At 37.1% G+C, this 144179-nt stretch overlaps 2 protein-coding genes and 2 long non-coding RNA genes across 7 annotated transcripts in view; 1 reads left to right on the top strand and 3 right to left on the bottom strand.

Annotated features, from left to right (window-relative positions):
• Positions 1–5084: 5084 nt before the first annotated feature.
• STIM2 (stromal interaction molecule 2) lies at positions 5085–81997 on the bottom strand. 2 transcript variants are annotated; one of them, XM_067298152.1, is made up of 12 exons: positions 81701–81997; positions 40623–40753; positions 27120–27234; positions 17555–17666; positions 16740–16855; positions 14718–14895; positions 13623–13800; positions 12857–13024; positions 12549–12649; positions 12068–12306; positions 8169–8370; positions 5085–7253 (listed from the first exon to the last, which is right to left on the bottom strand). In XM_067298152.1, the coding sequence occupies exons 1-12, from the start codon at positions 81927–81929 to the stop codon at positions 6773–6775; spliced, it is 2250 nt and encodes a 749-aa protein (XP_067154253.1). In that variant the 5' UTR covers positions 81930–81997; the 3' UTR covers positions 5085–6772. The 2 variants fall into 2 exon arrangements, with proteins under 2 accessions (XP_067154253.1, XP_067154254.1); XM_067298153.1 differs by lacking the exon at positions 8169–8370 and having other exon boundaries at positions 7013–7253.
• LOC136992270 (uncharacterized) lies at positions 70668–73194 on the bottom strand. The gene is made up of 2 exons (XR_010884448.1): positions 72706–73194; positions 70668–70865 (listed from the first exon to the last, which is right to left on the bottom strand). It is a non-coding gene; the product is annotated as an uncharacterized lncRNA (long non-coding RNA).
• A 2038-nt stretch (positions 81998–84035) lies between the features above and the next one.
• On the top strand, positions 84036–85224 carry LOC106498704 (uncharacterized). Its single transcript, XR_001295022.1, has 3 exons — positions 84036–84112; positions 84201–84274; positions 85093–85224. It is a non-coding gene; the product is annotated as an uncharacterized lncRNA (long non-coding RNA).
• A 13303-nt stretch (positions 85225–98527) lies between these two features.
• Positions 98528–144179, bottom strand: part of TBC1D19 (TBC1 domain family member 19) — a 53319-nt gene continuing 7667 nt past the window's right edge. The window contains exons 2-21 of one of the 3 annotated variants that reach the window (XM_067298155.1): positions 141704–141776; positions 140189–140234; positions 138287–138362; positions 131145–131219; positions 130099–130162; positions 129150–129196; positions 125870–125980; positions 124820–124892; positions 123987–124025; positions 121782–121894; positions 111821–111895; positions 111352–111414; positions 107267–107351; positions 106690–106734; positions 105442–105474; positions 102848–102957; positions 101484–101575; positions 100576–100691; positions 99938–100008; positions 98528–98916 (exon numbers count right to left, since the gene is read on the bottom strand). In XM_067298155.1, coding sequence (XP_067154256.1) covers positions 98842–98916; positions 99938–100008; positions 100576–100691; positions 101484–101575; positions 102848–102957; positions 105442–105474; positions 106690–106734; positions 107267–107351; positions 111352–111414; positions 111821–111895; positions 121782–121894; positions 123987–124025; positions 124820–124892; positions 125870–125980; positions 129150–129196; positions 130099–130162; positions 131145–131219; positions 138287–138362; positions 140189–140234; positions 141704–141776 — 1482 coding nt within the window. In that variant the 3' untranslated portion in view covers positions 98528–98841. The remainder of the gene's footprint in view (positions 98917–99937; positions 100009–100575; positions 100692–101483; positions 101576–102847; positions 102958–105441; positions 105475–106689; positions 106735–107266; positions 107352–111351; positions 111415–111820; positions 111896–121781; positions 121895–123986; positions 124026–124819; positions 124893–125869; positions 125981–129149; positions 129197–130098; positions 130163–131144; positions 131220–138286; positions 138363–140188; positions 140235–141703; positions 141777–144179) is intronic. The other 2 variants (XM_067298156.1, XM_067298157.1) reach the window with 2 other exon arrangements.

Consider the following 144179-nt stretch of genomic DNA (forward strand, 5'->3'; position numbering starts at 1 on the left):
TGTGAAAATACACAAGCCAGCCAATTGATCTCATTAAGAACCACTTAAAAATTTTTAGACCAAAAGCTGGGACGTTTATTGGTTCAAGTCAGTCCACAACCTGGCATGTTTCTCATCTCTTCTGAGTTTGTTTGTTATGTTTTTTAAACACCAACTTTTTAAACAAACCCCCAAGATCTCCCATAACTCGTCAGCTATTGAAAAGCAAGTAAGCAAACACACATGCAAGTTATTATAATAGCCAAATATAATAACTACAAAGTTCCAAGCAGCAAGTAGCTCTGCATTCATCTGGGGAGACTCCGTCTTACTGAGAGATGGATTTGAAAGCTGATGAACACAGGTTATCTGGATCACTTCAGAAGTTCTCTACTTTCTACTTGAAGGCTTCCAGGAACCTATTTTTACCATCTAACAAATTAAAAAAATAGTATAAATGCTCAAGATAGATATTTCTGCAGAAGACTACTTTGAACTTATTTCAATAAGAATGGACTGATGGCTTACAGTTGAAGACTGACTTTTGTAGGACTGGACATACTGACCTTAATTTTAAATTAATTTGGATTGGAAAATAATTTGGGCAACTCAGTTATGAGATAAGAAACAAATGAATCAGAAATTAAGAAGGATAACCTTACCACTCATGCACAAATTGCAGAGTCAATGCCATATCTAGTCCAAGTGAAGTACAGCAGCCTTTTTACAGAGATATTCAACCATGATCTAGTCTTTAAAAAGCAAATTTCTACCACTTATCTATTAGCAATTCTCAGCTAAAAAATGTCCTGTATAGTAAATGCGAACAAGAATGAACTATCAGTACCTGTATATTTTTGTAACAGTAGAGGGATCAAAGAACTGTGCAGAATTAAAGAGGAATGTATGAAGGGGAGGGCAGGAAATCTTAACTCAGATGTCTTCAGCACATACTAAACCAAAATCAGCTTTAAGACACACTAAGGAAATCATTATCCAAAACTACTCTGAGGTCTGGCAACCATGTACCTTAATGCTGTAACTATCAAATTTAATCCTGGGTTTAAAAAAAAAAAAAAAAAAAGCAATGCCCTGCAGAGTACTTCCAAAGAAGAAAATTTGATTCTTGGATAACGAGAAGAATTACTGATCTGAAAATTTCACGATGAATGTACCTCACAACTCCAGCATTGTTTAGTCTTCTGATTCAGGAACAGATCAAAGGCTTCTGCACTCTTTTTCATCCTATGGGATGAGCAAGAAGAATTTCTTTTTACCCTACTCAAATGTACTTTCCTTAACATACAAGCAGAGACCAGTCTTCCCACTTCTCATTTCAGAAAAATGGTAAAAACAGACACACATACTCTCCAAATTTGGTAAACTTGGGATTCACAGTAGTAGAGAAACAAGTGAACACAAGCTCATTTTATTTCTGAAAGACAGAAGTGGGCTGATCGGTACTGCCATCTTGCTTAAGTAATGTCAGATGCAAGGGCAACTGGGAATAACAGTTTAAAGGTAACTGTTACAATTTATATGAATTATGCATTCTGTTTATGCAAGACTTAGAGAACTAAGTGGAGTTTCAGATCAGCATCATCTCAAAGGAGCTGGAAGGGAAAGACATCTACTAAAAATGTGTATGACACTGTTGACCTGGCTACTGAAGCTCAAAGAGCTGTGACCTAAACATTTACATGCTGGCAGGCAGTCAAACTATTGGTAAAAACCTTTTTTGGTTATGACCAAAATTTGTTTTAAGAACCACTAGTAGAAAAATTTGCCAGCACTCAGATTCATGCAGCCTTAGCAGGCTATTCAACGAAGATGCAACATCCAGGATTAAAATGTCTAGAGCAATTCTAACCAAGCAGTGTTTCAAACACAAAATAGTAACCCATCACTTCAGTCAGTACAACTGGAACAGATAAGAAAACCATGTTCATCCTATTTAACATATTTTACATGTAGATAAGCAAATAGTAAAAAGGTCCATGAACCAGTAATTCCTTTATTTGGCTTCAAAAAAGATTTGAAGTTAAGCATTCAGGTTTATGTTCTTCTCTCCTGTTTTCAAGTTTAAATGAAAAATAAATGCTTCTTTGCATACATTATAAAATTAAGGCAGTAATCCTTCTCCAGTAATGTATCTTGGAAATGGAATGAAACTATCCTGAAACTCTAAAAGCTGATTGTATAAGAAATACTAATTAGAGCTTATCTTTGTCCTGCGCAAACTGTTTTCCCATATATTTAGAAGCAAAAGGCCAAAATCTTGGAAGTTGCCATTTCTGATTAATTTTATCTTTTTGGGCTTTTGACTAGTTGTAAAATTGCCTAACTCAGGATGGCATCCATAAATATTATGAGGCAAAGAGGAGTCAAGTTCCCTTAGGTTTATTACCATCTCACTGCCCTCCAAACAAGAAAGTGTATCCTTAATGTAACCTTGACTAAGATGGAAAATCCATACATTTTCCCTGTTTCAGCAAAGTGCCCATCAGTAGGTGAAGGGGAATCTGTTACCTAGGTACCAGTGAGGTAGGGAGATAAAAGGGTACTGATATGTGACTGGAACTGACAAAGTGCAATTTTAATTTAAATTCCAACACTGAGGAAAAAGAATTAACCATTTTAATTTCAAAGTTGACTATAAGCAACCAGAAATGTCCTTCCTGAAGCTTTTGAAAGAAAAGAAAAATCTTAGAAAAGAAAAATTACATCAGCTTCAAACAGAATTATGGAAAGGTTTGTCTTTGCTCGGTTATGGAGGTTTGGGTTTCCCATTCCCCTCTCCACCCCAAATTGTCAGTGTACTTCTTGATATAAGAACCACATATTTGACAGTTCCTATTATAGATGAAAGACTTAAATGGGAGAACCTTTTGGGGCAGTATCCACAAAGGGGTCCTGTCCTGACAAACGTTTCAATATAATATTAAAGTAAGCAAGAATCCTCATCATCTATTTTGATTCTCCAGTAGTTCTCAGAACATGGATTTTAGCTATAAAAACCTCAAATACTCTGATCACAATCAGGCTGAGTTGAGAGCTTAGGAAGTCCTGAGCCATTTAAGGATGATGACACTAGAAGATTTGAGTCTAGGATGATTGACATGTCTTACAGAAATCCTAGTGGTTGGATTACCGGCTGAACTCACTGACTGCCAGCCAGTTCAAATAAATTACATCATTAATCAAGCAGAGGAAAACCTTGGAGGACCTTTTAAAGCACATTATCTCCTCACTTCTATGAGATGTTGACATATGCCAGGTACTTCAACTTTAAGGCTGGATTTGATGTTTGCCACTGATGATCCTCCTTAGAGACAACACAGCATTTCAACACAACATTTCCTTCTTATATACAGCTTCACAGCACTAGCTCAGGAAATCCTTCCTCTACCTCATCAGATGCCAAATGATTTTAGTGGAATAAAAATTTTAGTGCAATAAAGGATGCTAAAGGTTTGAAGAAGTACACTTCTGCAGTAGCCACATTAGACACAATGCAAGTCATTTAGAATGTGAACAGATGTAGGTGGCAAGATGTGTAAGGGCTGCATTAAAATAATGAAAAAAGTCTATGAACTCCAAATTAATTACAGTCTACATATAATGCTCACTACTTCTCCGATCATATTAACTTGAGATTTTAGTTCTATTAGATTTATTTTATATACTCAAAAAGCAGTTTGTTTTTTAAAGTAAAAACTATAAAGTTACAGGACAGCTGGTGACAGAGTGTTGAGAGCAGTCTGTGCTCGAAAGGTTTGGGAAGCCATTTTGAAGCCAAAACCTATCACTATGATAATCTCATCTGATTTGTTTGTACAACACCAGGACATTTTTTTCTTAAGTTGCATTAATTGTGTACTTTAAAAAGATACTTAACATTGTTTTTAAGAATTAAAGCCAATAAGAAGTCAACCACCTCTGCTACTCTAATTTTTAGTTATACTCACTATATAAAACTGAACTTGTCTGTTTTAGCTTCTCAGAATTTGAGCTTGCATGACTTCAATGTCAGGATTAAGCAGTGTTCTCTACTCACTCCAAAGTACCAGATTTCTTCTCATGTGTAAATATTTACTCTTCAGTATCAGAATGCTCCCTCATCTTCTTTGGTAATGATAGAGACAGAGTTCCTCAAACCTCACTCTGCAAGATCTATTCTCCAGCTGCAGATTTTGCTTTAAATTCAATTATTGCTACAGCGTTTTCAAGTGCAGACATCAAAACTGAATGTTTTTCTGGTAGTGGTCTTCCCCATGCTGCTATCTGAGGCAAAATAAGTTCCCTATTTTTACACAGTTTCCCTTGGTACACGTTCAGTTACTATATCAGGCTTTTTAACCACAACTCCAAAGACTCAGCATTGAGATGGTTATCTCTGATGGCACATCTTTCTGCCTCACAGCTCTTTTACAGAATCTAACATGTACAGAGCATACAATCTTTGTTCACAGACTTGTTACCGTGTGGTGACTTTTTTGCAGCTATAGTTGTTCAGTTTGATGACTCTGAGAAGAATATCATGTTCTCATTATTTTCTATTCCCATTTGTCTCTTCTCCAAATGTTACCAAACATTTGATTTCCTCTACACTTCTTTTCTATATATACAACATTCAACCACTCTTTGTTAACAGACAGTAAAACTCTGGATGCTTTCTGTTCTCTTAAATACATCGATGTTCCAAGACTTAAGGTATTCACATGCACATGTAATGTCTCCAACCAATCTTTAATGGCCTGTGTTTAGCTGCTATAACTCTTGGTCAGTGGAACTTCACATCTTTTGGGGGAGCAGTGTTTAAAGCATGGCCACCCTTGGATTTCTTCCCAGGGTTTGGCTAGTCCATGCCCCTTATTCCCAAAGCTATCACTCCCACTTCTTAAATCAGATAAGGGGCCTGCCACATCCTTTGGATTGTGGTCCAGAGACTGTCAAACACTCTGAAATCTATCCCTAATGGTCCTCCTCTTCTGTTTCACTGGCCACAGTAAATGCTTCCATTAATTTCACCACTTCACGAGGACACAACTAACACCAATTATGTACAGTGGAACCTAAATAGAAAATGAAAGGGAAACAATGTATCAATTTTAATTAACCACAGGTTTTGTTGAAGGCTACTCACTAGCAAACAGTTTAGGCAGTCAGTGAATTAATTCTTTCATACAGTACAGCATGTACGTATTGGCAAGGAGTGAGCCCCTAATTACAGGTCACTGGCAGCAGCAGCTGTTACTGAGGCAACTAGCATACCCTATGGAAGAGCTGAAATTCTTTAGTCATCACTGGATAAATTGCTTGTGTTCACTAGAGCAAGAAATATTTCTTTGGAATGTACCTCAAAAGAAATTCTTGCTCAGTATTAACATTTTTCAGACAAACTGAATAAAAGGCACTGTTACTCAAGTAGTACTTTTGTTGCCTCCAAGTGTTTAAAAAAAAAAAAAAAGAAAAAAATGTTTTTGAACAACTAGCTACTGTTTGCCTAAGAGGCTTCTTTGTTACCCCACAGTAATTTCATCTCTCCCTATAAAAGCTTACTTAACATAAAAACTGCTTATCTGAAGCATGTCTAGAGTCTCACCTTTATATCTATCTTTATATCTAAAATTATGTTAGTATAACATTATGCATTATAAAATTATACCATTTACTTCAGACATGTCTGAACAGCTAAATTTTCAAACTATACAAAAATAAAGTGTATGAAATCTTACAAAAGGAGGACATAAAGACATTAATAGCTAATCCAAAAAATATAACAATAACTTACACACAGCAGTAAGCATAAGCAATGTAGCCTACAACAGCTTTCAACAAACAGGACCTCTGAAACATGTCTGAAACAAGCATCAGCTAATATTGGAACATTCCCAAGCACAATGATGTTTCCAATTTATTATCTTTACCACAGTACAAACTTTTACAAACCAAATGTCCATTGTTTGTCAGTCTGTAAACAAAAGCTACTATCCCCCCTCCTCATTTAAGAGAGTGAATATTTTCAGTCCTCGGTCAAGTTTTATATCCATCACTTGCATAAGGAGTCAAGAGCCTCTTCTCTTGTTAAATTATCTATATGTTTTATCATACAGCCTGCAGTGAAGTAAAATCACAGTGAAAGTCCTGGGAAAAACATGATCTTTACAGCAGGACTTGACCCTTTCTAATAATAAATGCATCTAACAAAGCTTCCCATAATAAAAGCGTGGCATTTCCATTTCCAGAAATCAAGTCAATTAGAAATCCTAGGTTCTACTTAAAAATGCCAAAAGATCTAAAAGTGAAAAGATCCATCTTCTCAGTCACTTATAAGTCTTTCGGTTTCACTTGCAGAGAGACTTTTCCAGTCTGGAAAACGGTAGTGCAATTCAATTAGTTCTACATTTTATTTTCTTAAAGTCCAGAAGATAAATGTCCTAGCTCTATGGAAAGATAAGAAGATGCTCAGGTAAACAAGAAACTTTGGCAAGCCCAGGAAGGCTTACTAATCCATTAAAGCTTAGAAGTCCAAGGTGGCTTAAAAAAAGGTTTATGAATAAACTAAAAACCCAGAAATAAATAGGCAGAAATGACTGTAAACTGTCTGAACTTTTAATGATTTCTCCTTGACAGCTGGCATGATCTTTGACAGTAGAGTCAGTTAAATAGAGTTGACCTACAGAGCATCCCATTAGGGCATCCAATCTGGAACGCTCAAATGGAATTACATTCGAAAGGTTTTAAAAAAATAGAGTTTTTATAACATTACTGTAGGTTTATTCTGCCCACCTCACTTATACTTCTTCTTAAAGAGGCTTTTTATTTTCGATGGCTTTTTGTTTTTTTCACCATTTTGGTACAGGTCCTGTGGGATACTACTTATTCTAGGGACAGAAGAGGCTTCATGGTTGGGTTTGCTGTCGCTGCTGGCTGAGGAACATGAGGTGTGGTGAGGCTTTGGGAGAGGGATCCCACTTGAAAGCTGGTTCATGCTGCAGGACTTCTCAAGTATTCCATTATACACTTTGCTTGCAGGACTAAAGATCATGCTCTTAGTTTCTGCCATGCCTACGCAGTCAGGAGATCCCCTGGAAATATCTGCAGTTAGAGAAGAGGAGTCTCCTATAGATGATTCTTCCAATGAGAGTTCTTCTCGGGATGCCTTCTGAGGCGAGAGTGTCTGGTACATCTCAAGACTTGATGGAGGAGACTGCTTCCTTCCAATGGATGAACTGAAGGAGTCACATTCTGAACCTGTTTCCTGTACTTCCCTGAGTCAGAGCAAACAAAGGAGAAACATCAAACCATCATTTCCTTCATGCAAATAAAAAAGGAAAACAATTTAGAATCAGTACCATTAGCCTGGATGCACCACCCACACATTTCCTCAGCAATGAACTGAGGAAAAATATTAAGTTGAATATTTTAACTTACAACATCTGGAATTTACTGTATTTAAAGAAAATCACATATATAACTGCATACTCCTCTGCTTTTGCAGGTAGGTTTTCTCTCACCTGTCTTTTTTTTTTTTTTTTTTTTTTTTTTTACATTTTTACTAACTGGAGATACAGTTGAATCATAATATTAGAGATATAACAAAGTACCATTAAGATTTGATAATCAGATGGTTTAAGATAATTAATTCTGTGATCTTGTCTTGGTGGGCATCAGGATCTGCCCAGAATCAGTCATTTGCATCTCACTTCAAGGAACAAAAACTATTTTGCTGGTGCATGAAATCAGAGAAGTTATGAAATCAAAGGAGATTTAAGCCTATCGTATGCAAAAAGTTTCTTCAGGACAAGTGTCCCTACCTTTCAACAAGCTCATTTGCTCCTTCCAAAAGGAATTTAACCTTTTCCTATGAGGCCATGTAACAAGAGTAGGTACACGCTCAACATGCTGTAAGAATTGTGTTACCATCCATCTTCTCTTCGCCCAGTAGCTGACATTGCTTTTGATCCTAGTTTCAGATGTAAAAGCCAGTAACATATTGTAATGGAGAATCAGGGTTAGTTCAGTGCACCCTGGATTGTAACATTAATTTCATATGACTTGCTAGCTATTTACATACACACAACAGAGAAGAACTCAACTTTTGATTCAGTTCAGCCTCTAATTCTGCACTGATAGTCACAAATAATCCTATCAGTGTTTTGAGTGCTGTTTGCTAGTCTCCATACCATTGTTTGTCAGCAGAGAAGTAAATGGCTTCTTCCTCCTCCTCAGTTCGATAAAGAGCAGGGCAGCTTGACACAGAAAGGATGTCAGGGTCAGGGGAGTGCAAAGCCTGCTGAGACTGTGGAGATGATGGCACAACATTGCGTCTTGAGCGACACAAGCTACTGCTTCTTGCCAGTGTGCTAGGAGGTTTTACAATGGACCCTGAGGCAAAGAAAAAAAAAAAAACCAAAACCCCCAAATGACATCAATGTTAATGGAACCTACACTGAAGACTAAATAGCAGATGTCTGCTACAGCCACAGTGATTCGTGTCAACAACCTTGACATTGCTCAATTGTTTCAAGAAAAGGAAGATCGGCATTGCCTTATATACTCTACAGTTAGCTGAAGCACCTAACCAACATCCAACTGCAACAGTTTTGTGCCTGCCAAGTATTACTCTGACTGTGCACCAAAAGTTCTGGCTCACTACTCTCTTGAGAGCAAGAAAAAAGGCTCTACTGAAACTCCCAATCCCTTGTAAACTAAAAATAGTGGTGCTGAGATTAGTACGTTGCACAATATCCTGCATTTTACTTCTGTGGTTATTTGTAGCTTAAAGAATCTTCAAAAATTTTGCAAGGTAAGTAACCAAGGTAACCAAACAGCCATTTCAAATACACTACATTAGTTGAAAGTTACATTAGACACAGGAGACCAATTATCATATTTCTTAAAAATTTTTAGATATGAAATATCTAACTCAACCTCACTTCAAGGAGGAGAATTTCCTATTTGATAACATTTCCTTTTTGTAGGCTGTGAATTTCAGGATGCAAAAATACTAGCAATGGGTGGACACAGCAACATACAAGTTGACCAAGGAAAGATCTAACAGGAAGTCACATAAGCTCCTAATCTTCCTAATCCAATTCCTCCTTCAGAAACTGATTAGACAGCAATACTCTTACAGAAGTAGGTCTATAGACCTATCTTCAGGCTAGCTGTTACGAGCCTCAGGATTTCTTATACCCCTCCCCAAACTATCCCACAGACTGCATCATTTTGCTTAAACAAGACAGGCCATGCCCGTATGTTCAAAACATTTACCTAAAAGAGCACACTAAAATAGTAACAATAATAATAATTTTTGCAGACAAGGATGTCTGGCCTGACATAAAATGCATCTTCCTTTGAGATGCCAGTTTAGCCTCAAGTAAATTAGTCTTCATTCCTGGAATCTCAGGAGTTTCAGTTGACATTCTGCTTTCAGTGCAGAAAGTCACAATTTAGAATGAGCAACTGCAACTCAGCTGCACCTCACCAGCACTTAGACTTTGTTTCCTGATAGGCTGAACATAAAAGGGTGGCTCACAAGTCCGAACATGACAATTGTCATCTAACTCAAACTTTTGATTTTACTTTTGATGAATTCTATACTGACCTGAGAAAGAGGTGCTTACAGATCAAAAATAAGCTTGTATCATTATAAAAATATTCCTAAAAAAGCAAGTGTGAACTGAATATAAAATCCCTTGAAGAAATCTGGACTGCGTGTCTAGGTAAATCAGATGCCATCCTGTTTACTGATGTAACACAAAAAATGCACTATTACTAAATTTTGAGAGAAATTGCAAACATTTTGGTTATTTTTAAGTGTATATACACAGGATTATGAAAACTCCAGCTAAGAAAATTTAAGACTTAGAATTTTTTAGTACAAATAAAACCCATTACATCAAGGAATCAGCTGAATCCTAACCACTTTATGGAAAGCAAGAAGTTTCACTATCCCTTTCTCCTAATGACCTTGTTCCAAGTCTAGTTCATCTATTTCCTTAGACCCTTTTGTTCTTTAGCTGAGGATTGATTAGAGAAACCTATTACTTTACACTGCTTTAGACTATCACACTGATTGCAGCAGCACAAAGCAGCTTGTTTGACGGACTTCCAACTCTGTTAAGAGATTCAAAGGATGCTGGCCAGGTAATGGTCCAGACCAGACAGTTCAGTTTAGGTCCAGACATTGAAACAGTCTTGCTCATAACTGACCTGTCTGTACACCGCATTTTGCCTGAAGCCTCACGAGTGAGACAAGCCACTTTGCTTCTGTCCTTCATGTGCATGTCATTTTTGTCTAAAGGACAGGAATAATTTAGCAGTTATCAACCTATCATACAGTAATTTGACTCCTCCTAAATTGCTTGTCTCAAGAACAGATCACTTAGCATGTTTTTCCCTCTTTCCTCACACCCAAGTCTTAACCGGGTTTTTTACTGAGTACAAATTAAAAAAAAAAAAAACAACACACACTTTCAAAGAGAAGCTACTTCTTTCACGTGATTGTTTGCATAAAAGCAAGCTATAATGCCTTGCCAAAACTCAGAAAACACATTTAAAGTTCTTGTAATTCTACTAAGACATCTTTTATCATTGACTGAAACAGTATTCATTGCTAGAGACTTCCAAAACAGCCAAAATGAGCTAAACGTAAACAAAAATTCAAACCATAAGTACCTAAGCATATAGCAAGGTTTCATCTAAGTATGCCCTTATAAACTCTACAGTCCTTCTCTAATCCTAGTTCCTCTGAACCAACTGCACTTCGCTCTCTGGCTTCATTCTCATAAAAAAAACTGAACAAGAAGGTTGAGTATTCCTAAAGAGTGTTACTAAGATTAGGGGTCTGAATCTTATGCACATATCTAAGTGGCTCGATATTTTAGACAATCTGGAAGTTCTGATAACAAATGGAGTACTTCATTTTGAAATTAGACCATACAGGTGAAACCAGTCCATATGGACTTAGAATTTTGACTCTAGGCATCACATATTACTGTTTCATCCAAGAAATTTGTTGCAAAGATTTAAATCAAAGCCTTGATAGTAGAGAAGGTCAAGCTAAAGTGACACTTTAAAAGTGACCAAAACTTACAAGAAATAGTGTTGCAAGGGGATTAATGAACTTTTCAAAAGGGCATGTAGGATACTGCCAAAAGCTTGGTACATTCAGAAGAAAATGCATGCCTCAATCACACTAAAAGAAGCCAGCAAAGTAGCAACGATTTTCCTTACACTCCTTTCAAAATACAGTTCTCATTTCTTCTTAGAAGGCCAGCCCAGGAAGGAAAAAGTACAAATATGATAGAGGTTTCTTCCCTACTCATTCTTCAACTTGATATTGCTTGTCTGAACAGCTATGTGAGAGCTCATCTTTTTAATTTGCCTCTAGAGTCCAGTTAATCACAACTTCCATAAAACAGGCTCTCGTACTGACGCAATGACTCAAAACACAAGGGTGGTCTGAATCCCCAGTGTATATATCTTTTGATCATAGTTTAACTGAAGCTGGATTTCCCTCCCTCCAGCATTTGGCCTCTCAGCCTCAAACAACCCAATGCATCCCAACACAAACATTCTGTCTGAAAGCTTCCCTTGGATAACAACAGGATTTTGTTCCAGCCATTAAAGAATGTTTTGAAAGCACTGCCTCTCTCAAAGGGTGTGATCCTCCTAGTAGCTCAAGGGATCCTACAAAACCTACATCCCTTCCATATGATAAGATAAATGTGAGAAATTTTGCATTACAGTTTACAAACTTTTGTCTGGGAGCAATCCAAGCATGACAACCAGAATTTCAAAACCTTAGCTGGCTTCTCCTGATGGCCCCTCCTCCCCCCTCCCCCAAAATAATGAGGGAAAAAAGGTTTTTTCTCTATTTTACCTTCATTGCAAACCCCAGCTAACATTCTCTACAAATCCCAAAAGATGTATTTGGAAAGCTACACGGCATTTTGTTCCATCTGACTTTGGTCCACTCCTGTTTTATTACAGCATTCCCCTCCCACCTGTCTTTACATTCTCCTCTCAATTCCCTCACCTTTACAACTTTTCCCCTTTCTTTTTACTGAACGCTTACCATGAAACTGTGAAACTATTGGAGGAGTATCTTCATCTAAGTCATCAACTCCCCCTGCAATTGGGTAAGGAGGAATGGAAACTCGAGGCATCACTACCCAGCTGTGTTCAGAGTACAGAGAGGATGTCAAACTTGGTAGTCCAGAATTGTGCGCTATTTGGAAACCACAAATCTTCTCAATCTGTTGCCATCGATAAAGACGTTCTCGCAAACATGTCGTCAACTCAGAGAGTGCCTTCCTGAAAAAAAGCACACAAGATTAAAATTGCATATACTATTCTTATGACACAACAAAGCAACACCAGTACAATCATTCCAGCATACCAGAAGGTATTAAGACTGCAAGTATTCCCACTACAATATCCAGTTTCACTTAGAAGTGAAAAAAAAAAAAACCCACGCACCACTCAGACATAACTCTTCGCAAATTCCATTGTTCCAGGAATAAATCACAAAAAATATGCAACCTGGTAACTCTTACTTTGCTTCAAGTATTTTATGGTCCACTTCATCCAGAGAAGAGCTGTGTGCAACATGCAGCGTTCCAAATACAGTGCTTCTCTTCTTTTTTATCTTTTCTGCCTAAAATGCAAGATAAAATGAAGTGCATAAACCTAGAAGTTATCCCTTTAATGCAGATGATAAAACATTAGCAATACTGATATGCAGCATATACCTCAAAGCAGAAAAAATATCCAAATTCTCATCCAAATAATTTGTACCTACTAGTTCATATACCAAAGCAACAGATCAGAAAAGTCTAAGTAGCTAAATAATAAAAGTTAGTACCTCATCTTTGGCAATTGATAATTGCATTTCTGCATGTTGTCTTTTGATATTGTAATACTGTACTTCAACTTCATGTGTTAACTGAAGCCATTTCTGCAAAGCTTCAGGAACAGACCAATTGCTTCTCAGCTCAAACTCCTTCTCAGCTTTTTTTAAAGCCATTCGAACCTATCAAAAAAAAACATACAAGTTTCACCAAGACCATCACTAGAACTGACAGCAGAAGAAAATGAAATATAAACACTTTTTTCCCCCCAGAGCAACGTACTGAAGTTTTACAGAGCTTTGATATGTGCCAGTGGCTGCCAAGAAGGCAGATCAGGCTTTTCTGAAACACAGCAGATGAATTTCCATATTCTACATTACGCTCAGATTTTGTTCTTAGTCACTGACTTGAAGCTTCAATATACTTCTAAGGCAAGACATTTTGATTTAGTACTATAAATTAGATCTATTACTACTCAGAAGAGTGTGACAAAGCTATTATTTCTGGTCTGATAACAAGATAATAAAAAGCTTTCTTCTGATGTACATGATGTTCCCTGAATTCATATACATTATGATCGTAGGCTAATATACAAAGTGTGCTTCTTTCCATAGCTTCAAGAGTATTTTACTAGATAATGCACGACTGATGGACAACCATTAAGTGTTTTTATAATTTTTCATTCAAATCTAGCATCAGAGAAATGCTACTTTAAAACACTACTAAGCATCTAATAAAGCCATGAATTTAAAGTCAATGCTAAAATTAGTTTGCAGGTACCTGTACTAGCTCCTCCTCTGCATATTTGAGCCTGCTTAGCTCACATTCAGCTCCTTCCCTCAACTCCCTTAGTCGATGAGCTTCCCGTTTTGCATCATTGATTTCATCCATCATTTTGCGCTCCAGATTTTGCTTTTCCACAGCAACATTTCTATTTTCTTCTTGTGCCTTTTCAAGCCTTCAGAGTTGAACAAGAAGAATATGAGAAAATACACAGCATATTTGTTAAAAGTCACAGTCAACAGAAGGATAAATAAGAATGTGCAAACAGCATGAATCAGCAGCTATTACATTCAAGCCTGTAAGTAAACTGCAGACCACAATACCAGACAAAATATGCCAGCTTTAAGGTTAACCTTCATTAAAGGTGTGAAGAGATCAAAATACCAGTCCTTCTACAAAACTAAGGTACAGATATATCAGAGAAGCTACCAATTATCCATAATGCTAAATAAGCAGTACAAAGTAATTAGTCAAGGTCTGTTTCAATCTTAAGAGCTTAAAAAGCAGGAGAAAGATATCAGATAATCTCATTTCCATGTATGTAAAGAAACTATAAATTCCAAGGTAAACTGTAATTTTATGAGAATAACAATACATACTTCTAAATCACAGTATCACAGAATAGTTGGGGTTGGAAGGCACCTCTGGAGATCATTTGGTCCAACCCCTCTGCTCAAGCAGGGTCAGCTACAGCAAGTTGCCCAGGACCATGTCCAATTAGGTTTTACATGTCTCCAAGGATGGAGATAATACAACCTCTCCAGGCAACCAGTTCCAATGTTCATCCACTCCCACAGTAAAGAATTGTTTTCTTGGGTTCAAGTGGAAAATCAATACATAAAAATAAAATTGAACCTCTGTTCTCTTTCTTCCTTAGGTTCATATTACATCCTAAAATATCCAGAAGCAATTTCAATCCAAAAACCCATTGTTACTAAGATCAGAATTTCTGTGAAAAATGAAAATGAACAAAATTCAAAGCCAGCTTAAAAGCAAGTCACTTACGACTTTAAAGGATCTGTATTTGTATTTCACCGCAAAATAAAAACAAGGACAGCTCACCGAAGAGTTGAGCTTTTTTAGTTCTTATACCTTTCCTGCAAGTCAAGAAGACTTTGCTCTGCTGTTTGGAGACTTTCCAAGTCCTTCATCATTTTTGTGATGTGTTCTCTTGAGGTTCTGTTCTGAGTATATGCAAACCAGCAACCACCAAAACCAATCACTATAGAAACTGTTAATACAAAATCCTTCATCCAGTTGTGAGGAGGACCTGAACAGAGAATAACACGAACATTATCTGCTTTGTTGATACAGAAAGCCACCATGGAAATTTTCTGTTCACAGCCTACAGGTGATGTAAACTGATGCTAAACAGAATTCCAGCTCATTTATCTCAAACCATCTCCAACAATCCCCTTTCAAATGCATTCCAGAGGATTTCCAAGATAACATAAATCAACCCTGCTACTAAGACAATCTACACTAAACTTTACATTACATAGAGCAAAGCTTACTAATCTTTTGCATAACATAGTCTGTACCTTTATATAATGAGTTTAGTGATAGTCTTCCCAATTGCACCTTATAAGGCTAGGAGGAACTTTAAAGTCCTACTTTATGTTTTGAGTAAATTCACCTCAATCTGTGCCCTCTGGAGTATCCTGTGACGAGATAAAAGTGCACTTGTCCAAAATAAAGTAGATTTTAAAAGGAGTATACTGCTAGTAGCGGCACTTTTAAAAAGCAAAATTTGAATTGTAGAACTGTTATATCCAAGATTCAGATCCACTTCTGACCCAAAGATGATCCACTTCTTTGTTAGTACCACTTTTACAGTCATTTGAACTTTTGCAAAACAAGCATTTAAAACACAGTTTCTGTTAATTCTAACTACAAAACAGGCACTTCATCTCCCGATCTGAAGACCTAGTTAAATTGTTGCAAAATAACCAGTGCGGCACAGAGTCCATGCTTTGCTAACATCAGTTTTTCAAGTACTTGGGGCTTGGTTTCAAAGAATAGCCACTTTAACATTGCACTTAACCAGGCCCTGGCTTTTCATCGCTAGGACTTTGGCAAGAGCCATAACCTTGTCCTAATTCTGTTGACTAAACTAACAGCATAGCATGAAACAGCATAGCACATTTCAGATCATGAAGGTTACAATTTAAGAGTTGTATATCCCAACATCCATAGACAGTTTAGATGTGTCTCAGTTTAATATCACAATGGATATGGAGGCAAACGTGTCACAGCTTATCGGTTCAGGTAAAGCACTGTAAAAGAACTACACTGATTTCAGGGCTAATTAGTTTTCATAAGCAGTTTAACTGCTTCTAGAGAACAGAAAAAAAAAACCTAGCTATGAAAATGCTGCAAAACTAAGCCACCTATTTGCAAAACTAAACATCTCAGAACTGCTCCAATGGAACAGTGAGCATTAAAGGTATATGAAAAGACCACGTGTTTTTTTTCCCCTCAGAAAATCTTATTGCCCAGAGCTGGGCTGACTTTTGCAAAGTCACTCACTAGTCTCCTAAATGACCACCAAGCTCTCAAAGGGCTTCCTAATTCAGGGACACCTGACATGCACAGAGCCAGGACAGATCTGTAACTACGTACTAGCAAGCATGTGGACCACTGGGGATATGGTAAGGAAACATCTGCATGAGCTAAAACAGGTCAGATGCTGAACTGTAACATTAAATCCAAATGCACTTAAACCCAAGTCTGCGCAGAAGACACTGGGATTGGCTCTGCACCACTACCACTTCCTTATTTTGGAGGACAGACTGTAACATTAGCTAAAAGTCTAACTTAAACACAGCCAAAAACATACAGAGGGCACTTACTATGACAGAAAAGCCAACGTACACCAGTCTAGGGAGGAATATACTAAAATTACTGCAGAATCGCACACACGCAAGCGGACAGTTTCCCCGAATCCAACACCTTAATGAGGTTTTTTTCCTCCCAGTTCCACAATGCATGCCAAATAAGCCATCAATACATCTACAAAACAAAATAAGCTGTCCTACATACAGTTGGAAATGTCACTGAAACTATTTTTATTGAATTCTTACAGTTAATAATAAGAAAAAAAAAATTACTAACGTGTGAGCGGTCCAAACAGAACAACATCCAAGGCTTTCAGCTGAAGTTTTTGTCTATGGCTCCGGTCAATTATTTTCAGGTGAGAGATCATGAAAGCATGTTCATTTACTGCTATCCTGTTAATGATAAAACAATGTTACCTACTTCTTCATAAGCTATATCCAGAACTGGTCAATGAAGAAAAATACACACCACAGTGTACTGAATTTTCCACACATTATTATACACTTTTACAGTTACACAATCAAAACAGAATAGGATATATAACAAGGTGACAGTTTTGTTATCAAAAAGCATCTCAGCATGTGGCAGAAGGAGAAGTATCAAATCATGTTTCCTATTTCCTATTCTTTTCTTTCTGAAACAATCACAAAATAAATCTGCTTGGCATAGATAAATGGTACCAACTTATTTGCAGTCTTGTGACACCAATTCTTCTAAATACATGCAATACTGAAATCTAGTAGTTATGCTCAAGAAAAGGGGTTCTGCAGATAGTTCTGATGTTTACCCAAAGAATTCACTGGAAATCATGCAAAAGAAAGTTAGGCACCATACAGAATTATGTGACTGTCAATAAAAGTTTCAGCAGCAAGAAACAAGGTGAAAGGAGTGGCAGGAAGTAAATTTTATCTGGAAATAATTTGGCAGAAAAAAAATAAACAAACCAGCTCTTCAGAACTGCAAGTGCACTTCTCTTTTCTTGCATTTGAGCACATCTGCTTAGTCGTTAGGTTCAGACTGTTGTTCCACATATGGACAAAAGCAGCAACCTACAGGGAATCATTCGAAACTAATACAGAAGGAATATTCACCTGGGAAGTGTTGTTCCTTTCACATTGCTGTCTCTAAAATTCTTTTCATACTGGGGCAATTCAACAAATTCTGACAGCCACTGAAGAGTCTCCTCTTGAGTCCAGTTATGAACTGGAAGAAAAAGATCTGCTTAATAACTTTGATAATCAGAAATATCAGCAGCATGATTTAAAAGACAAGTGGTAGAAAAGCAGGCTACAGTGAGCAAAGAGTTTATCTGAATATAATTACAGATAAATTAGTACTCACATTCACTAAAAATATTTCTGGCATTTTGCCTTTTTCATTAAACGCTCCTCAGAGAAGCAGCTTAGACAAGTTTTAAACAAACAAGTGTGCAACCAACAGAAACATTTCTTTATTAAAAATTCCAGATAATAATTTAGATTCCTCTCCCCCCTCCCTCCGACAGTACAGTATCTTGTGACTTTTATCTACTTAAACAGATCTGAACCCCAATTCTTTTTTTCCTTGACCTCTCCCAGGACAATGCCTTAAGTACTTGTTTTCACTAGAATCTTCATAGCAGCTCATGCCTTCAAACAACAAAAAGGGGAGAGAAAAAGAGAAAGGAGATTGAAAGAAGATATGACAGCACATATGTGATAGCAAAGCCTTTAAGTCAATCCCAAATATCTCCAGGACATCCTGCATTATATGCAGCAATATTCCCACAGAGAAAAAGTTATTTTAAAGTGCATAGATTAAGCAAATTTTTATCCTGTATATTATTCATAATAGCAAAAGTCTACATATCCTTTCATAGCTACAGATGCTATAAGAAAATAAGGAAATGCTATCCACAGATTTTACTAAAAATCATAAGCTTCTGGCCATTACAGGCCTACAGCTGCTTCTGCTTACAGCTTCACATTGGCAAGACCAAAGAGCAACTGTTCTTTCCACTTGTTAAGCGTGCAGAAGTTTGTCTGCGTTGCAAAAGACATCATGTGACTGCCTCCTCCTGCAGAGATTCATCTTTGCATGAAGAAACACCTGATTTTTCAAAAAACATTTGCCCTCTCTAAAACTTTACTTGCATCTGATAATGTTGGGCACAGATTTCTTTGGAAATCTTATCCTGAAGGCACATTCTCTGTGAATTTTGACAATCATCCTTTAGAAAGAGCTGCTTAAAACTTGACAGATAAGCTACAAACAGCAGAAATTTTTATTAGTTCAAATCCATATTACAGTCTACTAACACGTCCACTGAAACCAAAATAAGGATAAGTCTCATTTCACTTGGCATAGATTAAAGTCAAGCCTAAACATTTCAGATTTTCATCATTCCAGATGACTAGAAACAGAACACATTTCACAGGCCCAATTATGTCTCTAAAAAAATTCACAATACAGAACAGCTTGTATTATACCTACATGAATGGCTACACCTCCTTTTCTGTACACTACCTCACTTCCTTCTCTGCTTTTGGACTGCAAACTTCTTTCCAAGTACTGATCTTACAACAGACTATTGTCATATTACTCCAAGCTTTGATGCAAGATGTTTCAGCTCCATTTGTAAACAGGTCATTTTCACATTGCAATCAAAGATTCTTAATTGTTTCTCAAATATGTAATAATTATATTTACAAGTTATTGTAAGCATCTCAAGAGAATGTTAAGACTGTCCAGAAAAGTGTCTGCTTAACTTCTGTTCTGGAAGTGTCTTCACAAACCGATTCAAAGCAAAAACACTGTTTTGATTTGACATAGCAAAAATCATCTAAAATAGCTACTATACAATACAGGCTTTACCATGCACTTCAGATATTGAAAGTACAGAAAATGTAATTTTGGAAGCTGCACAATTCACTGAGTTTATATGTTGATAAATTGCAAAGTTTCACTTCTACTCCTGAATGTATTTTGCAATCACACTGTCATAATTTCGGTAAATTCTTGCTTTTCATAACTCACTGTAAGAAGTGAGGTGCATATTGAAGTCGTTTACAGTAGAGTCACAATCACATATCTGTTCTGCTGCTTAGACTGGTGTGATGTTTCTTTTGTAGGATATCAACATAATTTCTCAAAACAGACCAGTTATTTAGGAAAAAAAACACTTTCCTATTCATTGTCCAGCACTGTACTGAATACCTCCATTAGCACAGAAACTGAGAAAAGCAGCAACTATGAAGTCTCTCATGAACAAAAATCAGAACGTGTACTTGCTGTATTCTTCTTACTCTGTTATCCATGTACAGAACAATCAATATTAATTAGCTGTTAATATATAGTGTCTTTTTAAATGGCCACTCCCCATTTAAACTAAATAGAGTCAGTGCATAGAGTAAATCCTTATTCTGGGATTTTACACACATTTGACAAGAAATTTGGATTTGTTGGGTAAAACAAGGTCATAAGCAAGAGCTATTCTTCCTTTTCATAAATATTTCCCTTTCAACCTTCAACACTATGCTATAACACATCTGAATCAGTGACTGACATTCTAAACACTTCAAAAATGAAGAAATAGTGGTATTTATATTTTGGACAGGTCAGAATATCTGTTTCAGTTTTACCAAGTCCCATGGCAGACTAACCTTCTGACTAAACAATTGCAAATCATGCTGTGAAAGCTTGGAAATTTCATGCTGGTCTTGAACTAACAGGATAGTACCCTACTGAATCAATCACCAAATTAACAAGAATCTAAGATTCAGGAAGACTGAGTTATAAAATGCACCACATAGTTTTCATGTACATGAGAAAGTCTTACAAATAATTATTTCTACTATAAGCATTTCTCAATCAAAATTAATTTAAAAAGTTAAGGCTTTTTTAGAGGTAGGCCTGGATCTTCTGATCCAATAATCAAATTTTTTTTTTCCTTTTTTCCACTGAGAATACCTACAATTTTTCTACTTTTTCCTGACTCCAATAAAAAGCCCTTGTCATTAAGTCATAAAAATCCATGCTCTGCTTTCCTCTCACAAAAAGAGTGAAAAAAAGACTTCTAGATTTTCATATGAACCAACAGCTCTCCAACAGCATTTAACAGAAAACTGTTACAACAGCTTTAAGGGTCAGCCTGCTAATTACTGCTTTGTTTTAAAAGGATTAAGAATACAACAGAGATTCTGTTAGGGCTGAATCAGAGGTCAGTAAAAATCTCTTTTAAAAGAAAGAAACTATATGCTTTAGCATACGCTAGCTCTGAATATAAAGTCCTAGGCATGATTATCTTCCCATTTCTATAGACATGGAAATTCCTGCATCCAAGTAGACACTAGAGAGTAGCTAGGTAAACATATCCCCATCTCTGTTTCTGAGAGATGGGGAAGATATGTTTATGTTTTCTCATCTCTAAGCTCTTTTTGCATTTTATATGAAAAGCAGCCCAAAAGCCTTTGCTTATTCCCTCCTCTTGAATCTGTTATATCCCCCCACACCTGATCTTTGTTGTCCAAAGCTCAATTATTTGTCAACTGCAGAACAAACTCCTATTTCCTACTGGAGCCATCAGCACTTCCTGTTACTCCAGATAAGCTTTACCAAGCGCCTGTCTATTTACCCAACTAATGGAAACAGCTGTGGCTAAGAAGATGCCTAGTTAATGAGCAAAAGCAGTAGTTTGCAGATGGAAAGAAAACATGTAAGCATGTTGCTTCCAAATCTAAAATACTGTATGTGGTATTTTTAGTCATATAGGAGGGTAGGGAGGACGGTAATAACCTGGACAGAGTGCAGTGATAACCATGAATGGATTGAGCAATTCAGGAAGTTCATGTGCCGGGCTTAATCACAAGAAAATATAGTTATAAAAAATACAGTCTCAAATTAACTGATACATATTATCAAAGCTGATAATAAGACTTTCTTTTCCTTTGTGCTGGTTGGTTCCTTTGTGAATAGTTTGTAACAGCCTAAAAATAAAATGCTCTGAGCAACAAATTGGGCTGAAAAAAAATCATCAAAATAGGACAGAGAACTGAAGATGTGTGGCATACAGGAGATCAAATCAGTAAGGGCAGAAAGCAAGAAAACATTACAGTGAACAAGAGAAAACACTGATCGCTTTCTCTCTCTCCTTAACATGAACAGCAAACTGGCCGTCTTGTGTAACACAAGCAGAAAGGCTTACAAGAAGCTACTATTAATGCATCCAAGCTTCCAGATAGACTGAGATCTCATCTAGGGTCTAAACAAAGTTGCATTAGCATGAAGCACAATTTCTACATTTAAAACCCTGTTTAAAAGTATGCTACTTCTTTGTATGAACTGTCAGGTTTTTAATTTTTTTTTTTTCTTCCCAAAAGTTAGTTGCTCTTTCAACTATACATTTAATAAAGAGAAAACAACTTTTCAGCTAGATCACAGACCCAGGGAGTGGAGGGGGAGACACGCAATAGACTCCCTTGAGAAACTGAAAACAACTGCTCCATTATGGAGTTTTCTTTTTGCAGTTTCTTCTATCACCATAGAAGCATCCTTTAGCTTAGGAAAGAATTTCTTTACATATCTAGGCTGTTTGGGGGTCTGATGCAAGTCAGATACACGAACAGAAACTGCAGGAAAAACCTAGTCGAGTTATAAAAGCCAGCTGTCACCAAGCAACGTACTGCAGGTCCCAAAATGAAGTTGCACAACACATGCTTAATTTATCGGAAATTTTTGTTCAGCAGAAAATTAGTTTTCTGCAAACTTTTTCTGCAAACCTGCTGTGGCATTTGTAAATTAGTTTTGCACCAGTAGAATTGCAGAGTCAGGCCCCCCAAACTCCTTGCTCTTCCAGCCAGGACAGAACCCTAAACAATCCCTTCTTCCCCCCTTCTCCAACACCATACTGGAACCCCAGGAGATTTATATCAGTGACCACTCTCAATCCCCTCCCCCCCTTTTTTAACTGATATCTTCTAGTTCTTATAATGCTACCGAAGACAAATCAAGTAATACTTATGACAAATATATAAATTTATTCTACACAGCATGCAGTATTGAGAAGTAAACTGGCCTTCTTATTCAACAGAAGCAGTCATGGCCTCCTGAAATATGATACAAGAGAAGTGATATATACTGGGTGTACTGAAGGTCAAGCGAGCCAGCTGAAATTCATCTCGTTCAGCATTGCCAATTAGAATGTGACAGCTCCTATTAATTAGCTGAGGTAATAAATTTTTTCCTTATTTTAAGCACCAAAGAATACAGTCCTTCAGATACTGGAGTAGCAGCTGACAACTACTGTGAGTTAAATGAATATAGCAAAAAGATTAATCATAAAATTCTTCCCTCACACCTATTTTCACAGAGAGCTTGAGAGAAAGGATGTCAGCAACACACCACCACCAGGCAGGTGCAGAAGCCACAATGTTTACTCCCCAGTGTCGCGCTTATTCTCTAGACTTGTATCAGCTGCTCTGTTTTTTCTGGTTTTGCTTTTCATCTACAATAACATGCCTGAAGGTGAGGGATGCACAAGCAGCTTCAAACTGATCTTGTAAGAAAGCTGCTCCTTGCTAACCCGTGTTCATCACAGATTAGAAGGTGGGGCTACCTGTCACTTCATTCATGTTAAATTTACCACCTGGCACAGTGCTTTGGGGAAGAGGGGTGCTGTGGTAAAAACAGTGTTACCATATCAGCCCCCGTACTCCTATCAGGGCTCCTACTGCTTTCTGAGATCAGACTACACTGGATTCAGGCATTTTATGGCAAAGAGTGAATGATAACCATATACTAGGCTTCAAGTTGAGAACATGCTAACCAGGCAAGGCAGAAAACACAAGCAAAGCCACAAACATTAAACTGTTCTGTATTAAACATATAGGAGGATTCAAAAGCTAGTTTTGTTTTAGCAGGACTTTCAGCAGCAGCATTCATGTGAAATATGCTGCCACCAGTAGACTTTTAAACAGCATTGAAAAGCAAAAGAGACAGAAGAAACTAATGGTGACCCTGATTATCTTTTCAAAGGTTTAACATTACAACTAACTCCTATGTCCTCTTACACAAAGTGGACAGTCTGCAATACTGTATTAATCCCAGTTGGAATGGGATTCAGTGTTATGCAACACATCCTCAGCAATGCCTCGCTTGCATGCGTTTCCACTGTCTGGATATTAAAACCTGAGATAGCCAATGGTTAAGAATGTGTAATGCAACCATAACAGCTTTATGGAATAAATGCAATTTATTCCAAGTTGCTGCAAGAACACTTGTTGCACAGTATTACCTCAGACTAAAACAGGTGATCACAAATACAAACATGAAGGAGTTGAAAGGACAGGAGTTGAAGGAAAAACAAAACACACACAGCAAGGAGTAGCTTATGTGTTACAGAACAGTCCATAGAGAACAGGGCATACTGCACATTAAAGATCAAACAGCCATAATGGCAAAGAACTACTTTCAGCAGTTTGTAAAAACTAATTTTTGAGAGGACTCATTAGTCTGGCAATAATGAACTAGCTGTGAACTCCAGGTTTGACTACAACAGTTTTGTATTGCTACAAAATCAAGTTCCAAGGGACAATGCTACATTCCCCCAAATTCACCAAGATGGGTCAGAGAAGGCTCACCTTGATTTACTGTCAAATTTCATTGGCTCCTCTTGAACAGAACTATCAAAGGCTCCTGCACTGATTTTAGACTCCCTTACTACTGAGACTAAATACCTAAACATCTCTCTTCAGATAGCACTCAAATTCACATGGTTTTAGCCCCCCTTTTTGAGGGGGGAAGATGGCAGACACATCCCCCAGAAACAGAACTTTCCAAAGGAATTAGATGAAGACCGAAATTCAGGCATACAAAACAAACATTCGTCTGCCACCTTCACTGCGTTCACAACTACCACCACTTCAAGGCCCCTGTAGAAAAAAATACCCAAGATGCACCTGTTAATTTAACCCCCCAATGGCTAAGCTTGAATTGTTTAAAGACTCAGTACACATATAAATCCTGTTTAGTTAAAAAAGAGAACAGGAGACAGTCAAAACAAACCGCATAAAACAAGCATACAGTAGAAGGACTTCTGGAGAACAGTTTTCTGCTGTGCTTCAAACACTATACTAACTTTTTGCCATTCCTCTAAAAAGTTTTCTATGGCCTTATATTATGAAATTAAAAAAAAAAGTCACACAAAACATAAGTAACAACTAAATTAAGCAAAAGCCTTGTTTTGTACTAAAGGACTCAAAGTGCACAGCAACACAGCACCGTTAGGCTAGATGCTGCTTATTTAAGCTATGACTTGATTCTTTCCTTGCAGGCAAAAACTACAGCAGTCTTGAAATTCCCATAATTTGCACCAGCACAGAATATTCCTTAAGGATTCTTAAAACAACACAACAAAACAAAAACAAAAAAAGCTTTTTATATGGACATAATCTTCACAGTTCCATATAAACAGCCAGTTCCTCAAATACCCCTTCCCAAGCAGTTAGTTAAATATAACCTCCACTTTTCTTAATCCCCTGAGGAGACAAACAGCAATGGTGTACTTGCTATTCCATAAACTGTGTTCTTTACTTCTTCCCTCAAACTTTATCCATCTTTTAAGACTGACATCTTAAAGAGAAAGCAATTTCACATTATTGGGCACAGCTGAGAAAACCATCCATATAAAGTAATCTTTAGGGAAAGGAAAGAGCAATTCTACTCAGCACAAACTAAGGAGTAGTAGATACAAAAGACTTTTCTGCATAAGCACTAATGGGCACTAACAAGTACTATTTAGGGCTTGTAACCCTCACACAGACTGCTTACGAAGTTCTGTATTACTGATACTGTCATTTACAATACCTTCCACTGTCTTGTTTAATGCTGTCAAACTGCATTAAACTGACATTTTAATCTTGCAGCACTTAAAAAAAAATCAGAATTCCAAAAACATCTAGAAAGGAAAAGCAGTCTTCTGTGTTTCCTATTGTTGAATTTAAAAATAGTTTATGATGTAAAAGAGAGGCTTCATGATTTGTAACTGTCATCACTTTCCATCTTGGGTCAAAAGGCAGTTTAGAAGAACATCAGATACAAATCTTAATTCTGAGTTTCCCAAACTCATGTTTTTGATTGTAATAACCTCTTATTTTTTTAAGACAGCATTTAAATAACAAAGGTGTGAAAGGAGGAAAAGAAAAATTAAAATATCCCAAACAACTTTCTTACAGGGTAAAATGAAAGGACAGGATAAAAGCATAATCAAGCATCTTTATCAGTCATATTTCATTTGGCACCATAAAAGTGTAAAATATCTTTAGCATAAATTATACTTTTTTTTTTTTTTTAAGCATCCTTTACATCACAGACTACTGTTAATACTGCTTGGGAGTCTCAATAAAGGCTTCCCGGGGTGCTACTTCAGTTTCCTCAGCAGGATGTGGAACAAAGCCACTGTAAGCAGACACAGTAAAACGTGATAGTCCTTCAGTGACAGCTCTCAATCTTCTCAGTCCAACTCCTACTGTTCACTACATTCAAGAGACCTGCGATAGCTGTGTACAACAGACAGATCAGGTACTGCTGACATTACTAAAGCCTGGGTTTTTAAAGAGTTACCCATAAACTCATAACAGTCAGACCAACAGTTGTAGTCAGATAATTTGCTCTGCAATTATCTTTTTCTGTAGTCACAATTTAGTTGCAATACATTCATTCCGCAAAGTCATCTGTAAATAAATACCTACAGAAAACTTGAAGAGATTGGCCTAAAAATTACTGGCAAAAATCTAGACAGTACATTTACTACACAGCAAATACTTTTAATTCAAGTTAATCAGTGTATTACCTCAGACTGCATTTAAATGACTTCCTACATTAGCTGAATCAATGGCATGTTCCTAGTTTTATTCCTCACTGGTTCCTACTTTTAGTTGTTCAACTGATACTAACTTTTAGATTTCTGTGTTCACCATTAGCACACCTGAACGAAAAAAAAAAAGGAGTCACCTATTTTAATTGTAAAAAATCCAACTAATATTCCTGACATCTGGAGAATTCATTTTTAATCATTACGTCCTGGAACATATTCAGCAATGAACAGTATACTGCTCATGAAGAACAACTTTTCTGCTCTTTGGAATATTTGACTCAACCTACTTACTTTCATTCAAATTAGGGGTGGGCGAGGGTTATTCCATTGTCCTCTATCCCAAGAGGAAAAAGGTTTTCCAAAATGCTCTGGACTAAGAATTTTAGTTCTTGATAGTCAAAAAAAATTTGCATAAAAATGAAAGCACGTCAGATTTTTCACTTAACACACTGTATATGTTTAAAAAAAACAGCTTGAGAGCAATCCTTAGGGCTTACTTGCATTAAAACATGCTTATCTGCAATTCAACACTTGCAGCAGTCACCTTCATACATTACAGCCTCATACTGATGTCTATGTAGGCTATCTCAATTTACCCAGCACATTAAGAGGACATTCACACTTAGCTGAATTGAGTGAGTTTTCAGTTGTGTTTACATACTATCCTATGAACCATGGTTTATATAAACCAATATAGATTTTTGAAGATGCTTGAGAAGAGGTATACTGTATGTCAATTGATGAAAATTGCTGAATTATATTTTTTAAATAACCACTATTATTTCTAGTTACTCCGCTTTACTTACCTTCAGAGGTTTTCCAGCGTTTCCACAGATCCTCAATGGTGATATGTTTATCTTCTCTATGTAGATGACTATGTTTATTAGAGGCATCCTTATATTGCATATCTTCCCTTAGAAACTGAAGGAAAGGAAAAATATCATCTTAAATTCCAATACAGCAATCAATTTCTAAATAGAAGCTGCAAGGGAATTAGGCAGAGGAGAATCATTACTAACTCTTCTCCATACAAGCAGCACACAATTCATGCAAGTTGACCACTTCAGAGACTCAAAAAGGAAATGAAGCATTCTTACAGGAACTGATTTTTGCAATTAAATCCTAGGAAAATTGAAGCTGCAATTGTTAGCATACTAAATTTGACAACACTAAGCATATCTTAGATTTACAGTGATTTATCATGAATGCACCAAGTCATAAATGCATGCTTCTCTATTTTGAAGACATATAAGCATATCATCTACTTGAAGACAAGCCCACATAAAATTTGAAGACATACCAGTCTTTTATGAATGAGTAATTATTTCTCCTTGAATCCTGCTATACCAGCTAAAGGCAACTGCTTGAGATGGGAGAAAGGTTAACTAAATATCACTAAAACCTTTTGATTAAACAACAAAAATTTGAGCTCTGTTTCATCAAATGAAAAAACACAAGTATTCTTAGTCCTAACTTTCCTCTCGCTAAAAATGCCTAAACGGTTACATTCCAAGCACAGAAGCATTACACAAAGTTCTCATTCACAGTAGCTTATGGAAAGTCTCATCCAAAATACCAAGCTTTGCATGTTAGCAAACAATATGACAAAAAGGGGGATCGTGCAATCATGTCATATATATTAATGTTGTACCAATATTAAACAAGTCACGAGCAAGCGTTTTCTCCACATACATATGAGCAAAAAGCCACGGAAGTGCAGAAGCCCTAGAGAATATCATCTTAGCTAGGAGCACTGTCAGGAAAAATGGATGCCACAAAGAGTAAGGAGCCCCAGAAGTTGAAGAAAATGCTAGAAAACACGATCCACTTTAAAACGGATAGCATCAACTTTTTCTTTGAGACTTCTTTGTTGCAAATAAGGTTCAATTTCTGCAACAGATAAGTTACCTCACTTATATCAAATCAACAAAGCCCAAATCCATTGACAAGCTTTTTGTGAGGGCAATAGCTGAAACACTCCAGAAAATCCATTTAACACAAGGCAGCAACACACCACTGAAAAAGGGGAGAGCACAAAATTGCAGATAAAAAACCCTGAAAACATAACAGAGGAAAACCTAGAGATCTCTTTTAATTTAAAAAGTGGGCTTCAGGGGGTGGGGGAAGAATACTGGTTTTATATCAATGTCATTTGAATGGAAGACCCAAACTGAATGCCATCTTCAGCCTGAACTATGCTAATATGGCTGCTAAACTATTACTGAGTCTCAGGCTCCTTTTGCCAAGTGAGGTATTTCCCCCCAGCTCTGCTCCTTCCCAAGCTTTTGGTCACGAATCCATAGATTACATCACTGGCAGGAAGTGGGGTTGGAGGGGAGATTGGACAGACCACAGCATTGCTCAAATGCTAAAGACTAGATTAACAAAAATTAATTTTACTCTGAAGGGTAAGGATACCTGGAGCCATCCTCATGCTGTTTATTTCACCGAAGGTTAAGACAACGTCACCTAGCACTAGACCCTCCCTGCCTCTCCTGCAGGTCTCCAAACGCATTCTTCAGAGATATTTTGCAGTTTGTTTCTGAACTGGCACCTTTGCTACTCTTTCAGCAGTGCAATAACTGACATAGCAGTTAGCTGAACTACACAACAGAAAGTAGTACTGCAAGGGCAGAGGAGCACCAACTACAAGCCCCTTTTAGTCTTGTTCTATTGGAACTGGAGATATTTAAGTTTTTTTGTTTTGTTTTTGAGCAAGTTCAATATTTGTATACCAGAATTTAGACTTGTCACTATCCAAAGCAGTGCTACATAGCTGAAGTATTTTATGTCCTTAGACTGTGCAATGATATGAAACTTCAGATTGCCAAGAAACATGTATCTCTTCATTTGTAAAGAATTTTAGAACTAGGTATAGGAGAAAGCACGTGAAAATTCCTTTGCAACAACCTCATTCTCTTTACTTATTGTAAAGGACTATGGATAAATTAAAAAAATTGAAGATTGCAATATGTAACAGTTTACACCATATAAGATCAATAATAAAGTAATAACTGCATCTAGGACTATTACTGTATTGACATGTAAAAACATTCATTCTCCCTCTATATAAACAAATGTATAATATATAGAGAGAGATAAATGTATAATACGTATATGTACATGTATGAATAAAAAGCTACTTGTAACATATACAAGCTACAAGGAGGGGTGCATGGGAGACAAAGTTCAAATTAAAACTCAGGCTCTTTGGTAGAATACAAGCCCGCCCCTTTCAACATACTAGAATCTGCAACATTATCTAATTCTCAATAATTTCAGCCAAATTGCAGTAGAATACCAGGCAGATTCTTTAAGTCATTATTCTTATCAAGAAGAATATTCCCAGCCTTTTCTCTGTGAGCTTTGAGCATCCACTGCTCCAAACGGGAAGATAAGTTTTGCTGCACACACTACTCAGGACAGCTGGTAAAACTCAGGCCTTAGTTTACATTACATCACTCATACAAGCATGTATTCCAAGCCAGTTTGTTACTGTTTACTTCTGAACTATCATAGGATTACATGGCTAAAATTATACCTGGAAATAGCTCGATTTAAGTGATATATAGAAGTAATTGGAAGAAACTGGAAGTGAATACTGGCAGAGTAGTCAGGTTTGCGAATAAAGCAGAGGCCATTGTTAGCATTGTATATTCCATCTCACCTTTCACATAAGGTGAGACAGAATAAAATTCAAGTTTAGAATTATGGATGTTGAAGTAAAACTTAAAACAAGCAAGTGGAATTGTACAGTGTCCCCCACAACTCGAAACAATGAGCCACAAAACTGCAAATCAATAATGGCAGTAAAAGCTGAGAAAGGAAGCATGGGCATAAGGTTCATTTGGAATTAGTAACTCAAATTAAATACAAGCAAAAAATCTAATTATACATGAACAGCAAACTACTTTCATTTTACTAGATGGTCTGCAAGTAACTTATCAATATTTCTTCTTGGTGATTTGGTGGGTTTTGAAGTAGTTCATTAACATGGTTCCCTTTGTAATTCACTTTTATATCACCCATAATATCTGTTACTATGAACTTACAGGTTAGGATGACATTTCAATTTCCTTACCAAATTAGGACTAGAGTTAGTTTTATTTTGCATATTAAAACAGTTAGAACTCATTAAGAAAACTGATATTCATACTGCTTTTCATAATTCATATTGCACCTAGTCAGCAACCTGCTTGAATACTCTCAGCTTACACATTCTTTGCTCCTTAAGCACTATAAAGTAGTCTCCATATACCTCTGCAGCTCTTTAGTACTATGGTTTAGTACTTAAATGAAGGACAGACAAAATTTCTGGCCACATTCCTGATTTGATTTTGAAGTTGGACCTGCTTTGAACAGAGGATTAGACCTGATGGAGGTTCCTTCCAACCTAAATTGTTCCACAAATTTAAAATTCTGACTATGGACACTGACACATTCTTCCTTATTTCCTCTTTAATTCCTTTGTTTCTTCAGTGTTAAAATCCTAACCACAGAGTGTCCTGGATTTGAGAGAGGGGATTCAACTACTGCCCTGACTAGTTCAGTATTTCGAAAAATCCCTTTTCAAAATACATGAGAACAATTGAAAATAGCAGCTTGTTGGGGCAGAGGCAAATACAGAATTTCTGAAGCACCACGATCCAGCAACTATAAAAAGGGACAATACAGACAAAGGACTGACTTCTGTAACTATATACAAGTATGTCTGTACATATACACAGAAATACCTGCCCCATGACCTCTGTTGCATGCTCCACAGTCCAAATGTGAACTTTGAGTCCTTCTCAAATTGGCACAACTACTCTGAAGCTGGCAATTCTCACAGCCAACATGCAATATGCATATAGAGATTGACTATCTCATTTTTTTCCCCACCCCACAATTAGCAGAGTGAACTGAAGAAAAGGCACTAAATAATAAGAAAACAAAAGATCATCTATTCCAACCACTGTCTCTAAACCTGTCCAGATCAAGTACAGCCTCACAGTCGAAGCAACAGGAAAAAAATTGATGTTGCTTGATCTACCTTTCCTCTCCAAACGAAGTACCTACTATCCCCAACATGTCCTTTGTGAACAAATATGCTGTGGCTTCCTTCCTCTAAAGACTCTCTCTCTTCATAAGAAGGTTAAGGCACATTTAACACTCATTCTTCAACTTGCTGGCTGGTGATGCATTGACCTTGGAGACTCCAGACAGCCAGTATGGACATTTGTCTTAAAATCAAGTGTTCTAGGCTAATGCTTTTTCTGAAGACAAACAGCATGGCACATATGCTATATCTAAAGGGGATTCCAGCACATGTTGCACCTCCTCAGTTAAACATATCCCTCGGATCAGTTTTGCTCCTAAGAAACAAACTTGCTTTTTTCTTTGCTGCTAATTGACAGCAAAGATCATGAAATATTTTATGACAAGAACATTTGAACAATTACAGGCGTCATCAAGGAAAACATGCATTGCTGTTAAGAAATATGTAAAATGCTACATACTTAGATATGAATAAGGAAGAGAAGGAAAATGCCAACTCAGATAAACAGAAAACCTTCAAGGTGTTACATCTCATCCCATAGCACCATAAGGTGCTAGAAGAACATGTTCCGAATTTAAGAATCTATCCTAAATTACCTCAGTACCTAGAAAATCAAAGTGAAGAAGAGTTTATGCAGAAGTCGCAATGTTTCATGTTGTTCTGCTACAAAGCCAGGAGAGGGAGCAAGAGTTAACATATAAACTGATGTTCTCAAAACTGTGCTAGGAACACAGGCTATGTTAACAAGTTGAGGAAAGAAAACTGCAAAGCTTAATTTCAAATTGCATCACAAATTAAGTAATGCACAGAAGAATCTGCTGGGAGAACAGGACAACAGTGGAAAAGATCTGGTTTATACTGAGAGACTGTTCAGAGTATTTGCTTTTTTATTTATTTATTTATTTTTAAGAGCAAACCAATGCACACAAAACAGAATCCTGAGTCGTTTGTATTAAAAATCAGTAGAGAGTTACTCCTCAGAAAGAGTGATTATGCATTTATATGAAAATTTCTTCAAGAAAAAAAGCCCCTCTTCTCTTCGATCCTATGTATATTACTCATTTCCTGTGAGAATAATCACAATGATTTCCATAAGTTCTGTAACACAGGACTGTCACAACAGTAAATTTTAAAGTGTGTGTAGTTGTACACAAGAACGTCACTTTTCAAAGAAATTAATGCATTCACTAATGAAGAAATATAATATGATCAACAAGCATTTCTTGTTTAATATCTTTCTTTCAAAGTTGGCCTAATATGGAAGTACTCCTTTAAGAAAAGGAATTATGCCCTAAAATGCAAAAAGCCACAAATAAAAAAACCCACACACCACACACACACTCAGGTAAAGCAAGAAGATTTTTTTTGTTCCTTGCCATGGCAGCTAATCTCTCTTCTATGTATACTTAATGACCAGGTCAACAGAAGAGGTTAGAAAAATAACTCTATAAACAGGGAGATAAAAAGAATAAACTCTGAAAGCATCTAAGGATTATCTTAGCCAACATAACTGCTAAACAGGGAGAAGGCCTTTTAAGACTACGAAGTTGAAACCAAAAAAGCAGATAGGTTACATAAAGATTATGTGAAACAATGAAAAGCAATCAACTGTCAAGCTAGGTACTGCAAAACCAAGCAGAGTACTGTTAAAAAAAAAAAATTCACACACCCTGGACTCAAAACTGAGTTTTGATCCAAAAAAGTACTATAGCAACTGTGCTGCTCCAAAAATTCACAGCCCAAAGCCCAGGACACAGCAATGCAATAGGTAGAAACATTCTCCCTGGAGCAAATGCAACTGTAGAGCTGTGCAAGAGAATTATAAGACATCACGTAAGTCACGAGCTTCTTCAGGAAGTCTTTAGTATCATAATATTCACCAAAATCCAGTAAACGCCAACAACTAAAATGAAGAACAATGAAAAAAACTGACCCTTCAAAAACAGGGAAAGACTGAAATCCAATAGGGGATTGACATAGAGAGCACTTAAAAGCTGAAGCCATATGTGACAATACAGAAAGAAGCAGGGCAGTAGAAACATGGCAGTTACAAGAGATGCTTGCTCCTTGCCAGTGAAGAAGCAAATGAACAACTATATACTTTTGCAAACCTCAGTACAAAAGCAAAATTTACCCCACTCATTAATTGCAGAAGGAAACACTCATTCTATGTTTATACTTTCTTCTGAGTGAAGGCTTGCATGCTTGATTTTCAGTTTTGCAAACTTAAAGTAAACTTGTCAGAGGGTCTATTTTAAGAGCAATTAGTAACATTTCCTGGCTAAGTGTTAACATCTTCCTGGAATAGCTATTCCTTAAACAGGGTTATTTCCTTCAGGTCTGTTTCTTCAAAAATAAAACACCACAGAAGAAAGTTAAAGCTTTCATTTTCCTATAATCCTATACTCAGATACACCAAGTCCTACCTACAATAGTCACCGTTAGAGAGTCTTTAACATCCCCCATCTACTGCTGTCAGATTAGTCATATTTACTATGTTATCATGATGGCAAGCGTGCTTTTTAATTGGCAACCTACTATGATTGAGGTATGTTCTCAATTTTCCCATTACAGAAACAGTTTCTAAGGATGCTACGTAATAAAGTAACATATTTAAACATAACAGAAAACTTTACTTGCAAAACATAGTACATAGCTGTGAAAGTGGAGCCAGGTATATCCTAAATAGTTTACAAGGCCTATTAAAAAAGATTATAATTGCAGCATAAAACAAATCTGTAGCTATTCTATTGTAGTGTAACTTTGAGATTTCCTGAAATGCAAGTCAGCATTTGAGAGGACATTTCATTGCAGCAGGACTAACTGCCTGCAGTGCTGCAGAAAGAGGTGCAGACAGCTACACATTAGCTCCAGCACTTCCAAGGGGGCAAGGCATGAGAGGTCTGATCCAAAGCCCATTAGAACAGGTTTCTGTGCAACTGTACCCATGATGGCACGTGTTGCCTCTCTACAGGACTTCTTTGCATGGACACAGCCATTGACTAACAGGGCCATAATGTTTTCAGACCACCGCTGTTTCCTGCTTAGCCTGCTCAGAGTTGCTACAAAACTTCAGGACGCTAAAAAACACTGCCTTTTAAACAGCCAGGGGTAAACAAATTAGCAGCTCAATAGTAAAATTCAATGCAAACAACTCTTCTGTTAAAGCCAAGACAGAAAAATCTTAGTTTCAAGTTACTAGAATATGCTATAACCCTAGCAAACGGAAAAAGAGAGAAAAGATCAGTTTTGAATAAAGGTACCTTCCACCTCAATATTCAAGCATATCAAAACAGATCTACAGCTGAAACGTGAATGAAGATTATTACTGAAAATAATAGAATCTTAAAGTAACCTACGAGCTTTGGGGAAAAGACTTGTTACATTCGTTAGGAAGCTCAAAAGATTTGTTTGAAAGATCAAGTGTTCTTAACAGAATGTTCTGCACAGCAAGATGTAAAACAGACTCGGGAAGCAGCCCAGTATTATGCAAAACAGTGATACGCTCCTCGGTTTCTGAACCGTTCCAGTAGGCATTTCTTAACCACACAGAATTTTGCTCAACAGGCTGACTATGAAGTATAAGTTAATTAGTGTGAACACAAACACCAATCTAAGAACATTTATTATATAAACAATCATGACAAAAACCAAAATGCTAAGGGAACTTTAAAGGTATGTAGCATCTTGCTGGGGATGTATATTTGCAGACAAGAAAACAAAGTAAGAGTTCAGCTTATAGCAGAACCTCTCCCAGCTGAAATGCTAACAACTCAGCTAGGTTCCTGAAATTTCACAAGGGCCCAAGATGCACTAAATGGTGTAAAAAGGGAGATCAAGCTTTCAAATTATGTCACACAAGCTTCAAGTTAAAAAATAAACAAAATAAAAACCACCACACTACAACATTTGGTTGGATTTCTTCAAGAGCCCCTAGCTAAGCTTAGGGAGGTTAGCGCTTCTCAGACTCCTCATCTCCCAAAGGAAAGTCCTAGCTCTCTCACACTGCAGGCATTCCACTAACTCCACACACACGCACTATCCACCAGCTGACCATGATTTTTTTTTAACATTATGTACATAGTAGATGTATTTCCCCCTTCTTTAAAATATTTTGCTAAATCATTAGCCACTCCAAGATGTAACAATTGGAAAGAGAAAAATTCTGCATATAAATTTGCTTGTGCTCAAGAACACAAAAGGGCTATTCCAATAAGCAAAGTCATCCAGAGTTATATAAGGTTAACAAGTTTTGAAAGTGATCTTTAACCTTGTACTTGTGTGCTCCTAATGTCCAAAATACACAGTTATAAAATGTGAATAACACAGTATCTTGCAGCTGATTCTTTAGGCTTTCCTGTCATGGAATTGCTTGCAGTTTTCTCTGAAACATTTGGTACTCAGCATTGTCCAGAACAGGATACTGAAGGAACAGGTCTCTAGTCCAATCTAGTAAATTATGTTCCTTTGAATTTTTATATCTGTTACCTAAGGAATTAAAGAACAAAAATATCCACAGAATTTTTTTTACCAACTCATTTTTGTGCAAATGGGACAGGCAGTCCTATTTCAGTAGTAGTTCAGAAAAAAAATCATCTTTAGAAGTTATATGTCAAAATTTATTTCTTCAGATTCTGCCAAAATAGCGATACTAATTCATAATATTTCAAATAATGAGCTTGTAATACAGATTGATGTGCACATGCATGGAACATTTTAATTGCTGAAAGAAAGAAAGCCCAAACAATCAAGGATATCACTAGCAAATTTATTATATAATAAAAGTAATGAGAGCATGAACTGCTTCTCCTTTATTATAAAAGGTTTAATTAAATTAGCACCAATTCTGAACTCACTCCAGTTCTAGATTTTTTTTAAATCTGTTTTGTTTACTCGTGAATGAAGTATCTTCTCCATATTTATTTCCTTTCCTTTGACTCTTTTTTTAGACTCCACCCCTTCATTTTCCCTTAAAAACACAGCATACTCTCTCATGACACTATGCTTGTGCCACCTCTCTGATCATTTGCATCTCAGATGGAAATATGACCTTGAGTCCTCATAAAAATGGCTTCACAGCACCCATCCATTCTGAGCTGGTTTCTTCCAGTTAAAGAGAGATCCTGGCCTGTCAAACATCCCACCTCTGTCAAGCTGTCAAATTAAACTTACTATAGCCAAAATAGTAAGTATTGTTCCTGATCACAGCAAGCTAGCTACTTTTTCCTGCTTTAGACTATCCTCCTCCTGGTGCTTAGACCACTAAAGCTAGCTTTTTCTCGACTCTTGCCTCCAGACAACTTCTTTTTTTTTTTTTTTTTTTTTTTTTTTTTTTTTTAAAAAGTCATGCACTTATGCATTTAGCTTCTGAGGTTCAAGCTGCCTTCTTTCACCAGACTGCTAGAAATTTATGCTCCAGTCATGTCATGCTTTCACTAATGCAGTCACTTCCTCTCTGCAAAGTCTTTTTCCCCTTTTAGTAATTATGCAAGTAAACTAGTAAAAAAAAAAAAAAAAAAAAAAAAAAACCACACAATGAATCTATCTGCCTAATCTAGCAAGTGATCTATCCAAAGATCCCACACAAAGCTGTAAACTCATGCCATTAGCTTTTGAGTCACATAATACACACAGTAAGATATTACTGTTTCAAAAACATCAGCCTATTCTATTACTTGGATGTAGGATCTACATGTAAAGTTTCTTTGGAAACAGACAAAAAGCCTATGTAAATAATGAACATAAGTCTGTCTTACTGCTTGTGCCTCTTCATCATTAAGAAAATCATGTATGCATGGTGTAACAGATGCTTACTGAGGCAGACAGCCTTCCACACCACCTGACTAAAGCCTCAATCAATAACATTCTCCCTTTCAGTTACCCTTTCACAGCCTACATCTTTAAACCAGTTTAAAGAATTGCAACCTTGTGTATGTTAGCAGTAAAACAACAGCAGCAGCAAATCTGGCTGATTAGGAAATGCATATTAGCCTGCCCCAATGATAAGTGTGGGGTTTTTTCCCCCTCACATCCTACCTTCTTCTTCTGTGCTGTAGTACTCTTTGCTTTTCACAATGTGATATCCTACTTCAGAAAGTAATTGCTGTACAGTAAAGCATAAACTACTTCAGATTACAACAAAATTAACCAAATCAGTCTTTAAACTGTACTTATTGCTTTGAAGTACATCATTATACAGCCCGTCAGACAAATTTTAGAAAGTTATATGAATCCCAAATGCAAAAACATTTCAAAACATATGACAAGTAAAACAAAAGCTCTTTTGTTCAAAGTATTTTCTAGTAAGTAGAACTAAAAAAGTATGTTCTAATGAATTTAAAAATTCAAGGCTTTCTATCTTTAAAAATTTCTGAAGTTATATCACCTAGTCTAATCTAGGTAACAAACCAAACACTCCAAGGGGGGGGGGGGGGCACCTAACCAGTCTGTACTCAAACTAGAGCCACTCTTTATCTTTATTAGAAGACTTTAATAAATCCCTCAATGCACTCCAGTGACTGAAAAATCCTAAAAATTTGCATCAGATTTCCCACATAAATTTCATCAAGTTTAGCTAGTCTTCTCATACATCTATACATGCTAGATGCAAAAGGCTTCCAGTATCAGACAACTTGAAGAAACAGCTTCTTATAAAGGTTCAATTTTCTTATATCCTAGAGAAGTTCTGTTTCTAATGCTGAGAAGAGTTTAGCTATGTATAACAGACACCACATTAAACTTTTCTCGCTATCCTTAAGCATTACAGTCATTACTTGAAAACGGATATATTCTCTGCAGAATGATTCTATATGAGAGTTAGTTTTACAGAGAAAAATAAACTACAATAGGAAAGAGGACATGAGAAACATTAGAAAAAGAAAAGATGGTGTGCAAATGAAATGTCTGGAGTTCTCAGCTAGATTAGCAAATTGAAGTAGTTAAAATAGTTCAACAACTTAAGCCCTTGTTACCTTTCCTCTCTCAAAATAACAAAGACTTCCTTCCTCAGTGTCAATATACACTTGTAAACTGTAACACTGTTTTTGCGCTGATTAATATTTAATACACTCTTACTGTCCTTCCAGGAGTTTTATTGCAAGCAAAAACCATGCAGCATGAAAGAGCAGGAAATCCATTACTCTGCTGTTAATTAAAATAGCCATACTTAATGCAAGCTTGCCTTTTAATACAGTGGTTCTTAAAATATTAATCCTCATTCTTAATCAAAACAAGCAGCATTATCCACTGTGTTGTAGGCAATTTGTTTTTAACTAGTGTATATTAGTACATATTTAGTATATAATCTGACCTACTGAAATTAATCAGATATGCAGATCAGATAAGTTGATAACTATATTGTTCAAGTGTCAGATTTTTGAAAACTAAAATAACGAAAAGATCTGGCCAGAATGTTATGAACAAGAACAGAGATTACTAGTTTAAGATGCAATTAAGTTGCAATTCTAATTTCAGTTTTGTTTTCAACACCCTAGAAGGAAGTACATCTATGCAAATAGATAGTCATCACTGATCTGCATGGAAACTACAGTTGGAAAGAAAATGCTGATTTAACATTTTTATTAACTATTTCTTCAATAATTAAAAATGAACTAGGAGAAGAAAGGCTACATTTCAGTCTTCTTGCTTTATGCACAGTAGAGTACTCTGAATATATAGCTTTCCTTGTCTCTCCTCCTCAAGACCCCTGCTGTAACAACAGCATGTCCTCATGACTGTTCTAATCTCAGTCATTCTAACAGGTTTAAGAGTAGCTTCTGGGCTTGAACTTTTCTTGGCATTCCTCTGGAAGAGGATGAAACTTAAGCTCAGAGATAAAGATGAAGAAATACGCTGGAAACAAGGACAGTTCTTTTCAATGCTTACAAAAAGTTTCCCATGTATGAGTATTTCAGTATTTTCTTTATTATTTTTTTTAAACTTTCAAGTATAACTAATGTATGCAAATCAAGAAAATCACACAATACTGGGGAATTGTTCAGAAGGCTTATGATGTGTCACTAATGTTTTGGTTTGTAGACTGGAAAGACCTGAAAGTGTCTGTCCCAAACACTAATAGCAAATAAACAAGCATCATGATTACTAGCTAAAATAACATACACTACTGTGAAATTACAGTTAGGCTATTTCCAATGCCTGAACTAGCTCACCACGGTGCCCTGTAAGGTACCGAGCAGATTTTTCCTCAAAAATAAAAAGAAAAAATATTCTAGATTATTCTCTCCATTGTACTGTTCCTTCAGAAAAATCAGAGTTCTGACACATACCAAAACAGCAGTGGTGTCTGATTTAGTTGTCACAAAAGAAAGTTTAAGTGGCATCACAGTGAACTTGACAAGGATAATTCACAACTTAACTCATTCAGGGAGAGCAATCTTACCTCCCTGAGACATTACAAAAAATGGGAGGAGAAATCAGGGCTAGATTCTTCTCCCACTCACCTTCAGTGGGAACAGGCTTATCAACACCTATCATTTTTAGGGGACAGCGGACATCCTCACTCCCCTTCCTTTCTCAAGCCAGTATCTGACAACTGCCAGAACATAAAAGCAACAAGAACATTGCAACTACATGGATATTTCTCCATTCCACCCCATTCATTTTGAGAATCAGATGGCAAAGCTGAACGACAACTCCTTTGCCAGGGCTACCAGGAGCCTACGTACTAACACTGTTCAAGCGCAATCACTAAAAGCACAACTGCAAAAAGCTTCAGGCAGGTCTGAATAGCCTTCCTTAAGTCAACAGGGCTCCATTAACCAAAAGCAGGAGGTGCTTATTACTTGCCCAAAAAAAATGAAAGAAAAAGAATAAGAAAGCTTTCTAGACTGCTCTCTGCAATAGGTACAGTTTTGTGCCATGAAGTGGCTGGAACAGATCTGATGTAAAAAGGAAAGCCCAGTGATGCCTTAAGCAAGAAAAAAACTTTAAAGCAAAGAAAATAAAATACCAGTTAGAAGCCCACATCAACTCTTAATTACCTCACTGCAAGCCAAACCATTTTCCCCGTCTCTTACACTAATCACAGCAGCTTTTGTATATAAAATTTCCATTATGCTAGAACAATGAACAATATTCAATTTTTGACAGTTCTAGAAACTGGACCTTCCTTCAACATTTGGCTGTGGAAAGGGCTAAATAGCATACAGCATACATATAGCAACAACCACTCAAACTCAGGAACAAAGGGATTCTGTAAAACAGAAAAGATAGAGCCCACAAGTATGCGCGGCTGAAGGCTTTACACTCCTACCTCATCACTTTCATCTACTTCAATACCACCGTCTTTGTCATCATCCATCTGCTTATGTATCATGCGGAGAGCTTCTAGACTGAATCGGTCCTCCTCAGTAAAGCATGGTGGGCTGAGTGAACTGCAGGGATCTAAGGGGAGAAAAGAGTCAAAATAGAAATATTAATTATTGTTGCTCCAGAATAGAAAGTTTCCAAGCAAGAGAGAAAACTTAAGTTTCTGTAGGTGTACATATGCTCAACTGCACAAAGCCACAAGGTCAGAGATGTCAAATTTAGGTGAAAAATAGTATTTCTTACAGAAAAAATAAGTGTAAAAAACACTTTTTTTTAATCCAGTAAGGAAGCTTAGGGAAGAGGCAGAGATAGTTCTGCCTCTTGCAATATGCAGGAGTGCAAAAGAAGAAAGCACACCACATAGAAAATTCAAGGGATAACATTCAACTGACACATGCCTGATAGTCCTGTATGCTCTGATCAAAAACAGCAGAGTCACTGTGGAGCAGGATTCCAGCTCAGAAATAATATGTTTTCTTTCTCATTCATGACTGAAGGCTCTACTTTCCCCTATATCAGGTCATTGCATTTTTGTTCTTTCCTTTCCACCAGACACATAACTGCTCCAAAATTCTAAAATACATGATGACCTCCACATCATTAAAGATAGGTCTTTCACAGACCTTGGTATTAACTATTAGTTAACTATTTCATTAATCCTAATGTATCCAACACCATTAAATGATAGGTGCAGAAGGATACAGAAATAATTTTTTGAAAGTTCAGCTGAATTAGACAGTGATTTTCCACTGTAATCACCAACGTAACAACACATTGACTACTGCCAGACAAAGTACAATTAGGTACAGTCTGCTTTAATCATATCAATGGAAATACAAATTGAAGAAACATGTAAGTATTTTGTGTCTCTGCTAGTCTATCAAAGGACTAAGCTTTCATATTACTATAGAAGTTAGGCTGATATATGTAATGAAAAGGATGCACAAATACACATGGATAGTGGATATGCTGTCATAGATGCCTACGTGCTTTTTAGGAAAGACGGGCCAGGAAAGCGAGGTGGTAGAGTTGCTCTTTATGTGAGAGAGCAACTGGAATGTATTGAGCTGTGCCTAGGGGTGGATGAAGAGCAAGTCGAGAGCTTATGGGTAAGGATTAAAGGGCAGGCTAGCATGGGTGACACTGTTCTGGGTGTTTACTACAGACCACCTGATCAGGAAGAGGAAGTCGATGAGGCCTTCTACAGACAGCTGGAAGTAGCCTCACGATCCCAGGCCCTGGTTCTCACGGGGGACTTCAACCACCCCGATATCTGCTGGAAAGACAACACAGCTAGGCACAAACAGTCCTGGAGGTTCCTGCAGAGCATTGGTGACAACTTCTTGACACAGGTGGTGGAGGAGCCAACAAGGAGAGGTGTGCTGCTGGACCTCGTACTAACAAACAAAGAAGGACTGGTGGAAGATGTGAAGGTCGGGGGCAGCCTTGGCTGCAGTGACCATGAGATGGTGGAGTTCAGGATCCTGCGAGAAGGAGGCAGGGCACTAAGTAGGATCACAACCCCGGACTTCAGGAGAGCAAACTTTGGCCTCTTCAGGAGGAATCTACTTGGAGGAATCCCATGGGTTAGGGCCCTAAAAGGAAGGGGGATCCAAGAGAGCTGGTTAATATTCAAACATCACCTCCTCCAGGCTCAAGAGCGGTGCATCCCTATGAGTAGGAAGTCAAGCAAAGGAGGCAGGAGACCTGCATGGATGAACAAGCAGCTCCTGGCAAAACTCAACCAGAAGAAGGAAGTATACAGAAAGTGGAAAGGGGGACAGGCCACTTGGGAGGAATATAGGAACGTTGTCAGAGTATGCAGGGATGTGACGAGGAAGGCTAAGGCCTGTTTGGAATTAAATCTGGCTAGAGATGTCAAGGACAACAAGAAGGGCTTCTTCAAACACATCAGTAGCAAGAGGAAGACTAGGGAAAATGTGGGCCCTTTACTGAATGGGGTGGGTGCCCTGGTGACGAAGGATGCAGAGAAGGCAGAGTTGCTGAATGCCTTCTTTGCTTCAGTCTTTACGGCTCAGGCCAGCCCTCAGGAACCCCAGAGCCTGGAGGCAAGAGAGAAAGCCTGGAGAAAGGAAGACTTTCCCTTGGTGGAGGAGGATCGGGTTAGAGATCATTTAAGCAAACTTGACACCCACAAATCCATGGGCCCCGATGGGATGCACCCACAAGTGCTGAGGGAGCTGGAGGATGTCATTGCTAAGCCACTCTCCCTCGTCTTTGAAAGGTCATGGAGAACAGGAGAGGTGCCTGAAGACTGGAAGAAAGCCCATGTCACCCCAGTCTTCAAAAAGGGCAAGAAGGAGGACCCAGGGAACTACAGGCCACGCAGCCTCACCTGCATCCCTGGAAAGGTGATGAAGCAGCTCATCCTGGAGGCCATCTCCAAGCATGTGGAGGAAAATAAGGTGATCAGGAGTAGTCAGCATGGCTTCACCAAGGGGAAATCATGCTTAACCAATCTGATAGCCTTCTGTGATGGAATGACTGCCTGGGTAGATGAGAGGAGAGCAGCAGATGTTGTCTACGTTGACTTCAGCAAGGCTTTTGACACTGTCTCCCATAGCATCCTCATAGACAAGCTCAGGAAGTGTGGGCTAGATGAGTGGACAGTGAGGTGGATTGAGACCTGGCTGAATGGCAGAGCTCACAGAGTTGTGATCAGTGGCACGGAGTCTAGTTGGAGGCCTGTAGCTAGCGGTGTCCCCCAGGGGTCAGTACTGGGTCCAGCCTTGTTCAACTTCTTCATCAATGACCTGGATGAAGGCACAGAGTGCACCCACAGCAAGTTTGCTGACGATACAAAACTGGGAGGAGTGGCCGATACACCAGGGGGCTGTGCTGCCATTCAGAGAGACCTGGACAGGCTGGAGAGGTGGGCGGAGAGGAACCTCATGAAGTTCAACAAAGGCAAGTGCGGGGTCCTGCACCTGGGGAGGAATAACCCCATGCACCAGTACAGGTTGGGGGTTGACCTGCTGGAAAGCAGCTCTGCTGAGAAGGACCTGGGAGTGCTGGTGGACACCAAGTTAAGCATGAGGCAGCAGTGTGCCCTTGTGGCCAAGAAGGCCAATGGTATCCTGGGGTGCATCAGGAAGAGTGTTGCCAGCAGGTCGAGGGAGGTGATTCTCCCCCTCTACTCAGCCCTGGGGAGGCCACATCTGGAGTACTGCATCCAGTTCTGGGCTCCCCAGTACAAGAGGGATGTGGCACTACTGGAGCAAGTCCAGCGAAGGGCTACAAAGATGATTAGGGGACTGGAGCATCTCTCTTATGAGGAAAGGCTGAGAGAGCTGGGTCTGTTTAGCTTGGAGAAGAGAAGGCTGAGAGGAGATCTTATCAATGTGTACAAGTATCTGAAGGGAGGCTGTCGAGAGGATGGAGCCAAACTCTTTTCAGTGGCGCCCAGTGACAGGACGCGAGGCAGCGGGCACAAACTGAAACACAGACAATTCCATCTGAACATAAGGAAAAACTTTTTCACTGTGAGGGTGACAGAGCACTGGAACAGGTTGCCCAGAGAGGTTGTGGAGTCTCCTTCTCTGGAGATATTCAAAACCTGCCTGGACGCGATCCTGTGCAACGTGCTCTAGGTGACCCTGCTTGAGCAGGGGGGTTGGACTAGATGATCTCCAGAGGTCCCTTCCAACCTCAGCGATTCTGTGATTCTGTGATAGGATCAAGAGTTTGCACAAAAAAATAGATGTTAGTATTTCCAAACCAATCAAGTTGGCATGATTCTGCTTTTCCGTATTTATAATAAATTTAAGAAATATCAAAAAATGAGATGCTGAAAAGACCCAGCTTTGCAATAAGGCTACAGAGTAAGCAGGACTTGCAAAAGTAATGAATCACCTCAAAGTTCAACTAACAACTAAATTCCTCTTCATACCTTCCTCAAACTCCTCCAAAAACATTTATGTAATCTAACACAGAAGCAAGCAACTCCAAAAGAAAAAAAAAAAATGTTTTTTCAATTCAACAGCCATGAGCAAATCGGAGTATGATGCTACTCAAGTATAATCATATATCAGAACAACTTTGTACTGCAAGATTAGATCTACATTATGTTTTAAGTTAGAACAAAGCACAATGAATGGATAAACCGGTACCTCAAACACACCTAACATTTAATTTGTACTTAGTTCTATTCTTACATAGCAGAAAATGTCAGAAAAATAACGTTCACTGTTTGCAAGCAGTCAAACACTTTTCCCCATTATGTGGGGAGAAAACCCAGTTTTTCAAATTTAAAATGTTTTCTCAGACTATACTTTCTCAACACTGAGGTTCATGAGTTTCTTAATCAGTACACTTATCTATCATAGATTTGTCTTCTTTGGTTATTTAAACATGAAGGCACTTTAAAGAGCTAATGGCTCTTCTTGATAGAAAGAAGTAAACAGGCTGCCTCTGCTTCAAATGTTCCATGCCCTGGTCCCAGCAACACTTGATACCTCTCAAAGAGAAGACAGAGTTCCAACAGCTCCTCCTGTGACTGGGAAATATGGAGCAGGACCACAGCTAGACTGCAATAAAATTGACCGACTCTAAACAGAATCCAGACTGATCTCCAAGCTTATTTTTCTTTCATAAAATTAAATAGTATTCCCATATTGACAACATTTGTCATCCCCCTCTTCAACGAACAATCTCTAAAAAAATCTCCCACTGCCTAAAGAATGAGTAAGAAGAATACTTATAAAGTCCAATCAATCCAAAAAAACAGCTGATGAAATTTTAATGGTCTGCTGCTCTGCAGAATTTTGCCTCATTTGCAAGGCAAAAAAAATTTCAAATTAATACTAGATGAAGCATTATTAGGAACTTCTCAAACATCCAGTTAGTCAAGATAAAAGACAGGAGAAGTCTCAAGATATGGCAAGTGCCATAAATAAGGGCCTGAAGCAGAGTAACACATTAGAAAAGTACTTGATAGTTCATCTTTCACTTTGAACTCATCCTGTCAAAGATCTGGGATACAAAAACTTCTGTCATGCATTAAGGGCAAACCTAATTTTACATCTGTTTAGCTGTCCTAGCTTGATGTGTTGTCATATATACATTTAGTTCAAAACCACAATCACGTGAAAGAATACAGAGATGATATCAAGAAATTTATGGAGTGAATCTGACAACTTAGAATCTGCTCCTTCCTTTAACAAACAGTCCTAAGGAATTACCAAAGCAAACAAAAGTAAAAAATGCTGTTTACATGAGGTGGGTGAGAGGCACACAATCATGCCACATGTCACTCTATGCAGTTATCTTTAATGTCGGTCCGAAGTGAGGAAATTTTAGAACTTATGGTCACGATAAGAAGGGAATTTGTCACTGAAGGATTAAATGTCATATTTATGGCTCAGCACACTTGGCAGAGGCTTTTGAAACAACCCTTCCTCCTGCCCTGAGTCGCTCATTAACTGCCTCCTAGCTCTGAGGCAGTAGGAAACAGCAGTCTCACTAGCAGCTCAGAGAGTCAAAGCAGCTGTTACTGACCCTTCATGCAGGACACAGCTTGACAAGGAACCAAGTGTAGTTATCCAATTAGTATATAGAAGACATGGGGTTTGTTTTTACAGATGAGAGGAAACAAACATTTGAACACTGGAATCAGTTCCCTGTGGCTTCATTAACAACAACAAAAAGCTAAAAATAAGGCAAGGCTACAAGAAAAGTTTGTTAAAAGTTCTCCTGAACTGTACAGTCATAGCTCCCCACCCACCCCCCCTCCTAAAGGCAAGAGGAGTTAAATTTCTGAAGTGACAGTATCAGCACAAACCAGTAGGGAAAATTAATTACACCAATATCTTCAAGAGTTCACATTGACAAAGCCCTGCAAATTATTTTAAGGAAAATACATGGCTCCAAAGCAAAACGGTATACAATCTCCTCCCAGTCTTTCATCTAGCCTGCATTCACTTTTCCCTAAACTCTGTTGTAAGCATAAAAGATTTATGAAAGAGACTGACAGACCAACAAATCGATAATAATCCTATAGCTAACATCCCCCTTCTGCATGCAGGCACTGGAGTACAGAAGCTATGCCTGTGCCAAGGCCTGACAGAGGAGGACTCTAGCCAGGTGTTCCAAGTTCTAATCTAGTCTCAAAGCACCTGAGCACTAAATTATTTTCAGTGACTCAGGGAGTCTTTTTAAGAGTACAGGGACACACAAAACACTCCGTGATTTTCAAGACTACAAGAGGTACCTGGAATCAGAGGCATGCCTTTTTAAATTCCCCAATCAGTTTGCTGAAAGAGCAATTTAGCTGTTGGGAGTTATCTGGGGAGACTGGCTGCTACAAACAAGCTTTGTTCTGTGCGGATGTTCAGTGTTCCCTGAGAAGGAAGGGCACTTTTTATGCTAACAGATGGTGGCCCCTTGGAAGCCTACAATGTTTCCGTGACTTCCTTTTTTCTGATGAATTTGGGAGTACAGTGTACCATGTTCTGTTAGTTTTATGATTCCTTGTTTCCTAAGAGGCCATCCGGGATAAAGGGAGTTCTCTCAGAAAAAAGAACTGTTCACAAGTGTCAAATTCTTAAGTAGCTATCCTCAGCTTAAAACAGCTATGTTTCAGCAAGCCATAGAGACAGATAAGCAGGATTTCTTTGCATGTTCCAGAGGCAGAGCAGGTGGTCACCATACCCATCCTCCCCCCATCTTCAGCCAACCAGAATTTCTATTTCCTTACACCTTACATTTCTTTTTTTATTTTGCTTTAGTTTGACATTGTACTTTAATACAGTATAGTTTCTTCAATTCAAAATGATACTTCAAGGCAAAATGCCTGAAAAGAAAAAACTGCAAGAGTATGATGATTTTTAAAGGCAGATGAGTACAAATCTGACAGCCAGGCACAACAGGGATTATCAAAATTACTGAAGAAAAGCAAGTGTTTTCAAAGATTTCACCAGATGTTCAAAACAACCATTCATAGTAGAAGAAATAAAAATATAGCCTTTGCCTTTATCTTAAATCCTTATATATGAAGGTGTCATTAAAATCTTCAAATGCTTGAAGAGACATCCTCATAGTGAACTTCATCTAATCTTTCAATTAAAAGCTCTCAAAGCAAATCACTCCTACTCATAATAATTAAACTCCTCCATATGGCAAGTAGGCTGAGCAGGATATAACAGTCAACTTGACAATGTCATTTGTGATATTTATTTTTCACTCTCATCATTTAAATAAAGTTCAGTATTGCAGCTCATCTTTTCACTGGAAACATTAAAGCAACAGACAAAAATTGACAAAAAAGGCAGAATACACTTGTCTTCCCATCAAAACACTGATGTTACTTAAATGAGCTTCCTGCAAAGGAAAATGCAATAACAGTAATCACAGCCGGGGGGGGGCACGGTGGTGCAGAATGGATGGACAACAATGTCCTGTTTTCTTCTACTTCATAATTAATAGATATGTGAAGTCTTTTCTGCTACTTCACATTAGAAATTCAGATAGTTTCTGGAATTGTGTTTACAAGTTGATATAACAGCATCAGAGGAGACTGAAAGATGAAACTCTTGACTGCTCAATCTGATATCTGAAATACTTGTTTCTGAATACACGTGTAGTGCTTAGTGATGGATAATGCGTCACTGAAAACCACCTCTTTGAAGCTCAGCTGCATGAAAGCTCCCATAATTCTTCTAAAACCCATTAAACATCCTTCAGCAAAAACAAAGAGCACTTCAAGCTACCTTAAGATAAACCAAATACCTTTCTTTAAACCATATGTATACAAGTGATCTTTACACCATAGTTTCACATCTGGTTTTGCCCATACTGAGATGTGTTCACTTATTCTGGCTGTTCTATTATCTTTTAATATACACAGATTGATTATAAATTTATTTTTACATGAAAACTTGAAACTCAAGGAAAAAACAAATCCTTTTTTGCTTTAAGTCATCACTAACTCATCAACTCAGTTTTCCCCACACCTGTAGTTTTGCATAACTGTGACCTTAAATTTCATTTATTATAAGCAAAGACATTAGTGAAATTGCAGTTGATTATTTCAAGAAGAAATCCAAACAGATAATTCCATTAGCAAAATCAAGTGTTAAGACAGGCTTTGATTAGAGCTTTTCTAATCTTTCCTAGATTAAAAAGCATTGAAACAAACCTTACCAGGACAGCAGACGTGGTTAACTTTCTGATCATCTGCTAAGGCATTCAAGACATTACACACTACCTTAGAAAACAAACTTTTTTTTTTTAAGCAATAACAGCTTTTCCTCAAAGGAAAGGAATTCCCTAGATTTTGCATCAAATTTAATCATCTAATTTTGCTTTAATTTAACAGAATTAGAGCAAAGCATCTTCCAGCTATCCCAAATCAGCAATACTTGTTTGAAGAGGAAGTTTGAAAAGGGTTTTGAATACATTAATCATGTCATGAATTATTCTGACAAGCCAGAATATCTGTATAAACACTTCATTTAGGTTGTTAGGAAACCTAATTAGTAAATTACAACACTACTCTGTTTGACTGGACAAAAACCAAAGAGATGGATTCATGACTCTTCCATCTCCTTCTCACGCCCTTCCCATTGGCACAGCTTGAAGGGAAGAGGAAGTTGGACAATTATTGTATACAATGGTTAAAGCAGACTCATTTACAAGAGGAACTCTGGCTAACCCTAACAAAGTAGCATGAGGGAAACTGGGAGATGCATCTTAGGCAATCCATGGAAAACTCCATTTCTTTCTTCTCTCCAACCTTATTTATACCCCTAACAATACTTATTATGCAAACATACATACAGATATGAATATTCAGTTAAAAAAGATGTCCACAGGATATGTCGTGTTTCAATCTGATGCCTTCGCTTAGTAAGAGGAAAGTGTTCCTCACATTGCTAATGTGTGTTACCACACAAGACCAAAAAAGGAAATACTGAATGCTATTTAAAATTTCTCATCCATGTAGCTCAATTTGGTACTGAAGAGTGTTTTAAATACCTTTAAAAAAAAAGTCCTGTATACACCCTGTACGTATTATAGTAATCAATGAAATGTAAAATTAGAATAGCTCCTAGAAAAAAAAAATTCACATAGGTTCAAATACAAGCTAAATAGCTTCACCTAGAATATAAACACATCCTTGACTTTGACAAAATGAACAAGATGGTCTGTATTTTTGCCCTGCATTTCCTGCACTTTTAGGAACTATAGCTATTGAAGAACCATGACTCTGAATTTACTGAGCCCTAGTTTCTGTCAACTGAACATCAATTAAGCTGATGAAATGAACTACAGGTGTGTATACACTTAACTAATTGCTGTTGTTACTTTATAACACATTAAAATGCGACTAAAGCAAATGGAAGCTTTTTATATATTTTAGGTCTAACTAGTTCTTTTCTGCTATTCTAACAAATATATCTCCTTTTCTAAGGACAGGTGGCTGGAAAAGATGCAGTATATGCCTGATTATATATTTGAATCTGCCCAAGATTTTTTTTAACTCAGGGAAAAAAAGTGTAGCATTTAACCCACTTCCTTAATTTGGGCAGGAAATCAGAAAAGTGATTAACAGATGACCTTTGAATGACAGTATGTCCATGGGACTTCTAAAACAAACTTCCTGGCAACTATTTTCTAGATAAAACCTCAACTTCTTGCTTAAAGTTCTATACTCATTAATACCGCTGAAAGGCAAAATGCTATGCATTAATCTGGAGTTTAATGGATGAAAGTATATATTCAATATCCAGTATGCCAATTTCTATTCAGGTACAGCTCAGGAGCTAAGCAGAGCATGGGCCACTAACCTTCTCTCTGGAAGAGTGATTTGCAGAATTGAACAGCCATGATATTATGGTTGATCAGTTAAAAGTTTATGAACTTTTCATGATGAAAAGGGGGGGGGGGGAGGCAAAGCACCTGAAAAGGATTTCCACCTTAAAATATTTTAGAACAAAAATTTAGAAAACTTCAAAGCTACACAAAAGGCATAGAAAGTTTTGAAGATTTAGTTTTAAGATCAAAAGTCATCCTTTAACACCTAAATCCTTACACTTTTAGACAAATTAATAAAACATGCTGAAATCATAAATTAGAAAAGTGTAATTAGTCATATTAACTCTTTTCATGTAAAACTATACACACACCTCCTTAAGCACATACTTTTAATTATACCACTTTGCTCTGATATATTTGTTTCCACACATGATTCATAATCATATCCTATATCCATGAATCAGGCATGTAAGCATGACATTGCTGACATTACTGAATTACTTCAGTCTTCTACACCAGCGGATCTAGTGCATATATTATTAACTGTCCTAACACCAGGGAATCAAATTTAATCCTCCATGAGCACCATTTGTAGCATCGTCAATTCCCTCAGAGTTCCTGTAACAACATGTTGTCAGAATGTACTTTTACTTTAAGAGGACATATCAGAATTACACAACTAAAATCTCAATTAAAAATTTAATATTATGCTTACAACCAAGGAAGTTTAGCATCAGGGCACTTTTTTTTATACTCATGTATAAATGTTCATTTTATGAACCATAATGCACTCTTTTCTTTTTGCACCATTTGACATATCAGTAATTCTGAGGATGTATAAATACCAGTTTCTTTAACCACTCTTACCAACTTATGTGAAGATTTGGCAGTGCAGGTTGTCAGCTAGTAATGGACTTTCCTTCCTCTTCCAGAAGCCACATGAACTGCTCTGCAGTTAACACTTACATCCAACTCTGAATTGCACAACTGGCAGTTTTGCTCCTACTAATATGCTGCTAAATATTTTTCTCATGACAAACCTCACCAAGTGATAAACTGGGCTGACAAACCTACTAATGGTGTCCCAGTTCACCTTGGCTTAACTGATGTAAATAAGATCCAGTTACCCCTCCACTATTATTATTTAATTTTTCAGAATGAAAAAATGAGGTGTTCACACCTACCTTTGGAAATAACATCACTGTTATGCTATTGTTCCTACTTAACTTTGAAAGATATTAATTTTTACAATTCTTAGAATGAATCATAGTGCACATATCTTAAAACCTTATCAACCAAGATGTATCTAACATTTTGTGGGCCCACAAAAACAGCAGTGAATGGTGCACGTGCTGAGCACTCCCATTCTGTGTATAAAATCATGCACTGGAATCACTTGGAGAAAAAAAAAAAAACACCAAACCCAATTCAATTAAACAAGAACTTCAAAACCTGCAATGAGTCATGTAACATTAGCAAGGATTAGCCCAAACTGATTCTGTTTAAAAAGAGAATTCATACTACAAACACATGGTTGTTCCCATCAAAAAGAGTCAGATACAATTTGCATACAAGTTAAAAGTAGTAGTCTTTCACCTCTAGATTAATCCTGAGAGGTCACATACAAAAACACTGTAAAGTTCTTGAATACCCTACATTTGCCTGAATATACATTGCCAAATGTTATTTGTACAGTTTCAAATAATGTCAGTTGCTCCCCAACAGCACAAACATATTCAGGACACAAGGAAGAGCCAAGGCCGTAATTTCACAAATGCTCTAAGGCAGGATAAACCAAAACTACTACCAAAACAAGGATTCCTACCTGTTCCTGCCCCCACCGCTCACGCCTGCCCCTGAAACATCCCTTTCATGTGCCACCCTAAGCACATTTGTGCAGCCATGCTGCAGAAAGCACCAGGAAACTGATTCAGCCCAAACTGGTTCTCTATATGCTGCACAAATGCTTGTGACAGCAAATGGGGGGGGGGGGGGGGAGTCCCACAAGAATGAGCAAGAAGCAGCAAGCAGAACTACACTTTAAAGCCAGCGCTGCTCCTAAAACCTAGGCCTGAAGTCTCCTATGCTACAACTGAATCTAGCCAGCAAGACAGTAGGTGTACAGTAAACTGAAAAATGGAACTAACTTTAAGGGACACTATTGTGCTACGTGAGCAGGAAGCTCCTGCACCATTTTTTGAATCCTTGCCTTCTCTATTACAAGGCATAGAACAAGGCTGGGTCTGGAAGACTTGTTACAACTGACAGGAAACAAAGTGGAAACAAAATTCCATGTTAATTTAGTTATCTGCAACAAGTTCATGTCATGGCTGGACTTAAAATACAACATGCAGTGCTCTGCTTGAAAAGTTTTGCCTTTTCCAAAGTACATTTTTTGGCCTATAAAACCTACAGCACAGGACCTTGTAATGTAGAAGCTGGAGTAAAAGTGTACACAACTAAAACACTCACAGAATATTTAACAAAACAGCTACCAACGACACTGTCAGCAAGCTCAGAACATGTCCCTTCTTCCAGGCTCTCCCCACAAGTCTTGGGAAATCTCACAAGCTTCAGACATAACCCACTTTGGCTGCTGTCAACCCAGATCATAAGAAATATGTCTTCAGAGACACCACATCATCATCACAGGCTTATACCAGCAAGCTCAAGCTTTCCACTAAGTGAACATGTCTGTCCCCATATCGATATAATTTATACAGTTCCTTAAACTCCATCCTTTTTGATTGTTTTGCAAAACCTAGGAGCCAGAACACATAGTAAGAATTCAATACACTAGACTATAAAAAGACAATACAAGATCTATCTCACAGTTGACACACTATGTCACAAAATTAACAGAGTCGCTTAATGGAGTAAAAGGAAGAAATACAAAATAAGTCAGCAAGACTAGCAGTCATCACACACTACTTTTCTAGATCTGGACAAGGTGGGTTTGGTTTTTTGGCATCAGAAAAGTGTTCTCTGGGGAGATGAAACAGCCTGGCACACACTCAGAGGAAAGCATAGGAGAAAGTATAAAGATCTTTTAAAATTTAACACCAGGACAATGGAGGTCAGTTAACGGTCCACAGATTCCACAGAATCCACAGGTATAAAATATCTTTAGAAGACACCAAATACATAGAGACATATAATCTATCCTTCCCTAAGTCCTTGCTTGTCATTTCCTTTGTTCATGACAAACTCAAAAAAATCAAGATGAAACAAAGGACAGTAAGTTCCAGGCAATAACTAGTTTTACTTGCAAGAGTCCTTACAGGTATCTTATAACTTATATACATATATATAGCTCATTTAAACACAAAATTTCAATTTTAAAGACTCATATGAGACTTTAAACACTAATATTGATTTATTTGTCAGAGTTTAAAAGACTGTACTGTGACAAATTATATACTTGATCTTAATTTTTAAACTCTGCTGGACATGCACTGTAAATGGAACCAGATATCTCATACACACAATTATAAATGCTTCTGTTGCTATTTGCTCCATGCAGCACACAGAAGTAGGAAAACAGGCACAGTGCCAAATTCCAAGAGACATAAATGTTTCCGCTATATTACTTTTTTTAATATATCAAGTATCAACAAGTACAGACAGCCTGTCATTTCCATTTTCAAAAAGGAAATAACACAACTTCCAAAAGTTAAAAAAGCCACCTGCTCTTCATTAAACATCAGCAAAAGTAAGCAAACCAACACCAAGAAAGATGAGCTGAGCAGTTCTACTTCAGTGTGTTCAATTAGATCCCATTTTCAAAAAGCCTAGGAAATGAATTTCACAGGAGAACTGTTTCCTGCACAGTTACAAATAAAATCCATATTAAAAAGACACTTTTACTAAATTAAGGTTTTTCTCAGATATGTTAGGGTTCTTGTCTTGTTTTGCTAGGTGCCCTATTGTACCTCCATATGGCATTCATAGACAACAAAACACATCTGAAGTTCCTTATTCAAGTCTCAAAGAGAAGCATGTTTTGTAATACTGTTCTACCTTGTAGTCTAATTTCAACAATTTAATCAGCGACATGGAAGGCAAGTTCTATAAACTATCCCCAAACTCTATTCTCATGCCCTAAATACAATATCTGACAAAACTGGCATCCAAAAACCAACTACTTCACATCAAGCAGATAACTATCAACAAGCAGAAATATGTTAACCTTTTGTATACTAATGCAGTGATTCACATGTTATAAATCATTGCTTTAAACCTTTATTTTTCTGTAAGCATTTTAAAACAAGTCTTATACTAAATCATCTGTTCTTTTTTGGATGATGAACAATGTTTGTCTATTCATTTCTGAACACCACCAATACAGGGTTGATACCAGAAAATTGGTAAGATATTTATGCCTTACTCTCCATAACCAAGAGCTAAAGTGTCTCATTTACTCTATTAAAAAGGCAAAGGAAGCAGTTTCCTCATTGCATTAAGCCTCATTTCCTTAGCAATATATAAATTAACACCAAAAGGACAAGTTTCAGTTTAACATGAAATAGATGGACATAAAATCATTCATATTTAAACTGTTTACTGAGATTCCCTGCATGCAAAAAGCAAAATTTTACTCCCATGCCAAACCAAAGTCAGGTGACACAGCCTGTTAAAACCATAAACAAATTTTAACAAGCATTAAATTTAATTAGCTAATATTATCAAAAAATTAATCAGAATTTTTCAAAATTTAAAGATACACTCAGAAAAGTTCCAGGAGGCTTTTATCCTTATTTTCTTTCTCCTCTCCTTCTTTACTCCCTTCCCTTATTCAGAAATTCTCTCTGGCAACCATACAAGCCCAAAAGTCTGAGATACAAGGTTGAGGCAGATCAAAGAATGGCAGTATTTTTATACGTGGCAAAGATGGGACATGCTATTACATGAGAAGAGAGAAGGAAACCCAAGTTTGAAAAGCACTGCTTTAATCTGTTGGTTTAATGTGGTAGCATCGCAAATAGAAAGCTTTAGTACACTCACCATATTATATGCAGACAGCTATCTTCCAAAATTCTTTTCTCACTTCCACTATCAATGGTAAGGTAACAAACAGCCTGCACCAGACAGACTACATTACTGACCTACTACCCCCTATAAGTTTGGTAAGGGAACCATTATCCTAGCTCTCCATTTTTAATTTCTCTTTATTTATTTAAGTACCTAAAAAGATAAAAGATTTATTAGAAGCAGCAAATATGAATTCGACATATCAGAAATTGAACTTGAAAACTTTCTTTCAAAAAAGTCCACAAATTTATTTCTCTGAGCTCATGCAATTCCCTAGCTCATGCAAAATAATACTTCAAGAGAAACAGTCCAAAGCTGTTTTGATGTTTTGAATGCTAAACTCTCTACCTTTCCTTTCTCTCACTGGAGTAGTAAAAAGTTTCCATCTTCTGCTCAAAGATCTTCTTAAACTCAATTGAACAAAAGAACCTTTCCACATGTTGATTTTAACTGGTTTCCATCCACAGCTTACTGATTTTTATTACTACTCATATGCAATGGTTTAATACATGAATAATCTCCGAGCAGAAAAATTCTTCAAAAATGCCCTATTTTGAAGTATTTAAAGACTAAAGCAAAATATCAAGTTTCCTCTATACAGAAACACAGATTATAGTTTCACAGCAAGCCAACTGTCATTCTACGATATTTAAGTAATCCACATTCTTTTAAAGCAAAACATTACATAGTTTGACTGTACATATACACAAAAGCACAGATCCCTGCACTATGTGGCCAGATGCAACATTCTTTTGGTTTTTGGAGGCTCGTTTTGAATCTGATATTACAATATGTTCTTATGACTTTTACTTTCCAAATCTTGCTTAATGAAGTTGTTCTATTTAATTAAGATTAAAAGAAAACAGAAGGGTTCAATTCTGCATAAGTTCCAAGAGACCACTGATTTTTAGGGAGCTGGGCTTATTTAGTCTTGTGAGGGAGGCTAAGGGGGGGAAGTAGGGTATCTAATCCTAGACTGCAACTACTTGAAGAGGAGTTACAAAAATGGCAGAGTCAAACCCCCATCAGTAGGGGGAAGACAGTAAAACACAGGGCAACAGTCGGTCCGTGCAGTGGGAGTTTGACATTAGGAAGATCATTCGTGCTCGGAGAGCAGTGCAGCCCCATGGCAGGCTCCCCAGAGGATGTGGGATCTCCACCCTGGGAGGCTTTCAGGACTCAGCTGGAAAGAGCTACGGATTACTGGCTCTTGTGCTGGTCACAGTCCTGCCTAGAGCACGCGGCTGAACTTGATGATCTACAGTGGTTCCTTTCAACCAAATCTCTGATTCACTTTGAAAGGCAGACTCCAGAACAAATGCACACAAAATTGAGGAGTGACTCACAAATACGAATGAATATGTAACAGCAGTAGTCATTCTTACTCGAGCATTAATCAGCTCTGCCCTTCTCTCAATATGTTCCTAAGCAAGCATGCTGCTAGGAACAGCTGTTGTGAAGTTGCTGAACCACCATATTTACCACCCAAAATATTAAGTAAATATCTAATGATACCAAACAGAAGAATGAACAAAGTAAGTTGGAAGAATCCTGATCAAGTCCCAGACTGGACCTTACAGCAGTGACATTTGCCCACAGGTTTTACACCTTTCAATATGCACATGTATTTCTCATGTCAGGAGTAAAGAATATGCATTCATGCATACAAATGAACCTCTCTTTAGAAATGCCTTTATAAAACCTGTATGTTTCTTATTTTTACCATCACATCGGTTCAAAGCAGAACACTATATATACAAGTTTCAGCTAAACTTAAGGCACACTGAAAGACAGTAAAGACTAATGAAAGCTGGACATTTTCCTCAGAGAACAGGGGGTGTCAAGAACAGCTATGTCTATAAAAGCCCAGAGCTTGAAAGGAGGCTGATAACCATTCAGAAGAGAGAATTTATCATGACTACCGTAGGCATGTTCATTCATGAGCTTTTTTTTTCTTTTTAAGCCACACTATGTTATATAACATTGCTTTGCATTCTGTAGCTCCATAAGAAATACCTTTTATTGGGAGACATTTTGTACATACAACCTTATGGATGCAAAGAAGCAAAAATTCTACTTAAGCATGACCACATCTACCCCCAAATAAACGTCATCCTGAGGTTTTAATACTGAAACATCTATTGTAAAAGTCTACAGCTTTGTGCAATGATTAAAGCAAAGTTTCTCCCATTGTTAGATTTCTAAAGCTCCCCAATGAGATACATACCATCTACCACAACAACCCTGGAAGAAGTCTCACCCTTCCTTTCACTGATATAAAAATCAAGGCATTTAAGATTCTCTAGGGATGACTAACAAAAGGTTTAATAGCTTTATTAACATTCGCACAGTGGGTTTAAAGCTAAAGAGGTTTTTTTTTGGGGGGGGGGTAATGATTTTTGTTTGAAGAAGGAGGGGAGAGAAGAAAAGGGGTTGTTTCAAAATCCTTTCACTAGTTTTATAAGTAGAAAAAATAATTTATTAAAATGTTACATTAGTCACTGCTCTACAACTGCAATCTTGATCAAAAATAAAAATCAAGATGCTGTTAGTTAAGTTGCAGTCAACACAGGGTGGGGAGGAGGGGACAGGAGGGAGAAGGGTGTGGAAATGATAGAAGAAGAGATTAGACAAACTGTCAGTTTTCTTGAGTTACTGAAAGCAGTGTAGGAAAAACACCTTATAAAAAATATTCAGATTTCACAGAGAGAAACAAGAACCTTTATCAACTCTGTTCACCTTCCACAGGGAAGGAAATAAACCTTCCTATTTCTTAAGAAAACCTATACAAATAAACACATTAAACATTCAAAAAAACCAAGAATTTGTAACCTTAGACTTTAACCATATTTTTTATTTGAATGCTGTAGAATGTATATTGCATATGTACTGCATGTGTACATTGCAATGTATATTGCATACACAAAAAGTACTAGAACAATTAGAGGAGCAACCAGAAGTCAGGTAAATTGAAGTGAAATTAAGGAGACCTGCAGAATTAATGCATCCAACACCTGGAAAAGGTGTCCACATCTATTTCAGTATAGCTTAGCTCTCTAACAAAGAAAAAGATCTACATCAACAGGAAAAAAAAAAATCAGTTCATTTTTGTGTTAACACCTGGAGCAGCAACTGACAGAAGAAAATAAATTCAGGGTTTGAGCAGAACATCCCAAGAATTCATTCTAACCTTTTCTAAACAGCATCAGCTGCTCCATGTACCTGCATAAACTGCGAGCTTCACCATTATTTATTAAAAGGTAGTCTTTAACACACTCAGCTAAAAATCCTTCTCTCATGCTTACCAGAAATAGCTTACCTAGTAACAAGAATAAAGCTATTAACAGTCTTAGTAACAATATTTAATCAATCTCAAACAGGAAACTGTCATGTAAATATGGTTTGATACATTGATATGAAGTTTACTAAATATTTTTGGTGTAAAGGATTGGAAGCTTCATTGAGCTTTTTTTTAAAAATATCTACCAATTCTGAGAACACAGAAGTTATTAGGCAATGTAAGTTACGGTTAGTAATGCTTAATCTCTATACTGTATAAGACATTCTTTGCCTTGGGGTTTTTCTTGTTTAAGCAATTACTAGTTCAACTCAAGTTTTAATAAACAAACTTAAAAACCTTGGGTTTCTTTAAATTCCCTTTTATCAATCAGCCAAGATCAAGCGGGCTATTGATTTATTGACTCCTCACAAAGGACCATCTGTTACAGTAAAGCCTGATTAATAGAATGGACTTCTTTTAGCTTGGCAATTAAAGTAAATACTGCACCACTTTTTTAAAACTGTAGACAAGATTGCAACTTGTAATAGTAATAACATGGCAAAATTTAAGTATCTACTATTCCAAGTACAGAATGCCAAAGAGAAGAGTTACAAAAATTGCCAAATAAATTAAAATAAAATCTTTGATATCAGGAAAGTCAGGGGCCAAGTTCACTCTTTCAAATGACAGGATGCTGCAAATATCTTCAAAGAAGGTCCATGAAAAACATTATTAAAAACACAATCCTACACTGCTACACCCAAAGCACTGTACTGAAAATAAGTATTCTTTTTCACTATCATTTCAGTGTGCCTTTTTCTATGAGAGGTCAAATGAGTAAAGAAATTTCACAAATTCAGACCAGCAAGATGAAAATTGAAATACCCAACTCCAGAGTATATGCATGCATTTTCTCATATTTTTATTCTAAAAGCAAAAATTCCATTTATTCTAAAAACAAAGAACCAGTAATTCTTGCCCACTCTTTAAATACGCAACATTACATACACAGGTTTTTTTAAACTCCTTAAAAATGAAAACAAGCACACCCTTTTTGTACCTGAAAGGCTTCCTACCTGCAGGCTAATTTGAAATCATTCCAAAAAGAGACAGCAAGAGGGTGAGGGCTGCCATAAAAGGAGATAATCTTTTATGTGCTTAAACACCCAGGATGCATTTTTCAAATTAGATGAACATTTGTCAGAATTGTACACTTTTATGTATGCACAAAACTCAGTCTACTCATGAGGACAAAGACTTGTGTACACAATTGCTAAATATAAGCTATCCTAAGTAACAAAAGAATCAACTAGCTAAAATTGAAATGAAGACAAGCAGGATTTTAGCTAGTTATGCACAGGGACATTTTAATACAATGTTCTCTAAGTACCAACTTATAACACCTGTTTTTAGAATCCCTTAGGTATAGCTAACTAAAAGAGTGGGGTAATATATGTTAAGTTTGTATACCAGCAACTGAGCACATGCCTATTGACCTATTTAGGAGAAACACCTGTAGTAGCCTAATCCAACTAACAAGGGAGGAAGAATTCCAGAACCTTTTCAACCTTGTGCAAATTAAGTCTAATGACAATTTAAAACCAGCAAAACCCAGGCAACAGTTTCATGTTACATTTTTCTTCAAGGTAATGCCAACATCAAGACTTTGTTCAGTCACCCTTACCCTCTTAATCCAAACCTTACTGTGCCACCTCAGTTCTGCCACACACTGTGAACTGGATTGATTAATCAGTTTCTGTAGTCAAGCAAATTATCCACCCACATGAAGATCTAGCTGATAGAGGCCATGCCTCAGACAGGTTTCAAACAAACAAGGAAATTGGGGCCACACATTTAGCCATGTTAGTTGCATCGTGTCTTCATGTCACCTGTGAGTATGAACTGGCTCAAAACTTATGTCTTCCCATTAGCTTCTTCCCTCCTCCGATTAAAGCTCCACTGCACAACAACCCCAAGATCCCCGGCACAAGCATTAGACAAAGAAACTGCAGCACAAGCCCAACACCAGCTGAAGCCACAAACTCTTTGGTATGTCATTAAACAATCCGGAAGACAATTGAAAACTGATTTATGAAATCTGCCTTGGAGATTTTCTGTATGAGTGCAAATATTTAACTCAGCTTGCATATGCCTCAGGCAGGACTTGCAACGCAATCACTTTTAGCATGTCACTGAGCAGCCTATGGCTAGAACCACCAGCCTGTGGTTTTGCATGCTCAGTCCACGGCCAGGAAAACAGCATGATTTGAACAGGTTACAAAAATATTTAGTAGTCCAAACACTCAACCTGTTATCTGGCACAAAAAACAAGTTTACAAGATGCCACAAATATCGCCAGATAGTTACAGCTATATATTATAAAGTAAATCAAGACAACCCAGAAAGCACACAATACTTTAACCTCCTATATCCAAGCCTAATATTTAAGAATCAATAGAAAACCAATTCTAACGTGTTACTTTCTGCTTTCAATGCAGTCAGTTCCTACAATAAATTAGGTTGCTGCTTTTCCCATTTCTGTGTCACTTCTCCCTCCACCTCATCACATACATGTGCTTTCCTCATATTTCTCTCCTCCTGTTTCAGGTCTTCTCTCAAATTCTTCTGTTTCATTTCAAGAGTCACAAGGCTTTCTTCCCAGTTTCTCAATTGCCTTATCATGGAAGGGGTATTTTAAAGGTTCATTTCCAGCTAGTTTTGTTGTTCTGACACCAAATCCATCTTCTTACCACATCTTCCTAATCTTCTTCTACCAAGAACATCATGTATGTCATATATAGCGGCCTATCATTTCTCTTACTTGTTTACAATAACCTGATACTTCCCTCCCTCAAAATTCAGTTCACTTTCTAAATTTTTTTTTTTTTTTTTTAAGCAGTGACAACAATGTGTTTCTCTTCACTCTTCTCATTCTTGCTGGCTGTGTTCTAGCAGTTCATTCTGGTTAACTTCTCCTTTTTTTAAATCAACAATAGGATGGCAGATAGGCATAACTAGACATTGTTGATAAGTTTGTTTTTTCACTAGACTAGCCAAAGTAATTTTCATACACACACTCTCCTCTAAACTATGTTAAGAGCTGAAATCTTTTTCAAAGCACACTAAAGATCACACTGCAGAGAGAGGAATGAAGGCCACATAGTCCAAAAGAGCAAGGACCTAGGGACAAATCAACCCTAGTAAGATTAAGCTATTCCTGTCCAGAGGAGGGAGACTCCAGAGTAACACTATTGCCTGAAAACATTAAGGTGTGACCCCTCTCCAGACTTTCATTCATGGCTATACTTGCACAAAACATACACCAATCTCAAAGATGCATCAAATAGCAATGTTATTTTATATGCAAGGAAAAAAATACCATCTCAAATGCTACTGGAGGCAAATACTGATTCTAGGGGTGCCAACTTACACATTACATGCTTCCCTTAACAGCATAACAACGCTAAACTTTAACTGTCTTCCCCTATTTTTAGCCTCTTCAGTGTTTGTCCATCTCAGAGTTCAGCTTAATTGAGCTGCAGGAGAAGATGGCTCCAGAATAAGTGAGAGCTCTCTATAAAACATACTTGCATATTCCTCTAGTTTATGTGACCATTTATAAATATGATCATTTAGTTAGAGCTATCAAGCTACATATCTTTTCTAGGCAACAGCTTCAGTCAAAATTCTCAAGGGATAAATGCATAACTATTCTCTTCCCCTGCCACATCAGGGTTTAAGCTTTAAGTAAACTTTTGGCTGTAATTTCCAGAGAGGTTGGATTGTTAAAAAAAAGTGAGACAATAAACCTTTAAGATGTACAAAGAGGACTGCCATTCACTGTAAAGGAGGATCATCTTAAGTCAGTATAAGCAGGCCAACACTGTTGATGCAGAAACATCCTTATTCCATATAGAAGCAGAGGCACTAAAGGCAGAAATGCCTGCGTAACACTGCAAAACCTCTTGCTGTGGTGCATAGGTAGTTTACCTGTGTTTGAGAAGTACATGAATTAAAAAGCCCCATCTTTCAAGCTCTTCAGAGCGAGGGCTGTTAGGACTGACCAATGCTGTGCAGATTCCCGGATATGGTTCGCACAAGCTCAGATCTCAGCAAGGTACTCCCTCAAACAACAAAAACTTGGTCTATCATGTGCTTATTTCACTCAGAAACAATAGTTGCGTTTTCTCTTTCCAAGTTAATATTTTTGGTTAAAGATGTTAGGTGCACTCTTATTAAAAAGAAACAAGTACATCAAAATCTCACCACTTACATTTACCCCATCTAAAACTTTCTTCCATTAAATTAGATCACAGTAAGAAAAACTGCAAGTGTTTAATTCCTCCTATTTGTTTTTTTTCCCCAAAAAATGTAATTCAGCAATTTCACTTTTGCAAGATGAAAACAGGGATTTTACCTCCTGTGTTTATAAGATTTTTTTAAGCTATTTTCCCTTCTGTTTGGAAGAGGACAGAGAAGAAATTTGGTGAAAACCCACAAATTTGACTAACCTCTAGAGCTAAAAACCAAAACATACTCAGCAGAATACCATCATTTGAAGTCCAACATCATACATGACTAGAAAAAACACCTTTATTACTCATATTTGCTGTTCTAGGGGATTTGGCGGGAGACATGGAGAGATGGGAAGCACAAAGATCAATACTAGTTTCTTCAAATATCGTCATTGCTTTATAAAAATAATACCTTTTTGTATGAACATATATCTTTGTAGCCAACAACCATTTACTCCAAACAGCAAATCTGGAGCTAGAGAAAAATATACTAACAGTTATAGCCTGAGAAGCTATACAAATAGTGAATTCCAGACAAAGCAAATTATATCACTATAGTTGCATGTAAATCTTATTTTAATACATGTCTTTTAAGTAGAACAGTCATCAGAGATTAACGGCAGATCTGTACAGGTCAGCTAGGACATTGTACAGACCTAAAGGAAGCAATAATAATCACATACTGAAGTGGAGATACTACTGTAATTCACTAAAATCTAAGCAATATTATCTAAGAATTGTGCATGAGTACATATTCAAATAAAAGGTTTCTTGTCAATGGAAGTTACTCCAAAAAAAAATGGTAGTTTTAATAAATTAGTAGATAAAATAAATTTTATTTGTAGAAATCAAGAAAGATTCACTTTGTTCATTTCAGTTTGGATCCACAGAAATGCTTGGTCACACAGTCAGTCAGTTCCTGACAGAGTGTTTTCCATTCGTTTGCTTTTTAATATAAAGTTTGTTTACCAAACTGGGAAAAAATACCACTTCCCCTAATATCTTTCTTTTCCTCAGCCTAGCATAGTGCCTCGATTTTTCTCTTTCCTCATCAATACACTAAATATCACATAACTGTTTTCCAGGAGAAAAAAACAGCTATATTCAGTTTGGTTTGGAAAATGCTGACTTTGTTTCTTGAAACTTATCCAATATTTTACTGGCAGTCAAATTCGACATCCAATAAGTCACATAAAATCCTTCTATAGACAGCAGTACTGAATGGAAGAGATGGTTTAACTTGTAATCCAAACAAAACAATTTTTCAGAGCTAGAATACAAACACAGCAGAGAAATACTGAACACCATGTACAGAAGAAACCTTTTTATTCTGGCAGAATTTCTCAGTTTGCACCCAAAACACAAATTAAGACTTTCTCCCCTCCCCCCCACAATGCTGAACAACTACAAGTTTCATAGTAGAACTGACACCAAGCATAACAATCTTCCTTCCTGCTGAATTTTGCTGTTGACAAAGTAAAGCGTGTGGACAGCAAATGCCACCCATGACAAATTCAAGAGAAAGCCTAGGTAGCGCATGGGGCCGGGGGGTGGCGCACTGACCACTGCTCGTCTGTGCACTAAGGCACGTGAGGCAATTACTCACACTGGAATTTGTTTTAGCAGAGAGTTTCTTACCAGAAAGATTGCTAATTGGTGTTAATTAAATTAAGTCATTTGCTTAATGAGCAGTCATTAAAGTTACTAATCAGAAAAAAACAGAAGTAATTACATATCCTTTCTTTGAATACCATGTTCAGTTCTGCTCATCTCAAAATAGAGCAAGCAGAGTTCCAAAGGAAGACAAAAAAAGGGAAAGTCATAGAAAAAGGTCAAATAAATCAAATAATAAATTTCTGTTCACCTGGTATTTTGAAAAGCTGCTAGTTAAAAACAAGCTACCTTTATGTGGTGTAATATTCAGTTATGATAACGACTTCTACTGATCATCACCACATCCAAAACAGCAAACTTTTTTCAAAGTGAGATCTACATGAGAGAACATAAAACCATGTTCATGTTAGGTTAGATGAAAATCCAGCAGTCTGGAATGTTCACACTGCAGGGCATAGGCCAACCAGTAAATGCTTTGTGTTAGGAAGAGTCTTCCTGAATCACTGCGCAGTAACTATATGCTAAACCTCTTGCAATATCCCTTTCTCAAGCCTCAGGTAGATGGTTACTTCAAGATATTAGATAAGCTACTGCTCTGATTTTGTAAGATAATGTCTGTGTTCTTAAGCAAGGTTTTAATTAGCTATTTTTGGATCATTTGGGGGGGAAGGAAAGATAGCACACAAGGATATGTCTAAAAATAGTATTTGTAAAGAAATAATAGTGTCAATTTCCCCTGAAAGAGCCATCTCTTGAAAAAAACTACAATTCCAATAATTTTGAAGAGCTTCCATGTATTCCTGCATTACAACATTGTGGATGGCATACATGATTTTTCTCTTAAGGAAACACACACACACCAGTGTTTTAATAAAAGTTGACACCACAAGAACTGAATCTCTGCTCACATTTCCATATCTCCACTCATCTCCACTCAATTTCACTTCACTCTATGTGAAATTTCAGTAAAATGCTTCTGGACAATAGATGGCAATGATAGATGCTTTGTAGAAATGCAAGTAAGCATGCCCTTTCATAAAACACAACAGTAAAACATTGTCTGAGATTACTTTGTTCCAAATACAATACTCCAGTGATCTGCAAAGATCTACAGTCACATATGAAATTTGATTCCAACAATCTTTCACAAAATTTTAAGTAACAGAAGAAGGCCACATACATGCAATCCTCCTTGTCTGTTATCCAAGTCTTCAAAAGAGACCAAGTGCTCATCAGTAAGGCCAAATGATTCACAGAAAAGCAAAGAATGCCCCTAACATTTCTTGCCGCTTAATTTCAGTAGCACTAATTTCTGGATAGTTCTCACACACACAAATTCAACTAAGAGTCCAAAGTATTTCAGTATTTTTTTAAACCCATTACCTAGCAACCCTAAAACCAAAACATGCTTAATTAATGAATTAGCTAATAATTTGCAGTCACATAATAAAAGCATGCAAGATAGTGTGTCATGAACAAGTGAATTGAAGAATTAAACTATCCCACCAAGCAGCTCAGAGTGGAAAATTTCAGAATCATTTCACCATGTTTCTTGTATAAAAAAACCACAAAACTTCAGATTTGTCTTAAATTAACATTTCTGTTTTGTTTTATACTTGCTTTTTAAACAGCTATGAAAAATTATATACTTGCATACACGCACACACACACAAAGTGAGAGGCAAGGAATAATCTAAAGCAGTGTCTCTCAACTTTCCAAACTTGTTCATTGCTGGGAGCTGTGCATGTAACCCACTAAATGCTAAAGAGAGGCGTCACCACTGCTATCCTAATGACTTGTATGCCATCTTACAACACCAGACTTTTTTTTTTTTTTTTTTTTTTTTTTGATTCCTCCCTCCAGACAGAGGCATGTTCACCATTCCAGGATGCACAGTCTTTGTCACCCCTCCCTTGACGGAGCTTTCCCCGGCCCATCCCACGTTTCACGAGAGACCTTTGTCTAACATCTCTATCCATGTTCAGCCAGCATCCATCTTCTGCTGAATATTCATGAGATGGTGCCAGCAACTTCTCATTAATTCCTCTAATTTTCCTGTTACTACTCTTTCTACTGTCTGGTTGGGCAAAAACAACAGGTGGTTGAAGCATTAAGCCAGGCAGGTGCACAGACAGAATGGGGGAGTTAGCTTTGACTCACCTTTTGCTGAAAGCTCACTATGCTACTTTTGTTATGGAAAAGTATTTCACTCAAGTCATTTACTAGCATCACTGTACACAAGATCCCAGTTCAGAGATGCAACTGCTACATCATCACATGTAAAGTTCTTTTGCATATATTCAATGCATTAGACTAAAAGCTAGATCATTTCCAACATTGACTGTGGAATCAACCATCAATTCTAAATGCAATAAATCAGCAAAATAAATGCACACAATTTTCATAGGTGTTCATTAATTGAGCAGAAACCACACACACACAAAAAAAAAGGAAACTCAGACCGTAATAATGCCTTAACTAATCTAAATGGATTGGCATATTTATTAAGAACACAAGCACCAAACATTTCTCAGATGCTCCCCTTAGTATCATACACCCCTTATCTGAACTGAACCAGGTTACGAACAACAAAAGCAAAAGCTGCATGAAAAAGTTTTTTTTTTTCCCCCTCTTTTTAAACACAGCACTTAGCAAGTTCCATTGAACATTAAACTGAGCAGATAAGTAATAGGTGCGACCAAAAGTGAAGGTAACATTGGATAGGCATCCAAAGCTATAGTTTTGCCCAAGGAAAAAACTACAAGACAGAATACTAAGCCATTCCACAATCAATCTCTTCTTTACAAATCACCTCTTCTTTATAGACAATTATTAATAGATTTACATATAAAGTGCTAGCCTGCAGATTTCTAGAAGTCCTAATTACATGAAACACGTGCAGTTGTGCTCAGGAGTACAGAATTTAGTAAATGCTGTTTTATTGCAACTTGTACTAGTCAGATACAACAGATATTCTAGCTAAAAGTTCTCTGCAGATTCCAATATTAGCCCAGGAAGAGCATAGAAACTCAGGAGAATCCCATCAGATATTCTGAATGACTACTGAAAGATCCCCAAATAGAGAACTGTAGCCTCCTAGCAAGCTGCAGATTTTATGCCACCAACAATTTGTTAAGATTTAGAGTTTTCACTGGGTGTCTGACATCTTCCAAAGACAAGCCCACATCATCAGAAAAGAAATCAAGATTGCTGGTAATTCTCATCCTTCCTACTGCCAAACATATTAATAGTACCAAGCCACTAAGAGCAACTTCAATGCTGTGTTAGCTTGCAAAGACAGAGGAGGCAGACCAGTATTCTGCTTGTGACTAAACTAATCACGGTTGCATGATACTGAACAATTGTGGGCGAGAATATCACAATTTCCAATTTAGCACAACATTCTGCCATGAAGTACAAAATGTTACTTGAAGTTCCCAGATGCAATTAATGCAGAGGTGGGATTGTTCTTTCCTGTTCTCAGAGCTGTGCTTCAGTCTTATCTACAGATCTAAACTATTGCTGATAAGAGTTTCAGAGCCATATTAACTGATGGCAGTCTACTCTTTACTTCAGGTACTCCTTATGAACATACACAAATAGCTCTAAAACCAGCTGTTCACGAGAAAAGACCCGACAAAAATCTGGAAATTGTTCTACATGGCATTTTCAATTATGTCCTGGTGGGCTCAGTGTTGTACAAAAAAGTTTGGCAATAAAAAGTGAAAGTATTTAGCTTGTTTGTATTCCTTTTCTGTTCTTAAACTGGAACAAAGGCAGCAGTTAAGCTAACGTGAATCATATGCAAGTATGTCTGAAGTGGTGAATCAAATGAGGTGAAAAGGCCCATTAAGAAGTTTGCAGCACACACACAAAACACAGAAAGCGCACGATCCATTGGGGTGGGAGAAGCAAGGTAAGGCAAATGCAACAGCATTCCCCAACTAACAGCTAAGGAATTTTTAAAAATTTTACAAAATAAATTCTCAAATTTTTATTGCATCCTAAAAATATTCATTTCCTTACATTGCAATCCAAGCATTCAGATGAAGACAAATCTGTAAAACAGATTAAAATCTAAAATAACTTCAAGCATAGATCATCTTGTCTATTTAAAAAAAGTCATCTACTAAGAAGTCTCACACCTTCTGAAAGTAATAAATTATGGCTAACAAGGATATCAAAGATGGGCAGAAGGAGTTAACACCACCTCCCCTTCCCCTGTGACTAACATATTAATTATAGCTTCCTAGCCTGTATTACTGATTGGCCGAAACCTAATCCTGTAACATTTTAAAGTTAAATGACCTAGGAAAGAAGACTCAAGCGCTTTTTAGAAACCCTGTGAATGTAAATATCAAATTAATATCAAAATATCCAACATGAGCAGTAATTATTCATTCTCTAGCATTCAGAAACTTAAATACATTAAAGAAACATTAAAAAATACCTGATCCAAATAAAAACTATTTCGGGTTAGATATAGGAAGAGGCTTAGGCACTTCTAGAAAAAGTTTCATATAAAGCTGTGAGCAAAGTTTTTTTTGCCTATATCTGAGGTAAGCATCCAGAATCTCTGTATGCTCAAGGGAAATCTATCTGACACAGCAAGTAGAGTCTATGGTGTGATCTACCTGTTCAAACAGAGCTTTCAACCTCACAGTCAGACAAGCTTGCTTTCCATACTCCGTTTTAAAAGGATCCTGGATTCCTCGCTCTGATACAGACACCTCAAGAGATGCAACATGAGTCCCACCCTTAAAAGTTCTCATCAAGTAACACTGTGGCTAAGTGCTTTAATGAATCTGGGCCCCACTAACTCAATAGTGTTAAAAAGCAAACGAAAATAATGAAGAGGTGATGCAGGGAATGGTGCATAGCAATTGTTACTTTATTATGACACCACCACATGTTGAAGCATGCATGGTCATTAATACCAGCTCCCAAAGAATACAGTATTCGCAAAGAGCAGTATAACAGCAATAGCCTTGGCACCATCAGCAGCCAGAGAAGCTGAGGACAGCCAGGCAAGCTTACTGCTGCAAACATCCAGTGTGGGAAGCAGCAACTGCTGCAGAGCAGGCTGGCTGCTTTCTTCTGCTCCAGCCCTGTACCCATCAGGAACCATCCCACATGCTTCCACCCCTTCGGGAAGTACCATCAAGATAAACGGCAAGGCTTTCTGCCTGCTCTGCCAAATGCAAATCAGCACTTCCAGACTTCCTCCGAGAAAAATAACAACCGGACAGAAGTTGGAGGATAGCTGCAACCCATCCTTTGGACCATAATGCCTGAATAAAAATAAAATGCAATCTCTGATAGTTAAAAAAAAAAAGTGATTCATACTCAGATATCTAAGTATATCCAAGTATCTTTAAAATCTTTCAGGCTAGGGAAAAAGTAACTGACATTGTTTTCTAGTTGAAATGGATATGATGATTAGTTTCAATTAACAAAATCAGAAAATGCCTAACACTCAAGCAGTAAAATAAAGGTTTTCACCTGTTTAACAAACCAATTAACTAGAACTTTTACTTTGAAGTAATCCATGTTTAACAGAAGCTTGAGATAGGCCCAAGAACAAGCAAGTTTCACTTTTTGTTAATAAATGAGAAGCTTGATATCATCAGGTGGGGTTATTTTATAAAACAAGTGAGCATGTCAGAGGCAAAGGCCCATCATTATTGATGCAAATGTAGCAGGGTATTTACAACTCCTGGACATGAGTTATTAGGAAAGCTACAATGTTTGCCCCAGCGTTAGCACTAACAACTACAATACTTGGAAAATTTCAGTATTTGAGTTAGCACCTGTACTTACCACCTGTATGAATGATGTAACGCAGCCTATACCATGTCTCTCACATAGTTGTTTCACATATTAACATTAAGAAAACATTCAGGAAAAATATTCTCTACTACGTATTCAAAAACTAAATAGAAAAAGACTTCTCAAACACTTCATACACCAAAAAATACAATATCAGAACAACGATCAGAATTAACATGTTTATTTATAACATTTATATAACTAAAACTCCAACAAATGCTACTCATTTGGATAATCAACTACTACTTTTATATTTAAAGAATAAAAGCAATAATTTGGACAAGATGACAAATGGTTGTCTTGTTCTTTGGCTTCTGCGAGAATGTTCATCCGCTGCTGACAAAGAATTTTGTGTGTAGAAAACTAAAAATAGTAAAAAACAAAAACAAGAAAGTAACTGTAATTTTACTAACTTTCAGCAGAAAAGAAATTTCAGCCTCCAGATACCATTAAGAAGATTGCAAGCCAATAGAAATAAACGCAAGAAAAACAGTTCAATAAGCTCAGTTTACAAAGTGAATCAGTGCTAGTAAGAACTTTGACAATATTCAATTCGAAAATCTCCCACATAACAACACTTCCCAAAAACTTATCATATAAATTATGATGAACATACTACAACATTATGATATTCTCCTTGAGGCATCTTACCCTTATTCTTTCTATGTTAAGAGTCACTCATTTTTGCACAAAACCAAAAATAAAGATTGAAGGGAAAACAGCAAGCACCTGCTGAACTGCCTTATCTCAAATGACACTACTGTACCTTAGAGCTACACGGAATACTATCAAAAACATAAGAGCTGGTCATATTGACCCAAAGATGTCCATCTAGCACAACTTTGTTCAGCTTCAGATGGTGCGGCACATTGAGGGTGAAGGGAAGAACAACTCTTCCATAAACAAACTCATTTTTGGTCTGCAGAACCGTCTGCTGCAATAAGTTTCCTAGTTTAATTTCACCTGTTCACACAGGTATTCTCTCCCTTTATGGGAGATGGAAACCAGGGGGGGCTGGAAATCTATTTTAAACCTCCTGATTTTCAATGAGTGCTTCCAGATCTCATCATGAAAATAATAAGCAGTCTTCCTGTAGTTGCCTCCTTTATAATATTCATGGTTTCTAAAGTGCTCTATTGTATCCTCACTATCATCTCATAAGACTTGAAACCCATCTAATTGCTGGCTACTACAGTCCCCTTCCCTCTTCTTCCACCTCCTTGGCCTTCCTTGCCATGCATTCTTGCTCCCTTTGCTGCATTAACCTAGGGTTCATCCAACCTTTGCTGAGCGAGGTTTCAACAAATTATTCCAGTAGAAAATGAACCCAGCAATATTCCGTTAGTTTAATTAGCTGAATTAGCTCAGCATGAGAAAAAGCCCAGGCTGACCACAGTCCCCAACAAATATGCTAGCTTCAGCATCCAAAGAACTACAGGCTCAGGTCAGGTCTTTTCCAAAACAAGATGTTCTTATCTAGTTTCTCCTCACAGAGAAAAACCCACTTCACATATGCAAAAAGCTCTGGCCAGCTTTATTCAAACCTTTTCTAGGCATGTTTACATATTTCAAGATGGGATGACAAAATTGCTTTCAAGCAGTCTGTGGACAAACTGAGTTTATACAGCAGCAATGATATATGTCATGCTATTTTCCTGTCCTCACAAATTTGTAGCATTTCTTCATGACCAACCACCAGGCTCTTTCTAAAGAGCAATCCACAATTACTCCCAAAATCAGAATCAGAATGTTTACACTGGGTCCCAAGTAGCATCATCATGCTGCTAGTCGCCAAACTTCCAATCACTTATAAGCCAAATAGTATAATGCTCCATTTGTAATCTTTCTACACTGTGAAAATACATCATGTATACCAACCTTTTTATTCCCATTAAGATAGTATTTTACCTGAGAATTTATCATCACCCTTTTGTAAGAAAATAACAATTTCTGTGGGCCTGATCCTAACCAAGGTTGTGTATACAGCTTCCATTTTGTTGGAATGAGGAAGCTGCATTTTGCCTCTTACCACCCTTCAGTATCAAGAGAAATTAGAGCCTTGACTACTGTGCAGAGAATACTACGAATAAACAGACATGAGAATGTAAAACAAGTGTCTAAGTGCTTTTGTGACAAAAAAAGGACAGACATTGCAGATGCATAATTTCTTAGGAAAGATGTTGACTTAATAAAGTAAACAAACCATTTTTATTTGAATTCCTTTACAACAAAGCTATTTAAAAGTGGTCAGTTGGATGCACTTGGAGTTCAGATAGATTCCTTTTCTCTTTTGAGCTGGTACATATCTACAGCAGAATCAGAATGGGACATGTCTTTATTATCCTGCATTAATAAAACCATATTTCATCAGCTTTGCTTTATGGGACTAAATAGTTATGCCAGGCAAGTGATACTAATTTTAACACTATCTTACAATAAATCAAAGACAAACACCTTTGCACTAATAAAAACTGACTTAACTCCTGAAACACAAAGGTTTCATTACAAAACAAAGATTTTTCTATAAATTAGGGTGGTATCATCCATAAAGACCAAACTCTTTAAAAATCCCTGCTAAAATCTTGGCTGTACTAATAATCTGAAAGTCTCCCTCTGCAAATTCTGTGAATTGAGTGTTTCCTTTATCAATTTTGAATACCATTTTTTTAATTTCACAGATAATAAAATTTAAGTAAAACACTGCTCTTTCATGGGTATCCACATCTCACTTACCCACCTTTCTCAATCACTTACTATTTACTTGATATGTGTAGGTTTCTGTCAAAAAGGATAACACTACCCTCCTCCAAAACTGTTATCTTCCTGCAGATGCCCTTGTGTAGCTGTGCAGTGAACTGAAGTGGGAACCCAATCCTGCTGAAAAACATGAAGATTAACTTCCAGCTCAGTCAATTCCCCAAAATAGCTCACCTTAAGCCAAAATAACATTAAGGAAGCAGTCAAAACACATGGAGAACAGGCAGGGAGGAAGAGGAATCAGAAAGCACAAAGGAGGAGCATCCCTTTTTGCAGGAACAGGCTACACTGAAGTCAGTTCATTTCGATAGTAAAGCCACATCCTTAAAACACCACAGAGCTACAGGTTTCACACCCACTGCCTGCAACACAACCAAAATAAGACTAGTTACAGGGACTGCAGTTGCATATGACCAAAACCAAAATATTCATTTACTTGAAATGCAGTGTTAGAAGGAAGTCCCAGAGAACACATAATATAAGTTCATATGTTTAGGAGTCAATGGAATTCATTTCACTCTCTCTTATCTGTACTTTACTATCACTGAACTGTTTCAAAAGTAACTACAATACCCTTTATGGCTATGCCAACTGTGTTTCAGTAGACGAATTCAGAGAATACAAACAGGGCAGAAGGAGAAAAGAGACTGAGACTGCCATGTTCTGAAACAGTACCAGGAAAACTAAGAGTTTCAAAGAAAAAGGTTAACATACACGGGACAAGACAGATGTCCTGAAGAAAGCTATTTGTAACTAAAAACTGCAAATAGAAAAAATCTCTATCCTTTTCTATCTTGCTACATCATGGTATAAGTATTGAGCTACATGATATTATGAAACAGTAAACCATACTAAGCACTAGGACAAAAATTAAAATTAACAATTTTTAAATCTTTAGGCAATAAAAAATAACTTAAGCCAACAATGTTTCTTACAGGCATGCAATGTTACAGTAAGAAATTATCTTGCAACCTTCTGTATGTAGCAATCAAGAATTAAAAAAAAATAAAATAAAATTCTACCGTAGAAGGAAGTCTCCTACTCAGGATGAGTAAGTTTAGCATTTGTTTCAAAATCATCATGCATCATGTGGTTTGGGTGGTTTTGTTTATTTGTTAGCAGTAAAATATTTCTTGCTTGTTCTTCAAATAAAAATACTGAGTGGCATTTCAAATTCAGAAAAAAGCTAATCAAGTTTGAGTACGTCATTTTAAGACTGAGTTCACTATAATTAGAGAGAAAAAACATAAAATGTGTTCTTGTTAATTGCTTTAGGCTTAGGCATAGAAATGGAAGAAATCACTGCTTAATAATGGGAGTAGAAGAGGAGAAACTCACCAAGATGATGTTTCAAGTAAAATCCTGTAGTTGGAACTACAGAATTTCAGCATATGAACAAAAGTCATATTGATAATTTTCTAGCAAATCTTACTGAACCTATTTCTGTACATAAACAGAGACTGTAAAGTAAAAGTCAAAAAAATCACTTAGCCATCCACTCAGCTATCAACTGCTATCACAGCTACAGAAAAAAAACAGGAAATGTTCAGGAGTTATTGAGGACAAATCTGAATGGCAGTTCAGTAGAATTATTAAATATAAATAGAAAATAATGTTTGTGTGAAAGTTTCCTTTCTAAATGACACATCTAACTTGCATAGAACTCAATCTTTATTAATTCAGTTCACGTAGTCACCTCATGGAATCGAAAAAAATATATTCCTTTATCTGTTCAACACTACATGTGCTTAGCAATTCACATATAGCTAGTTCCTTCCTTTATTCTAAACCACAGAGCCAGAAAGCTATCGTACCACACCTTCAGGTGCAGAAAGTTTCCAGTTTTAAGGAAAAGCTACATGGAGTTTAGAACTCCAAAATATTTTCCCTAACTCTTTATTTGACAAAAACTTGTTTAGATTAATATTTTACATTATTTCTTTTTTTAAACACAGCTTTAGATATTTTCAGATATACTACTGTTCAATGTCCACCCTAGTTTTGGAGGCCAAGTGAATGACAAAATGTCTTACAATTAACTGCAGAAACAAACTGTTCACAAAACCCAGAATTAAAATTTTAACTGGAAACAATACAGAGGGCTTGGCTGCTGTCAGTTTTTAAACGCTTCAAGTGGCAAAGGAAAAGGTAGGAAACAAAGCATGGCCTAGAGGGAAAGGATCAAGGCTGTTTTTGCATTCCCACAAATTCTGAGCTACTGCAGAAGTTGAAAAAGCTTCACGCAACCCAAGCAGCCTCAACAACCATTCCAATTTACACAAGTCTCTGTGATGCTGCTTGCGGTTTGCAGTACAAGCCACAATAGGCAGTGACAGATTCCCTTCCACCTCTGCATCCAGGGATCACTAGAGAAGCAAGAAAGATTCACTTGCAGTGATGATATACTACCTGCATACAGAGGAAATATTCTCCTGATATACTTAAAATTCCTTGCTAAAGACCACAAGAATGAGATTACAAAGAAAAGTGGTTCTTAACTGTTAACTCAAATTCTGTTGACTCAAATGAGTCAACAATTCTGTTAATGGGTTCTGTTAACTCAAATTCTTAACTGTTCTGCCAAGAACATTATCTTCAATTTCAAATAAAGATTTTAGTTAAAACTCCAGAGTACTTTTCATTAAACAGATTTAAGGATTCCTTTAATAGGGCTCTGAAAAATGCTGTGCTTCTGGGATTTGAAGGAAAAGGAGCAAGGTCCAGAAGAAAAAAAACAGAGAAGATGTAGAAAGAAATATGTGATTCTTCTCAGTTAAGTTTGAAGTTTACATAGAAGTCAAGTAAACAGAAACTCAAATTTTATAATACGCAGACAATCATCACATTCTGTTTATGCCACTTCTATATTATAACTATGCATCTTCATTTTATTCACCCACTCCCCCTTTCAGATATGCAAAGATAGTTTCCATAGTAACAAGAGAGACTTAGTAATATATCCAAAAAGAAAAATAACAGCAGCTTATGTAATAACTTGAAATTCACCTTTGTAAAATATATACATGCTTATTTTAGGACAACATACATACATAGTGATTATTTACTCTTAATACATGCCATCCGCGGTCAAGATAAACATCTCAAATTCCTGTATTTTCATTTCACAGATATGATGTAACAAACAGTCTAATGGCAATGAATTATTCTCATTTCATTGTTCCTGCAGTAAATAAAGCCAGCTCTTATGTGAGATACACTTCTTTTGACCAAGTTTTAGACAACGCATTAGAAAGCACAAAAACCTGAAAACCATAGTAATTTTTCTTCCCCCTCAGCGTAACAGCTTTTTTCAATATGCTCTTCTCACCTAGTACTGATTGAGAACATTAAATAAAGAGAGCATATAAATCACAACACAAGCTACGATCAATTAAAAGGAAAACAAATTGTTTACTTTATACAAACTTGAAAAAAGGAAACCAGCAAACTACATTTAAGTGTTTTTCACAGTCATAACATCTTCATGTGAAAGCTTCACAAGATCAACCGCCTCTGTCATAGATCCAGCCCTCCTGTGACAGACACCTGCCAGCTCAACCTAGATATGATAGGTCAGTATCACTGAGGTTAGTTAGAAAAGAATGAGTCATGCCCAAGTTCTGTAAGGAGCAGCTAGTCAGGGCTGGGTAGGAGGTCCCCAGCAAAACCAAGATCTCTTCAGATAGCTGATAGCTGAAAGAACAACACAGGAACCTGCTGATGGAGAGATGGTACTAAGCCAGGAATGCCTGGGTAGGGTGACACCAAAGGGTTTTAAGAGATGGTCTACTTCAGACTGTGGTGAACAAAGAAAAAGAAAACAGCAGCAAAATAACCTGGTAAATTCCCAACAGTAAGACCAGAGAAGTCTTCAGAAGAGATGAAGCTGATGGTCAAGAAAACAAGAAAGTTCACAGGACACCAGAACATCAGAACACTTACCAGGAACACTGAAAAGTTACAATGAAAACAACCTAAAGCCTGCAAGGCAGAAATACTCAGCTGTAGGCAAAGGAAATTATGAGTGCTTGAGATCTTATCTCTAAGTGGGATTCCAGTGCCACTGGTCAGAAATCAACATTAACTACAAAAAGACTAAGCTTTTCGCTGGCTATTGATTTTATCTTTGTTTCAAAAATCTCTGCAAATCCAGGCAACTGCAGCTGTCTTTGTCTATACCTGGCAGTTATGCCAATACACCAACTGCTGATTGAGCAATCAAAAGCCTAAAACCTAGTTGCACAAGGTTTCTTTGTTGGATTTTTTCCTATTCTTTATCACCAAGAGTAAGGAATACAATCTGAGGAAACTGAGAACAGAGGAGAAATGAATAACCAGATTTCAGGGACTGATGACTCTGCACCGAGGCATTCTCATGAACTAAATGACAGAAGGACTCTAATTTCTGTTAACTAAGGAGAAATGGTAAGACCAGATCATGAAGTGCTCAACTACAGACCTACAAATGTAAGTAACAGAACAAAACAAGCTCAGGATGCTCAGCTTTTACCACTAAGGAAATTACTAACCTTAAAAAGCAGTTTACTAGAGAAGTGACAGAAGTCTCCTAGCTCACAACCTTTTAAGACCTGTGCTGGTGAAAATGCTCATGCAAGGTCATTTTGCTACATGATCAGAACCACTGCACTCTTTGTATTACTCCAGCATACACGAAGCCTCACACACAAGCACCAACTTTAAAATGGATTACTCTAGCTAAAGAAAGTCACTAATCCCTGATACTGCAGTTTCATAGTCACTTCAGGGATGCAATGTTACAGCTAATGACTCACTGCCATCACAGGGGTAGACATCCCTTCTCCCACTTCTGACCCCGCTGGCACAGTCCCACCCTCTTCCTTGAGCTGGTGCTAGTTAAAGCATCTCATGAAAGAGTCTGACAAGAAATCCGTTGGCTTTTCTGTTGCCTGCTTCCTACCACATTCCTGTAAGTTAAAGCAACAGATTGTGCTTACAGACACTAGGCACAAAAAGGGTATGAAATAGAAGGGGGAGCAGGAAGTCCCTCCCTGTCAGCAGCGAGTGCTGGGGTGAGCATGCCTGCTGCTGCTTCCTCTCTTGTGCTAACACTACTGCTCACATTGCCAACCAGGGTGGGGATCAGCTCCCAAAGAGGAAAACCACCCTTCAGCAGCCACCCACATTAGAGAGGCTTAAACCAATTGTGAAGTTGCAGATAAAAAATAGTTTACTAGAAATTCTCACTTCTCAAGAACCTTACTTCCAAGTTCCATGAACTTGAAGAACTCTGAGTGTTAAGATGATGGAGAAATTCCAGAATGGAAATTCACTGAAAAAAAAACACAAGTCTTCCAATGACTTTCAGAAAAAGGTTACATTATGTTGTTTTTTCAGTGGTGCTACCCTTCAGAATGGTCTAGCTAAATACTATCAACCATTCTGAAAGAACTTTATTAGCCAAATATAGTTCCTGATTCTCTGCCTCACCTGAAAGACAAACTAATTTCCTGATCAGCAATTAAATTTAGACTTTTAAACGAGAGGGAAAAAATATATATTTCTCCAAAATTACAAAGCAACTTAAAGTTAATCACTAAACTGAATGCAAAAGCGCAGTGTCAGGGCTTGGAATAGAGGATTCCTTAAAACTTTCTACCAAATCAAACAGTGAGCAAGCACAGACTCAGAATGAATAAAGAAAGAAAACAGCCTTGCCATATTCTACTCAGTGGAAACAGTTTTGTTGATCTGATTTTCATAACCATGACTAAATGCCTTCAGTAGTGTCAGACGTTACATATACAGCTGTCATTTTAAAAGTGCCATTAAAAAGGCATACACAAAAAGACAGCAGCAATGATAATCCACTAAGTAAACAATTGAGTGAGCCCTGAACATCTGATGAAATATGGTAAGAGCAAAACCATGGGCTGTTTCCTAGTCCTAAATGAGTCGCACAGCCCCATGTGTTCTGTTGCCTATCAGTGTATCTCTAGATTACCTTTGCCAACTTCTCTAACCCAGCAAAAACTTCCAATGATAGGAATTTGTTGAATCACCTATACAACTTGAATCTTACAGGTAAAAACTGTCCAGCTAATATTTAACCTAGATCTCCTCCACTGCAATATAAGCTATTTCCTCTTAACCACAGAGAAGAGGAAAAAGATTTTGGTTTTGTTTTTTTTTTTTAATCAATGTCTTTTTGTGAACTACTTGCACATATTTAGCAACACAAGCCTCCCACAGCCTTTTCCACCACCACCACCCCCAATCTAAAGCAACTTTAATTTTTTTCTGAGCTTTTCAGTCCCTGTTGCTGCTCGCCTGTCCTTTTTGGCTTGTTTAGTACTCAAGACTAGACACAAGTGCAAACAAGTAAAATAACCATTCTCCAGCTGAGTGTTTGAAATCCATTCTAACTTGATGTCACATCTACCAGCTTTATCTTTTCAGGAAAAAATGCTAGACAATATGACTAAAATCATTTCCCGAACAGACCTATATTTTTCTCCCAAGCTTCAAGAGTTCTTCTGACAAAGAGTCACTCAAACTATGTGGGTTAGCTACCAACCAGACATACAAACAACTGAAGATACCGACTGAAAAACTGTATTTTATCAAGCGGATGCATATGGTTCAAAACCTCCTAAAGATTAAGACTGATCCCAAGATGTCTCTTAAACATACACAATAGTTCAGTGTGGAAAATGCACAAATAATACATAAAAACCCATCCATAAGATATTAAATTTATTGAATAAATTTATTTCTTCACAAGATTCACTCTTTCGGGATGTGGGAGACTGACAAGCCTCTCATCACAATGATTTTACAGTCCATAAAATATGAAAAAAGATCTTGACTTTTTCATACAAACTGACACTTCAAAACTGATTATGCATGAAATGTAGACAGCATCAGTACTATACATAGCAAGAACTGTATAATACCACCTACAACCAGATTAATTAATCTGACAAAAAAGCTGTTCCAAAACAGCATTTTCACAACACCCTTGGAGGTATGACTCCTGCTTCACAGACTGTGGATGTTCCAACTTTCTCAGCTTATATGGCAAGCCAACAAAGTGAGCAATTTAGGTTTCAGAAACATGCTCAGTCTTCAAACAAAATCACTAGATAATGTCACCTTGCACCTGCATCTCCAATTTACTACAGGAATAAAGTTGAAGTTTCAATGATTATAATTAATAAACATGTTTTAAGTGATATATATGTTGATAAGAAATATGTGCACACTTTATCCATTGAAGTCTAGTAATTTTAGCTCAGGATGTCAATGCTATTTCAAATAACATCAGAGGCTTTTGCTCTGATAAGAAGTACATGCTACTTGGATTTAGCAAGGTTTTTTTTCCTTCTCTCTTCTGCCCTCTCCCTCCAATTATGTGCTTTTTTTTACCTAAAAGGTGCTTCTTGAAAATGCACATAATAATATGACACAGTTCTAAACACTTTGGAATACTTCCAAACATACAAATCCAATCTCTCTAACGGAGCAGTGACTGAAGACTGTAAAATTTCCTACTGTTTACTGTAAGTTAGGTTGCAAACGTGTGTAGGCACTTCTTCGGAACAGTCAAAGGCTGCTGATGAGATTATTTCAAATATTTCTGGGCAAATTCTGTTTTCGACTGCAGCATTACCATCCACCAGGAGTACAGCAGCATGAACTCTTTCTAAAATATTAACTGAAAGCAAAAGCCTTCCACGCTTCTCCTCCTCTTCCCTGGGGAGCTGAAGTCCCCCGCAGGGCAGAGGAAGGGAGACATGTTTTCCGCTGCAGCATCTGGCTCCTCGGCAGCGGCGCAGCCGGCGGCGCTGCCCTGCGGCGCTACCTGCCCGCGGCGCCACCTGCCCGCAGCGGGCGGCCGCCAGCGGGGCGCTCGCCCCCAGCAGCCGCCCTCCCGCCCGCCCGCCCCTACGGGGGAGCCGCTCCGCTCCGCCGCGCCGTTAAAGCCGGCGGCGCGCCGTGCCCCGCTGGGGAGCGCGCAGCGCCGCGGGGGCCGACGCGGAAGAAGCGGCTCCGGCCGGCAACAATACCGGCATTGAGCGGGGTCCCGCACACAGCCTGCCACAGGCTTGTCCCGGCCGGGCCGGGCCGGGCCGCCCCCGCCGCCGTCGGTACCGCAGTGCTGCTGCCGCCGCCGCTCACTCCCGCCGGCGGCGGCCCCGCAGAAGCCGGCTGCCCGCCGCAGAGCCGCGCTGCCGCTCGCCCCGCGGAGGAGGAGGAAGGCAGGCGAGGCGGCTCAGCGGCGCTCAGGCGGCACCGCAGCCGGCGGCGGGCTCCGCGCCCGGCGGGGCGCGGCGAGGCGAGGGGCAGCCCCGGCCGCCGCCGCCCCCGGCACCGGCCGCGGCCCCCGGGGCGGGATGGACGCTCCCCCCCACCCTCCCCCCCGCCGCGGACCCCGCGGCAGCGCGCGCAGGAGCCGTTACCTGCCACAACCGCCGCGCTCTCCGCCGCAGCGGCGGCGGCGCCTCCTCTGGCTCCCCTCCTGCTGCCGGCCGCGTCCCCCGCCTCCAGCCCGCATCCCCCAGCGGCGGCGGCGGCGGCGGCGCCGGCCAGAAGCAGCGCCAGCACAAGCAGGCAGGTCGGCGCCGCTGTCCCCGCTGCCGCCGCCGCCCGCCCGCCAGCGGCGCCGCTGGGCGCTCGGAGCCCGCTCATGGGTGCCGCTGCGGCAGCGAAGCGCAGGGAAGGGGAAGGGGCCGGAGCTCCGCGGCGGCGCTGCCCGCTCGCCCCCGCCCCCTGCCTCAGCGCCGGCCCCACGCTGCCGCCCGCCGCTTCCGGGGGCCGCCGCCCCCAGGACGACACGTCACCACGCGTGACGTCACGCGGGAGGGGGGGAGGTGGCGCCGAGGGGTGCCAGAAGGCAGGGGGCGGGGCGGGGGCGGGAGGAGCAGCCGGCGGGGGCGGGGCGCGGCGGAGGCGACTGGGGAAAGCGGCGGCGGGGGCGGGGCGCGCCCGGCGGGGCGGGGCAGGTGACCGCAGAGAGGCGGCGGGAAGCGCCATCCGCGAGGCGGGTGGGAGCGGGGCGAGGCCGCGTCAGTCAGGGCGGGGGGGGGAGGCAGCGCCGCGCGGCTCTTCCAGCGCGGCGGTTGGCGCGGGGTTTCCCGCAGGTGCCGCGCGGGCGTGATGCGGCGGCGGCGGGGGGAGGCGGAGGGGGCGGCCCGCCGCGAAGAAAGCGCAGTGGGGTGGGGCTGACACCGAGGAAAAAAAGTTGGGACCGGTAGTTTTGCCGTATGAGGAGCTCGTGACCGGGGCTCCGGCGGGACTTTGCCGCCGTCGCGGTGGGGTGTCGCCTCGCCGCCCAGCGCGGCTCGCGGGCCGGCCGGGGCTGCGGCCGTGCGCGCTGCCGCGCCGGGCGGGGGCCGGTTGAGACAGCGCTCGCGCAAGCGGCGCTGATCGCAAAATCCGGTGCGGGGAGTTGAGCCGCATGACAGCCGGTGCAGTTAAATATTCCACTGCTCCACCTTCGTAAATACTAGCGGATTACAGGAACTTTTCGGCCATATGCAGTATGTTACAGCACTCGGAGCTCCTGCTGCCTCTACGGCAGTACTCCTCCCCAGTTTGGGGAAGAATTTGACTAGGTCTGTCTATGCCCTGCCCAAAAATCATGCAAGGCTGAAATTTCTGCATGCTAGAAATCGCAAGAAACTTGACATATGCCACCAATCCGAGCCCATACTGGATGATAAATCCTTTTACTGAATATTTTAAAGTGAAGACCAGTGAGCTGAGTTCAGGAAAGGCACATCATCTTAGGACAACCCATTTTATTTACAGGAAAACCAGTTTGAGATCTTGGAGTGTGTTAAATTTGCCTTGTTCACATCAACAGTGCAACAAATGCTGTCACCTGCAGAGAGTTTTCTAAAAGAAAGACTTGTATGAAAGAAAATTCTGGTTGGCACATTTAACCTACCCTAAAGTAAAAATAATGAGTGGTATTTTAAATCTGATCCCATACAATTTAAATAAGAAAAACTAAAGTTAGCCTAACAAAAGTTAAACCCTGATTTAATGGTACTAAATACTTTGGCATATATGAAATTAATATAGCACTATTAAATGCAGCAGAAAATAATTTTTTTAGAGACATAGCTAACTTGCCTACTTCATCGCAGCTGAAGTGTATTTTCATGCAATAAACCAAACTTTAAAATTGTTATACAGGACATGATGATTTGGGAAATCTCTGTGTAAACCTAATGAATTCTGTGTGAACTGTGAACTCTATGCATAGCCTTATCGTTTCTGTTGCTGAATACAACAGTCTTTAAAGACCAACAGTATCTGAGTAGATCTTGTTCAAAGAGAACAATGAAATGGCTACAACTTATGAAAACTTGTTCAGTGTGTTTAACTTTAGGGAGGGGAGCTGGAGCAAAGTAAATCCCCCAGATGGAAACAAAGAAACCAGCTGTTCATTTAATTAATTTGTTAATTTTAGAATACAAAGAGATAAGCGTTCATAAAGGGTACACAAAAGAGGCAAGTTTCCTGAATGAATGGGAACTGTTTTGATTGGGAGAGCCACTGGAGTCAAAGGATATGGATTGCATGAGTCCTATAGAGAAATGCCATACCTCAAAGGAATAGCTGTGATTTGGGAACGGTAAAAGAGAGCACTTCAATGAAAGGCTATGGGCCTGGAGTAGAAAATGAGTTTTGCTAAAGATCCTCCTGCTAAGTCTGTTCATTTTCACCTATTGATTTCAACTAGAAGGTCCTCAAATCAAGGGTTCTGGAAAAGGTTGTTCTCAGGTCCTCATCTGGTCCATATCTCCCCTGCTGGACTATGAAGATGCTATGGACGCCATTTCACAAGCCTTACTAAAATCAAGGTAATCCACTCCTATCCCCTTGTCTGTACAGCCAAACGTCTCATCACAGAAGACAAACATTTTAGTAAATCTGCACTGGCTTTTCCAGATCACCTTTTTGTCCTTCATGGGCCTGGGAATGGCTTCCAGAAAGATTAGTTCCATGATGTTCTCCGGAGAGAGGTAAGGCTGACTGGCCTGTAGTTCTCTGGACCTTGTTTTGATCATGGATATGATATTTGCCTTTTTGCAGTCACTGGAGACCTCCTCGGGTTGCCACAGTCTTCCAAAATGATAGGAATCAGCACCATGACATCAGCCAGGTTCCTCAGTACCTTCACATGCACTTCCTGTCCAGTCCTATAGATTGGTATACATTTAATTTTCTTACATGCTCCCTAGTTCAACTTTCCTTACTGTTGGTAGTATGTTTCCCCCTCCAAATTTTGCCACTAGACATAGAGGTCTGGGATGTCTGAGAGCAGAATTTGCCAGTAAAGGCCAGGGCAAAGGTAGCTTTTAGTATCTCAGTCTTTTCCACATCCTCTGTCAGTAGGTCACCCACCCCTTTCAGCAGCAGGCACTGTGGATCTTAGGGTTAGTATGTTTGTAAAAAAAACAGTTTAGATTGTGGCCCCTCTGGGTGTGGAGAGTTGTAATAGAAAGGCTAAAATTGGAGTGAATGGAGAATGAATGGGAATGTCTGGGTGTGGAGGCACCAGAAGCAGCACACAGCAGGGAAAGGGCTCTCAGCATGACCTGTGCAAATGGCACCCAAATTAGCATCTGTGTGCAGTTTCACAAGACACCCAGATCTAGAGACAAAGAGCATTAACCAAATCCTAATGACTCACGGAGATGGAGAGAGGGATCACTCTTTTACAAAAAAGAGTGCAAAAAGGCATATCCAAAACTTGCACGTGGTAGCTAACCTGAGAAGGACCCAGGTGACATGAGGAGGACTTTACAGCTGGCACCCCTTGTTCTCCATGTAATTGTAGTGGCTCCTGGACCAAACATCTGGACACAAGCATCAATAGTGTCTGGCTGCTGGATAGGCAGCTGAAGCACCCATGTCTTGGCACCTGACAGTTGTACAGACTTCTGGGACACACACATATTCTGGTGCTTGAGAGTATGAAATTGTGAGTCTGAGTGACTGAAACCTGTTTCATTTCAATTTTTATTTTAAATAAAAATAAAATCACCTTTTGCTCATAAGGTCTGGCAGTGATATGTGCTACATATGTAATACAGTGTTGCAACAGTGTTTCCTACAAGTGCATATATTTTTCTTTTTGCAGATGGCACACTCATCTCAAGATCTGTAGCTAAGCTATTTATGTTACTTCCAGTCATTAGTCCTGCTCACTAATAAAGAACTTTTACAGTTTTGTTCAACATTTCTGAATGTACTTTGCTGTATGAGTAACCTGGGATTCTTTGATCAGTCCTGTCTTCCATCCTTTCATTGACCTTTACAGTAGAAAGCTACATCACTTAAAAAAAAAAAAAAAAAAAGCCATGTGTATTTGCATGGTTTGAGTTGCCATTTCCATAAGCAATTTTTGGATCCACTTTTGTGGATGAAAAAAGCCTCTGTGTGCTTTGTTGCACACATTGATTTATCTAAATAGAAAAAAGGATAGGAAATAATCTTCCATGTTGTTTAATACCCTCAGTTCTTTCCGATACATACACTCGGCCAGTACTAAAAGGCCCTGGAAGCAGGTTTGAACAGTAGAACAAAGGAACAAAAAAAGTATTTTTGCTACTATTTACAGTTTCTCCAAACTCCAAGATGAGAGTGCAGGAAGCTCCAAGTAGATCTGAAGACTCAGAAGGAAGAAAGAATTAACCAGGTACAGAAACAGACTGATAATAACAGATGAGAAAGAAACCTGGTGGACACAGGGGAAACAAACCACAGACTGCAAAGAAAGAAATGCAGGAACAACAGAAAAGACTTAGAAATAGTAAGCAAAAGCTCGGCTGGAAATTAAGACAGACTGATTTATTTATTAAAAACATTACATATACAAACTTTAAGTTTAACTGTAAGTTAATGCAAATTTGAATAAGCTATGACCACTAGATTATTGCTAAATTGTCCAAGGACCATTTGATTCTACAAATGTTGTGAAAAGAAACACTTTAGTGAGTAGGATTGAGAGTAAAATTCAAGTGTGTCTTCTCTGGATTAGAAAAGTTATTCATATCTACACCCAAATTATACAAAATGTACTAATTGCAGCCTTCTAGTTCTCCATTTCACATGCTGATAAAATCTTGAAAGGAGGTGAAAGTTTATGGGCTCTATTTTTGTCAAGAAGAGAGGAGTCATCTAGTTACCTTTTCTCAGTTGGTTCTGAGTTACTGAAGTTTATGTTTTGAGGAGGGAAAGTCATTAGCTCAAGAGAAAACTATAAGAAGTATTTAATGTGGTCTTGTATTCCTGATCCTCAATGGAGAAAGAAACTATGGGCCATAGATCTCATCTACGTCCAGTTATGGAAATGGGACTGAGAGAATGGAAGTGAATTAAGCATTTTCCACATCTGACAAGACTATTACTCCTTATAGTCTTATTATCAATGACCCAGAGCCCAGGTATCTCTCAAACCAGCAAAGTAGCCTGGTAATAGGCTAAAATGCTGCTAACATGACAAAAATCTCTTTCAGTCAGTGAGAAGGAACAGTCATTAACTGTAAACAAGGGCTGTAGTTCTGTGAGAACTTTTTTTTATTTCTCCTAGTTTTAGCTTTTTAATCTTAATTTTTAGATTTTTTAGTCACAGTATTAACAGTATTGCAGAGATTTTTTTTTTCTGTAACACATAAAAAGTAAAGCAAGTGCAAATATTTTTAAAAAGTCTGAAAGCACAGGATGTTCAGCAAACATTGCAGCTGTTCATTGCAGCTATTTCTCTTACTATTATGGAAGCTTTGCTTACGCTTTTTCCAATTTGTTAAATTTCATATAGGGAGAAAGATGCATTCCAGCTAGAAGATGATGCTGAGGCAGATTGCGGTTGAAGTTGAATTTTGTTTATTTAAAAAATAAACAAAGACTCAATTTGTTTACACAATATCCAGAGACACATCTGGAGATACCAAATCTGAAGGAAAACAATGGCAGAGTGAATGGTTAAAATATATGAGGCAGCACTTTGATTTCTGGAATCTGTAATAGGAGCCAAACAGCTTGCCAGGACACAATCTTACTAGTGTTGGAGGAGTAGGATTACTATTTGGCATGTCAATTAGACTACACCAGAGTGATGGGTTGTTATATATTCTGGCTCTTAGAAGGACTTTCAAGAGTAACTCAAAAGCAGTTGTGGAAATTAATATATTACAGAAAGGGTAATCAAAAGTATGTTAAAAACTGCCATGGAGCAATCATGAAGACGGTGATGACCAAGTCCCTCTCCTCATCTGACCTTCTCAGAACATGCCTCACAGTAACTTATTACCAAAATTCATTGCCAGACTGTAAAATCTGCCCAAAGAGAAAACTGTCCAGACATTTTATTAAATTTTAGGAAGGCTTTGGTTGTGACAATTTTGCATCCTCAGCAGTCACGATCAGTTTGTTTGTAGTTCAGACTTTTTATTTAAAAAGTCGGATCACTGTAGCTGTACTTAATGCTCAGTGAACAGCAGTATTACATAGCCAATCGATACACTGAAAGTAACTTCTTTGCCATTTTTCATTTTCTCTTTTCAAGCAATGTAAGAATTCAACCCATTTCAACATGGAAGTGGTAGCTATGGAGGTGACTCACTGAAAAAGGCCATCTCAGAGGAAGAGAGTACAGATAATTTTCATTGTCATAGGAAAAAAAATCTGAGCATGTACATGATATCTCTTTCACCTCTGAATTTCAGCAAATCTCTTAACCTACCCTTACCTAGAGCAGAGTCAGCCAGGACTTTTTGACTGCCTATTCCTCTCCTTTCCTGCTAGCCAGCAAACAAGGAAAAAGTAGTCAGAATAAACGATAAGAGGCACTAAACTGTAGGTGACTAGCTCTTATTTTATACCAAGCATGCTGATCAGCTGTAAGGAAAAAACTTAGAATAAAAACTACAAATACAAAATCATTTAGCCATCTTAATTTGGCACCTACGAAGATGTTAGCAGCAACTAATGAAGACTGCTTCTTGGGACATGTTTGAGTAGGCTTTCACTGGAAGAAAAAAGTTGCTACTCACTTATAACAGGAATTATTCAGGATGGGGTGCCTATTCACGTTGATAGAGATGTTCACAGAATCACAGAATCACAGAATTGCTGCGGTTGGAAGGGACCTCTGGAGATCATCTCGTCCAACCCCCCTGCTCAAGCAGGGTCACCTAGAGCACGTTGCACAGGATTGCATCCAGGCAGGTTTTGAATATCTCCAGAGAAGGAGACTCCACAACCTCTCTGGGCAACCTGTTCCAGTGCTCTGTCACCCTCACAATGAAAAAGTTTTTCCTCATGTTCAGATGGAATTGTCTGTGTTTCAGTTTGTGCCCGTTGCCTTGCGTCCTGTTGCTGGGCACCACTGAAAAGAGTCTGGTCCCATCCTCTCGACACCTTCCCTTCAGATACTTGTACACATTGATAAGATCTCCTCTCAGCCTTCTCTTCTCCAGGCTGAACAGGCCCAGCTCTCTCAGCCTTTCCTCATAAGAGAGATGTTCCAGTCCCCTAATCATCTTTGTGGCCCTTCGCTGGACTTGCTCCAGTAGTGCCACATCCCTCTTGTACTGGGGAGCCCAGAACTGGACGCAGTACTCCAGATGTGGCCTCCCCAGGGCTGAGTAGAGGGGGAGAATCACCTCCCTCGACCTGCTGGCAACACTCTTCCTGATGCACCCCAGGATACCATTGGCCTTCTTGGCCACAAGGGCACACTGCTGCCTCATGCTTAACTTGGTGTCCACCAGCACTCCCAGGTCCTTCTCAGCAGAGCTGCTTTCCAGCAGGTCAACCCCCAACCTGTACTGGTGCATGGGGTTATTCCTCCCCAGGTGCAGGACCCCACACTTGCCTTTGTTGAACTTCATGAGGTTCCTCTCCGCCCACCTCTCCAGCCTGTCCAGGTCTCTCTGAATGGCAGCACAGCCCTCTGGTGTATCGGCCACTCCTCCCAGTTTTGTATCGTCAGCAAACTTGCTGTGGGTGCACTCTGTGCCTTCATCCAGGTCATTGATGAAGAAGTTGAACAAGGCTGGACCCAGTACTGACCCCTGGGGGACACCGCTAGCTACAGGCCTCCAACTAGACTCCGTGCCACTGATCACAACTCTGTGAGCTCTGCCATTCAGCCAGGTCTCAATCCACCTCACTGTCCACTCATCTAGCCCACACTTCCTGAGCTTCCCTATGAGGATGCTATGGGAGACAGTGTCAAAAGCCTTGCTGAAGTCAACGTAGACAACATCTGCTGCTCTCCCCTCATCTACCCAGGCAGTCATTCCATCACAGAAGGCTATCAGATTGGTTAAGCATGATTTCCCCTTGGTGAAGCCATGCTGACTACTCCTGATCACCTTATTTTCCTCCACATGCTTGGAGATGGCCTCCAGGATGAGCTGCTTCATCACCTTTCCAGGGATGCAGGTGAGGCTGCGTGGCCTGTAGTTCCCTGGGTCCTCCTTCTTGCCCTTTTTGAAGACTGGGGTGACATGGGCTTTCTTCCAGTCTTCAGGCACCTCTCCTGTTCTCCATGACCTTTCAAAGACGAGGGAGAGTGGCTTAGCAATGACATCCTCCAGCTCCCTCAGCACTTGTGGGTGCATCCCATCGGGGCCCATGGATTTGTGGGTGTCAAGTTTGCTTAAATGATCTCTAACCCGATCCTCCTCCACCAAGGGAAAGTCTTCCTTTCTCCAGGCTTTCTCTCTTGCCTCCAGGCTCTGGGGTTCCTGAGGGCTGGCCTGAGCAGTAAAGACTGAAGCAAAGAAGGCATTCAGCAACTCTGCCTTCTCTGCATCCTTCGTCACCAGGGCACCCACCCCATTCAGCAAAGGGCCCACATTTTCCCTAGTCTTCCTCTTGCTACTGATGTATTTGAAGAAGCCCTTCTTGTTGTCCTTGACATCTCTAGCCAGATTTAATTCCAAACAGGCCTTAGCCTTCCTCGTCACATCCCTGCATACTCTGACAACGTTCCTATATTCCTCCCAAGTGGCCTGTCCCCCTTTCCACTTTCTGTATACTTCCTTCTTCTGGTTGAGTTTTGCCAGGAGCTCCTTGCTCATCCATGCAGGTCTCCTGCCTCCTTTGCTTGACTTCCTACTCATAGGGATGCACCGCTCTTGAGCCTGGAGGAGGTGATGTTTGAATATTAACCAGCTCTCTTGGATCCCCCTTCCTTTTAGGGCCCTAACCCATGGGATTCCTCCAAGTAGATTCCTCCTGAAGAGGCCAAAGTTTGCTCTCCTGAAGTCCGGGGTTGTGATCCTACTTAGTGCCCTGCCTCCTTCTCGCAGGATCCTGAACTCCACCATCTCATGGTCACTGCAGCCAAGGCTGCCCCCGACCTTCACATCTTCCACCAGTCCTTCTTTGTTTGTTAGTACGAGGTCCAGCAGCACACCTCTCCTTGTTGGCTCCTCCACCACCTGTGTCAAGAAGTTGTCACCAATGCTCTGCAGGAACCTCCAGGACTGTTTGTGCCTAGCTGTGTTGTCTTTCCAGCAGAGAATGTGCAGCCTTAACCTCTTTGCATTGGAACAATTTCCGGAGCAGTGTCAGCAACCATCTCTTTGCTTAGATGTCTGGACTGAAATCAGGAAAGAGAAATTTACTAGCCACTTTTTATGTAATAATCTTGCCCTGGCATTTTCTAAAAAGGGGCAACATTTCAGCCTAGAGAACATCACTGACAAGGAGACCTAATCTTGCGGTGAGAACATACTCATTTCAGTTGGGTTGTATCCAGTTTTCTGAGAGATCCACAGTATATTCTGCCAAAACAGAACAAAAAATTAAGGCCTATGTAACTGAGAATATTCTTCACTGAACTGTTTGGAGCTTGTGAACAAAATGTCTAGATCTTTGAAGGGTTGTTTATTCAATAACATTTTACATTGTATTTATCTTTCTGCTGCTAAAAAGATTATCTTTTCCTTTGTAAAAGTACAAAACTGAACTGAGATTTTATAAAAATGTTTGTAATAGCACAGCTATAAGAATACTAGCCTTGAGTTGAAAACACAACTAGAATCACTGTCAGAATTACAGTTCCTACTCCTGGCCTAGGAAAATACAAATTTATATATTATATATTTATATAAACTCTTATTTAATGAGAAAAAAAATGCATCCAAATAGGCAAAGATGGACCATAAATCTCAGAGATATCCTTACTTTTTATAAAAACAAGTTCACTTAAAAAAAGAACAATCTTTGAGGGAGAATTTCATCATCTGCAGAGACTCGAAAAGACCTGACAAACCAGAAAACAATGTAAAGCTTCTAACATTACAAGTTTATATCATACATATCATGTAAGATGATCTTTGGTTTTTTCTCTGCACAGATTTCATCATTCTGTCTTTGTTCTCTGAAAAGAGTACTTTCATTTTGTCTTATCCTTATGCTCTAGAATCTTGCATAAATATCTACTATTTAAAAAAAAACAAAGGAGAAAAGTTTATCTGTATAAACTAACATCTTAACCCCTCCCTCAACAAAAGCCCAAAGTATGGATGAGTTTTATAAACAGCATGTGATAATGGCAAAATTTCAATTATCTCCTTTAAAGTTAGCACATATACTGCTCTATGCAGCTTCTTATAAAGCCAAGGTGCTCAGTATGTTCTCAGACTGGTTTTTCCAACTTCCAAGTGAATGCATATGTCAACATCCAGACTAAGAAAATCATCAGTCATTTTTTGGCTATATGTTCACTCCTCCTCTCTCATTCTCTCCTTCTAATTGAGAATCTGATAGATATGTAGTACACCTTTTCTCCACAGAATTTCTCCAGTGTTTGCATTTAAAACTGTGACAGGATTATCAAGAACACATCTTGGGCATCAGTCCCTGCTGTTTCAGGAAGACTGCGCTGACAGTAAGCTCTTTGATGGCTTTAACTTTCTAAGATTTCAAACCTCTATTTAAATCTTTATTAACCTAGATTGTTGCAAAGTGCAAACATCTACTATTTCCATCCTTTAATTGTGTTTTCAGGTCTAAATACCAAATACCCGCCTAAATAATAATACCTGTTTTAAGCTAGCTCTCCACTTACTTACCCTTTAGCCGTATCACCATCTAATGTAGGGATGGGCTGATACTGAACCTTTAAAGTTTTCCCAGGATTTCTTCATTACAGATTAGAAGCAACATCTTTCTCAAGGAAAGATTAAAGTCCTAATCAGACAGGTTTACATTTGCTTTAAGCTATAGGCTGTAATTAACAAAAACAGGAAAAAAACAGATTGAACAAAACTATGTAAGAATGATGAATATTGTGAAAAAGCAGAGGGAACAAGATAATCACTGGAAGAAAAACAACTAGTGGTAAAACTTTGAATCTCAAAATTTATACACACATATCCAAATGACATTTTTTTTCTTTCATTCAATTCAATAAAACTTGCTCCGGCTTTTAAATTAAAAAATAACAAAAAATGCAGAAACACTTTTATCCTTTCATTGACTTCCATGGTTTAGCTGCTGAATAAAGACACAGTCCAAAGTGAGTAGAAGAAAGTGTACTTCATTTAAGTATCCACCTAGCAAACAGTCCCTTTCTATTTGCAGAGATCATCTTCCACAGGGTTAGAGCACTTTTTTCCACAAGCCCTTCCTTTTGAGAATCGCTTTCCGCACAGTGGATAGCATGTGATTTGCGGCAGTGAGGCAAAGGTGGGAGACAGGCTCTTCTGCTTGCATGTTATAGGTGAGGGGTATTAATACCAATAATATACGTTACCATATACGTCAGTTAATTACATGTCTTCAGAAACTTGTTATGGCAAGAGGTGATGGTCAGAATATCTTAAATGTATCATGAACTAAAATTAAATATCTAAATATGTCTTTATGTTGGAAACTATGAAGCAAACTTCTTTACCACTAATGTGAATCCTGAAAGCAACCAGAACTTCCTTCACAAGCTGTAACAATGCCAGTTTTCCAGTCAGAACTTCATGTCAACATTAATGAACCAGCACCAGCCTTCAAAGCAATGCTTATGTTTTTGTAACCCAGAAGCACTAAAAAAAAAAAAAAAAGTAGGAAAGGGAAAATCTTGTGACACTAGAGATACAATCAAAAAAGTTTAGATAGATAATAAGTAATTCTGAACAGATAGAAAATTAAACATTGTTGCTTTTTTCAACCTATATTTGTACTAGTTTACTGTTTATAACCAGACTCATGAAGAGCATAACTTTATCCTAAACTGAGCCTTCCAGACAAAAATTACAGAAAGTACCATTCATGGAACAAAGAACTGTTGAATAAAATGAACAATCAAACACCTACTAAAACATTATGTGTTTATAACAATATTTTGTCTTGGACTGTCAAATTCCAATTTGTCTCTTAATATAATACAGCTTTTTTTTTCCTAATTTGTTTAAAACAATCAAAGCACAGAAATTAGTTGCATGCTTTGTCTTGTACAAATTGTGGGTTTTGACTCCTTTGTTAAATATTCTGTTTATTTTGGTCATAGTCCCAAAAGAAGCAATTTATTCCAACTAGCATCAGCCAAAAGCCTTGTCATTTGGCAAAGCACCATGGTCCTCCATAAAGCCAATTCTGTAGAAATAATTGTTACCACACGCCGATAGTTTAACATCTAAAGCAATACACTGATTTTGAAATATGGGCAAATACAGGCCCAGCTACATCCACTTTACAGCTCCTGGAGTCCTTCTGCAGTCTTCTGTTGCTAACTGCTAACAATATCCAGAACCAGGTGAACCTCCCTGAGACCAAACGCAGGCTCAGAAGAAAATTGGTTTGATAAAAAAATATTATCTTCCCTGTGATTATTTTAAGACCGATCCCCAGGCAGTGTTTAGCACAGTGTGGCTGGAATGGGTTCAAAATAGTTCATGGATTGTAGTACTACAAAATGTGCTGAAGCTAAGACATACGTCATCTTCCAGCCATGGATCTGTCCTGTCCTCTTTAATGTCTGCTGAATTCAACTGCACCATTATGTTGTCCATGGAAGCACAAGTATCCTGAAATGCTTCTCAAAAGCGTAACTGGTTTATACGATAGCCATCTGGCAGTCATATTGACTAATTAAAGAAAAATGCTATGATGAGGCATTTTAGCACTGGTTTAAAGTACAGAACAAGTGTTCTACTGCTTGATCAAAATCATCTTCCCTGCATTAACGGTTTTATTAAGGTTTTGAAAAAGTTAAGTATGAAATGCGCAGGAAAAAGAAATCTTTCACTCAATTAACAGCACAGCGCATTCTGGAGATTTCTGCTTTTACTGTGGTTATTTACTACAATAAATGGCTCTCCCGAAACTGTTCGCAGAACCGCGTAACAAGCGTGCCCTTGTGCTGAGCACCGCTGCAAGCAGGGACCGGGAAGGGCATTTTTTTTCCTCCTTTCATACCGGACGCTGAAGCCGCACAAACCACCACAGCAGTGCGTTAGCTCTCCGTGCGCCCTCGCTGCCTTTAACGCCCGCGGGGGTCACTCCGGGCTGCTCTCCGCGCCCGGCAGCGCCGGCGCCGGGGCCGGGGCCGGAGCCGGGGCCGGCCGAGCCGCGGCAGCAGCGCCCCTCACCCGGCTGTCGCTCGCCCGACAACGACCCCTCCCGCCAGCCGCCTTTCCCTGGCGGCTCCGGGGCGAAAGCAGGCGGCGCAGCACGGACAGGAAAAGCCTTTAAGAAGGGAGGGAAGAGGAAGAGCCCGGCTGCTCCAGCCACTCCTCTCGCATCCTCCCCCTCCCTCCCCCGTTTCCTACCATAAAATACCTTACAAAACATCTGAGAAATGTTTCAGCCATTTATTGAAAAAATGCAGAAAGGCTCTTCCCCTTCCTCATTGAAAATACAGTCCTCAAATGTTGCAATACATTTCAGTGTTTTTTAAATCAACTCCTATTTAGTGTTAATATGCTGCTCACATATTTGCTTTCCCATATTAGATCTTTATACTGCAATCCTATTTGGTGAAATCACTTCAGTTTTGTTTGAAGAATTTTCAAGAAGAAAATTCATTGGGTTTCTTTTTACTAGATGATAGTAAGAAAGAGGCATGGGCTTAAGTTTTCCTTGGTTTCTGGTAATATGTAGAAATTCGTCTTAAAATGATGTCTCTTTCCAGTCTTTTCCCTTTACTGAGATATCCGTTTTCCAGTCTCCATGTTCTCTCCATTTCTCAAAATAAAATTTGTTACTATGACCAAAAAAATCCAGTAAAAAGTAGAAACTGTTCTTGTTATTCAATTGTTCCATTACCCAGCCATCAAGATTTAAGTTTCAATATATTTTTGGAAGTACTGAAATAAGATAACTTGGGTACATTTTCAGAAAAGCCTATTCGCTTTTGCATTTTTTAAACAGTCTGTTTGACAGTACAAGACACCCTTGGCAGATCGTAGCCAGAATACTAAGGTAAGCAGGAAAAATTGGTCTTTACCTAGAAATACGGAAGCAATTGTGTTGTGAGCTGAACCGTCTGCTTATGTCAATTTGAGACGGGGAGAAACAGAGTAAGAAAAACAATTTGGCCAAACAGAGCCTTCAGAGGGACCGTGAACTCGGTGAACTCTGAATGTGAGCCTGTTCAAGTCAATGTAAGCATCCATTTATTTATAATTCTATTATCCAAATTTGGCCATTACTAATAACAGCATAAATGAAAAAGGAGTTGTAAAGATTTGGAAGGCAAATGATAGACTATGGATGTCAATGGGTTTGAACTGGTCCCTAGAGCTGAAGAATGAACATTTAAATACTAGGAGTACAAGAGTACAGTCTAGCGGTATGATAGAAATCAGTCATTTCACTTTTAAAAGTGCTTGAAACTAGTATCAGCCAGATTCTGAAATGTAATATTTCATTGCAACTGAAATGAGAAACTGTGGAGAACATGAAAAACAGTGTATCTTCAGTAGAAGCTTTTTTTTTTTTTTTTGGTCAAATTAAAAAAAAAAACCTCTGACAGGGTAGAGTTGAAGTCTTAGGAGAGGATCCAGTTCATTTTTAATCTCATCTTAATCTCATTTTTAAAGCAATCGTGCTCATTGTGCCTATGTGTGTGCGTGTGTGTGTCTGTGTGTCTGTCTGTGTGTGTCTTTATGTCTTTTGAAAGTCAGTTTTAACATCTGACAAAAAGCAGCAGAAGTCTTCAAGAAATTCTGCTGCTACCAGTTTGGTCCCCGCGATACCCGACTCAAGAGCTGCATGCGGTGCCCAAGGCCCTTTGGCCAACCCAGCAGGTAAGAGGCGAAGCATCAGCTGAGGCTCACGGAGCAGCCCGCTGGGGCAGTCGGCACGAGTAGTCTGCCTGAAGATGCAGGTTGGTCCAGACCAGCCACAGAACGTAAGGTCCCTTGTCCAGCCATCAGGAAAAACACGGGCAGAGGATGTGACAAGGAGATCAGGTACTGCAGTGAGGAAGGTACAGAGGGCACAAGGGAGACGTGAGACTGTTTGGACAAACAATGAGAAAAATGGACCATATTCTGTTATTCACAGAACTGCTTGTTCAAACAGTAATTCAGTCTCTCTATCTCTGTCTACTTGCAACATTTTCAAAACTATGAACACAACAAAAAAAATATATATATATCTCAAAAGTTCCAGAATATGAGTTTAACATTTAAATGATTTCCAGATTGGTACAACCTGTCCAACCCATACCCAATCTTATGGATTTTAAAAACCGTCAAATACTGCATTTTTAGAGGTGGCTCTGTATTATGTAGTGTTTTGAAGATGAAATATAGTCTTGCAGTTAAAACATAAACTGAGCATCCTGGAATATAAACAGGAATTTGAGAGAGAAGACTTCTCTCATCTCTTTTAAGAATTTCCTCTGTAACCTTTAGCAAATCACTTAATTTTTCTATGCCTCCATTCCCCATATTTAAAATAGGGTAAACACTTTCTGGGAAGATAAAACCTGTCATACGTGTCCTGTTTTTTACACTAAAAGTCATAGAAAATCCTCTAGTTAAACCATTAAAACCATTTATTGCAAATATTAAAGATCAGATTTGTTATCCAGAATAAAACTGCTGAAAATATTCTGTGTCATACCTGTTAAGCAGTTTAGTTCTTTATGTAAAAAGTGATCATGTTGAGTCCACAACTTTACCTTTTTTAAAATTAACTTTACAAATTTACAAGAAATCTATAAAAGTTCGTCTATAGTAAGTTTCTTACTGTATTATCCAAACAGAGATAACAAGAATCCCAGACATAAAGCTCACGACCCCGAGACTATAACTTAGATCACTCCGCACATAACGTTTGAGCAGACCACAAAGAGTTCGTGTTTCACTGTCATACATTCAGTATGTGTGACAAATGATGACTACTACATATACGTAACTTAGATGAAGATAAAAGTGCTATGGCAAATGCAGCAGCTATGCTAACTGTTATGTTCTTTTGACTTCAATCCTTTTTCAGGTATTAACATATCCTTAATCCAATCAGTTTAGTAATTCCCACTTTGGTATTAAACAAATCAGTGAAAAAAGCTGGAAGACATCATAAAATAGTATGATCGCTAACAGAAGATGAGCCGGAAGATGAGCCTGACAGTGTAGTGAAAATCCGTCACTCACTGATACGAGTTTGGATTCTGAACTGAAGCCTGAGCTGTTGAATCACAGAGGCTGGAAAACTGGCGAAGGCATCATGTTACGCTCCCAAAGAGGGTGTGGGGCATAGTGAAAGAACTCCTGGCATCATTCGCAGGCGAATATTTTGGCTCATGTAAGGACTGGCTTCAACAAGTTCTGAAGGAAGCTCTGTTCAGTCCTTCTCTGCAGGGGAACGTATTTCTGCAACATGGAGCCTTTGATGGGACTCTGGGAAGGAGTTTTCTTAGGAGACACCTGAGAGCGCTGTGGACCTAACTGGAGATGAACTTGAAATGAGCAACTACATCTCTTGGACAATTTGAAACTTTTACACTTAAATATGAGCATTTTAGAAAAGCTGTACATAAAAAGAATAAATAGAAGTAACTGACAGGGGAAAGAACATGGGGAAAACTTCTGTGGGGAGAATAAGATAGAGACAGCAGAACTGATGTATTTTTCTATCCTTTCCTTAGAAAATGAGAAAAAATTCTTGTAAGTTAAGGTGTCATTTTCTCATTTTACTGTACTTGAGATGACATCCTCTACCATGTGAGCTTGCGAAAGTAATTTAATGGGAAAAGATAGCTTCTACAAATCAGACATTAACAGACACTCAAACATCGAACACTCAAATTAGATCAAGAGTTACTTTATTTAATTCAATATTACATGCATTTTAGACACTGATTCATATTGTTCATTTGCACAAGCAATCATTCTTCTTGTACAAATAATAACCATTGCTTTCTTGGCGAAATTCAGTAGCATGCGGTGCACAGACTGGTGTGCAAAGTTATTGTTTTCAGTTAGAAAATTGTATTAAGGTCATGATTTCTAAATGAGTATTATACATACAGTTTAATTTTGGTTTTATGCAGACATTGCATAGTTGATTATTGGTTTCTAATGAAAGACTGGAAGTGTGGTATCAGTATTGTTGAAGCAGATCAAGTGACAGTAGCAAACAAGAAGATTTGAAGAAGAGGCATAACCTTCAGGGTTGAAAGGTCAGCAAGTACAGCCTGAGATAAAAAACAAAAAGCCTTGTTAAACTTGACATTTGAATCAAATTTCTTTAAAGCAGCTAAAGAAGTCTGAAAAAGATTCAAATGCGGACTACAATACTAACAATAATTAGGCTGTTTGGATCTCTCTGGAAACAAATTGTGCTGTTTTATGCTAGTGAGAAGAGGTTTCTCTTGCCTTATTTTTCATTTTAACATTTCAAAGAAAAAATATATCTAGGTATATAAATCAAGCAACTTTATTGTAGCCTTTAGACTTTCTTCAAATATACATGGCATCATGAGTGTGTAAGAGGTCTAACATTTCAACTTGCTTCTAAAAATAATTGGGAATTAAGAATCCTTATCCTGTGGCTTGGCTAGTACTTGTAAAGTAAGTCCAATGTAATGACTCAAACAGTCAATGTCTTCTGATGAAAGTACGTTTAAAAAGAAAAAAAAAAAGAGTCATCACAAGTCTTCAATGTTTGACAAAACATATATGATCAGATTTTTTGAAATTTTTTTTTTAACAAACTACTAGATGTAAACAATAATCATCTTCATCTTAATCATTTCATTCTCTTCATTTCACATCTGTATTTACAGTGAAATTTTAGATTCAATGCTGATAAAAGTAATCTTGTAAAAATCTCTGTAATACCCCCCCAAAAAAAAAAAAAGATGCAACTACATTAAAATGTAGTGGCAAGAAAGGTATAAATCTCCCCAACATTTTAAAAACAATATACCCCACAAACATTAAACATTATACATTGAAATAGTAAAAAAAATCTGATTTTACAAACTAACTTGATAACACTGAGTTTTGTAACAAATATAACCTTTTACATCCTTTCACTCCAGAAAAGCAATATTATATACTGTGTGTTCACAATTTCCATGGGTTTTACTTAAGGCAAGAATTTAAGCAGAAAGATTTGCACTATGTACCACGTGCCATCTGAAGCTTAAGTTACTGTGGTTGGCAAAGCATCAGGAACTATTTCAATCTCCTCTAAGTGAAACATATCCTTACTTCAGCTGCAGCCAGCGATGTCACCTCCATCAGGTTGACTGCTCGGAAAGCAAACACAGCAGCTGCCAGGACTGAAAGAAAATGCCCAATATTTAAGTTGCTGACCTGGCAATTAGTAGTTAGAATTAATCTTGTTGTAAAATACCAGTTCTTACTCCCTTACGGTAATTATTTTGATTTTGAAAAATAAGGTGATTTACAATTCCTTTACTTTTAAGCCGTTAATTTGCATTTATTTAAATAGCATTTTTAATAGTATTCCAGTTGTGAATAACATATAACATGAAATGAGAATGTCAATTATTTTATACTACCTAATGTTGCCACACAGAACGTGTGAGCTGGGAGAACACCCTATGTTCTGATCAGAGAGCACTTAGCATTTTTGGAGTGCTATCACAGCAAACAATAATAATAAAGAACAAATATTATTAAAAATTACTTCACATATTTTTGTTAGAGATGCAATATGTATGCAGTTTTATTTATCTAACAGTCTCTTTGATTTATATGCCATCTACTTTCAATAGTCAAAGAGCAACTAAATTTTCTTCTTTCCACAAAATATATTTTAAGCTAACAGTATCTGCCTTACATTCATCTGTATTTAACATTTTTTGTAAAAATAATTTCATTACCAGCAAGAATTTCTAGAGAGTTGTATCCTAGGATTCTGTCCCATAAAAGCAAGAGCTGGTCTGTAGCTAAATAACCAGAAAATGCTCGTACCATCCATTTAAATGAAATTCGTAGCCTGCAAACAAGTGATAAACAGTAATTATTATATTTCTATCTCCCAACATGATCAGACAGATGCTTTAAAATATTCTATAAAGTGAAAATATTTTGCTATTTTTCTGTATTTCTCTCCCAGTGAGAATAGCCATCTTCTCTTGCAGCATTAATAATCCATTTTTTTGCGATAGCCTTCAGAAAGCTATTCAGCATCTCATTTGCTAAAGCACTAGTTTCATTAAACGATTTTGACAAAACAGTCACATTGGAGGGATCCTCAGCTATTATCAGCCCAAATGTTTCATCCATTTCTGCTATTATGTTATTACTATGAAAATAAATTATAATGCAGTAAGATTTTCAGATTCCATTACACTTGGTGCTATGGCACCTAGGGCCATAAATACACTATAGAAAATGACAGTCTCTTGCTCTCTCTCCTCCTTCTTCCAATAGCTTCTGCTGTAACTAGCGTAAAAAAACAATGTAAAAAAAAAAAAAAGCCTTCTGTCCCCTAGGAAGTAAACTGCTTAAGTCCATCAGATCTGACATGAATTACTGAAACTTAGCTGAATAATATAGCATTCCTCATACAAACACAAAGAGCAATTCTCCTTTTTCATGCAACTGGCACAAAGCACATCAATGAAGATTAGACACACAACTTCAATTGACTTTCAAGGAAAAATGGCACATTGATGTTTGCACTTTTGAAAAATTTCTCATAGCTTTTAAATTAAAATACTACAGAAGAGCATTTTCAGAACAATTCAACTGCAACTTTTGCAGCAAGCCAGAAGGAAGTACTTACGGCTGAGCCCCAATTTCTCGAAGGTGATAAAAAAGCTGGGGCAGATGGGTTTGTAGAAGAGTCTCAAACAGCAAACATAATGACACAATGCCCTAATAAAACACAATCGTATCCTGAATACTAATACTCATGTTGTAAAATCTGAGAAAACAATATCAGCACAACATTCATGAATTTTTAATTCAAGCAATAAAACTAGTAATGACATAATATACAGGTCAGGTGGATAGGGCACAAGAGCAACTCTAATACCTTCAGCCACTAAAGCCTTGATCCTACAACTATATGCCTGTATCAGCAACATACTAGGTTGTGATAGTCCCTTTCAGCTGTAAGTTACTTATGGTATTTGAATGTCAGGGTCTATGTACCTAGTGGCTTATTACAATATACTTAATTATAATATTACTTGAAATATTTCTGTTAAAATACTTGAAATGTTTTTGATGAAACAGACTTCAGTTACACTGTATAAAAGCTAAAAAAATGAGGATGTGAGAAATAATCTATCTCCGATAACTAAAAACAACCAGCAATGGGTATAACTACAAAAAGTTAGATGTAAAAAAAATTCTTTTTTTATAAATTACCATGAAAATCATTACAGATTCCTGTCTGATCAGTTTCCCTGCTCCTAATGACTCAAAGCATGTGCCCAGGCTTATAATGCTATATTACTAAAAGCATTTTCTTTTAAACAGGAAATGTTCTTAAAATGTAATGTAACTATTCAACACTTTGTAAAGGAGAAGAGAAAAATATTTACTATGAGTTACTTTTCAAAAAAAGAAAATAAACATACTTTCAACAAGTGTCTTACATTCAAGACAGTTGGCTGTGAACGTAACAAAATGTATTTAAATTCTCTCTCCAGCATCCAGTAGTGCTAAAAAGTATGTGCTGTCCACAAAGATACATGAGTTAAAGAAAGAGGGGTTAATTTGAGATTACTGAAACTATACAGCAGACTATATTCCAATCCCTCTACCCCGGAACATACTTAAGTGTGTACTTACAAGTCATCGATTAAAATGAGATTGAGTATGCACTTAAGTGACATCTTGAATTGAGAAGCATATTACACAAAAGATGCGACTCTCCAAAAAAAAACCCCTCATAAAATAAAAACTGTATTTTTTTAAAGTACGCAATATTCTATAGGCAAAGACTAAGACTGAGGCAGAAAACTAAAATATCCAAACTGGAGTTACCTAATATTCTTTACAAGGTTGCTTGAAATATTTTATTATATTTAAAAGCATATATTTCAATCACTTAGAAAAGGAAAACCATGTCACTATATATTATCATTCCATAGCAAACAGAGTATCAAGTGCGTGGGTTTTAACTCTTAATGAACTTACAGAGGGATGAGAAGAGATGGAATGGAGTCTGAAGAAAAAACGCACATACATCTCACGAAATATCTGATACAATCTGGAAGGTTCATGGTACAGAAAACAAAGTGGAGCAACTGCAAGGATAAAAGAATTTAATTGACTCAACACTAAACTGCTAAAAGAGTTCAATAATTAAGTGCATGAGGTATGGGGAAAAACAAGTAATTTACAGCAGCACAATTAGCAAAATAAAAACAAATCAAGTATTTAGAATGAGATGTTTTATATTAGATGCTATCATTTAAAGTAAAAGAAGTTAAAGGAGAACAATACGTTCTAGGTAATAGCTCGATGTATTTCGAGAAGCTAAACTAATTGGAACCTGCTGACTATTGTGCTGCCTTCCTAAGCCCAAGGAATCTGTTTTGAGGATAGCCTCACTGGGCAATGGAAAGTCAAATAGTGCAAGTTTTGGATTCAGCTGTCTGCAGCTTCCAACGTACTCTTGGGCTAGTGACCCTCTCCAACCTGGTTCCCCATTTGTAAGATAGGAATAATTTTACTGTTTGAAAGTAGGTATTGTGAAAATTAGAATATTAAAAACAGCTTTTGGTTGCCACAATAACATCACGTAAGTATGACTGATTGATAGAGACCTTTTTATTTGTTCTAAGACCTGAAAAACATGGACATTTTGTAGGTTACAATTTAGAAGGCTTTCAATATAGCTGATTCAAAATCAGAAGTTAGCTACATTTGTAAAGCAGCGGTTCTCAAACTTTTTTTTTTTTCCAGTCAGTCCCTTTCTTCTTTTTGTAAAGTTCTGTCTGTCATATAGGTAAATTAATCTGCTGTGTGTGTATATGCTGCACAAACACGTAATCAGTTTCCCCCGATATCTACTCCACTCATTCAGTGCACATTTCACCGCCAGTAGCTCTGTGTACGTTTCAACAGACACACGGCCTTTGCATCTGCCTGCTCACTCACCAGATCCACCTCTTGATTTTACAGATGCATTCATTCTACACGACAGCTTGCATTAAACACGTTCATAGTCTCTATCTGTACACTCACTCTCCCTCCCAGTTCTGTTTACACAAGATAGGGATACTGATACATTTGTCTGCATACATATATGTACATATGCACCTAAATATACATACATTTAAATATATGAATGTATGCATGTGTGAATTCATATATATATATATCAGAAAAGGGGGCTTAGTAGAAAATAATGGCATATCTGTATGTGTATGAGAGGCAGGGGTGCTAAGGTAAGGCGAGATCTTCACAGAAATGTATATTTAAATAGGGGTGCAAAAAGTGAAGGGTGTTACTAGTGTGTATGTGTAAGGAATGCAAGTGGAGGTGGAAGAGCAGGCAGGGTACATATGTACAGAAAGGCCTGAAGGATATCAGAACAGTGTCTGGAAGTTGCCTCAAGAAGAGTATATGTATGCAGGCAAACAAAAATGAGTAGGGTTCACATAAGGCCCCAGATACTTCCTCCTTCGGCAGCACGGACTGGAACACACGAGATGCTCTGCTTGGTCCCTGCTACCATACCCGCAGCTCAGAGGTACGCTGGAGCTTCCTCGCCTCCCTCCCCCTCCTCACACCCAGGATATTCTGCGCTCTGTTGAAGAGGAAGAGGAGAGGAAGGAGGGAAGAAGCTCACGCCCAGTTTGAGAGTCGCTGGTCCAAAGGGCAGAGCAAAATCTAAACATTTTGAAAAGCAGTTGTGGAAAGTGAAGCTCCAGTTGCACATAAAAAGTGAAAGCCTCCTAGCAAGCACTTAAGGAAGAGTTTGTAACCAAGCTGTTCATGACTTCAAAGACTTCGATTTCCTACTGAGGTTCAAAGTTGGACTTTGTATTTAAATGGCCTCTGACCTTTTAAGAATCAGACAGAGGAGAGTGTGATCATTAAACTTCATTATTAGTGAAACATAGCATTTTAAGTATAATCCTGAAATCTGATTGCCTGTGACACCACAAACATTTTTGATAAATCGGAAAAAAAATGGAAACCTGTAAGAAATATTCTCTCATTGTTTGAATATCTCTGCACTAGCTGCCTTATTACAGCTGAGAATTGGGGTGATTTTCTGCTCTGTTCCTAGGTATCTTGCCAATATTTAAGCTTTCATCTTTGCAGTGGAGTAGCAACCACTCTATCATTTGATACTCCCTTAACACCTATTCTAGTCAAGTGGACACAGCAGTAAGCCTTTCACATAAATTCACGTTCACAAGAACTCCTTTCACAGCTGGCTTGGTCTACCCAGAAGACCCAGAGCACAGGAGAAGAGCACACTGTCACTGAACTTCCCCCCGCTGTTCAGATACATTAACATGCAGCTTCTGCCCTGGAGACCAGTTGCTCAGCTATCAACTCTCAGAAAAGGACCTCCCACATGATAGCAAGTTATAATATAGAGTAAACAGAAACAGGCTGGAATTTTTAAAATTATCTACAGCAATCTTAATACACAAAGAAAGAGTACATAAAAGTTTAAAAGCTGCAAAGAAGTATATATAGTTTTAAACTGCAATGTGATAAAAGGAAGTCCTGAGTTGTTACTTAGAAGTTTATATTTAAGTCACACTTACCATACATAGAAAAGCCATGAAAAGGAATTACACCTACAAAACAAAGAGATTTCTTCTTTCTTTTTCTTCTTTCATATTTCTATTTATCCATGCAAAAATGTATTTTTTCCCCAAGTTTCTAAATTGTATTCTGCACGCCACAGGAATAAAACATTTCCTATGTTATAGCACCTGCGGTCTTAGGTCTTGACCTTGTACATATTTAAGTAGAGGAATTGTATCGCTTACTTCAATACAACTAACTATGTGTTTAAACACACGCTGTAGTTCCTAGAAGAGCCAAGTACAGCTATATTTCCATGAAGTTCTTAAGTATAAGCTTTGCTGAAATCAGAACCTAATTTCAGATAAATGACAACCAGTAAACGTCATGAGCTGACAAGGAGCGAGCAGGAAAAAAGGAGGCCAAGACCTCTAGTAATTCATGTAGTACTCAGATAAAACATTTAGAGGACTTGGCAGCTGTATCATGACAGTTTTCTCCTCCTTTCCAAATGATCTTAGCTCCCATTCATTAATTTTCATACAGGACTGATGAGAGGGAGCTGCTCTGGCAAAAGGTCGCGAGAAGAATGCTTCAGGATTACAAAGCTGCAAGGAGGAACCATGTGCAAGCGTACGTGCTCTAACTGACACCGCTACAACAGGGAAGACACAAAAGACAAGGTCAGAGATACAGATATAAGATTTTGCTCTTTTCAAGAGCAAAGAGCTTGAACTTTCAATGCAGTGCAAAACAGGGAAAGGACTGAATAGACAGGGATTGCAAAGGTAGAAATAAAAGCTGAGAAAAGAATTTTAGCAACTGAAGTAACAGGGCAATGGCATTAACTTAAAATTATATATGTTATGTCAGAATTTAAAAAACGAACACAAATTTCCAAAGGAAAAGACAACCAGTTTGTAGAGTACTGAAAAGCAGGAGGTCAGACGGCTTCAACACATATCATTCAGATCCTCCAAGTGATGCTACACTACCAGAATATAAGCCGCTGCACCAGAAATTGTTTCCCCTCTCCTTCCCACACACATAGACAAACTCCATATGTAGCTATTAACACTAGGCTGAATGTGGCTTTGGAGTAGCAAAAACAATTTCAGCCCAGTTTACTGCCTTAAATTAACAAATTTGGCAGAAAAACAGTGAAACATAATTTGTAATAGAATAAGAGATCAGCATGTATTTGAGGGAAAAAAACCTGCATCTTTCCAATCTACCACTAGAGGAGGCAATAGTATAATTCTTACCATTTGGTGGATAGAAAACAGCACATTCTTCAATTCCAAGCTTTCCTGTGAATCATCAAACCACAATTAAAATACAATTAAACCGTTAACAGTGTGAAGGTGTAAATTAAAAATATAAGTTTTATTTTGAGTGACAACTATAAAAGTTATAAATAGTGACATTATTGACCATTTGATATTGTCTAAAAGCATGCAAGGAATGCAATAAGACAGATATAGTTTCAGATATAAAATGAAAATGCAGCATCAATAAGGGAGGATGATGATTCATGATAATCCACTTTGTTGCCAATATTATACCATATGGTCAAGATTTTGTTTTTGATTTATTTGGTAAAAAAATGGAAAATTATATGCAGAAAACTACAGTAAAAGAACATCACCATAACCTGGCCTTTATGCAATCTGTTTCAAAACTGTGATGATAGTCTGTGCACATGGCAATTGAATACATGACTTTCTTACCAGTGTTAAGTGTAGTCTACCATATGTAATAAACATAAAGGAATTTCATATACTGATTACAGCAGCCAACAACAGAAATCCATACATTCTCTTTTAGAACAACTCCCTTTACCTCGTATGTATGATTTAGGTGGTGTGGCACTACTGTAAGTAAAGTGCTCCAGCACAGATGTATCTCGGGAAAAACAGAGTAATACCTGTAGAAGACAGCATACAAAAACCAGCTGACTTACTGGATCAACAAAACAATGTTGAACACAGATAAAAGCACCTGGCTTAACTAGCACCTATTAGATGCTACTGAGCAAAGCTAATAGAGTTGAAAGCTCTTGACCAACTTAATTTACTCTCCCCTTCAAATCTCTGGACTGGCTTTGAACCTTCTGCTATTTTATCTTCACATTCATTTGTCGTCAGTAAAATATCCATGTTCTCCAGCTCTTCTCTTTGCCTCTGAGCATGGGTTTACCCCCTTCTGCGATGTCATATGGACTCATATGTGAATAATCAGCAGACTGGAACATTTTGAGATGTTTTCTAAGTATTCTAAGTTTGTATTTAGACCTCTTTTATACTCTTCATGGCTGTTACAGTGGCTGTGCATGCAACTGGCTGTTTTGATGTCTATTTGGTCATTTTCCTATTCATTTCCTATGACTGATGGAAGTCCTAGTAAATGAATAAGCAAATAAAGAATTTACATTTTAGCATGTGTGCAGATCTAAAAGCTGGCCCTTGCTTTCTCACTCATTCCTGGAAGCTTTACAAAATGCTTGCACTATATTCAGTTCTTTCAAAAATAGCAGATTAGAACGTTCATCCTGCATTCTAAGTTCTGAAATGCATTTCATATTTTGCAAAAACTTTGTATATTGTAATATATATTTGTATTTGCCATTGTTTATTTATACAAAGGAACAACAGTGTATTCACAGCAATTCAGTATAAAACTAAATATTAAAAGCATTCCTATAAAAAATCAACAATAATGTAATCATATATACAGTTGCATTATAAAATATATATAAAATTGGAATAATTAGTTTTATACTTGAACATAATGTTTTCACGCAATGAAAGACTGCACAATGAAAGAATGTACACAAGAGGGCAGAAATAAGACAGTCAGAAAACATGCTGCTGTTTCTGCATAACTCACTCTTCTCTTACAATTTTTAACAGAGGGGTTTTTTAACTATACCCAAGGTGTAAATTGTCGAAATGTTTTACATGCTGTTTCACTATGTATTTTCTTGTTAATAAAATGAATGATATCCTTCAACTAATTATTGCAAACATTTCCCAGATGTCCGCATTTGTCAAGGAAACATGCAAGACAAACTGTGATATGTGAACACCACTAGTGCATTTTTTTGAAAGCAGACCATATTTTGAGACATTGTCCTTTTTTAAATCTCAAAACTACTTCTTAGATACAAACATCTTTTTAAAAATAAAGTTTCTTATCTTGAACAATTTAAGTTAAATATTATTTTTGTGCAATACAATCATTTTCACAGCTGCCAAAATATTACTGACAATAACAATACACAAGCAAATGTAATACTCTGTATATGTTAACTGAGGAAAGAGAAAGAAACTAATCTAAAAAGGACATAAATTATTTTCTCTCATAGGAGAAAGAATGTAACCTTAACATGAGGCCCCCTCCCCCCCCCTTTTTTTTTAAAGGAATATTGTGTCCAGCACCAGTATCTGGAAGTCTTTAAATTAAGACTAGGTATCTTTGTAAGAGGTGGACTATAGCTCAAACGTAAGTTATGACTGTATGTAAAAATCACTGGGTGAGGTTCTTTGCATGCATTCATTATGCAGGATGTAAGACTAAAGTATTCGTAATGAACCTCTGGCTTCGAGTTATATAAGCTCATGAACCGTTTTTCTCATTTGCAAAAAAGATAATGCTAAAGAAAACAATGATACAACCCCCTTTTTAAGTATACAAATGTTTGGCAAACTATTGGATAACAGGAACCAAAAATCAAAAAGAAAACAACTGCACTCAAAGGGCTGATATTAAGAAAAAAAGCCAAAGCTTTTTTCAAAAATAGATGACTTTATTAAATCACTTTATAAAAATAGCTGACTTTATTAAGTAACTGTATTCTATTTCAATAATTAAAAAGAAGCTATCAAAAATGTTAACTTTGGGATAAAGAAAGCATATTAAAGCAAATAAATTACATAATTTCAAAGCCATTTTCCTAAGAAGGACTGCTTGCTACTAAAGAGCTACCAACAATGCAATATATCCTCATTATTATTTTAGGCCCAGAGGTTCTGGTTTTGATGGATGCCTTATCTGTCAAGTTATATACAGACAGATGCCACCCTCTGCCCAAGGACTTAGAAAACTTAGAGGCAGTAATTAGCCATAAAAAAAAAAAAAAAAAACTATGTAAGCATAGAAATAATTTATCTGGTTTAAAATATTTTCATTATCTATTTTATGTACATTTAATCCCAGTTATCATATGAAATCAATACATATTCCATATGAGAGTGACTCTTATACTGCAAAACTTTTCCCAGGAGTCACAGAACAAAATCATTTGATAGTGACGCATTCACAAGTAAGGTTGGATGAGAAAATTATCAGGAAAAATGGATGACTTTCTTCTAGAAGAGAGTCTGAAGAACACAACAAAGTACCAAACAAAACTACAGCAAATAATATTTAGAAGTTTGAGGTTTTCTTTACTTAAAACCCTTGGAGTGAAACAAGTCACTTCCTTTTTCAAAGCCTGCTGGTTGATTCTGCTAAGAAGAAGCTGGACCTTTTTATGATTTTCATTCTATAAGCATTCTTACAAAAATAAAATCTTCAACTGTGCTATACATTGAGAATGACAAGCAAAATCTATTTCCGAGTCTTAAAACAACAGATTACACTGTAAACCATTTTATACTCCTTCATAAATTATAATCCTATGTCCATTGCAACTGTCAGTTAATGACTAATTAATATACATTAATAGTATTTATGATGAATGAAGCAGAAATAACAAACAGATTTTCACATCCCGTGATGAAATGATCGTGCAGCAGTAATGAAAATATTCTTTGATCCTTAAATTAGGACAAAAATCTACATGCAAATTTTTAGGGAACAAATATCAGTGTTTGAATTATCACTGTTTATTGACTTCTCAAATTTTAATTCATACAGTTTTATCTTAATATTGTAGACACTTTTAAGTAAAAAATAGTTATAATTTCATGAGATTATTACTTTAAGTGTTAATGTTTAATTGCTTATTATGTTAAAAATATTACATGTAGACATGAGTGAATAGTATATTTAAACAGGAACGCATATTTTTATACATATATGGAATAAACAACAGTAAGGACAGTTTCTTGCTTAGTTTATCCCCCAGATTATTAGCAGTTTTATATATTACTGTCAAGGAAGTTTCACAAAATTCTAAAACAAAAAAATAAGCTATTCTAACCTAACAGATGTGACTAATGAAATTGAAAGCACTCTGGAAATGGTAAGTTTGCTGCATGACATTTATGTTGACACTGCAATCAACTACACATTAGAAAATTCTTAAATGTAATCTCCTTCTATTTAAGGGCATCTAATGGGCAGCAAATAAAATCATTCTGTATAAATTAGCTGGTTTCCCTGTTGCTAGAAGCAGCTTTAGATGCAAACAATGCTGAAAGTAACCATATATATCATTATCATACTCAGAATCAATGTTTTCAATTTAAATATATGTCATAAAATACCTTTTATTTTTATTCCAGTAGATCACTGTCAAGCAATATTCCTATTTTTAATCTGGAACCCTGAATATACTTCTCTAGTCTTACTTTCTTTGTATGTCACAGCTGTTAGTATTTTACTACTGCAAAACTGAAAGAGTAAGAACACGGCTGGTTTCATATTTTCTGGTTCACTATACTGAAAAGACATAGCGTAGGATCCTTCAGAGTAGGAGTTTTAGAAGCCTGTCTTGCTTCATTTCTCTAAAGGTACTTGATTAATTTATATTCAGAAGGAAAAAACATATGTAATGCAGCTAACACAGATGCACCTCTCAAGGATCCCATCATACTCTGCCTACACATGAAACACAAAGGTGGCCCTTACTCTAAAGACTGTATTATCCCAGAGAAGTATATTTTCTAGCTTTTCTGAGGAAAAAGTGGTTAGTTACATACCTGATACAAATAATCCTCAAATACAAAATAGTAGTCATCATTGCTTGCTGTCAGCTTTACATCCTGAAAACAAAAAAACATAGTTGAAGCAGTTTGAAGCTGAAAGACATCTTTTCAGACTCTCATAGAAGAGAAAGAGTTTGGACCCTAATGTCTTCTTCCTTCCAAAACCAGTTATTCCTTCGAATTAACTGTTTCCTTAGCACTTAAAAGTTCAGTTCAAACAATTGTCTTACACTAGAGCTTACGGTTCAATCCTATAGAACTGGTCTTTTGAGGATTTCGCACAAGGATTGAGTTTACAAAAATAAATTCACACTAATTATTCCTACACTCCTTAGAACCAAAGCACGTAATATTTTCTTTGTTAAATATATATATACACACACACACACACACACACACACACACACACACACTGTTGTTATGAGTACATGATCACTTAATCACTGTTTAATGAATTACTTACTTTATAAATCAGGCTGTCCACTAAAAGGTCGTGCTGAATCACATTTGATTTAAGCTGTTCATAATACAAGATATCCTAAAATGAAAAAATACTATTATTTTCAGTCTGAGAAAAAAAAATAAAATTATACTTAAATGAGTTATTAACTACCCCTAGTTATTTAAACTAAGCAAGCGAACTGCTAATAAAAGTCAAGAAAAATTATAAATAGCCATTCAACTGAAAAGTCTATTGCATAATTGATAAAGCATCATATCACTGTTTATTTGAGCTTAATCTGTAAGAAATGAGGCAGATACTTGAGACTTTATAAAAAGACATTCATATTTTAGAAAATTAATAAAATGAGAGTGAGGTAACTAATTCAAACAAAAGCTACATATCTTTCAACCTTTTGGTCTCTCTAGAGCCAAAATCTTTTCAATGTTCAAAATCATTATGATTTTTTGTTACCTTCTGTTTTCCTGTACCTCTCCATTAATGGGTTCAGTCACATCTTCCAGTATTAGTGAGTTGCTGTCAGAATTTATAATCTAATCTAGTATGAATCTCTAGATAGTTTAAACTTATAAAACATCAAAATGATAAAAATATCAAAGATTATGTGAAGGATACAAAGAGAAAGAAGTCAGACACTTTTTTAAAACTTCAATTATTTTTTGAATGTCTACAGAACACGCACTAGGAAACAGCAGGAAAGCAAGAGTGACAAAAACTTCTCTGCTTTTGCTTGTTATATCCCTTTCTTCTTAGAAAGAGCTTGCAAGGGAAAAAAAAAAATGTCATACTGTTACCCTGCAATCTCTAAATCCCCAAATACCTCTCTGCTATTATGCCTACAAATGAATACTACAGTTTCAAATTGTTTTAGATGGATTTGGGATGATTTATAAATTAAATCAGCAATCCCAAAGGTCCTTAGCACTTCATGAAACTATTTTGACTTCAGTGTGTCTCTACAGACACCACAAAACAGCTTGTATATTACAAGATTTAGATAATATCTGTGGCTGATTTCTTTGCAAAAGAGGTAAGTCTGGATTAGAGAATTTAAAGAGCAAATGGCAAGCAAGATGAAATTTGGACAGAGCATTATAATGAGAGAGAACAGAAGAAAGTAGGGAGAAAGCTAGGGGAAATTCTAACTGTTCTTTGTATTAATCCAGTACTGAAGTGTGGTAATTAGTATACGTTTAGAAACCTATGAGAATTAATACCTTTTTTAGACTTTTAATTTGAAATGAGGACAAATACTGTGTTCTTTAAATACAAATAACTACCATGAGGATATTTTTTTCATTTTTCTTACTGAGAAAAAATAAAGGCTGTATAAATAATACACTATTTCTTTACAAAGGATCAGACATAAATATTTGCTAAATGTAAATTAATTGCAACATATATGTAGCACTCTGTTCTTAAAAACTATGGAGAACTATTCTAATATTCAAGTCACAATTTTAAAACATCAGTAATTTAGTCTAATTAAGTGTAATGCTGCCAAACAAACAATCTCTAACTTTTTTTTTTTTTTGCCATCTCAGATAACTAATAAAAAATAAACTTCATTTTTGTGCTGGGCAGATGGTATGATTAACTGTTTCTGCTGTGTATGCAGGTAAGACACCCCTTTATTCCCAACTGCACAAACACTAATGTAGTTGACACAGTACTTCAAAGTATACAGTCAAGGTGGCGTGTGAATCCTTTGACATTTGACTAGCCAATTTCTCACATACACAAAACAAAATGAGCAAAACAGTTTTAACTATGAGAAAACGGGACTGGGAAACACTAATTTAGAATGGGGAGAGGGTTGCTTTTCAGTGACAGTTTCTCTTTAAAATCTAATTATACAACAGGATTCCAAAATATGGATCCCCAGGGCAGCAATGAGCTTTCAAACCCCTGGGGATTCATTCCACTATTGGCACATTACAACAACATTTTCTCTCATGCTACAAAGATAAGACACAGCAAGACAGCTTTTGTAGCAAGGAGTCTGCAGTCAAACAGAATCAGAAAGCGCAGAATTAGAAGCATTATCATCTGCAATTTTACAGACCAAAAAGATGAGACACAAAAGTCTAAGTTATTTACAAATAATCATACAAGAAACTTATGACAGACCTAGTCACTAGGATCAACCAATTCGTTGTCTATAACTTTCACCAAAAAATATCTTCTTGCTGAGCTACAAGTAACGTGTTCTCAAGAAAAGAGAAATTCTAGATATTACAACACCCAGAGCCAAGATAAATTCCTTCTCAATTTGATCATCAACAATCCGTGTACTTATGGGCCGGTCATTTAGAGTTGGATCCAGTAAGGCTGCTGACAGACTGCAAGAGTAAGGCAGCTCAGAAAGCCAACAAGGAACAGGCCCAGAACGGTGCTTCTCTGTGACAGCAATGCGCAGAAAGCTCCCCCAAAGGTACCTCTTAAAGGCAGAGCTTAAGGGCTTCTGTCCGATGGGACTCCAAAGCTCAGGAAACTCCCATCAGCAGAGTTCCCCATTCTCTCTGGGGAAGTTCTGGTCAAGTTCAGAATCAAAACTCTAGGCACATTATCTCACTTTAAATATCCATAATATAAATATCAGCTTCTGAATCAGTCACCTCTCTTCCCTTTATGGCCAATGAAGAAAAATAAGCACTTAGATAGGGTAATTTATCTAATTTCGGATGGCATGAATCATACTTCAGCAGTGCCCATTTCATTTTGCTCACTATGAAGTCACTGTGGAATTTTGAATTTAAATGACATGAACCCCATTCTCAGGGAAATGTAAAGTCAAAGCGAAGAGTATCTGCAATTACTTCCCTCAAAAGTTCAACAGCAGATGAGTCGGACTTTTACTTGGCAAACTCCAGTTCTGAAAATCACACTTTCACCCTTATCATTTTCCAGATATATCTGTTAACTTTTTTGCCTTAGCTGCCCATTTGTAAGGCAGGGAAAATAATGATTGTTTACTACACACAGATCTGTGAAGCTTAATTAATTTATAATCATATCTCAATCTGAGCTCCTAAGTTGCTACATATATGTAAATAATACTGTGTACTTAAATTGCTTATATTTAACCACACTTGATAGCCAATACCATAGTATTTTCAGTTTTCTACTATAAGAAAGACCTATCCCTTAATTTTTTTGTGTTATATGCAATTCAGTAGAAAGCCAGACAAGTTTGTAGTTTTTGGTGACTTCGTGCAATACAGCATTTTAATTCTTATCTTAAAAATAGTGTTGTTAGGAATTGCTGAATTTTATCGAGAAGCTAACTGTGTTGCAGACAGCTTTTCATCTACTACTTTCAAAGAATATAGGAGGAACTGAACAGTTCTGTTGCCAGCAGATTTCAAAGCACAAATACTGTACTGCATGCATGATGGGCGAGTGAAGAGTTAACAGGACTGAAGTTTGTCAATTGATATGCAGAAGAACTGATAGCACAAGAGCTGACCTGCACAAAGCTGCTGAACAGAGGACTTAACAGGACTAAAGAAGTCTACCAACCGATATGTGCAAGGACTGATATGCACAAGGCTGCGGAATGATTAACAAGACTGGAGAAGTGAAGTCTGCCACCTGGAATCCACACGGACCCCCGGGGAGGGAAGAAGCAATACGGAGGTGTTGTGGTCTTGCCTCGCTAGCAGGGTCCTCCCAAGCAGACAGACAGACAGTCCTGTGATTGCGAAACTTGCTAAAAGTCAGCAAAAGCAGTGTTTGCCCAGAGCCCCAGCCGTGTAAAAAGAGACTTGGGAGCTAGGAGAGTTTGAGCAGGGATGGGAACGTGACCTGACCATCCTCTCCGGCTGGACCGTGAGTATCCCCCCCCTCCCCTTTTCCTGGGACGCTGGGTTAAGGTAACTCCTTGAGGTTGAGAGTCCTCTCACTAGGAGAGTGAACAAGAAAGCTTTCAAGTAGGGATAAGCAGTCCTTCCAATTAATAACGCAGTAATCGATGGTTTCGGGTTATCCTTTCTAAATTAGTAACTGATGGTTTTGTGTTATCCTTCCTAAATTAGTAATCGCATTATTTTAATGGATGTTACTAATCCAAGAACTTGTGTGAGGAAATAAACATCTTTTTTATTATTATTATATTACTGTCTCAGTCGTTGCTATCGAACCTTCATAGCATGACAGCATGACAATGCATTACATGTTTCCACATTTCAAGAAAGACTGTTCAGTAGATGACAGCCTCCAGCGCAGAACGATAGTTAGGCAATTCGGTATAACCTTTAATTTGTACCTCCAGAAAAGAGAAAGCTATTTATTCAAAGTGTCTTTTCTGTTTATCTGTGGCTACCTAACTAGCAAACTCACTGCTGGGCTACAAGGCCAGATTTAGCCTAGTATGAGTGGAGGCAGTGGCTCCTGCCTCCTTGCCCTTACAGCCACGTGGAAGAAGCAGGCCTGCAGCCCCGGGTTTCCGCCAGGCAGAGGTGCCCACTACCGCGGTTCACCATAGCCCTGCAAAGTGCTAAGCACCTCTCTGAAATACAGCGGCTGGGAGGCAGGAGCTAAACTACAGGCACAAGCAGTGCCCCTCTTCTGGGAACACCAACAGTGAGGGCGGCATGGCGGGTGGAGGCCAATGCTCCCTTTAGCCTCTGATAAAGTCATGCCATGTCAGGCTGGGACATCAAACTGAGGGCTCCGTCAGTGAAGTTTTATCAGTGAAGTGCTGTTGTCACCCAACAACATACCAAATACATACAAGGCCCTTAAAGAGGCATCACAAAACATTACCACTGCTGCTCCCTCCCGATTTGAAACAAACAGTATTCCCCACAGCTCCCCGGGACATGAAGCGAGGGGAAATAACCAGCTGGCCTCAGAAGCAATGACATTTCTGAGAGAGAAGATAACTGCGTAAATACTGTTTCAGGCCACAGCATAATGGAAGCTGGACCAGTTGTCATGAGAAAGACATTAGACAGCACACTGATCATCTTGTTGCTGCTTTCTCAGTAGTTTAAGGTAACTGTCAATACTAATCCCACCTAAAATCACTTTTTCTTCTTTTAATTAGAAGAAGGCAAGAAGACAGCAGGGACATTAAGAATCACTTCACATCAACAAAATGGATTAAAACACTCTATAATTGCTTCTATAAAATTTACCCCAGCTGCAACAGAATGCAGATGAGACATCAGCAATCCCCACAAATAAGGACTGGTGAAGAAAAAGGACAAAACCAGGATGTCCTCCTTTCTAAATGTCTTCCCACCCATGCTGCAAATTGTCTTCACCCATGCTGCTTTGACACCAGTTTCTTCTTCAAAACAGTTTAAATGGTACTAAATAGAGCAACTACCAATCTTTTCTAACATGAGAAAGAGATTCCAATACCTAATAGTTTCCTGTTCTCATTCCCTCATTTTTCATTCTCTTAAAACTCTCTTGAATAGTTGTTAGAGGCTGTGAGGAGGCAAGGGAAGAAAGTGGTATGAAGGAAAGGAGTAATCTTTCACTAGACACATGTAGAGCACACTTTCAATTAATATGCAGAAATAAGTTTTTTTTAAAATACTCACAGTTGAAGTCACAATTTGGCTCCAGATCCACAGTTTAACATATCACTGACCCAGTGTTTTGTACTAAACATTTACTTTTCTGAATTAGCAAGCAATTCAGTTGTACTTTACATAAATTTATGAGCATACACAGATTTTCCTGTTACAGTCACTAAAAATATTATAAACTGTAACTAAAAAGTAATCATTTATACAGTCCATTCAACTTGCTAGCCAGAACAGTTTGACAGTAAGATGAATTGCTACTGCTTTATTCACACTTTAGAATAGACTTCAGTGATGTGATATGCAAGGACTTTCTGAGTTTACTGTAAGTATGAAGAACAGATTTCTGCACAAGAAAAAAACAAGCTTCATAAAGGATGCCATACTGAACTGACACCATGAATTTAGACTACTAATTTCAGTGCAGTTCTGCTAATGGCAGCACATTGAACCATGACAGGAATGTTATTAACTTACTTTATTAAAATATTCATTAGCATCATATGCCTTATTAAAATATTTACTAGCTTCATATGCCTTAATTCAACTATATTATTAATTTAAATGTAAAGAATTATGTTGATTGCAATTATGTATCAATTATGGATCAGTCTAGCCAGTGAACAGTAACCTCTGCAGAAGAAAAATAGAAAACTGATGAAAGAAAATAAAACGGAACAGGTTTCATCAAAACAGAGTATTTGCTATTTGTTAGTCCAGAATGACACATGCATTTTGCAACATTTCTTTTTGTTTTACCAAAGAGCTTAATAAAGCTGAAGTGTAGAAACACTTCCATTTCTTACCCCTCAGATATGTGCACTGATTTTAGAAAATATTCTCCTTACTTGAATATAGGACAAGTACTGTTTGTATTTTGATCTGATCCAACCTTTCTCATTTTCTTGCCAAATCTTAATTAATCTCATCTGATTTGTAAACTTTTTAAAAATGTGCTGCATTTTTATGTACTCCATAGCTTTTCTTAACAATAATATACATATTTTCTGCACTGTCGCATAGGAAAAAAAATGTGATTGTGTGATTCAAGATCATACTATAAAATATATACAAAAGAAATCAAATTGTTTGCACAGACAGTATTAATTGTGACACCATCTAGCTTTTAAATGTTTGACTTTTCAACCTTAAAAATGCTCTTCTAACATTGTTTCCTTGAAAAGTACCATGATATATGAAGACTAATAAACAATTCATTGCTAGGCAGTGTGTTTACACATTTTTAAATAATTCTGGATATAGAGCTTAGAGTTTATCATTTTACCATTATAAAGCCAGATTACTAGAATCATCCCTTACTTTGCTGTATATTAGCTTTATACTCAAGCTGAGCTTTACTGAATAAAATTTCGCAAATAACAACATTTTGATGCTAACACACACAATGCCACCCATACCAAACACTCATAACTTTTTACACTAGAGAAAGGAAATACATGTCCCTATTAGTTATATTTTCACACAGCTGTAAATGTAATAGATCCTAAACTGCAAATCAAAAATATTACAGCAAAAAAATTTGTGCGACCATACAGTTCAGCTCTAGCAGACTGCATGCAGAGAAAAAGTACAGGAGAGGTAGAGAAAAAGTGTTAGATAAATCAATAAAGTCTATACAAAATACCATAGCCCACAAAACAGCTACATATGTCTAAAAATTGCACTGCTGTACTTTACAAAAACAAAGCAGGGTCTTTAGTATTTGAAAGAAGGTCTCAGGGTATTAACATTCTGCCGTAATTACATCTTTAATTCTGTGAAACACTAAAAAATGCAATGCTTAAAATAAACAATGGACATTCAGCTTATAACAGAGCTACAATAACCCATATGCTATCCTACCTGATCTATGAACAGCCTGCTACAGTTCTCAGCCAGAAAGCCTATTACTTTAGTGCATTCATAGTTTTAGTACTCAAAGTCCATAATACAACCATAACTAAGAGCCCAGAATAACAAATACTATATTGCAGTATGCAAAAATAGTATTGGAAAATAAAAGGTTCAGATAGCTGTCAGATTTGAAAATATTAAATTTCAGTCTAGCATACTAGAAAAAAATTCATATGCACCTACATCATCAGCTTAGACGAGTAACTCCAACTTAATAAATCTTATCCACAGACTTGATCATTTCTGGTTTTTTTGGGGGGGGGTCTGTTTTTTTTCTGTTTTCCAATTTTCTGTACCTTGTGCAGAACAGTTCTGTTGCACTTTACTGCAACAATCACAAGGTGGTGACAAACTTGCAATTCTGCATCGTATCATCCATCCTGATTATCACTTTTCCTTGAGGATATCATTTACCATTTACTAGCCACTTAATTCTCATCTTTTTAAGAGTTCTTTTACTATGACCACAATATTGTCTTTCAAATACCTCCTTGTGTACAGCCTACTAAGCTCAATCTCAAGGCTCCAAACCTTGCTGAGCGTCTCCTAATGGCCAAAAACTACTGTACTAAATCTGAGAATATTGTATACATATATAGTCTATTTTTCTTCTTCCTCTACAGTCTATGAGCATCATTGGCTATGTGTGTAGAAAGTTATCACAAGGTAAAATAAGATGTTAGCTAGAGTCTATTAGCTAATTTGCCATAAATGTTCACATTCATCCTTGCAATAAATTAGAGTTGAATTACCATTTATTATAGAGTAAGAATACATACATGAGCAGTTATGATGGATCAGCTAATGTACTGTGCTCTAGCTTACCTAATAGTAAATTAAGTCACTACCCTCACAGCAGAGACTAACGTTTTGAGAATGTCTGAAATCTTCACACTTAATGCATACCATAAATAAACATTAAAACCAACCATAAACTAAACTTAACTTTTAAAGGAAGTAACAGTATGGTTGACAAATATATTAACAGATGAACATAACATCTCTTTCCTCTTTAGAAAAGGTGACTGTTGAAAGTTGTCCATGTGAATTTCAGGAACTGGGTTTTTACTAAATCTGTTTTCATAAGAGCTTCATGCTTTACATCAATATAAAATGAATTTTTTTTTTAATTTTTCTGATTATTGTCTTGACTTTGAGTCATCAAAACAGAATACCTGACCTTTATATTCAGATTTTTCACTTTCCACATTAGGACAAAAATGCTCTTAGGACATGTAGCATTTAACAAAACATAAACAGATGCTGTGAAAACAACAAAATTAATTCCACACCTCTAATCTTCTTGCTCTCATAAAGAGAAAGACTTCTAAAATTCACGCTGTCACCAATAATTTAAAAGAATTTAAAATAACTGAAAAGAATTGAAATCAAGCATTGAGCATCTCAGGTAAGATTTATAACATTTCATTATTATTTCAACAACTCCTTCTCCTACAGGGAATTTAATCTATTATTTACTACAAACAAAAGCCCATTCTGTTTCTTCAAGAAGGAATAAGCTAAGTAATCCAGACCAAGCAACTTTATCAAAGACTTCTCTTAGCATGACCGCTCCTTAGGTAAACTGCCAATGGACAAGATTAACATTTCTTTTTAAGGCTAAGAACTTATTGCTGTAATATGTAGTTATCAATAAATGCCTCAGTATTACAAGAAGATGACCACATCCTCAAAAGACACAAAATACTCTAAAATTTTCACATTTATGTGCAAATGTATGCATGTTATTTCTTATTGCAATAAAAGCCTTGTATTAAAGTATTCACAATCCTGCAAGGATTCAAATAGGGATTTAACTTTCTATGGTATGAATAGAGTAGATATATTGACTATAGCATGTCTTTTCATACTGCAAAAGATTTCAGTATTGAGGACTTAAAGAAAAACATAAGATACTATGAAAAAATGCTGCTGTACAAAGGGCTATGAAAATGTTCCACATCTAACTAGTTCCTATTTATGTCTTTTTAATCACACGCTTTTAGAGTATATACATTAATATATAAATCAATTTACAAGATACGTATATGCATATGATGACAGGTTGGACTAGGCAGGAAAGTTATAGCAAGTTTTGTTACAAAACTTAGCAAAGAAAAGACAGGTTCAGTCCTCTTTCCGGGCCTTTTCTCTTGTCCCCTTCTGAAAAAGTCAGCATCAAAAAGGAAAATATCAGGAGCTAGTTGGTTGACTAGATCAAGTGAGTAGCTTTGTTCATGTATCTGTTTAAAAATTAGGGAAGAGCATAAAAGATTTCAGCATAGCATTGAGATTTTTTTTACGTGTGTGTGTGTGTGTGTGTGTGTGTGTGTGTGTTTGTGTGTGTGTGTGTGTTTGTGTGTGTGTGTTTCTTGCAAAATGTATATCAGTTTCTGTGACAACTCAGTAGAGTGTTTCTGTTTTGGAAAAAGATCACTAGAAAACATGTGTTCGTATCTTTGTGCTTTCACTTAGCCTTTATATTTTAATCTCACCTTGCTCCTTACCTCTGGCTGATTAGAAATGTTCAGAATGAGGGCCCACAGATCAGCTCTGAGAGCTGTCGGACATCCCTGACGAACATACTGTTGAGCCGCAGCACTGTCTTGCTCTGCTAAAACTGTAAGAAACAAAGCAGGTAATGAACTGATGCCATTTAATATTACCAAAGGTCATCAAATTATCAAGTTATTAAATTCTTAACTTTATATTCTTTTTAAAAAGTTCTGAAAATTGAGATACCCTGCATAGCCTATGCCAAATTTGTACCAAAAGTACCTCTACTCTGTTCTATACCAGAAAAAAAAGTTCTGCAGCCAACATTTCCATTTATTTCAAATGGATATTTATCTACTAGAATAGTGTAAAAATATTAGAGGAACAAAAGACCATATTATTAACAAATAACTTATTTCACTGGAATTTGATGCATTCCTTTTATTCTGTTTTTCCAAACCCATATTAATTTATTCCAGTTTTATGTGCAAACAATGGTTTGGCAAGATTTATTTTAGGCAGTGTTTGTTATACTGAGAGAATTCAAACATTTATTTAACAAATAAAACATATACGTGCAGGCATCAAGAAAGCAAGAGAGAAAGATTAGTAGTTTAACTATTTGATGGATACTTGGAGTGCAGTTTAGCCCTATATACCTGTAAGGTGACAGTTCAGGAACAGGGCAAACAATCTGTTTTACCCTGCTGTAAGCATTAGCTAATGGGAAAATATCTAAAAAGGTCTGGCTTCCACAATGTAATTTTGAAGTAGCTCCCTGGGAAATAAGGCAATTGATGCTAACAAGCAAGGCTGTACTACCTTCTATCATAAAAACACTTAGTATGTATCTTTTATAGATGGGCAGCAAGTGGAGCAAGCAGCTGTACAGCCACAAAACACTCCTTTGTTTTATAACTATGGCTACCTGAACATAGCTTCTACTGGTACTACCTATATAATGTGTATATTTTTTTCCAGAGTGGTCTGTCATTTTAAATAGGAGATCGTCACTTATTTTAATTTTTGTGCCCCCCCCTCCCATTTTTACATTAACTATCTGAATATCTTCACTGATCACCATGGGCAAGAATTTTCCATTTTGGAGTATACTGTCATGTTTTCCCATTCTTGGTGTACATACTCTGGAGGTTAAAGATTTTCTTTTTCCTCAAGTTTTGCTTTTCCTTCAGACAGACAGACATAAATCTAATGCTCTACTGTTGCTGGGTTTGCCTAGATGGGTCATTGCTGGGAAGTTTTAGGTTTCTCTGTTATAACAGCCTCATCTTGAATTCAATAATGTGCATATCTTAAAACAGATTATTTCATTCCTTACTTGAATCTATAAAGTTACAAGGCAGGCATCTTTAGCTATTCTAATCTAGTAAAAGTGTTGTCATTGATGTTATGTGATCAACTGTACCCTCATACCTGGATCAGGAAACAGAAGATGAGGGATGGAAGAAGGACCACAGAAACAAAAATAAGAAAGAAAGGTCACTGCCCGGTTAGCACAACAGCACAAAGGGATGGAGAACTTTGGGGAAGCTATTCAGCTCTTTCTTGATGGTGATGATGTTTAGCAGGAATCACAAGAGACAGTGAGGAGCAAATATTGATGGCTTTCAAACAGACTTTGTATGTTTCCCCTAGGAGCAAATTTGGGCTAATGAATGATTATTTCTTTTTCCTTTCACGGATAATTTCTCAACCTATAGGAAAAACAGGAATTTGTTTAGAAAAGGCTGCATAGAGAGACAAAAGAGTGAATTTTCCATGGTGGCTAATTACTGCAACATTTATCAAGCTCTGCACTTGCACACAACCATCAAAAAGAATCTGTTCTGATGCACAGGTGTAAAACGCATTACACTAATGAGAATTGTGTGTGCAGAGAAGGGAGTACAGAGTCTTTTGATTTTAAAATGAAATTCAGTAATGGCATAGGTTAAGTTGTCATCAAAAAGTTGTGTGTCTATGCTTCCTATTTAGTTTTTAGTGAATCATCTGTGATTCTATTTATCTGGTACCTACTGGTAGATGGCAAATGCTTGCTTTTCTGTCTTTGTCTAAATTAAAACGGTATTATCCACTATGCTTTGTGTTAGTCTGTCTAAATTATTGAAATACTAAAGCTATATTTAATTGAGATATAAAATTACTAAAGGTATTCCTAATTTCTCGGTTTATTACAGATGAAAACAGATCCATACCTTTTTGTCCAACACGTACATGCTCATTTTCAAAGAATTCTAGAAAATAAATAGAAATTAAACGCAAAAATTAAATAAGAAAAGAGATATTTTGTATTTTCACTGCATGTCACAATGCTCAGCCCATTTTTACTGCTAATGTTATTAAAAGTTAACCTACATCAATGTTCTTTTTCAAGAAATAAGAAGAAATAATACTAAAGAATTTCTTCTCATCTGAAGAACACAAGTGTAAAAGTAGCAATATACTGCAAGAACCAAGATTTTCAAATCAGGTCACTTTCCATTAAAAAAAGAATCAGGTGATACTATAGCGTTATTCATTTTTATACTCTATAAGACCTGTTTCTACAAGAATAATGGTTGCATACAAGAAAAGACAACAGCAATTATGCATTATATAAGATACTGAATATTAGCATATGCATATTTTCTGTAATCTTTTCTTAAAGATAATAATTAAAAAGTTGTTGGATATATGCCCATCTGTGACAGTGGCATCACACTGTTGATTTAACATTTATTGATATTTTCTGTATTTGTGGAGACAGTCAATTTTGTCCTCTAGATTTGATCCTGAAGTATATAAACATCTGAAATAAACATATTTTCAACTTAACTTGATGATTTTTAATCTTCTTCAAATCCAACCCTTCACATTTGCAACATTAGCTAGTATTGGCTATATTTTATCAAGACAATCACTATAGTTGCAACTACAGAACAAGTATTTATGGTTTGTTATGGAAAAAATGCACAAATTACTTGATAAATGCACAGTATTCTACTCATTAGTGTTCTGTTTAAATGACTGAAGCACAGCATTAGCTAACCAGGAGGCACTTGCGCTGAATCATCAATACCCAGCTGTCCTATATTTAAGCCTAGCTCACTGAAGTCTTCTTTCTGAAAAGAAACAAAACCATAAAAAGTAATTAACAATTTTTTAAAAATTCTTTAAAACACTACAGATTTCTTCTGAAAGAGTTAATGTAAATATTTTTTAAAGCAAACATAGTTATTTTAATTGTATATATGGGAAATATGAGCTCAGGTTTTTAGAAAGAGAAGAAGAATCTTACACCAATCCATATTCTAGTTTCAGTTATTGGCCTCAATTGTCAAGTCAAGTACGAGCTACACCTGGTTGAAAAAAACTGATAAATGAAAGACCAGGTTACAGCTCTCTAATTCTCTGCTGTTTTCCAACCCAAACGCAAGCTGTTCTACTAGCATAAAATCCTCAAGAACCTTCTCAGTGGAACTTTAAGAATAGCTCTCCTATTCTCCAATGATAATACTGGTATCCAAGCATTTCCTTTCATTTACAGCCTAACAATGAAGGGATTTAAACTGACTTTAAGGAAGAAAAAAAAAAAAAGAAATTAACTGATTGTCAGCTTATTGATTTTGTGTAATGTATTAACAAAACAGTAGAATTAATTAACACAAGCTATAACTGAAACTAAGAGCTCTGTAAGACTAAAAAGAGATATTATATATAGAAATCAGTATTTTACAGAGAAAAATTACATATTTACAGTTATTTCACAGAAAAAAAACATAAGTGAAGAAAATGTGCAGCAGTATATTTTTGGCACAAACTGACAGTAAACTGTGTGGCATAAAACAAAATATTACCTCTTGGCAGATAATTTACTGTTTATATTTTATTTTTCATTAAAAATATCTTTTCAAAAGTCTTTTCTTTGCTCTGTATTTTAACTACTGACCCACTATATGTTCATATTGATTTTGATTTTTAAAAGGAGAAACTTAGCTCCATATTAATATTCTCTACTAAACTACTATGTTTAGTACCTTATTGATTAGGCAGGCAAAACAATTCTTACAGATAACTCTTGTAAGAAAAAATTACTTACCAATTCTGGAATATCTTTAACTTTTAGAGGAACCTGAATTAGCCCCAGATGATTCCTGAAACTTGGCTGTTCTCCATTTTCATAATTTGGGTTTCGAAGATTCATCAGTACCTTAAAAATGGTAGCTCTGTCATTCTTTGCACATATTCAGAAATTTACATTTGGAACTGTTCTTAACATCATCAGTATTGCAAACTCTGTGTTAGGCATAAAACCATTTCCTGTAACCACCATATACAGGTCCGAATTATCAAATTTTATGTCAACATTTTCAAAGCAAAGGAGCTAGATTTTCAGGAAGCCAACATATTCTACTTTGAAAAGTAAGCCCAAATTACGAAATTTAAAAGAATAAATCATTTTTGATATAAGGGATTAAGTGCTGCCTACACTGAAATGTCTTCACTAAAACTAAGAGTACATTTCTGATGTCTACAAATTTGAGCATATTCTTCAGCATCACTTTTTTTCCTAAAAGAATTTTTATCCATGTGCTTACACTGGCAAGCCTATGTAGCATTAAGTCAAACTGCTACATAATTTGCTATTAAATCAATTCTTACCAAATAACAATGCCCCAGAATATCTTCTTTCATTTAAGGAAAAAACAATAACAAATTGAAAACCAAAAACTAAGAATAAAATTTAAGAGACAAGGAACCATAACTTCAAGATACATAACTGAGATATATAAAGGAATTTACTGTCTCTTACATACTGTTATTCCACAGCTATAGGTTTTGACATTATAACGTTGAGCTGACAAGAATTCTTTCTAATATTAGTTTCCAGACCTTATGAGATTCTTTTACAACATCCTATCTCTACAGTTCTCAGTCTTGTAAATATTCTAATACCATATAAAATCACTGTCAGACTTGTAAATTAAAAGATTAATGTAAGAAATTGAGAACCCTGGAAAATAAAAGAGTATAAAAAGAATGCAACTTTGAGGGTCACTGGATAAGGCTAAAATGAAGATGAATCTGTTTACGGACACAAGATTAAATATACAACTTGGCTGTTAGTATAATGATGGAAAACAGAATAAATTAAAATTTTCAGATATTATTATAACTAAACAGGAGTAAATCTTTGGAAATGTAGTTAAATGGATAGACAGTTTACTGCTGAATTCAGAAATGCATTCACAATTCATAACCATGAAATGATTTATCCTTAAGAGAAGTCAGAAATACAGTAAATCTCCTCTACCACTACAAAAGACATTCCATTAAACTTGTAGTGGATCACATCTAAATACTAAAATACATTAATTATGATTGATGATTCACTATTAGACTTCTAAATTTTATTTTGTAGATTAGCAGACCATCTTAGCTCTATAATTCTACACTGTCATCACATTCTAGACAGATCTGCTTCCTGTATAACTAACAAGGTATACATATACTGATTTTTTTTAATTATATTTTCAATTTCATTTTAATCCAAAACCTCCTCCTGTGTCATCGTTAAATTTACTGTAATCAATAATGTTTATTGTCCAACAAATTCTAGGCATAACTGGTAAAGCAACTTCTATTTTAAGACATTCTCTGCTTAAACCATGCAAAATGACAAGTAATACTGTCATTTCTGACTTTAAAGATTCAGTAATCATGTAACTTCATTTTTCAATGGTTTTGATCACAGACAAAAATCTCCAAATTCCACACTCTTGTTTCATATTTGATTTAGCACAATCTCTAATTTCTGTTGTAAACAAATCTATTGTTGAGTACCAATATATCAGCTTTACATATTGCAATTTATCAGCTTAATATATTGCAATTTAAAATGAATTATGAACTAAGTTAGAGAATTGCTTTCAGTAAAAAAAAGTTAGCTCCAAACTGAACATTCATTAGAGAAGGAGAAGTTTATCACATGTACAATTTAAAACTGCAGTTGAAAAAAAGAGTCAATAGCATTTTGTTTTGTGAACAAAACAGGGGGTCATAAGGGGAACCATGCTAAATTTCACTTGCTACAAAAGACAAAAAAACCTGCCTAAAACACCATCATACACATGATAGACATGTATTAATCTGTTACAACAGTATAGATTTTGAGGTAAAAAGTAAAAACGCAGCAGATTCCCTTTCATTTGGCCATCTGTAATTGTCTTATTTATCTCATTATTGAATAAATATATGACCTCCTGCTATGGATGTGTCTATACTGGCAATTTAGCTTAGAATAGGAGTGCGCCTTTAAAGAGCACCTCTGGATCTTTTCCAGTTACCACGCTTCAGTTAACAGCACATAGCTGTCTCAAACAAGATTCCTCTTGGCTTGAACTAACTGGAAGATGCACCCCAGAGTGCACTTGATGCACTTGGATCATTAACAGGTACCTAGCCCAAGGGACCAGACTAGACCTAATGTAAAGTAAAACCCACTAAATGTCTACAGTGTGAATGCAGGGTCATCATCACCAACAGTTTCAATCCACAAATCTACTTCCACTGCACTGTAACCTGCTAACATAACATAGCTTGTCTTTTTTTTGAGAGGCTATTTTTCTACCATTGTTTTTCTATTTTTGCTCAAAAAGAATTGCAGCAGTTAAAAAGTATAAGAATGTCTTTATTTATTCTACATAAGGTAAAGTACACATGCAATTAAAAAGTCATCTTAGCATATCATTAGATTTGGTTAACTGCTTTAGGATTCTTATAGATGCATTGTCCATAAGCAGATTCACAGAGTGGGCATACATACAGGTGCCAAGTATTTTTAGCCTTTTTTCACTTTTTTAGTCCTATCTACAGAATATGTTGCCAAACAACTGTTCATTTGACTTTAGAGCCACTCTCATGAAAGATATCAATCATAACCAATAGTCCAGTCAGGCAGGGAGCTCTTAAAAAGAGGAAAGACCGAGACTAAGCTGAGGATGCCACATGAACGAGGGATGGAACTTTCCTTTATTTGTAACTTGTAACATAGCAAGTGCAAGAGAATTGCAGGTGTAGGCCTCACGGGTTGTTTTAGAGCTCTAGCAGTGCTAACAACTTTGTCACAGTGTAAATGTGCATATGGACAATCACTTAAAAAAGAAAAATCGAAGATACTGAAAATCCTTTGTATCAGCTTTCTATGATATCATTCCATGTGCAAGGATCTCTGTCATATCAGTCTGGCTTTTTTAGACTAAAAGTAATTTGTACTGCTAACCAATCTGCCTAAGACTTAGCAATTACTGTTTCCACTTCACATAAATGACTATAATGGATCAAGTCAATGGCTGGGTCATTGTTTCATGAATGCTTACCTCCAGAAAATCTTTAGGTGCATAAACAGGCCGGAAGAGACTTAGATCTGAAATAAGATTTCAACTGGCTAAGTTAAAACTAAAACAGATGAAAAAACATGCAATTTTACTGTATCTGTGAGACCATTTAGCAATCTCAATAATATATTACTGCAAAGACTAAAATAGCATCATTGCGGATATCATGGATACAACCAGCACACATTCTCCAGGGCTATGCTACTGTTAGTCAGTGCCTCAGTTTCCTAAAACATATGTATTTAACCAAACAGTAGTCACAGGAAGCTTTTTACTTATGCCACATAAGTCTTTAGATTGAACCGTTCTTAGACATGGGAGTGACATGATATTCAAAAGACTGTTTTTTAACAGGGTATATTGTTTGTTGAATTAAACATACTACAGTCAAATAAAAATGGGGAATAGTCATAGACAATCCATGAAAAGTATTTGCTATCTCTTAGGTGGTACTGAATGGAATACAAATTATTACCTTTGCAAAATCATTTTTCTTGAAGAACTTGGATATTAACCAACTGTGGTTAGTCTGCTCTCTCAAAGGATAATATGATTATTCTGTGTGTTATTTTTACTTTTTTTAACAAAATGGCTGAGCTTAACTATCTGTAGTTCTGAACATTTTCTTTCAATTAGTCTGATTTCATAAAAATAGGAGCTGCGTACCAGCTGTATAAATCACTGAAGCACTGGAATGATGAGTATCATACCATAACCTCCCAGTGAAGAATCAGTTAGAACAATAACTTCAATAAAAACTAACAATGAATGAATGATATTTACTTATGCACAATGAAGCATTACAAATCAGAAAAAAAAAAATGAAATCAGTTTTTCTTAAAGTGATTATGTTAATCTTTGACTGATACATAAGATGTATATGTTGGTTTTTTGTGTATAAAATAATGCACATAAGTTTAGTTAACCTTACCTGGCTCATCAGTTCCCATTTCATTCCATTTATTAAGCAGTTCTTTCTGTTCACTTATGGGCCTCTGAAAGGCACAAGAAAGCAACTCTTCTATTTTAACTGAACAAGTAAAAACATGCCTGTTTCAAATATGTAAATGAATACAAGCCTTTTTAAAAGAGATTGCACTAGCAATGCAAAGTTATTTTGCTTACAAATTATACCTGGCCTGAAGATATATTCTCTCTACTACAGAAAGTCCAAGTAAGAGATATAGTTCAAGGATAAAAGCATGCCATTAAATAGTTTTACGTGTTTACTAATAAAATTTTAGGCTATTTACTAGGTAGTTTCATATTACTGAGCTTTTACTGCTCATTCCCTAGACCTGTGGGATTTTGTCATCAAATTCACCTCCGTGGCAAAGTCATGAAAGGCAAACACAAATGTATCCTTTATCTCATATAATAAACCATGCTACCTATAACGCTGCCTATCACAGACATACAACAGAAGGATAAAGAACAAAATATTCTAACATTATTCTGCAATTCTGGGATCTTTATAATTAAACGCTCTCTAAATGAATAAAGAAAACAATGTGGAATGAATGCCAAAACATCAGTAATGATGTACCAATATCTCTCTCTCCTAAAGTGCCAGTTCAGCTGTAGCCTTCTCCAGCAAACAAAGTATATCTATAGTATGTACAGGCTATGCAGCTAGAAGTTACATAGTTCAACCTGCACAAAAAAATGCTCTAGTAAAAGCAATGAACGTAGCAAGTAACGAAGATAGCAAGTAGCTCTCCAACCTGCTGCTCCCTAGAGAGGACAATTACTGCAAGAGCAGAGGAAGATCAACCTACACACTTCATCTTCACCTGAGTTCAACAGATGCATACACTGCCACTATCCCTGAAAATTATTCTGTACTAAAATAATTTGGATAACAGTCTTGCAGCTCTTGATAACCACATGTAAAATGAACATACATTACAAGTGTGCAAGACCAGGCTCAATTTCCAAAAATGTCATTTCGGCAAGAGAAAGCTAATAATACATTACCTTCTGTGCTAACGGAATACTGAGTTCTGTGCACATGCTATTTAGACTTTTTAGAATTCGCTTCTCCCAACTTCCCTGAAATATATTAAAAAAAAAAAAAGTAAAATTACCTAGAATTTCTTTTTCCCCCAATATACCATGTCCTAGAAAATAAGCAGCTTTTTAAAGTCATATGTAAGAAAGGATAACAATGTCAATGACTGACATCAGCAAAAAGATTAAGGAAATGCTTACATGGTTGTTTAAATGTATTTAATCATAAAATGTAATATTTATCCACACCACAGTCAAGAACCAGAAAAATGAGTTGTTCACATTCCAGATCTCCAAAAAGCAACTTTTACACAATTACTGTCTAATGCTCAAGCTCCCTTACATATCAACATCCAGAAAATTTTTCAGGAGTAACAAACAATTACAAGACAGGCAATGAACTGTGTATAGAGAGTATCTCCTCCATTTTGTAACCTCAGCAGAATGCAAGTAAGTCTTTCTGCTCAAAAGATATTCTAGATGGTACTGATTCTCAAAATTTTAGAGAGTCAGGAATTTGGTATTATATAATGTTCAAAACTAGTTCTTCTAAAATAGCATTCAGAAGATAGTTCCCTCATCAAAGAGAAAAATAGAAGTAGGAAATACCTCAATAGCAAGTGAATGGCTTAAAGAACAACTAGATTCTTGAGACTATTGCATTAGGCTTCAGATATTCCATACGGTGCCTGATCTATAGATAATTCCTCTGAAGTTAACGCAAACTGGTATTACTCAATTGACTAAGAATTTTGCTCCTACGATTACAGCAACACTGATGAGGTTTATATTTGATTTAATTTTCTCTGGATGATGAGTCAAGCCCCAATCAAATGAATGCAAAGACTCCAGTTAATTTCATTTAGCTCTGTTCTATTGATTACTTGTGATTTGCTCTAGCCACAAATTCTGCAATAGTTAGCTACTGTCTAAACACATGTTCTTAAAGCTTAAAGTTCTGTCTGAAGGAGACTGCAAGCAAATGAAGGGAAGGCCAAATGTTCAAATGTTCTGTTAAAAAAAAATTACATCTTGTCTATAATTGCCTCATTTTAGCTTCCATTTACAAGATCCTCTTAAGACTTTTTCCATCAAATGAAAAGGTTATCTGCTACCAGTAATTTCGCTCTCACAATCAAGTCATCCCTTCACCTTCTCTTGCATAAACAAAACAGACTCAATATTGACTGTAAGAAATGTTTTCCAAATTAAAATAACTTTTATAATACTGTATATAATATTTTTATTTTACTGTATTATTGTATTCAAATGCCTTCCAAATGCTGTATTACACAACAACACAACACAAACTACTTATTCTCTTTGGAGAGTGAAGCATTTATAGCATTTGCAGTACCCTATCTTGTTCAGGACAGTGGTTTTGTTGCTGGAAGAAATGGGAAGTACAAGAGCACAAAGGCTACTAAGCCACACAAGAAAGTGAAACAAAGAAAGAACACAGAGGTGTTGGCACACAAAAGTGGAATCATCAAGATTAAATTTAAAAAAATAAGAAAAAAGAGAACCACTGACATGCCATGACAGAAAAAGGACAAAGGAAGCACAGAGAAGGCAGACAGCAGCTCAGCAAGACTGAGGACTCGTGCCATGGAGCGATGGCAGCTGACACTTGGTGCGACTGACAGCTGCCAGACCAGAGATTAACCTGGGTATGGTGTTGGGGGTGTAGCATGTATATAATAAATAACTTACAACTTAGTAATAAATAGTAATAAATAACTTCTGGTCACCCATAAGTTGTGCTATAATCCAGCCTTCAAGAGCCTGCCCAGTAATAGATGCCCAAATAAAAGCAATCCAAGACCCAAAAGTGGGGGTTACACCTCCCCAGACAAGATCGCACCCCCTCTATGCAGCACCAGAGGACAGCGGAGCTACCCGCAGTGATTAGAAACAACTCAGTATCCTGGACTGGAGTAAAAGCCACAGGCGCAGTTCAGGAAGTCATTTCATCGATAGGGAACAATAAACTTTTTAAGATGATTTCTATTAACTTATGAAGCAATTTAACACTAAGAAAATACATTGCTGTATGGTTACAGTCATAACCTTCATTAAAATAGTGGAGAGTAAGGCAGTAATACAATTTGCCAACAACTTCAAACATCTATGTTACAAATTAGATTTACCTTATTCTGTAGCAGTCATTTATAAACTTTCACTGCAGTTAACAAAACTGGGTGGACAACAAATAAACTAAAGAGAAATAAGTCAGAACTGCATAAACTAGCTAGGATTGGTTAGAGTTTCTTTCATAATAATGAATCCTAAAATTCGTTCTTTTAAAAGATTGGATAAAAACGTGATTCTTTCGGAGTGCACCGAACTAACATTACTCAGCAGGTAGAATTCAAAGTGTGTGGCCACAGATTTCATTGCGCGCATCTTCTCTAACCAAAACCTGCAAATTTCAAATAGAAAAGATAGCAAATAAGTTACCACTGCTCTAAGTCCTGACGCTCATGAACTTTTCATTTGGCTACCAGAACTGCACACTGCTGGAGTTTCTCTGACAACTAAAGACATAACTTAATTTAGGCTGCAAGAAACCAATACAATACATGATATAAAAGAGTTCTGAATAACTCCTATTCCAACTTCTGTAACTAGAACAAGAAATTCCTTTAAGAATGAAATAAATTTTGTCAAATTTCTTTTGATTGTAATACTTTTTAAAGAGGATACTATTTTTCTTTATCAACTATTCAGGAACTCAAGTATATTTTCCCAAAGTGAGTTAGAAAGTAGCAAAGGTGAATTAACTTTTGAAGGAAGATGTTTTAAGCAGATCTTCAGTAGTCACAACATTAGAATTTAATATGTAGTATTGCCATATTAATCTTTCTCAGAGTCCACCAGTCTGTTTCAAGAAAGAAAATAAGTAATTTAGCTGCTTTTTGTCTTTTGGGGATTACTTATTTTTCCTGGGAGAAATTAGGATACGGAGGGGAGCTTCTCTATTATACTCCAGAGAAAAAATTCCTAGTACCCATGCTCCTATTGAAATCAATTGCAATTTTACTTACAGTTTAAATAGGACTGGAGTATGCTCTAGCTCATCACCGTAAATCTATAGATCAGAAGGCTTTTTTGACCATGTGTCTGTATAGCATGTACAACATGGGAAATCTGGTCTTAGCTGGGCAAAAAAACTCTACCAGAATATTAATAGCAAGTACAGTAATGCATGTCAAGGCAATTTTTTTTCATTAAACCTGTTGTTTATATATTGACTCTCTTCAAGATGCAAGTTCTGAAAACAAGCAAAAAGGAAAATAGGCAAATTTATGCACTAGGAGAAGAGGATTTACTTTAGCAAAGCTCCACTTCAATAAGATCTTCACAGATGTGTCTAGAACATCGAAGCATGGAAGTAAAAAAATGTAGTGGAGCAAGGGACAAACAAGTTAAAATCCAGACAGTTATGGTCTTCCATTTTCCTGGAAGTCTGAAGCCTGCAGGCCACCAGAGGACAATTTGTCCTTTCAGCTTCCTTTGTTTTTAGATAAGCAGCTGATGCTACTCATGTGGAAAACACTGAATTACCCTTAAGATTTCCTGAAGAAATACATTCTAGTTTTTGTGAATGAACTCCAGTAACCTAGTTTTAAGAACAGCCATACCTTCAGGAAGGTGTACCATATTGCAAAAGATTACTCAGAGTTATGTTTCTCACCATAGAAATTTCAGGTAAACTATTGTTTTTTTTTCATTTGAGACAGATTTGGAATTAATGGAATAAAACTTTAAAGAAGATCAAACAAAAATAAGTATTATTAATTCTGACAACATGGGTTTTCCAGAGCCAGTAGAGTATCTCAGCTTGAAGATGGCTAGTTAGCTTCTGTAACTTAATGTTACACCTTTCCTACTCCTATTGTTAAAAGTAGCTGCTGGAGCCAAGCAGATCTACGCCAACAACACAGAATTGGCTTCTCCTTCCCTGTTTTCTTGCCTCTTATTCTCTGTAACTGGGGCATCGTTTCCTATCCACCCATCTCCTGCCTAAGACTACTTGATTAACATTTCTCTCAAAAAACTGAAACACAGGAAAGAGGAACTGTATGTATTAAAACACAGGAGTTCAAATTTACAAATTTTATATTATGGGAGTATCATGATAAGAGTTCCTGTTAAGATCTATAGTGTTTGGCTTGTTGTGAACTTCATAAAATCCACATATGACATATTAACACAGTCGAAAGACAGGTTCACAGGAGGTGTTGTCAGACTGTGGAAACACTACTTAATATCTCTTTGGATTCAATTTCTTATTCTTCTCTAGTTCTTTGGATTCTTATTTTTACATTGTCCATTTCCTCATCGCTGTTTGCAGCAGAGTTCTCCTACATCTCCAAAGGCTTTTGCAGTGAGGTCACAGAGTGAAACAGTTAAAGGCTTGCAATATTTTCACCTCATCAAAATATAGATATGGAAATAGTCAATATTGAAGTTTAATGGATTCTGGAAATGTTCCAATTCACACCAGGGTCTGCTGGGCAGATAAAGCAAATTAGCAAAGTTAACATTTTTTAATTCTAGAACCCAGCACTAACACTTCAGTCTTTATTAAAAAAGTTTTAAATAATTCTGCTGTTTAACAAGGTAGAGAGAGTTGAGCTGTCCATCAAAAGTTGTAACCAGACTGAAGAGTACAATAGCTCAGAAAAAAACAGAGATGTAAAACAATCTGATGCTTAAAAGAAATGTCCTAAATATTATAGCCAACATTTTTCAGGAAACAAAGACGTAATATTTTTCTGCCTAGAAAAGGCCTAATAGATCACAGACTAAAGCCACTCTACCCACCGATTTATCTCAGCCCAAAATCAAGAAAAGATCTCCAGTTACAGAACACAATTAGAAAATATACTGTATGTTACATTAATATTCAAGGATATGTAGATACTAATGGCAGTATTTTTTCTATGCTGGACAATAACGCAACTACATAAATAATGCACATCACTACTATTCATTTTCATTAATGTTCCACTCTTTCCTAGGGAGCTGTTTTTCTTTTACTGAAGAGAGTACAGTATGCAAGTTCAGCCTGTCACCTAAGAATCAGAAAATGAAACCAATTTGAGGAGAAAGAGGGTTAATTATGAAAATTTTAATATCTACATTTGAAAAATACAGTTTTAATTATTGGTTCATTCAAAGTCATTCCAATAACTGATATTAAAGCAAGATGGCTTACAGACAATACATCCCGTCTTTCCAGAATTCTGAAGACGAGCAAAATTAATTAAGATAGAAAAGGAAAAAGAAAATGTCAACTAGTCCTTAACAATGGAAACAGCATCTTAAATAGTGTCTGTACATAATAAAATTAAATGCACTGTGTAAGAAAAACATTTTTTTTTTTTACCAGGACAAATTTTGTTGATATCATCAAAATATTCTTTTCCAGCTGTGATGTTATGATGTTATAGGACAAACAAGGTTAAAAAAAAAATCTACTTACAAACAAAACAAAAACAGTCTTCTACTGATAAAACATTAATTAGATTTCTGATACCTAATAGAAATAAACCAGTGAGTTTCCATTTTTAGTTCACTCCCAAAAGGTATTAGCAAACTGTATATTTGCATTTCAACTGTTTGCAAATATTTTAAACAACAACAAAAAAATCACGGTAATACTGACTTTGCAAATATTTTAAAAACTGTTTATTGTTCCTTATTCAAAAATAGTAGCAAAATAAAATCTAGTTGCGATTAAACTGATGTGTTCACATCTGTTTTCTTATGTGCTCACTACCTGGAGCAACAAGTGTGGCTTGAAAACAAAAAGCTCACACCATGTTTTTAGAAAATTTAATATTAATTCCCTAACCATGGATTTTAACTATTTTGCAGCTATCACCATTATCAACTCTTCCTTATGAAAAGGACTAGTATTTCTTTATTACAGAGTTGTATTTTGAGAAAGGATTTGAAAGAGGAGATGGATACATAACAGTCTGTGAAACAGGGCTATGAAACTTTGAAACTCTTTTAAGACAGGGCTTTTTCTGTCCCTTCCTAATCTACTGGAAAACCTGTCTTTTCTACACAGAGCTAAAATATCAGATACAATAAATATTGCACACACTTTTATAAAATAATAACCAATGAAACTGGGTTAGACAAACATAAATCTATATACACCTCTATTTTCACAGTAGTAAATTGACATGACTGATTATTTGGGAGCACTAAATTGTGGCATTATGTTGCATATCACAGAAGAAAAATTGTTTAATACAATCTTTATCCCCAAATGCTAAAGATTTAAAGCACAGGACAGCAAGATAAGACATACTGGAATAAGCAACAATATGATTGGAAAAGTAACACAATTTGTTGAATAACTTGTAAAAGAATACTGAAATATATTTCTAAGCACGACTGACTTAAACGCAATTTTATCCTTACCTCAGATATTCTGAGGAGAATGGTGACTGCATATTCTTGAAGCATTTTTCAAATTTTTATGTGGATTTTATTTATTTCAAATGGCATGTATTGGCAAAACAATAAACCCAACAAAGTAAAAAACCTCCTTTAATCTTTATAGTCATTTCTTTTTCTTCTACAATAGTCCTTAAGCTCCTTAGCTCTAGATTTTCATCTTCCTTTCACATTTTAAGTATTAAATATATCTTTTCCTCCTGAATATCCCTCTATCTGCACAGCCTTTGTCTTTCACTGCCAAACTGCCTGCCTGTATCTCTTCAAAATAATTTTTCACAACCATAAGTGAAATGACCTATACCTACACATTTTCCTCTTCCCAACAGAAACGTATTCTCCTCCTTGACACATTTCACATTGTCTCTATTCTGCTATATTCACCTACTTGCCACTACATCTTACTGTAAATATTTTTCTTCCATGGTTGGAGAATTACTTTAGCATTTTTAAAAATACATAAAATTTCAAATATACACATTTATATTAACCTTGATGCACATACAATTACAAAAATTACAAATCTGTTTTTTCCTAAACTAGAAATTGTAATGCAAAACTGTACAAACTAAATTTGTAATAGTCTAACCAAAAATCTAATAAGAATTTTAAAATTGATAACAACCAACCTGTGCTTTCCTCATATAAGCTAATGGCTCTTTCATGTGCTCAGGAGGTGCTGCAGGATGACAGGGTGAAGGAAACCTTAAAGAAAGTATAGTATATTTTAAATGTTCAGGTTTTTATTTTGCTTACTTAATGCCTTATTTGTAAACCTAAAAATAATTTCTTTCATGACGACACTAGTAAAAACACTGTGGATGATGATCAAAGCTAAAAATAAGCATTATGTTTAAAAGCATTTTTTGCTCATCCTTTGCAATGGGCATACAGGATACAAAAATATGTAAGCTTATTAATAACATTTTTACAAGAGTTCTACCTATATTAAAAATAATATTTCCTTGCCATTTCAAATATTTGAAACATAAAATCAAATAATTTTATGAACCAACCAGGCATTTTTGAAGTGTATTATCCTAACATCATGTCATCTTTTTGACTCCCTGGAATTTTTAATATCCAGGAAACCACATTTTTCCAAGAAACAATTTATTTTCATTTTTTGAAGGATTTTCTTTTAAAATCACTAGTGAACATGTAGATGTCCAAAGCAATTAGAATTTTGTGGTGACGATCTAAGTAAATTTGAGTATGCATCCATAAACTACATTATGCCAAAATATAAAAGCTGGAACAAGACTTTTTATTTTAAGCCTAATTTATTCCCTATTAGTGCAAACTTCTTTCCAGCTAGTTATTGACAAACATTTTATCCAGGCTAATTTTAACCAACTTGAAAGAAAAGAAAACTTACAAAGAGATTTTGTCATATTCAAGCCTTAACTGTCATTTTCTTACATGTCAGTCAGTTCCCATCCTATGATTTTGGGACATCCTCCCCCAAATTTCTCCCCATTTTTAACTGGTAAGGTCATTCTTGTTCTTGCCACTAAGTTGTTTTAGATGACCCTGTGTAAAATGGATCAGAATTAACAGATTTCAGCTATGCTGTTTCTTGTCTTCCTCACAATGCCCATGAAATCATGGTATCCTCAGTTAATTTAATCTTTTCCAGGGCTAAATTCATTATTGTTTGCAGCTTATTTTACTGAACTCAAAGAACACATACGCATCGTTCTGAGAGCTGTGTAAACATTCTTCCCTTGAAAGATATGATCAAGACGAAACTTTGGTATCTGTTGGGTCTACAACTTTTCCTACTAACGGATACATTTACAAGTATTTTGCTGAATCAAGTCCCATATAGTATTGCAACGCATTGTTCAAAACCAATGGCTAGTTTAAATAAGCAGAAATAGATTCACGTACACAATTCTTACTAGACTATTAAAATTTGGGGTGTATTTGCCATTATTAAATTAACGTTTCTGCCTCCCCAGAGTATAACGAAAACTTACAAATACACTTCCCAGAAGCCGAAGCCAAACGGCACTGAACAATAACGAAAAGTGAGTTTCAAAAATTTCAGTGTGCTTTTGATCATATCCCACCCATGAGGAGCACTGATCTGCAAGTCTAGAAATCTAATATCTTGATTTAAAGACCTGTTACTAATTACTACAACAAATATGTGTAATGCTGTCATTAACATATGAAAATAATTAAAAAGCATTTACAATAAATACCTCAGCTACACAACAATTATAATATGACTGTTGACACCTTTGGTAGCACAACAACAAAGAAATTATTAAAGCAACTTTATAGAATTTTGGGATATTTGTTTCATTAAGTCTTCAAAATGCATTTGAATCCAAAATTTCCACTAGGATGGAAAAGAAATAATGGCACTTTAAAAACAGAAATGCAGCAGGCACCATTGGTATGACAGATAGATTTAAGATCCTGAAGACAATAATAACACATCACACTCCTATATAAACACAGGAATTAAAAGTAAATCATGCAAATACAACTTATTTAATAGAAATACTAAATAAACTCACACATTGAGTTCGCTATAAACAGCATTCTGAAGCTTCTTTTCCCAACCTGTTAAAATAAAAAAATCCAGCAGACAACTTTTACTGAACTAATACACTTTTAAATGGGTTACCTGGAACATAAAACAAAGGTTCTTTTAGGGGCACTAGTCTGCTGTCCTGTTTCAATTTATATCTACCTATTGGACGGAAGAGATGGAAAAGACCTAACCTAATTAAGGTAGGAAAAACTACATGTTGAGGTCTGTAAAAAGGCTGAATATCCTTTAATTCTGTCTACTGTTTAAATCATTACAAAACAGTTTTGGCTACATTATAGGCTATTTTTCAGAACCACCATATTACTAAACCAACCATAAATATTAATATACACAGGCTGTTTATGGTGATTACAAATCTTCAAGCGCTTATCATCAAATATTGACATTTTAGAGTTACATAACCCACAACTTCCAGCAGAAAATGGAAACTTGACTAAAGGTAAAATTTTCAAGAGTACCTCCATGACACAGAATGCTAATTTCCATTTTAGAAGTGACTAAACTCCTATATCATTCAGAAAATTCCAAAAAACAAACAAACAAAAAAAAACCCAGTATCTTATAAAGTGATAAAATCACTTCTTTACCAGGTATGTTTTTTGAAGTGCTGCTGGAATCCAAGAACTTTTTCCCTATTAATTTTCTCTATCCTGATTTAATAAAGCACACAGAAATATTATTTGTATGTATTTTGACATTGCCTCACACAACTCAGAAATAACATAATCTCCAAGTTGAAGAGTTAACAATTTAATGACATTTTAAAGTAGATTTTTCACAACACACCTAAAGTAATAGCAATTATTGTTTGTTAAGAGTTCCACACACAATGAGGCATCTTGCTGAAAAAAGATTAGTTCTCAATCAGATGCTCAAACCTACAGTAAGTTTAATTTTTTCCTTCCACTAGACTTATTGGGAACTGTAACCTACAACCTTTCTTCTATGAAGCCCACCCTTACATAAAAGAACAAGACAAACCATTAATCAAAACACAAGATAAGTCAGATACAAAATCATAAAATTGTGACAGTGTTATAAAATGATATCTTTCTTCTTCCTTTATCAAATGTGAAAGCCATTAAAGAACTATTCTAGTCCTCTGACAGGATTACACTTACAAGTGTTGATTTAAAGTTGTGTACATGTGTACACTTAATTGTGGATAATTAATCATGTCATCTTTACATTAAAAACAATTACAGTTTTTATCTTTAATGGATATTTTACACATAATCAATGGAAGGTTTCTGAGTTTGCAAAGTTTCCAAAATCGGTAGAATACGCACTAGAACGTGTGCACTCCATAATCTGGAATTACTAAACGTCTGCTTCTGCTGCTGTCAGCGACAAGATACTGAGCTATGTGAACTACTGTTTTGACCATGTATATCACTGACGTTCTTAGAAATATCTATAATTATTCATGAAAGTATCAATTCCTCCACAAACATTACTGAAATGAATTATTACAAACCTGATGTCTTCAGAAAATCCTTAATGTCTTCTTTTAGTGATTCCAGTTTAATTTCTGGCTTGTGTAGGCTAACCTAATATGAAAAATAAACAAACAGATAAATAAATAAACCTGGTTAATATAAATATTAGCAAATAAGCAAAGTAAAATATTAATATTAAATATAACATTGTTTGACATAACAATATATTTAAAATAATATAGCATTAATAACAATATAAATATTAATAAAAATAAATGAATAAGCATCAAGAAAGCACTAAAAAGAAAGTAAACTTTGTATTTTAAGTTATGAAATAAGAAACATAACATGTTTAATATTATGCACACAAAGCAAATTGTTCCATAGTACCTTGAAGGTAGTAACTGCAGCCAAAAAAACAGCCAACTTTTTCCTCACTAGATGTCATTGCTTTTATATCAGCGATAAAGTTTGAAAGTGAGGAAAGGTGGAGAGGAAGGGAGGGGGAGTATCTGGTGGCATATATGCTTAATATTCTGAGCAAGCACCCTACATACTTGGCACAAATGCCAGATTCTTCACATTTTAGGATTTAGATAAATAATTAGAAGCCACTCACTGTATTCCACATGACAGGATCAAACTGAAAATATTCCATAATTTCTCACTTAACCTCGCACGGTTCACATCTTTCAGACAAGAAGTGCCATCTGCAAACTTCAAACACACACTGTGGACCAACCACTCCCCACTGCAGCAGAGATTGCCAGCTACGAACTGCCACGCGTAGGGAGGTGCATTGGACACAGGCACCCACCACCTTCACCATCCTACCACAGCACTACCAAGTAGATGCTGCTGCAGGTTTTTCAGCAACAGCAGCAGCTATAGTATCTCCTTCCTCTTCTACTGCTAGACCAAAGGGAGAAGACAAATAGACCAAAAAGGAAGAAAAAAACAAGAGGGCAGCAATCAGAAACTTGGGAGTTTTTGTGAAATGACTTTTAGTACCTCTTTTCCTAAACAAGAAGTGCTGCAATAGTTGATTAACACAAGAGGATGAAGCTAGAGGGCCAGAAAGAGTAACAGCCCTGACTGCTGACTTGAAAATGGCAATGGGACACGTGTGCAACTTGGCCACACTCCCCAGCCATGAAAGCCCACGGCAGATGTTAGAAGCACACGGAAACCCGAGAGAGCTGGTACCAAGAGCTGCTAGTCAGCACGAGGTAGGCAGACCAGAGGCTGAACCTCCACCTCGCGCAGCTCGCTAGCCCGAGCAGCGCTGTCAACAGCGCCACACGCTACACAACTAACACCTCCGAATCCCTGTCGTTTGCCCTACCGTTTATACACAGAAAGGGTATTTGCTGCATTGCACATCTTGCTAAAAGTGTCGGTCATTCCTACTGCAGAATTTTAAGGAAATCTTGCCATTTTCCACAGTTGAAAGGGGGAATGACCAACAATACAGAAATTAACAGCATCAGCATTTCTCCTCTTATTTCAAGATTCCTTGCTGTTACAGGTAATAAGGGCTTTTGTATTTGCTTTGTAGAATGCAACAGCAAAGTGGCTGTAAGGTTGCCCTTGGAGAAAGGCAGGCAGTCATGAGCACTGGCTACGAGGTGTGGTGACTTACAGAATTCTTGCTTCAGAGGACAACCATCTAATCTGCTCAGCATAACTGTAAGAACAGGAGAAGGATCATCACTAAAAGCAGGGAGACAAAGACTTGTCATGGGAGTTCTGCGCAGCTCCCAAAACACCCTTGTAAACAGCAGCCTCAGGGAGTGTTTTATGAAGGATTCCTTCTGAATCTACTTTGATGGAAAGTCATATGTCTGGTTTGGACTTACTTTTATCGCCTGTCAGGCTGAGCTGATTTTTTTTTGCTGCAAGGCACTGGTTTTGTACCCTCTTCTGGATTAAATTTAAATAAAGTAACATATGTCAAACTGGGCAGATAATGCCCTTCTGTTCCTCAGAGTTTTTTGTGCACAGTTTTGTGAACTTTGAACTTTGTCTTTTGGGATAAGTATGGCTAATTTTAATGCCAAGGTCCACGAGGTGTTCACCTGTGCTGGTACATGTGCTCCATTAATCCTTTTTAGGAATGCAAAAAAAACCTTACAAACACAACTCATTAACAGATGATGAATCAAAACAACAACAACAAAAAAGCTTTACAATCTAGTAAAAAGCAATTTATTGTCTTTAAACTGTAAACAGTACAAGAAGTGACAAAAGTGCTGAGAGGAGAACAGTATCTTAATTCTCTGTTATTCACAGCTTTGTAAAATTTGGGAGTTTTTGGCTCCCTGAGGAAGGTCTGACACTCATATTGACGACCCTTTCTTCTTGTGGCTGCCTGGAAACGCTAGCAGTTGATACGGCATGATATTGGGTTGGAGGGGATAAAGAAGGTCAGGCCGCACAGAAAGCTTCCTATTTCCACTGTCAGGCCAAAAGATACAATAGAGGACTGTCCTGCGAACTGCTATTCCCAACAGA

Source organism: Apteryx mantelli, chromosome 5, assembly GCF_036417845.1.
Source record: "Apteryx mantelli isolate bAptMan1 chromosome 5, bAptMan1.hap1, whole genome shotgun sequence".
NCBI lineage: Eukaryota > Metazoa > Chordata > Aves > Apterygiformes > Apterygidae > Apteryx > Apteryx mantelli.

Excerpts from the sequence above, each read along its gene's own strand:
- STIM2 (XM_067298152.1), bottom strand. The coding sequence starts at position 81,929 with ATGAGCGGGCTCCGAGCGCCCAGCGGCGCCGCTGGCGGGCGGGCGGCG. Across the intron at positions 14,896-16,739 it reads TCTGTTTGGACCGCTCACAC|GTCCTCCTCACAACTGGATG; the intron begins GTTAGTAATTTT and ends TTCTCTGTTCAG. Across the intron at positions 7,254-8,168 it reads TTCTCTGCTGACAAACAATG|GGAAGTACAGGAAACAGGTT; the intron begins GTATGGAGACTA and ends GCTCTGACTCAG.